This window comes from Catharus ustulatus, chromosome 25 (genome assembly GCF_009819885.2).
Source record: "Catharus ustulatus isolate bCatUst1 chromosome 25, bCatUst1.pri.v2, whole genome shotgun sequence".
Taxonomy (NCBI): Eukaryota; Metazoa; Chordata; class Aves; order Passeriformes; family Turdidae; genus Catharus; species Catharus ustulatus.
In genome coordinates this window covers 1,922,322-2,041,811 of record NC_046245.1, presented here as the reverse complement: position 1 = coordinate 2,041,811, position 119,490 = coordinate 1,922,322, and the positions used below count along the sequence as shown (strand labels likewise).

General features: G+C 49.4%; 5 protein-coding genes across 6 annotated transcripts in view; 1 reads left to right on the top strand and 4 right to left on the bottom strand.

Annotated features, from left to right (window-relative positions):
- The first annotated feature begins 6,203 nt into the window (after positions 1-6,203).
- MFSD4A (major facilitator superfamily domain containing 4A) lies at positions 6,204-31,167 on the top strand. The gene is made up of 10 exons (XM_033080374.1): positions 6,204-6,472; positions 13,672-13,870; positions 15,260-15,499; positions 20,773-20,941; positions 23,803-23,918; positions 25,527-25,700; positions 27,048-27,195; positions 27,703-27,773; positions 28,337-28,457; positions 30,477-31,167. Exons 1-10 carry the CDS (start codon positions 6,243-6,245, stop codon positions 30,539-30,541), a joined length of 1,533 nt encoding a protein of 510 aa, XP_032936265.1. The 5' UTR covers positions 6,204-6,242; the 3' UTR covers positions 30,542-31,167.
- A 9,524-nt stretch (positions 31,168-40,691) lies between these two features.
- ELK4 (ETS transcription factor ELK4) lies at positions 40,692-53,240 on the bottom strand. Its single transcript, XM_033080135.1, has 5 exons — positions 53,168-53,240; positions 45,775-45,990; positions 43,616-44,539; positions 42,407-42,523; positions 40,692-41,126 (listed from the first exon to the last, which is right to left on the bottom strand). The coding sequence occupies exons 2-5, from the start codon at positions 45,979-45,981 to the stop codon at positions 41,028-41,030; spliced, it is 1,347 nt and encodes a 448-aa protein (XP_032936026.1). The 5' UTR covers positions 45,982-45,990; positions 53,168-53,240; the 3' UTR covers positions 40,692-41,027.
- A 9,216-nt stretch (positions 53,241-62,456) lies between these two features.
- LOC117007301 (Krueppel-like factor 15) lies at positions 62,457-68,490 on the bottom strand. The gene is made up of 5 exons (XM_033080330.1): positions 68,441-68,490; positions 65,530-65,905; positions 65,488-65,494; positions 64,874-65,360; positions 62,457-62,825 (listed from the first exon to the last, which is right to left on the bottom strand). The coding sequence occupies exons 2-5, from the start codon at positions 65,854-65,856 to the stop codon at positions 62,648-62,650; spliced, it is 999 nt and encodes a 332-aa protein (XP_032936221.1). The 5' UTR covers positions 65,857-65,905; positions 68,441-68,490; the 3' UTR covers positions 62,457-62,647.
- Positions 68,491-72,861: 4,371 nt separating this feature from the next.
- On the bottom strand, positions 72,862-96,881 carry SLC45A3 (solute carrier family 45 member 3). Its single transcript, XM_033080257.1, has 7 exons — positions 96,817-96,881; positions 96,071-96,156; positions 83,005-83,244; positions 79,467-79,872; positions 78,460-79,296; positions 74,856-75,121; positions 72,862-73,642 (listed from the first exon to the last, which is right to left on the bottom strand). Exons 4-7 carry the CDS (start codon positions 79,612-79,614, stop codon positions 73,193-73,195), a joined length of 1,701 nt encoding a protein of 566 aa, XP_032936148.1. The 5' UTR covers positions 79,615-79,872; positions 83,005-83,244; positions 96,071-96,156; positions 96,817-96,881; the 3' UTR covers positions 72,862-73,192.
- Positions 96,882-113,013: 16,132 nt separating this feature from the next.
- NUCKS1 (nuclear casein kinase and cyclin dependent kinase substrate 1) overlaps positions 113,014-119,490 on the bottom strand; it is an 11,243-nt gene continuing 4,766 nt past the window's right edge. Inside the window, exons 2-8 of one of the 2 annotated variants that reach the window (XM_033080432.1) lie at positions 116,644-116,693; positions 115,610-115,715; positions 115,346-115,401; positions 114,925-115,077; positions 114,567-114,719; positions 114,222-114,371; positions 113,014-113,720 (exon numbers count right to left, since the gene is read on the bottom strand). In XM_033080432.1, the coding sequence (XP_032936323.1) occupies positions 113,521-113,720; positions 114,222-114,371; positions 114,567-114,719; positions 114,925-115,077; positions 115,346-115,401; positions 115,610-115,715; positions 116,644-116,693 (868 nt within the window). In that variant the 3' untranslated portion in view covers positions 113,014-113,520. The remainder of the gene's footprint in view (positions 113,721-114,221; positions 114,372-114,566; positions 114,720-114,924; positions 115,078-115,345; positions 115,402-115,609; positions 115,716-116,643; positions 116,694-119,490) is intronic. The other variant, XM_033080433.2, reaches the window with a different exon arrangement.

The window sequence follows — 119,490 nt, the reverse complement described above, 5'->3', positions numbered from 1 at the left end:
GCCAGGAGGAATCTGGAAAAGTCTGGAAGTTGTTTTGTCTTGCACGAGTTTTTCTTGGAATTATTTTCCTTTTTTTTATTTTTTTTTTCACCAGAATCGAGGATTTTTGGCAGCACCCTCAGGAAAAGCCGAATTCTTGGTATTCTTTTGTTGGGTATTTCTGGTTGGGTAAAGGAATAGAAATAAATCAATTTATTGCAGAGTGAGGGCAGGGTTGGGACAACAAAAACAATATTTGGAGGCAGAGCTGTTCCAGCCCATCCCTCTCCAGATCCTTGTGGAGAATTTAAACAACAAAATTGGATTTTGGACATCCAGGACAAAATAATTTTGCATTTTTTTCCTCTTTTTCCTTCCACACAAATTGAAAAAAATGGAATTAAAGGGCGTTTTTCCCAATTTTTGGGGTTTTTTTCCACCTGATCTCCAGCTGTGCTGCACATCTGGATGTTCAAACTGTATAAAATTGGATTTTGGAAGAATAAAAAATCCAAATTTCCTCGTTGCCTTCCTCCATCCAGCAGGAAAAATCCGTGGGAGTGGCCAGGACGGATCCCCAGAGTGGGAATGGCAGCAAACAGAAAATAAATGTATTTAACTAAGGGTGTACAAACAACAGATGTGTTTTAAAAGAAATGGTTTTAAAGATTTATTCCGGAAAAAGTGATGATTTTTTTTTATATATATGTATATACAGAGAGAGAAAGTTTTTCTGGAGTAAATGGAAAGGTACAAAAAATGAAAATAATAAAGGATTTTATCCATCTCTCAGTCTCTGGGTTGTATTTTATAAGAATATTTCAATTTTTCTGTTTCAGATGTGACCTGGATGATTTTGTGCTTCTTTTTTTCTCTCCTTACACACAAATTAAAAAGAAAAGGGAATTATAGAGCATTTCCCCAAAGTTTTTCAATTTTTTTGGGTGATTTTCCATCTGATCTGTTGGATCATGAATTCTCCAAAGACTGGGCAATAAAATTTCAGGAATATGGGATGGGTTTGTACAGCATATAATTTAGAATATAATAATAATATATATATGTGTGTATTTATATTTATATTTATATTTATATTTATATTTATATTTATATTTATATTTATATTTGTATTTGTATTTATATTTATATTTATATTTATATTTATATTTATATTTATATTTACATGTATATTTACATGTATATTTATATTGTTATCTATATTTATAATTGCATTATATATTTTATTTTTATTTCTATTTCTATTTCTATTTCTATTTTTATTTCTGGTTTTATTTTTATTTTTATTTTTATTTTTATTTTTATTTTTATTTTTATTTTTATTTTTTATTTCTATTTCTGTTTCTATTTCTATTTCTATTTTTATTTATTTCTATTTCTATTTCTATTTCTATTTCTATTTCTATTTTTATTTTTATTTTTATTTCTATTTTTATTTTTATTTTATAATTTATATATATAATTTTTCCTCTTTTTTTTTTATTTTGCTAGAAGGATGTGGGAGTTTTTTTGGAAGTGCAGGCTGAGCTCTCCCTCCTCTTTCCCTGCTGGAATTCTGAGCTTCCCCAGGAGCACAGCAGGAGATTTGCTCAGTGGGAAATGTCCCCACTGTCCCCTGCACGCTCCCAAGAAATAAAATCCCAATGAACAAATATTGGCACAGTGGGGCAAATAAAGGGCAAAGCTGCCAGGGCCAGCCCGGGCTGGCACCGGGACAGTGCAGGGACAGTGCGGGACATTGCAAGGGGACAATTCCTGTAAAGGGACAATTGCCTGTAAAGGGACAATTCCTGTAAAGGGACAATTCCCTATTAAGGGACAATTCCCTATAAGGAGACAATTCCCGATAAAGGGACAATTCCTATAAGGGGACAATTCCTATAAAGGGACAATTCCTGTGAAGGGACAATTCCTGTAAAGGGACAATTCCCTATAAGGGGACAATTCCTATAAAGGGGGCAATTCCTGTAAAGGGGACAATTCCCTCTAGAGGGGACAATTCCTGCAAAGGGAACAATTCCCTATAAAGGGACATTTCCCTGCAAAGGGGACAATTCCCTCTTAAGGGGACAATTCCCTGTTAAAGGACAATTCCCTCCAAGGGGACAATTCCCTGTTAAAGGACAATCCCCTCTAGAGGTGACAATTCCTTCTTAAGGGACAATTCCTGCAAAGGGAACAATTCCCTATAAGGGGACAATTCTCTATTAAGGGACAATTCCCTCCAAGGGGACAATTCTCTCTTAAGGGACAATTCTTCTACAGGGGACAATCCCCTCTAAAGGGGACAATTCCCTCTAAAGGGAACAATTCCCTATAAAGGGACAATTCCCCTCTAAAGGTGACAATCCCCTCCAAGGTGACAATCCCCTCTAAAGGTGCCAATCCCCTGTAAAGGTGACAGTCCCCTGCAAGGTGCCAATCCGCTCCGTGCCCTCCCACAGCCCTGCCCAGCCTGAGTCACGTCCCGAGGTTGCCCAGGGCAGCTCCCCGGGCCGGAGCCGTTCCCAAACCAGTTCCTGCTGTGCCACCCTCGTTCCTGCTGTGCCACCCTCGTTCCTGCTGTGCCACCCTCATTCCTGCACCTGGCACTGCCCGCAATGCTGTCCCCAAATGTCCCCAGATGTCCCCTCGGCTCCCACCTGGGGGTGGTCCGGGTGTCCCCTCATCCCCGGGGGGTTTTTGGGGGGCTCAGCCCGGCTCTTTGGGGTTTGGGGCAGGGAGGAGGGAGCGGCTGCAGCGCAGGGGGTGTGGGAGTTGTTCCAGGGCAGCGTTTCCTCCTGGCACGGGTGTGACACACCTGCACAACCGGGCCCGTGTCTGACCTGGCTTGTAAGGGCATAAAATATTGCTGGCTTTTTGTAAATATTAAAATTAATGCTGTATGTGTAATGTTAAAATAGCTTTTCCCTATAAATATATTTTTTTGCTTCTAATAACAAAATTAAACATAAATTTTTTTTAAAAATAGTATACTTAAACTACTCACTCAGTTATAATAACAGCCCATAAATGTGTAATAAAAACTCTACAGCTAACACAACAATTATCAACACTCACCAGCTACAAAAGGCCAGGACTACCATCCAAATTAAAAAGTAATAAAAGAAAAATTAAAACCACAAGCCAAAAAACATGCATGCTCTAAAAAAAAAAAAACCAAACAAAGAGTAGTCATGCTAAACAGTCCCAAAAAATATTTAACTATACATAAAAAAATATAAATATGCAGCAAGTTAATGTATTGTAAAGTGTATTTAAAGGAGCTGAAGGTGTTCTTAGCAGCTTGCAAAGCACTCACTGTTTTAACCCTTTATGCGTGTCTCCTATTGTGTTTTTATGAAATTTTTAAATTTTTTTCACACCTGGGGTGTGACCAAAGTTTGGGAACTGCTGACCCCAAACTGCAGCAGGAATTACCCAACCCCTCATGCAGAGTTTTCTCCGTGTTCTCAGGATTTTCTCAGCCAGGTTCAGTGCCTCAGAGTTATTTTCTTATCAGCTCAAGCTTTGGGTGGTGCTGGGATTTTTTGGCTGATCCCATCTCCAGATGCACACAGAGTTCCTGGAGCCATCACCTGTGGCTGCAGGAGGAACTTTTGGGGTTTTAGGGGTCTCTCAACCTCAATTTGTCCTAAAACTTCATCAATATCTGAGCTCCAAGTCCTTGGCCAAGCTGCCAACCCAAACATTGGGGAAAGCCTTGGAGGAGCTCCAGGAATTTGCTGTCCTGTGGGGCCTCAGGTGGTTCCACCCCAAGGAAACCCTTAGAAAATTTATTTTCAGAGCTGGATTTCCCCGCTCTGGTCTGAGAGGGGTGATTCCAACAGCACAGCAAATCGGGGTTGGAGCTCCACAGGCACTGCAGCACGATAAAAATTGCTTAAATGGTGGAAAAAATTAATTTATAGACATAAAAAATTCCCTTTCTGCTGCAGGAATGTGCCAGGGCATGGAAAAACTCAAGGGAGGTGTTTCCCAAAGGTCTCCTGGAGCCTCTGGAGCAGCCCTGGAGCTCTCCGGGGACACCGGGGCCGCAGCTCTGCCCTCCCTCCATTCATGGTTTCACTCTGCAGCAAGTGCAGAGCTGGGGGTGTTCTAATTCAGCGCAAGCACAACATTGATTCCAGTTTGGAAAACAGCCTGGAAGTGCCTCCTCGTGGAGCTAATTCGGGGCTCGCATCTCCTCGGAGCCCTGCGGCTCGCATTTTGATGAGCTCGCTCCGGGGAGAGGAGCTGCATTTCTGTGCAGGCAGGAGGGATCTGGGTGTTCTGGTGCTGACTAAACCCACCCACGCCTCGGGGCTTATTTGCAAGCAGATCCTGCATGGTTTGTGTCAGCCCCGATGGAAGGGCTGATACTGCTGGAGCTGTGCTGATGGTGACAGCATCCAGGTCACTGCTGTGGCGCTGGGGTCAGGGCTGGGTTCGGGTTTGTCACCTCTGGGTGCTGCACAGGAGCTGCAGGGGTGCTGAGCAGGGTGCTGAGCCATTTCTGGGTCGGGAATTCAAGGTGATGCCACCTGGAGAGGTTCAGGCCTCGCTGGAGCTCCTGTGTCTCCAGATAAAGATCAGGAATGTGGCCCAGGGAATGCTTTGTTTTATTTTTGGGGGCAGGGAGTGTGGGAGATGAGGATCAGCTCATCCATCAGCACAGGGAGATGGATGGGAAAAGGCAGCCGGGAAATCGCAGAATCATGGAATTATTTGGGCTGGAAAAACCACCCAGCCAGGCTCACCTGAGCAGGTGACACAGGGACATGGCCAGGGCGGTGCTGCACACTCCTGCCGGCCTTTCCCAGCAGTCTGGGATGGAAAAGCTTTGTTATCCCAGTCCTGTCTCCCTCAGGGCGAAGGGAAGCAGAGGCTGCAGCAGCGCGGCCTCAAATCGAGTTTTTGCCTGGCAGGGAGAGCCCCAGGCTGCGGCTCAGCGTCCCCATCGCCGCTTTGGGAGGTGTTTGTTCCCCTAATGACAAAACCCGATTTCCGCCCGTGCCTGACTCATTCCCTGTCCCCGAGCCTCATTCCTGCCTGGCCCTCGCTGTCCCCATCAGTCACGCAGGATGAGGACACAGCCCCGGGCGCTTCAGCTGCTCTGTCACAGCTCCAGGAACCGCAGGAACCCCGAATTTGGGGGATTTGGGGGGGTTGGGGTGTGATTGTCACCCTCCCCTCGCTGTCACAATCCCTGGTGGCAGGGCAGGATGGCATTGAGGAACAAAAGCTCGGGTGCAGTTTGGGCTTGGCTAAACATTAATCTGCGGCCAGGTGAGGAAGGAGCACCTGCGGCATTCCAGAGGTTCTGGTCACAGGATGGGCGAGTCCCGTGGCCAGCCGGGCACCTGCAGCCACAGCTCCGTCATGGCCCAGCTCCACCGGCGCTGCTCTGCCTGGAAAGAGTGTTCTAAAAATTGCCAGCCTTCCCCAGCTAAAGTAGGTGAAATATTTATAAACCCATCCTCTAGAGAAGACCGTTTTTGCGTAAGCATCAACCGCTCCGGCTTTAAAACCCGCGCCCTCCCCCCGCCCCGAGGCGGCTTGTGCTGCTGATCCAGGGAAGGGGCAACTTTAATTGCGTCTGTCTGGCACGGTGGCACCTTGGCACGGCCACGGGGGACCGCGGGGAGGGCTGGTAGAAGGGAAAAAAAAAAAAAAAAAAAAAGAAAAAAAAAAAAGGATTTCTGGATTTCGCTGTGCTGTTGCATCGGGTGTAGCCGCTGTGGTTTAATACTCGGGGTGTGCTTTAATGTTTTAATATTGGGGGTGCTTTAATGTTTTAATACTGGGGGTGTGCTTTAATACTGGGGGTGTGCGTTAATACCGGGGGGTGTGCTTTAATACCGGGGGGGCTCGCCCCACTTTTGGGAGGATGATGCGACCCCCGTGGGGGGGAGCTGGGAGGGAGGATGATGAGGATGATGATGAGGATGATGATGAGGATGATGAGGAGGGGATGGGGCACACACCAACACCCCAGGGACGCTCCGGGCTCCAGCGGGGCGGCTCCGGGGGCGGCGGGGATGGAGAGGGGGCCCCGCTCCGCCCGGCCCCGGAGGCGGAGCCAGAGCCCGGCGCGGCGGGACCGGAGCCACATCCCGCAAAGGAGGAGCGGGGCCGGGCACGGCAGCGGGGCCGGGCACGGCAGCGGGGCGGCGGCGGCGGGGCCGGAGCCGGGGCCGGAACCGGAGCCCAGAGCGGAGCTCCCGCAGCGGGGCCGCCCCGCGCCGCCGCCGCCGGGGCGCACCATGTGGTGGGACGAGCGGGTGTCGGCGCGGTTCCGGAGGAACCTGCAGCCCACCCTCACCTACTGGAGCGTCTTCTTCAGCTTCGGCCTCTGCATCGCCTTCCTGGGGCCCACGCTGCTGGACCTGCGCTGCCAGACCCAGAGCTCGCTCTCGCAGATCACCTGGGTGTTCTTCTCGCAGCAGTTCTGCCTCCTGCTCGGCAGCTGCCTCGGAGGGGTCTTCAAGAGGACGTAAGAGCCCGGAGAACTCAGCTGCTCCCTCGGGGGGTTCAGCTGCCTGCAGAGCCCCCTCCCTTCTCCCTTGCCAAAAAAAAAAAAAACCATTTTATTTTGGGGGGCGTCGCGGAGGGTCCGCAGCGCTGCCAGGGGAGGGGGTTCCGTCCCTCGGGCTCTGCTGCTCCGCTCCCGACTCGGTTCCATCCCCTTGGAGCGGAGCCGCCGCTCCCTGGAGCTGCCACAGCCCCAGCGTGAAGTTCCAGCCAGAACTTCCCGCGAGGGTTTTGGTTTTTTAATTTTTTTTTTTTTTTTTTTTTTTGTCGCCCTTAACCTCGGTTGTTTATCGCCAAAATAATATTTTTGGGAGTGTGTTTCAATAAGCTCGGCGTCGGAAATGGTGGCAGCTCGGCGTTTTTTTTTTGCAGGAGTTTTGGCGAACACGTGGAGGGATGCGAGTGGTCCTCGTGGTGTGGATGAGTGGGGGGGACACCGGGCCAGGGGGGTCAGCAGGGACCTGGAACCCCCCAAACAGGGATTGGCAGCGTGTCCGGGATGTGTGGCAAATAAATAACCCAGGGCTGGCTCAAGGCTGAAGATTGCCAGCGAGGCGTTTGATTTGGGGCTTGGTGGCAGCTCCGAGGATCAGCTGATTATTTACGTTGTCACCCATCCCCGGGCGGTGATGTAACTCGTGTGTGAGAGAGATCCACGCACCCCAGCGGGGCTGAGCCGGAGACGGGAGAATTCCCCACGAATCCTCAAAAAAAAACCTCCTTGGTGTTAAATATTTGCGGATTGAGGGTTGGTGGAGCACCTGTGAATCGCCACCGTGGGGACACGGAGCTGTCCTGGGGGCTGCGCCCGCGATTTGGGGACATTTGGGATTTGGGGACATTTGGGATTGGGGACATTTGGGATTGGGGACAGCACGTGGGGACCTCGCTGCGGCTCTGCCACCGCTCCGGCAGTGCTGGGTCAGCAGCAGAGCCTCTGCCAGCCCCCGGGGCTGCCTCGCATATGTTTGGAGGAGCAGGGAAGGGAAATGCAGAATTCCTGCTGCCAGCTCCTTCCCAAAGCTCTTGGGTATGAAAAACCCATCGGGGCTCTTGTGCTTGGAGAATCCCAAACTTTTTGCGATTTGTGGGGGGGAAGAGTGAGTTTGGTGCTGGTTGTGAAGCAGGATGTGTTTGGGATTTTGGAGGAAAAGGGATTTGTGAGCCCCACCGGGGGCTGACAGCCCTGCCAGGCAGGCAGGAGGGAATATTTGGGATATTTGGGTGTTGTGGGGGGGTTACTCAAAACCTGGCAGCCTCCAAAGTGCGGGAATCAGGATTGTTCAGGCTCCAGGCGCTCCGGTACAATCCCTCCTTCAGGGATGGATGCATTGAGCTGTCCTGCCAGGGCTTTATAAATCAAATTACGCCGCCCTCGGGGCCGCGGTGCCAGGCAGGGAGGAGCACTGGCCAGGTCATCTTTTCCAGTTAGGAGATGGAAAGCTGCTGGGGAGCATCCTGGAGCGTGGCTGCGAGCTGAGTGGGATTCCTGGTGCCTGAGGGACGCAGAGTTTGCTGCTTCCTTTGGGTTAAATCGCTCTGGGTGACTCTTGGGGGTGGTGGCACCTAAATCCCGGTTCTCCTGTCCCCAGAGAAGCTGCTGGGCGCTGCTCCCGGCTCCTGGAGCACTTGGAGCAGGGATTTCAGTGCTGCTCTGTCCCTTCAGCACGACCCAGCTCCAGAATTCCCTCTGGTGTGAAACACAAATTCTGTCAGAGCCTGGCACCCCAAGGGATGCAGGAACGGTGCTGCTGCTCTGTCCTGGACTCCTGGGATCGCTGCTGGACCCTGCCCTGAGATTTTGGGGGTGCAGAGCCAGGAGCAGCCCCCCAGGAAATGTGGGTTGAGCTGCCGGGTTCACGTCAGGCTGCTGCTCCCGCTGACACCGCCCTGGTTTTGCTGGGATGTGGGACGAGCTGTGCCCCAGGAAATTCAGCTTTTCCCAGGGGGATTCACCCCTGGGGTCGGGCCTTGAGCCCTCCTCAGTCCCTGGTGCTGCTGGGGCTCCTCTCGCCTGGAATCACCTGGAAAAGATTCCCTGAGCTCCCTGTGATGGGGTGGGAGAGCTGGGAGGACCAGCCTGGCTCAGACACGCCAGGGGAGGTGAAATTTTGGGGAAATTTTGGGGAAATTCCCACTCCTGGCACTGCCAGCTCCAGAGGGGAGCTCTGTGCTCCTGCATTTCACCTCCCTTTCCCATTTTGTTGCATTTTGGGCTGGAATTGTGAGGTTCAAGTCCTGCACACGCTGCTGGCAGAAACACCAGAGCGTCCCAGATTGGTGCTGGGATTTTTAAATTCAGAAATGGGATTTATGTGTCTTGTTTGCTCCCAGGGTTTGGGGCAGCCCTGGGCTGTTTCTAGAGGTGAGGAGGGCACTGGGGAAACTGGAGCTTGATCCACTCCATTCCTGCAGGGCTGGGAGCAGCTGGGACCTTTAATTCTCTTTTTACAGCACCTGTGAGTGTCACCAGCCCCCAGGGACAGCCCTGAACTGTCCCTGCCCCCACATCCCCATCCCCTGGAGGGTTCTGGAGCTCTCAGGACTCTTCATTTGTCACTGCCACCTCAGATAGCACCTCAAGATGAGTTTGGGGACACAAAACTCCTCGAGCCTGGCCCTGCTTCTGCAGGGAGCTGGATAATCCTTGGGATAATCCTTGGGATAATCCTCACCTCCTCTCCTCGTCCCCTCAGGCCTTTGGGTTGGTAATGATCAGTTTTGCAAGTCTGACTTGGCCTGATTATCATTTTTTTCTTCCTGATGTGAGGGATTTGGAAAACGCGCCCTGAGGTGGGGAAAAAAAAAATCAGTGCTGGGAGCTGAAGAGATCCACGGGAGCAGGGAGGTGGGGGTTCCCAAATCTGGGAATATCGAGGTGGGGGTTCCTAAATCTGGGAATATCGAGGTGGGGGTTCCTAAACCCAGGAGCAGGGAGGTGGGGGTTCCTAAATCTGGGAATATCGAGGTGGGGGATTCCTAAATCTGGGAATATCAGGGTGGGGGTTCCTAAATACAGGAGCAGGGAGGTGGGGGTTCCTAAATCTGGGAATAACGAGGTGGGGGTTCCTAAATCCGGGAGCAGGGAGGTGGGGGTTCCTAAATCCAGGAGCAGGGAGGTAGGGGTTCCTAAATCTGGGAATACTGAGGTGGGGATTCCTAAATCCAGGAACAGCAAGGTGGGAGTCCCTAAATGCAGGAATATCGAGGTGGGGGTTCCTAAATACGGGAATATCGAACTGGGGGTTCCTAAATCCGGGAACAGCAAGGTGGGGGATTCCTAAATCTGGACACCGAGGTGGGGGTTCCTAAATGCAGGAATATCGATGTGGGGGTCCCTAAATCCTGAAGTATTGAGGTGGAACTTCCTAAATCTGGGAACACCAAGGTGGGAGTCCCTAAATCCTGGAACACTGAGGTGGAGGTCCCTAAATCTGGGAATATCGAGGTGGAGGTTCCTAAATCCAGGAATATCGAGGTGGGGGTTCCTAAATCCAGGAATATCGAGGTGGGGGTTCCTAAATCCAGGAACACTGAGATGGGGGTCCCTAAATCTGGGAACACCAAGGTGGGGGTTCCTAAACCTCCCATGGGCAGCAGGGATGGGGCCAGGCCGTGCCCTGGGTGCTCCAGATGGAATTTGGGGCACTGCAGGACTCGTTTCACGCCCTGCTGGGGTGGAGCCTGCCCGGGCTGTGCCAGAGCTGTGCTGGGGACACTGAGAGCAGGCTGTGACATCGGGACTGCTCTTCCAGCCCTTGGGAGGGGTCTGGCATCATCAGGACACGCTGAATTCAGGGGGTGCCTCATTTTGGGAGCTTCCCAAGGGTTTGGAGTGCCAGGAAATCATTCAGGGCCTCTCTGGATGCTGAGCTGAGTGAGGGCTGGGTGCCACCCCGGGCTGGTGGCATCTCCAGGGGTACAAATGTGTTATTTTAACCAGAGTGACATTTTTCCTGCTCATTAATCAGGGTTTCACTCTGGGGCTGAGGCTGCTCCCCAGCCAGGCCGGGGGGTTCTGCGGGGGAGGTTCTGGGGATGCTCCAGGAGGTTCTGGGGATGCTCCAGGAGGTTTTGGGGATGCTCCAGGAGGTTCTGGGGATGCTCTGGGAGGTTCTGGGGATGCTCTGGGAGGTTCTGGGGATGCTCCAGGAGGTTTTAGGGATGCTCTGGGAGGTTCTGGGGATGCTCCAGGAGGTTCTGGGGATGCTCCAGGGGGTTCTGGGGATGCTCCAGGAGGTTTTGGGGATGCTCCAGGAGGTTTTAGGGATGCTCCAGGAGGTTCTGGGGATGCTCCAGGAGGTTTTGGGGATGCTCCAGGAGGTTCTGGGGATGCTCCAGGAGGTTTTCCCATCGCTCCCAGCCCCAGATTCAGCTGCTGCTGCTGCCTGAGCCTCTCTCCCCTGCTCTGTGCCCTGGAGGGAGCAGCCTCGGCTCTCCAGGCTCGGAGCTGCTCCTCTCTCATTTGCCAGGCGCTTCTCCTGCCGTGACTGTGCACATCTCGCCCGGCTCTCCCCCTCCCTCCTTCCCTCCCCCAGAAATCCCACGGCTCTGCTGTCACAGGAGCATCGGTGGCCACAGCTTTGCAAAATATTGTTCTGTTCTGTTCTGCCCTGGGCTGGGCTGGGCTGGGCACTGGGAGGTTCTGGAAGGGAGAAACGAGAGGTGTGGAGAGGTGCAGGGGTGCAGTGAGGTTCAGTGAGGTGCAGGAGATGTGCTGGGGTGCAGGAGATGTGCAGGGGTGCAGTGATGTGCAGAGCAGGTGCAGGAGAGATGCAGAGATGCAGTGAGGTGTAGTGAGGTGCAGGAGATGTGCAGGGGTGCAGGAGAGGTGCAGGAGAGGTGCAGTGAGGTGCAGAGATGCAGTGAGGTGCAGGGGAGGTGCAGGAGATATGCAGGGGTGCAGGAGAGGTGCAGAGATGCAGTGAAGTGCAGTGAGGGGCAGGAGAGGTGCAGGAGACATGCAGTGAAGTGCAGTGAAGTGCAGTGAGGTGCAGTGAGGTGCAGGAGATGTGCAGAGGTGCAGGAGAGGTGCAGGAGAGGTGCAGAGAGATGCAGAGGTGCAGAAGATGTGCAGAACAGGTGCAGGAGATGTGCAGATGTGCAGTGAAGTGCAGGGGAGGTGCAGAGGTGCAGGAGAGGTGCAGGGGTGCAGTGATGTGCAGTGAGGTGCAGGAGAGATGCACTGAGGTGCAGGAGAAGTGCAGGGGAGGTGCAGAGAGATGCAGAGGTGCAGAAGATGTGCAGAACAGGTGCAGGAGATGTGCAGATGTGCAGTGAAGTGCAGGAGAAGTGCAGGGGAGGTGCAGAGGTGCAGGAGAGGTGCAGGGGAGGTGCAGAGATGCACTGAGGTGCAGGAGATGTGCAGGAGATGTGCAGAGATGCAGTGAGGTGCAGGAGATGTGCAGTGAGGTGCAGAGATGCAGTGAGGTGCAGTGAAGTGCAGGAGAGGTGCAGTGAGGTGCAGTGAGGTGCAGTGAGGTGCAGTGAGGTGCAGGAAAGGTGCAGAGGTGCAGTGAGGTGCAGTGAGGTGCAGGAGATGTGCAGGGGTGCAGTGATGTGCAGTGAGGTGCAGGAGATGTGCAGGGGAGGTGCAGTGAGGTGCAGGGGAGATGCAGTGAGGTGCAGAGATGCAGTGAAGTGCAGGGGAGGTGCAGTGAGGTGCAGTGAGGTGCCCTTGGCCCGTTTGCTCCAGTGGGAGCAGTAAGCAGGACATGGAGGGCCAGGTCACTGTGGGGCTGCAGGTGGATGAGGGCAGGGACAGGATGGTGACAGGGCCAGGATGGTGACAGGCACAGAGCAGTGACAGGGACAGGATGGTGACAGGGCCAGGGGCTGTGCCATGGCCTGGGGGCAGTGACAGAACCAGTGACAGGGCCAGGACAGTGACCTGGCCAGAGCAGTGACAGGGCCAGGATGGTGACAGGGACAGGAGGGGACAAATCCCAGCCTTGGAAGGGACACACCCCTGCCCTAGGAGGGTTGGGGAGCAGGGATGGTGCTGCCACAACACGGTACAGAACACAGAGGGAGGTGCAGAGGCTTCCCTGGGAGCAGCTCAGCACCTCCAGGCAGCTCTGGGACTGCCACCAGCTCTGCTGGGAGCCAGCCCTGCAGGACAAACGCCAGGAGCAGCCTCACCTGCACAGCCCCACAGCATTTCTGTGCCCCCAGAGAAAGGACAGCTCGTTATTCCACTCAAATACAGGTTTGGAGGGAAGTTTGCTCCTCTCCTCAAGAGCTGGGTGGAAAATCTGTCTCTGGGGAGCATCACCCTGCAGGCAGGAGGTGGCAGCTCCTGGGCTGGCTGCAGGGGTGTTGGTGAGGAGCATCTCCCTCCTCTCAGCAGAAAAATGGGGCTGTGGAGCTGGAGCTGCAATTCCTGGGGACAGGAGGTGGGGGTGTGTCTTGGGTTACAACCTAATTCCCATGTATTTCTCTGAGAGCCCCTTGATTTCAGATTTATAGTAATAATCTATAATAATTTATAATAATCTACAATAATATATAATAATATAAAATAATTTATAATTTATAATATTTCATAATCTTTTATAATATTTTTGTAATATTTTATAATATTTTATAATACTTTATATTTTATAATAATTAATAATATTTTACAAACTATATTAATTTATAATAATTTATAATAATATATAATAATTTATAATAATTTATAATTTAGAATATTATAGAATAGTTTATAATAATTTATAATAATTTATAATAATATATAATAATTTATAATAATTTATAATAATTTATAATAATATATAATAATTTATAATAATTTATAATTTATAATATCATAGAATAGTTTATAATAATTCATAATAATTTATAATAATATATAATAATCTATAATAATTTACAATAATTTACAATAATTCATAATAATTTATAATTATTTATAATAATTTATAATATATAATAATTTATAATTATTTACAATAATTTACAATAATTTATAATATTATATAATAATTTATAATATTATATAATAAATTATGATACATTATAATAATTTATAATAATTTATAATAATTTCAAAGAGAGGCTCCTGCCTTTCTTAGCAGACACCCATCCTCCAAACCAGGGCAGCGTGAGGCTGCTGCTCTGGTGCTGGCACTGATCCTGTCCTAACTTTGCCCTCCCCAGGCTGTCCCAGTCGCTGCTGGCCCTGTTTGCCTCGTCCCTGGCCATCTCCCTGGTGTTTGCCATCATCCCTCTGTGCCACAACGTGGTGGTGCTGGCCGTGGTGATGGCCGTGGCCGGGCTGGCCATGGGCTGCATCGACACCATCTCCAACATGCAGCTGGTCAAGATCTACCAGAAGGACTCTGCCATCTTCCTGCAGGTGAGAGAGGGGCCCTCGCCCTCCCCAGGCAGCTTTGGGGTGGATTTTAGGAGGAGTTCCTTCCCAAAAAGGGTGGCTGGGTGCTGGGATGGTGACATCACCAGCCCTGGAGGTGTTTGGGGAAAGTGTGGCTGTGGCATTGTGGGGATTTCATCCATCCCAGGCAGGTTTAGGGCGGATTTTAGGAAGAATTCCTTCCCAGAAAAGGTGGTTGAACACTGGGAGGGTGGCATCACCATCCCTGGAGGTGTTTAGGATGCATTTTAGGAGGAATTCCTTCCCAAAAAGGGTGGCTGGGCACTGGAATGGTGAGATCACCACCCCTGGAAGTGTTTAGGGTGGATTTTAGGATGAATTCCTTCCCAGAAAAGGTGATTAAAGCAGTGTCAGGACACAGGTTGGACTCTACCTCAGAACTCTTTCCCAACCTGATTAATTCTGGAGCTCTGCCCTGCTCCTCCTCTGCCGTGCCACCCCTTTGTCCTGGGTTGGAGGGCAGGTCTGTGCTGAGAAAGGCAGCAGCTTCTCTTTGAAATGGAGAATGTAAACCCCCTCCCTCCACATTATTATCATTTTGAAATCAAGGGGCTCTCAGGCAAAGATATAGGAATTAGGAATAACAGTTCTGTACTAGGGAAATTAAAATAGAAATACAGCACTACAAAGAACAAACCCCAAACCCTGACACAGTCAGAGTACAGCCTGACACCCGTCAGGCAGGGTGTTGGCAGCAGTCCCATTCCATGGTGGCTGCATCCTCCTGCAGTGACAGATGTGGCTCAGCTGGAGCAGTGCTCCTGTACAAGGTGCAGTTTCCCTCTGGAGCTCCAGTGGGGATGTGGAGAAATCCGGTTTTCCTCTGGAGTCCAGGGAAAAAAAAGGGCAACTCTGTGTCTCAGAATTTCAGTTTTTATCTTGGTAGGAAATGTTGGGCTCTTCCCCCTGGCTGGAGCAACTCCCAATGGGATGCAGTAATTTTATCAGTGCCACAGTGGGACTCAATGGCCATGAGCAGAAAATGACTGGCTGGAGGAAGGATGGGTTGTGAAAAGATAAAGAACACTGCCCCAGCTGGTTTATAAACCATGGCCATGAACAGGAGATATCCCATGAGATAAAGAACACTGCCCCAGCTGGTTTATAAACCATGGCCATGAACAGGAGATATCCCATGGAGATAAAGAACACTGCCCCAGCTGGTTTATAAACCATGGCCATGAACAGGAGATATCCCATGAGATAAAGAACACTGCCCCAGCTGGTTTCAATGGATGCCCATTAGCAGAATATCTCCCACAGAGATCAGGATCACTGCCCCACCCTGAACAGATGCTGATAGAACAGACACCTTTATCACATCCTGCATTGTAACCCAAGACTCCCTTGCAGGCCCTGCACTTTTTTGTGGGTTTTGGGGCTCTGCTGAGCCCCCTGATCGCCGACCCCTTCCTGTCTGACACCAACTGCATCCTGGCCAACGGCACAGCCAACGCCTCCAGCAACCTCCCGCACATCCGCAAGTCCCTGGTGCCGCACCACCCCGGCAACCTGTCCCACTACGAGCTGCCCATCAAGGGCATGGTGGTGACACGCGTGTCCTACGCCTTCTGGATCATGGCCCTCATCAATGTGAGTGCTGGCAGCACCTCTGCCCCGTGGGGTTGGGGGTTTGGGGGGTTCTGGTGAAGGGAACGGCGCAGGGATGGTGGTGGTGGGATTCATTCGGGGGTTTTGGTAACTGCAGAACATTTCAGGCAGGAGCAAACTCTGCTCAGATCCAGAATTTCCTTCATGCTCAGCTGGGAGGAGCTGGGATGGCCTGAGGAGCGGATTTGTGGGGTTTGTGGGGTCTGTGGGGTCCTGGTAAAGGGAACAGCTCAGGGTACCTCCAGCACCTCCCAGGCAGCAGCAAACTCTGCTCATATCCAATTTTTCCTTCGTGTTTATCTGGGGAGGAGCTGGGATGGCCTGAGGAGCGGATTTGTGGGGTTTGTGGGGTTTGGGGGGTCTTGGTAAAGGGAACAGCTCAGGGTATCTCCAGCACCTCCCAGGCAGCAGCAAACTCTGCTCATATCCAGTTTTTCCTTCTTGTTTATCTGGGGAGGAGCTGGGATGGCCTGGCAGGAGGGGATTTGTGTGGTTTGAGGGGTTTGTGGGGTTCTGGTAAAGGGAAGAGCTCAGGGATGGTGGTGCTGGTGCACAAAGGTTTGTTTGTTGTCAAATCCCATTTCCATCAGGGCAATTCAGTGCTGGGATCCATTCTGGGATTTTGCTGGGATCCATTCAGGGATTTTGGTACCTGCAGAACCTCCCAGGCAGGAGCTGGAGCAGCAAACTCTGCTCAGATCCAGAATTTCCTTCATGCTCAGCTGGGGAGGAGCTGGGATGGCCTGAGGAGGGGATTTGGGGGGTTTGTGGGGTCCTGGTAAAGGGAACAGCGCAGGGATGGTGATGCTAGGATCCATTTGGGGGTTTTGGTACCTGCAGCACCTCCCAGGCAGGAGCTGGAGCAGCAAACTCTGCTCAGATCCAATTTTTCCTTTGTGCTCAGCTGGGAAGCACCTAGGATGGCTTGAGGAGGGGATTTGGGAGGTCCTGGTAAAGGGAACAGCTCATGGATGGTGCACAAAGGTTTGTTTGTTGTCAAATCCTGTTTGTATCAGGGCATTCAGTGCTGGGATTCATTCTGGGATTTTACTGGGATCCATTCTGGGATTTGTCTGAGCAGATAGAACCTGACCCATTCAGGGATTTTGGTACCTGCAGAACCTCCCAAGCAGGAGCTGGAGCAGCAAACTCTGCTCAGATCCAGAATTTCCTTCATGCTCAGCTGGGGAGGAGCTGGGATGGCCTGAGGAGGGGATTTGCAGGGATATTCCCAGGAAAATGCCACCAGTGGATGAAGGCACAGGAGTGATCAGGGCCTCTCTCTGTTTATTCTTTTCCCTGGAGCTCACAGCAGATGCAGAATCGCTCCTTTGAGGGGCAGGTGAGGGATTTGCTGTCCCTTTGCCCACCTGAGGGGCTCCTGCAGTGAAATGGGTGATGCTGCCTGGAATTCTGCACATTCCCTTCTCCTGCCCCACAGCCCCCCTTGCTCTGCCACCCCTCCACCAGCACCAGGCAAAGGGAGCTGCAGATCCTTCCCTTGGGCCCTCCCCATTTATTAAATCATTTAGATTATTAAATTAATAAAATTATAAAATTATAAAAGGGTTTTCAGGCCCTCCCAGCTCCCTGTGGGAGGAGCTCAGGCAGGTGCTGGGATGAGTTTCTGGGCAGAGTTACCCAAAAAAGGCCCAGCCTGGGAGGAGAGACAGCTTTAATTACCTCCAGCTCTGTCTGTGCCACAGGAAATGTGCTTTTAATCACTCCAGAGCCAGCAGATCCTGAGCAAACCCGTTTAGTGTGGAAGCAGAGTTTAACACCTGCTCTGAACCCGGTGATGTGTTGGATTTTGGGATTTTCCAAACCCCTCTGTGTCCCCAGCAGGGTCCTGTGGGTGTTTTGGGGGAGGATTTGGGGGAGGATGTAGATTTGTGCAGGGTGGGTGGGTGGAATCCAGAATTCCCAGGATTCCCACAGGCTGTGGAGGAGCAGCAGGAATGTGGAAGGGAGGCTGAGAAGTTTTGGGATAAGGGTTAAACAACAAACACAGAGCTGGATGTGCTCAGCTCCCAAGCCAAGCTGGGATTGCCTTGCCCAAATCCTCACAGAGGGAACTGATTTTATTTTTGTTTAAACCCTCTGGGAGCAGAGGATGATGATGGGAAGGGGTTTTCAAACCTCCAGGGACGTGGCTGGAAAGGGTTAACAACAGAAATGGAAACAAGCAGCAGCTTGGTTATGAAATGGCCAAATCCCACATTTCCAGCCCGGTTTTTGTGTGGATTCTGACAAGGCACGAGCTGAAATGATTCATTTCGAGCTCTTGCTTTTGTTTGGAGTGGAAATGTCTCAATCTGACTCTGGCACAGGGGCTCAGTGCAGAGCTGACAGCGGAGCTGTGCCGATGTTTTTGAAGCAAAATGGGTTTGCTTTGGGAAAATGAAGCAGCTCAGCATAATCAAAACAAAGCACTTGGATCCCTCCCAGCCAAAATCTTTCACTCCACGAGAAGAAATTTTCTGCCTTTTCATCCTGATTTTGGAATTCATCCCCACATTTTATAATTCAGTTCTGCCACAGAACGGAAATTTCATCTCCCAGCCTGTTGGAGGGGGCAGAAAGGAGGGAAGTGTTCCTTGGAGAGGGATGTGTTTGTCAGGAAGGTGCTTTCCCAGGGAAGTGTGGACTCTGCATTGTGCTCAGGCTGCTCTGGGGGACAATGGCAGGGAAAAAATACCAAATTCCTGCGGGGAAAGGACTGGGAGAGCAGCGGGAAGGAGCTGGAATATCCCCACCTGAGCAGAAAAAAAAAACTTTGTTGGGTTTTTGAGGGTGGGTAAAAGATGCCAGGGGATGGAGAGAGGGAGCAGCTCTGGGGATTTGGGGATTGGGGGATGATCCTTTCCCTTGGGAAAAGCAAATCTTCCAAAAAAAACTGTAAAACAACAACAACCAAAAAAATCCCAAAACAACAACAACAACAAAACAAATTTTAAAAACCCCAAACAAACAAACAAAAACCCCTCCCAAAAAGCAGCAAAAAAATATCCTGGGGAGGAATTCTTGGAGAAAATTGTTGTGGCACCAAAATCTGGCTGTCCAGGAGGGATGGGATGGGATGGGATGGGATGGGATGGGATGGGATGGGATGGGATGGGATGGGATGGGATGGGATGGGATGGGATGGGATGGGATGGGATGGGATGGGATGGGATGGGATGGGATGGGATGGGATGGGATGGGATGGGATGGGATGGGATGGGGGATCCAGTGTGATGCCCACAGCCACAGCTGGGACATCCTAAAAATGTTAAAGCAGAAAGGAGCTGCTGGATTTAAAGGTGGAGAGCAGGGATACACCCACACTGGGACTGGGAATTGGGGAATCCCAAACTGGGATCCAGAGATGCACCCACAGTGGGACTGGGAATGGGGGAATCCCAAACTGGGACCCAGGGATAAACCCACAGTGGGACTGGGAATTGGGGAATCCCAAACTGGGACCCAGGGATAAATCCATACTGGGACTGGGAATTGGGGAATCCCAAACTGGGACCTTGTCCTCGAGGCTGGGAGTGCCCAGGGCCGTTATCTGCACAGCCAGGCCCTCTGAGGGGGGAATTTTTTTGCTAAATCTGCAATTCAGAAGAATGAAATCTGGTCCTGACCTCCGGAAGGATCAGGACTATCAAGCAAATGCGTTTTTCTTCCATGGGACCGAACTGACTGTTCCTATTCCCATTGTTCCCAGAACAATGCCGACCTCATAAACCAATTCAGGCTCGAGGGGCGGGGTGTGAGCGAGGGGGGCAATTCTCCATACATTTAAATCATGCCACGAGCCAACAAAAGGCAGGAAATTCGGAGCTGGAGCTCACACTTGCTCCCAGCCATGCAGAAAACAAGGGAATGAGCTGTCACTTAGGATTTCCTGGCTTTCTCCCCCAGTTGGTTGCAGTGTAAACAGCGCTGGGTTGTGCTGGGAGGAGACGGGACGGATTCGTTTGCTTCCCTCTGTTTCCTCACCAGGGAAAAATTTTTTAAAAACTAAAATAAAAAAGAGATTCCCTGTGGAATTGGAGGCACCACGGAGTCGTGGGTGGGTGCTGGGACAGGGCTCATTCCATGGCATCACTGTGCCAGGGGGTCCTGCTGCTTGAGGTCCCTGTTCACATTATCAGGATGGCACACCCAGGAGTTTTGGGGTTTGTGGGGCTGGGGTGGCTTTGGGGGGTTTATCTCGGGGTTCCTGTTCCCATTTCCAGGCTGGGACAGTTGAAGTTTTGGGATTTGAAGGGCTGGGATGGCTTTGGGGTCCGTGTTCCCATTTCTAGGCTGGCACATCCAGAAGTTTTGGGGTTTGCAGGGCTGGGGTGATTCTGGGGTCTCTGTTCCCATTACCAGGCTGGGACAGTTGAAGTTTTGGGGTTTGTGGGGCTGGGGTGGCTTTGGGGTCCCTGTTCCCATTATCAGGCTGGGACATCTGAAGTTTTGGGATTTGAGGGGCTGGGTTGGCTTTGGGATCCCTGTGCCCATTACCAGCACACCCAGAAGTTTTGGGGTTTGCAGGACTGAGGTGGCTTTGGGGTCTCTGTGCCCATTTCCAGGCTGGCACACCCAGAAGTTCTGGGGTTTGTGGGGCTGGAATGGCTTTGGGGTTTCTGTGCCCATTACCAGGCTGGGACAGTTGAAATTTTGGGGTTTGTGGGGCTGGAATGGCTTTGGGGGTTTGTCTCAGGGTCCCTGTGCCCATTTCCAGGTGAGTGCCACCACAGGGACACCTGGGACACGAACGTGGCAAACTGGATGGCTCAGTGCCACCACCCAGGTCACAGCCCTTCCTCCAGCAAAGCTCAAGGCTTTTTTAAACCCTCCTTTTTTAAACCCTCCTTTTTAAACCCTCCTTTTTAAACCCTCCTTTTTTAAACCCTCCTGATCAACCCCAGAACTACCTGGTGTTGCTGTGGCTGAAAGGCAAAATCCAACCTCGTTCATCATTTTCTGTCACCTTTAGCAAAGCAGCAGCTCCAGCCCGAGCTGCTCCAGCTCCCTTCCCTCTCATCACATCTGGAAGGGACAGTGCTGGTGATTCCCAGTGCTGGGGATGTCCCAGAAGACTTTTCTCTCAGTTTTTTCCCTTTTTTCCCTTCTCCCAGCCTCTCCTTGTCCCATCCTCATCTCTCCCTACCCTTGGAATTCCCTTCAGAGCCTCCCAAAACTGGGGGAGCTGGGCTGTGTTTTTGGGGCTGTTTTTGGCATGTCCAGGTGCTCACCCAGCCCTCTGTGCCCTCCAGCTGCCCGTGCCCATCGCTGTGTTCTTCCTGCTCTACAAGGAGCGCATGGTGCCCTGCTTCAACGGCAGCAGCCACCCGCTGCTGTCAGCGGACGAGCTGGCCCTGGAGACACGGCCTGGGGACAAGGACGAGCTCTCCAGCGCTGCCCAGAGACCCCAGCAGGCTGCAGGTGAGCTGGAGCTGCCTCTCCTGGGGATTTTGGGGAGAAAAAGCCGTGTTTGAGCACGGCTGGGGGTAATGAGAGAGCCAGCGCTGCTGTCTGAGGAGGAGACGGGCACAGGGATTTAATACAGGGATCCACAAAGAATCCATTGGGTGGAATCTTGAACAGAGATTGGTGTCCCAATCCTAATGAGGTCTCCAGGCTGTGTATCTGCATCCCATGTTTAATCCAGAAATACCCAAAGAATCCATTTGGTGCCCTGCTGCCCCGAAATCAGATGGAGACTTGAACAGGGATTGGTATCCCAATCCTAATGACATCTCCAGGCTGTGTTTCTCATCCCATGTTTCACACAGGGATTTAATCCAGGGATCCCCAAAGAATCCATTTGGTGCCCAATTGTCCTAAAACCAGATGAAATCTTGAATAGAGATTGGTATCCCAGTCCTTATGAGGTCTCCAGGCTGTGATTCTCATCCCATGTTTAATCCAGGAATACCCAAAGAATCCATTGGGTGGCCAATTGCCCTAAAATCAGATGGAATCTTGAACAGAGATTGGTATCCCAGTCCTAATGAGGTCTCCAGGTTGTGTTTCTTATCCCATGTTTAATCCAGGGATCCCCAAAAATCAATTTGGTGCCTAGCTACCCTCAAACCAGATGGAATCTTGAACAGAGATTGGTATCCCAATCCTAATGAGGTCTCCAGTCTGTGTTTCTCATCCCATGTTTCACACAGGGATTCAATCCAGGGATCCCCAAAGATTCCATTTGGTGACCAATTGCCCTAAAATCAGATGGAATCCTGAATAGAGATTGGTATCCCAGCCCTAATGAGGTCTCCAGGCTGTGATTCTCATCCCATGTTTAATCCAGAAATACCCAAAGAATCAATTTGGTGCCCTGCTACCCTGAAACCAGATGGAATCTTGAATAGAGATTGGTGTCCCAATCCTAATGAGGTCTCCAGGCTGTGATTCTCATCCCATGTTTAATCCAGGGATACCCAAATAATCCATTGGGTGGCCAATTGAATTAAAATCAGATGGAATCTTCAACAGAGATTGGTGTCCCAGTCCTAATGAGGTCTCCAGGCTGTGTTCCTCATCCCATGTTTAATCCAGGAATACTCAAAGAATCCATTTGGTGCCAAATTGCCCTCAAACCAGATGGAACCTTGAACAGAGATTGGTATCCCAATCCTGATGAGGTCTCCAGTCTGTGTTTCTCATCCCATATTTCTCTGAGCCATCCTAAAGCCAACCTTATCCCCCCTGCCCCAAACCCTTCATCCCCTCCTGTTTTTGGGTCACATTTCTCACTGATTATTCAGTCTACAAGTGGTCACTGGACGCTGATTTTTCAAGGAAAAGAATGAGAAATAACGAATTTCCCCTCCCTTGTTTGAGGGGAAAAGTGAAATGCAGCAATAGTTTGCTCTTGAGCTCATGGCTGCAGCCTGGCTTGGGGACAATGGTGACATTGTTCTTTCCTGCCCAGGACAGACGTGTCAGAGTCAATCCTTTGGGTAAACAGTGAATCTCAGAAGTAAATATGGTCTGGGGACAATGGGGAGTGTTCTGTGTTATTCCTGGAAAGATTCCTGGCTGGTCATTCCTGCCTTTGCCCCTGGGCAATAAAGGGGAATTCCAGGGAATCCTTGAAGGTGAGGGGGGTTTGGGATGGGGTCAGGGGGTTTGGGATGAGCTCAGGGGGGTTTGGGATGGGGTCAGGGGGTTGGGGATGGGGTCAGGGGGATTGGGATGAGGTCAGGGGGTTTGGGATGGGGTCAGGGGGTTTGGGATGGGGTCAGGGGGGTTTGGGATGAGCTCAGGGGGTTTGGGATGAGGTGAGGGGGTTTGGGATGAGGTGAGGGGGAGTTGGGAAGTGTGGAGCCCCAAAATGGGAAGAAGAGCAAGAGCAGCTGCAGTGAGAGGAGTGTGGAGAGCCCAGGGTTTGGGGTGTGGAGAGCTGGGATTTTGAGATGTGGGCAGGAGGTATCCCAAAAACCTGGGATCCTAGGGTGTGGAAAGTCTAGGATTTTGGGGTGTGGAAATCCAGAATTTTGGGGTGTGGGCAGCAGGTATCCCAAAGAGCTGGGATCCCAGGATGTAGAGAGCCAGGATTTTGGAGTGTGGAGAGCTGAGATCTCAGGGTGTGGAGAGCACAGGATTTTGGGGTTTGGGCAGGAGGTATCCCAAAAACCTGGGATCCTAGGGTGTGGAAAGTCTAGGATTTTGGGGTGTGGAAAGCCAGGGTTTTGGGGTATGGGCAGCAGGTATCCCAAAGAGCTGGGATCCCAGGATGTAGAGAGCCTGGATTTTTGAGTGTGGAGAGCACAGGATTTTGGGGTGTGGAAAGCCAGGATTTTGGAGTGTGGAGAACCCAGGATTTTGGAGTGTGGAGAGCTGAGATCTCAGGGTGTGGAGAGCACAGGATTTTGAGGTGTGAGCAGGAGGTATCCCAAAGAGCTGGGATTGTGGGGTTTGGAGAGCCAGGATTTTGGGGTGTGGAGAACTCAGGATTTTGGAGTGTGGAGAGCCAGGATTTTGGGGTGTAGAGAACCCAGGATTTTGAAGTGTGGAGAGCCAGGATTTTGAAGTGTAGAGAACCCAGGATTTTGGGGTGTGGAGAGCCAGGATCCCTGGGGCTGTGGGCAGATCCCATTCCTGTTTGTGTTCCCATTCCCATTTCCTTCTGGAGGTTTACAGAAGGCTCAGCTGAGGACCAGCAGTGCCCCACATTTAGGATCCAGGCTGAGCCTGTCCTGCAGCTGTCCCACAAACCAAACCCCACTGAGGGCTGGCAGCCACCCAGCCCCGGGGGGACGTTCTGGTCAAGTTTGCTTTGCATTGTTCTCCACCAGGTCACCAGGATTTGTTCAGCTGCTGCCAAAGCAAGAATTTCCAAGGGGCTTCCTTCACCTATTTCGCCGTGCACATCACCGGGGCTCTGGTTCTCTTCATGACTGATGGCATCGTGGTGAGCTCACTCACCCAAATCTCTTTTTTTTTTTCCCTTCCAAACCCCTGTGACGCCCCCAGGGGTTAATGGTGAGAGGTATGGGAGTGTCCCAGGCTCTCCACACCCTAAAATCTCCAAGGATAACCAACCAGAGCTCGAAATGTGATGTTTGGAGAGTGAGGAGCTCCAGGAGGGCAGGGCAGTCCCTCGGGGAGAGAGGATCTCTGCAGGCTGGGGGTTTTCCCTGCAGCAGCTGTGGAGCTTTGCCCTTTTAGCACAGATTAAACCCCGTGTGCTGCTGGAGAGCTGGGATTTTGGGGTGTGTAAAGTCGGGATTTTGGGGTGTAGAGAGCTGGGATTTTAGGGTTGGAAAATCGGGATTTTGGGGTGTAGAGAGCTGGGATTTTAGGGTTGGAAAATCAGGATTTTGGGGTGTGGAGAGCTGGGATTTTGGGATGTGGAGAGCCAGAATTCTGGGGTGCAGAGAGCCAGGATTTTGGGATGTGGGGAGCCAGGATTTTGGAGGGTGGAGAGCCAGAATTTTGGGGTGCAGAGAGACAGGATTTTGAGGCGTAGAGAATCCAGGATTTTGGCGTGTGGAGAGCTGGGATTTTTGGGTGTGGAGAGCTGGGATTTTGGCGTGTGGGGAGCTGGGATTTTTGGGTGTGGAGAGCTGAAATTTTGGAGTGTGGAGAGCCAGGATTTTGAGGTGTGGAGAGCTGGGATTTTGGAGTGTGGAGAACCAGAATTTTGGGGTGCGGAGAGTCAGGATTTTGGGGCGTAGAGAATCCAGGATTTTGGCGTGTGGAGAGCTGAGATTTTGGAGTGTGGAGAGCCAGGATATTTGGGTGTGTAGAACCAGAATTTTGGGGTGTGGAGAGCCAGGATTTTGGGGTGTGGAGAGCTGAGATTTTGGGATGTGGAGAGCCAGGGTTTTGGGGTGCAGAGAGTCAGGATTTTGGGGTGCGGGGAGCCAGGATTTTTGGGTGTGTAGAACCAGAATTTTGGGGTGTGGAGAGCTGGGATTTTGGGGTGTGGAGAGCTGGGATTTTGGAGTGTGGAGAACCAGGATTTTGGGGTGTGGAGAACCAGAATTTTGGGGTGTGGAGAGAGACAGGATTTTGAGATGTAGAGAGCTGGGATCCCTGGGGGTGGAGAGCTGGGATTTTGGGGTGTAGAAAGTCGGGATTTTGGGGTGTAGAGAGCTGGGATTTTGGGGTGTGGAGAGCTGGGATTTTGGGGTGTAGAGAATCCAGGATTTTGGCGTGTGGAGAGCTGGGATTTTGGAGTGTGGAAGGCTGGGATCCCAGGGTGTGGAGAGCCAGGATTTTGGGGTGTGGAGAGCTGAGATTTTGGGGTGTGGAGAGCTGGGATTTTGGGGGGTTTAGAAAGCCAGAATTTTGGGGTGTAGAGAGCCAGGATTTTGGGGTGTAGAGAACCCGGGATTTTGGGGTGTGGAGATCCAGGATCCCAGGCTGTGAGCAGATCCCATTCCCATTTCCTTCTGGAAACTCAGGGCAAGGCTGGTGGCTCTGCAAACCCTTGGGAACGGGTTCCACCCCAAAAACCCGAGGCACAGAGGAGCTGAAGTGCCCGGGGGGTGTGACAGGGAGGTTTTTCCTGTAGGGAGAGTACTCTGGCTTCGTGTACAGCTACGCCGTGGAGGAGCCGCTGGCCGTGGTGCACAAGGTGGCCGGGTACCTGCCCAGCCTTTTCTGGGGCTTCATCACCCTGGGCAGGCTCATCTCCATCCCTGTGTCCTACAGGATGAAGCCAGCCACCATGGTCTTCATCAACGTGGTAAGGATGGGGTTAATTGCTTTAATTAATCCTTTTTCGTGGGTGGGGTTGGAGCTGCAGCTCCTCTGTTCACACCTGGTTGGCACAGGGAGGGTGGGCAAGGTGTGCTCCAGGTAGCCACGATTTCAAACTTGGTTGCCCAGTTTTTCTGAGCCTGTTCCTCCTCAGTGGATCTGATGTGAGAGTGGCACTAAAAAAGTGCCCATTTTATTTACATTATTGCCTCGGTGTCCCCTTCATCCCTGGGGAAATGAATTCCTGGGATTGCCATGGCAGAGGGAATCACGCTGGGAATTCTCTGCTTGGGCTGCAGCAGCTGGCAGAGGAGGCTGGAGTTAATAAACACCTCAGCAAAGGGGCTGGAATCCTTTGGGATGTGTCAGGGGGCAGGAATCCTTTGGGATGTGTCAGGAAGATCTGTAAGGAAATGGCAGAAACCAGTGAGAGGATGATTCCCAATCCCACTTCTTACAAAGAAAAAAAACACAAGCAGGCAGTTATTTTCTAATTTATTTGAGCCAGACGTGGTTTTGGTGGCTGTGTTTTGGTGATGTAACGCATTACACACATCTCACAGGGTGGGGAGGAGATTTTGGGGTGCTCTGAGTGAAAACCCACCTGGCTGACCCTGACTCTCAGCAGCTCCTGGAGTCATTGCAGCATCATCACAACAAATCCCAGCTCGAGTTTGGCCTCTTGAGGATCCAAATTTCTCCTGAGCACTGGCACAGGGCCTCAGTCAGGGCCTGACCAATTAAAACAAACCCAGCTGGAATATCAGAGCTCCCTCTGCTGCCTCTGCCCTGGATCGTTTGGGCATTTCCCTGAGTTTTTGGTTATTTCCTGTACAAGCCAGAGGTGAGGGAAAGTTGATTTAAAAGCAGTTTTAAATGGCTTTAATGCTGGGGCTGCTTTCTGAGCAGTCACTGAGAGTTAATTCTGTAATAATTGAGAGTGACTTCAGTCTTACTCAGCAAAATAAAGAACTATTAGTGCCTAAGACATGTAAACATTGTGGAAGGCACTATTGTATTTAAAAGTGTATTTTTCAGATGAAACCTTAAGTTTCTACCTAATGAAATTGAGACTCAAGTACCAAATTATATACTGAAAATTAGAAAATTCTTTAAAGCCAGATGGATTTTCTTAGGTCATTAAAGCCAGATGGATTTTCTTTGACCATCCATTTTCTCAAACACTGGTTATTTTTCCCCAGCATATTTTCTCTTCCAGACTATTTCCTATCAAAAATAAACATATTTTCTCTTCAGCACCATTTCAGATTAAAACCAACCTCTGTCACACTGAGCATTTTTCTGACTGATTTTTGTGGGGTGCTTCTCACAGGTCGGGGTCCTCATCACCTTCCTGCTGCTCCTGATTTTCTCCTCCAGCGTGGTTTTCCTGTTTGTGGGCACGGCGTCCCTGGGGCTGTTCCTCAGCAGCACCTTCCCCAGCATGCTGGCCTACACCGAGGACATCCTGCACTACAAAGGTCAGCTGCCATTTACCCTCGTGCTTTTTCCCCCTTTTTTCAGCTCCCTTAGGAGGTCTGGAAGTTCAGGTTTGCTTGTGAAGGTGGATTTATTGCAGGAAAGTGTCAAATTCTCTGTTTGGTTGATGGATTTTGAGGCCAGGCGGGGATCCATGGTTTGGGGAGCTCAGGGAGTGGCTGTTTTGGAGGGAGATGGTTCTGAAAACATCACCAGGTTAGCTGAGCTGGAAACCCCAGAGCCTGAGCTCCTCCAGGGAGCCTCTGAAAAACAAAAACCTTCCCACAAGAGGCCACATCAGCTCTGCCAGCACAGGCAGCTGACAGGAGATCGATTCTTTTAATTTTCACCTTTCTGCACCACTGCAGGTCTGCAGAGGCATTTTCAGCACTAAGTGGGAACATGCATTGAGTGTTTGTGATTTTTGTGTGGTGAGATCCACAGAAAAGCTTTAAAGGAGTGGCTGTGTCCCCTCTGCTGCCACCAGCCCTTGCCCTGTTTCCTTGCAGGCTGTGCCACGACCGTGCTGGTGACAGGAGCTGGCATTGGAGAGATGGTGCTGCAGCTGCTGGTGGGCTCGGTGAGTGGCCAGGAGGTGCCAAAACCTCTGGATGATTCAATTCCCCCAAAGCCATCTTCCCCTGGAACTTGCTATAATAGATAAGGTTTCCTAGATACCAAGGCTGAGCCAAATTCCTTAAGAATTTGGTCACTCTCTAACACCTTGGAAGATAATTGGTTAGAAATTAGTTTGTGTGATTGGTCAGTTCAACTTTAGAACTTCTCACTTAGATTGGATGCTGTTCTTTGTATAAACTTTTATTGGTTGTAGTTTGAATCCTCCCTGAACCTATAAATGTGAAATAAAGATTCTTGTGGAACACAGGCAAGGCTCTGCTCTTTCTCTGCTGGATGTGAGCTCCTGAGAGATGGCTGATCCACATCAGCACTCTCAGCTCCTGGTGAAACAACTCCCAGGGACCAAAAGAAAGCTTACAAAAACCCAAAACAAATTTGGAATTCACAACTCAAAAGCTCAGTTCTGCTCCTCATTGCTCAGCCTCATCAGCCAGCAAAGCCTGATGATCCACGAGGAGCGTGAGTGATGTCTGATCTCTGTTTTAATTTCCCATCCCACTGCAGATTATCCATGATCGAGGCAGCTACAGTTTCCTGGTGTGTGGGATGATTTTTGGGTGCCTGGCCTTTACCTTCTATGCCCTGCTGGTGCTTTTCCACAGGATGTACCCCGAGCCCTCCCCAGGTAAGAGAGCCCCAGCCTGGAGCCCTGCTTTGGGACGGGACTGAGAGCAGCACAAGCCTCCCTGCACAGCATTCCAGCAAAATGCAAGGAAATGTTTATTTTACTGCTGCTTCCTCTCTCCTTTTCCTGCTTTGTCTTGCCCACAAAGCCTTGGCAGCCACAGCTCAGGGGTTGCTTTCTTTTCTGCTGGAGAAAAAAAAAAGCAGGAATCACACACAGCACCAGCTTCCCTGGGCTGTTCCCTGGCTGAAATCCAGGGAATAAATGGGGCTGGCAGCCAAGGGCAGCTGTCAGGCTCTTGGAAAAAACCTCACTGATAAAGGAGTTCTGAGTTATCACCTCAGCCTGGAGCTGCTGCTTGTTTTTATACAAAAGGAGCAGAGTGGTACAAAATAACACATCCAGGTGTGGCTTGGGCTGTGCTGGGGTCACAGCTCGAGGGCTGGGTCCAGTTCTGGGCTCCCAGTTTGGGGAGGGAATGGAACTGGGGAAGGGTCTGGGAAAGGAATGGAGCTGGGGAAGGGTTTGGAGAATTATTGAGGGAGATGGGGAAGGGTTTGGGGAATCCTGAGAGAAATGGGGAAGGGTTTGGAGAATTATTGAGGGAAATGGGGAAGGGTTTGGGGAGGGAATGGAGCTGGGAAAGGATCTGGGGAGGGAATGGAACTGGGAAAGGGTTTGGGGAGGGAATGGAACTGGGAAAGGGTTTCGAGAGTCCTGAAGGAAATGGGGAAGAGTTTGGAGAATTCCTGAGGGAAATGGGGAAGGGTTTGGGAAGGGAATGGAGCTGGGAAAGGGTCTGGGTAATCCTGAGGGAAATGGGGAAGGGTTTGGAGAATTATTGAGGGAGACGGGGAAGGGTTTGGGGAAGGGAATGGAGCTGAGGAAAGGTTTGGAGAATTCCTGAGGCACCTGGAAGAGTTTGGAGAATCTTGAGGGGAAGGGTTTGGAGAATTCCTAAGGGGAAGGGGAAGGGTTTGGGGAAGGGAATGGAGCTGGGAAAGGGTTTGGGAAATCCTGAGGGCAAGGAGAAGTGTTCTGAAAATCCTGAGGGAAATGGGAAAGGGTTTGGAGAATTATTGAGGGAAACGGGGAAGGGTTTGGAGAATTATTGAGGGAAATGGGGAAGGGTTTGGGAAGGGAATGGAGCTGGGAAAGGGTCTGGGGAATCCTGAGGGAAATGGGGAAGGGTTTGGAGAATTATTGAGGGAAATGGGGAAGGGTTTGGGGAACAGAATGGAGCTGGGGAAGGGTTTGGAGAATTCCTGAGGGACCTGGAAGGGTTTGGAGAATTCCTAAGGGGAAGGGTTTGGGGAAGGGAATGGAGCTGGGAAAGGGTTTGGGAAATCCTGAGGGCAAGGGGAAGTGTTCTGAAAATCCTGAGGGAAATGGGAAAGGGTTTGGAGAATTATTGAGGGAAATGGGGAAGGGTTTGGGAAGGGAATGGAGCTGGGAAAGGGTCTGGGGAATCCTGAGGGAAATGGAGAAGGGTTTGGAGAATTATTGAGGGAGATGGGGAAGGGTTTGGGGAAGGGAATGGAGCTGAGGAAAGGTTTGGAGAATTCCTGAGGCACCTGGAAGAGTTTGGAGAATCTTGAGGGGAAGGGTTTGGAGAATTCCTGAGGAAAATGGGGAAGGGTTTGGAGAGTCCTGAGGGACTCAGGCTGCAGCAAAGGAGGCTCAGGGGGAATTTGTGGCTCTGCACAACTCCCTGACAGGAGGGGGCAGCCGGGGGGGATTTGGGATCTCATCCCAGGGAACAGGGACAGGAGGAGAGGGAACGGCCTCAGGCTGGGCCAGGGGAGCTCAGGGTGGGATTTTAGCAGGAATTTCCTCGTTGTTAAACACTGCAGGAGGAGCTCCATCCCTGCAGGTGCCCGGGGAAGGCCCGGACGCGGCCTGGAGCTGTGGGTGTGTGTGGGGATGAAATAAAAGCATTCCTGAAGGGGGAAAATCCTCCCTCCATCCCTTTAAACCTCAATTAAAGCCAATTTAATGCAATATTGACGGATTTTACAGAGCTGGACGAGGCCTCCCCCGGCAGAGCAGCAGAGCCCGAGGACACGGGGCAGTACCAGCGCTGAGCCCAGCTAAACCCGGCCTAACTAAACCGCACTCCCGAGGCTGAGCTCACTTCTCACCCACTGACCCGACAGCACAGCAGGTGGGGGAAGGCAGAACGGAGCAAACCCAGCCCAAAATGTCCAGCTGAGCACGGGCTTGTGCCAAAAATGAAAAGGCTGGGAGTGCCAGGCTGAGCCTGGGACAGAACGCAGGGATTTGCACAGCGATTCCTCCTGGAAATGAAGAATTTTTATTTTTTACCTGCTCAGGACAGAGGGTGGGAAGGAAAAGCTGCTCTCTGCTCCTCACCCAAGACTGAATGTCTCCTTGGTCACTGCATTGAATCATTTTATTTTTTGCCTGTGGTGCACAGGATTCCCCCCTGGAATTTACAGCACAATCCTGGGTTTTAAATTCATTTTTTGTGACTCGAGTCAGCGCCACCTCCCTGGGGGAAAGTTCCAGAGTCCCTCCAGGTGCACACAGGTAGCAGGGCCTGTCTCTATTTGCACACTTAATTCCTGTATATTCCACACTCTGAACAGTGTCTTACTCAGCATGCTCAGGCCTCTGAAATAATTTTAAATGATCATTTGCTTTTTCTTTTTTTTTGTGTGTGTGTGGTTTATTTTTTTTTGTTTTGTTGTTGTTGGGAGGGGTTTCTCTTTTTTTTTAAGTTAAGAATGAGCTACGCTGGTTTGTTTTGCTTTAAATCACTCCTTAAGCTGCTCCAGCTTTTTTATTTTTTTTTAATAAGGTTGATTTTAATTCCAGCTTCCAAGGAAGCTCTAAGAGAGAAGGGATTTTTTTTTTTTTTTTTTTTTTTTTTTTGGGAGCCAGGCTCCAGCTGCTTCACCTGTGCAATGTCCTCATCCAGGTGCCTTTGTAAGGTACTCCCTGTCCAGGACAGGACTGGATTGGTGAGGGATGGCAGAAATGCAGAAATTCCTCCTGCCAGGAGTGGCTGTGGATGAAACTCCTCGCTTGAACTGCTGTATGTGATGTACATATGGAGGTGTGTATATAGAGCAGTGTTTAATTAAAGGTGATTGATTGCTAATTGCTCCCTGCCTGGACCATTTGTTTTTAAACTCAAGCTGGATCTAACGGATTTTTTTTTAATTTAAACTGGTTTGGGCATTTAAAGAATGAAGAATGGGTTGGGTTGTGCCCATCCCATGTCCCAGGTTTCTCCAGCCTGGCCTTGGACACTCCCAGGGCTGGGGGAGCCAAAGATTCTTTGGGAAATTCCCATTTTTCCAAGCAGCAGCAGCTCTTCCCTGCCATAAAATATCTCCCCAAACTGCTGGAGTTGTTGAATTGAGTTGTTGAATTGAGTTGTTGAATTGAGTTGTTGAATTGAGGAGTTGCTGAATTGCCATTTTCCTCCCTCAGGGTGAATTTGGGCTGGGTCAATGCAGCTGAATTCTGGGTTTAGCTCATCCTGGATTTCAGGAACCCCCTCCTGCCTCAAATCCCACTGGGATCCGTTCTGTGATCCTCTAACAAAACCCATCCAAGGTTGGATTTTTTTTTTTTGAGGTTTTTGCCATCCCAAACCCTTCTAGGATTTGATTCCAGCCCCAGGCTGTAATTCTCCTGCAGCTCCACAGGATGCCACTGTTCTTCCCCTGGACCTGCCCACAATCAATCACCCACTTTTGCTTTTTAATTCATTTTTCTGACTGGCTAAAGCAAAGAAAAACTCTATTTTTCCCCCTTAAAACCTGCTCTAAACTAAAACCCAAAAAAAGCACCAAAACCTCACACCTATAACCCACCAAGCCTGGCCTGGGCTGTGACATTTCCCAGCACCAAAAAAACTAAAACCAGATTAAGTAAGCCAGGCTCCAACCCACAAAAAAAAAAAAAAAACCTCTTCTAAATTTGTCATCTCTTCAAAACAACAATAAGTTTTACTGTTTAATATTGTTCATTTCTGTGCTAAAAAATATTTTAGCTGTTAAATAAACAGGGGTTTTTTCCCACTTCTTTCTAAAAAAATATTTTTCCCCAAACCAGTTTAAAAAACAAACTTCTTAAATCTGTTTGGCTACTTAGAGGGAAAAAAATCCTATTTTAAGGGAATTTTCACCAGAATAGCACCTGATTTAGAAAAAAAAAAAATTTAAATACAATTTCCCTCAAGGTCTGATGAACTCCCTCCTCATCACATCCCCTGCAGCTGTAACTTTCTATTTTCTCTACTGAAAGAAACAAAAAAAAAAAAACAGTCAAATGAGCAGAAACTTTGTTAAAAATATTTATTTAAAAAAATACAATTGTTTTGCATGTCTGGTTGCACATAACTATTAACATATGATTGACTTGAATAATTTGCTACAATGCTTTTTTGAAAGCCAGCTTGCATTATACAAAGCAAAAATCCCTCTGTCAGTTCTTACATAAAATAGTTTTCTTTAACTATTCCCACCCCATTTTTTTTTTAAAAAAAAAAGATTGCAATACATTGATATTTTTTTTTTCTTTTTTTGCACAAAAAATCGAAGCAATAGAAAAAAGTCACCTGATTTCTCAGGAAAGACCTTCATGATGTTTGAAGAACAATTCCCATTTGTCACTTTGAAGTGTCAGGACAGTGCAAAGGAAGTTTTGCATCTTAAAAAACTTTTGCCTTCCCAATTGTACTCAAAGCTGAAATGTGCTCAAACAACTCCATCCCTGCCCTCATCCAGTTGCTCAGACTTTGAATTTTCAGGATGATTTACACACTGAAGGTCTTCCTAAATGTTATCTTGGAAGGTTAAATAAAGCAAAATTTAGTAACACTGAACAATTACTGAAAACTTTGGCTATTTATGTACTTGCATTACATACCAGCATATTTTTATTTTTTAAACACAATGGCATTAAGATACTCTAATAAGGTATTTAAAAATAAAAAATAAAAAGTTAGACTGAGAAGCAATTCTGTCCCAGGGTGACTTTTACAGTTGTCCAGAAAAGTCTCCAGTGTAGGAAGTTTCAGACACTCACTACAACATAACTTTGCCTCTTGAATTTGTACTATATATATATATATATTTATAGAGAAAAGAAAAATGCAACTCTGTTTTGGAAAGAAAATATTTCCCCTTCCTGCTGCTGCTTTCAGGGGAGTTTTTCTGAAAAATCCCAGCCAGGTAAAACTGGGAAGGGAAAACTCCAGGCCAGAGTTCTAGCTCCCAAAAAAAAACTGCCAAGAACTCAGCTCAGCCTGAAAAGCCACCCCAAAATCACCTTCCCAAAACAGATGTGCACCCCAGGAACCAACAGGACAACACTGGCACACAGCTGGAGTGGATAAAAAGGGATAAAAAGGGATTTTAAATGGATTTAAATGGATTTCAATCCCTCCAAACTCAGCCCAGCCCAGGGAAGCTGCATGTGCTGTGACCTCCCAAAATTCCTGCAGCTGAAGGATTCACCCCTAGATTCATTCCAGCTGTGTTTCCCTATTTTTTTTTTTATTCCAAATAATCAACTTCTCAGCTCTAAAATGCAGAGGGGAAGAAGCATTAAATGTGCTACTGTACCCATCACAAAGCACTGTGACGTACATAAGGCCATCTGGTAACACTGCAACAGGCTACAAAACAAGTTGGAAAAGGGAATTTTAGGATCTTTTCTCAAAGCTACAAAGAATAAATCTCAACCCTGTTCACAGAGAATGAAATTTTTTTCAAAAGTATGTTTTGTATAAGGAAAAAAAAAACTCTGTGCAACTGAACAACAGCAGAACAACAATAACAACCAAAAAAAAAAAAAGTCAACACAGTTCTAGGAAGCAGTTTCAAAGCTTGGAGGGGTTTGGACATGCTAGGGAAAAAATAAAAAAAAAATCAAAATAAAAACCCAAACCACATCCCAAGGAGCTCAGAGCAGGGATTGGAATACAACAACCATGCACAGAACCTTCCTGTGCTGCAAAAAACACAGCAAAACAAGCCTGGAGGGAAGGAAAAAAATCAAAATAAACAACAACAGCTTCCAGTTATGGGTACAGCAGTGCTGCAAGGGCTCTGCAATCAACTCCAGCTCCTCTCACATCCCTGCTCCAAGGCTCAAATTCTCTGTTCCACCCCTGCTTTGAGATGAAAACTCCTGCAGCACAACCTCAGCAGAGAAATCTTGTAAATCCAGCCCAAATTTCTGTTCCACGCACACAAAATCACACTTAAGACACTTTTCTCTTTGTTTCAGGTGATGTAACAACAAAAAAAAAAAAATCAAAAAATCACCTTTGGCAAGTCATGAGTTCACACTGGGGAAGGATTGAATTGAGTGATAAAAGAGGAGAAAAAGCTCCCAAAAAACCTCCCAAAGGAGGGTAAAATATTTCAAAGTGGCAACAATCTGGGGGCAGGATGGGGATAATAATATGGATTTTTTGGGGGGAGGATGGGGATATTTATATGGATTTTTTGGAGGCAGGATGGGGATATTTATATAAATTTTTTGGGGGGAGGATGAGGGTATTTATTTGGATTTTTGGGGCAGGATGAGGATGTTTATATGGAGTTTTTGGGGCAGAATGGGGATGTTTATATTGATTTTTTGGAGCAGGATGAAGGTATTTATATGGATTTTTTGGGGCAGAATGGGGATATTTATGTGGAGTTTTTGGGGCAGAATGGGGATGTTTATATGGATTTTTTGGGGCAGGATGAAGGTCTTTATATGGATTTTTGGGGCAGAATGGGAATATTTATATGGATTTTTTGGGAACAAATCCTGCCAGGCACGACCCACGTGTGCTGCAGGCAGAGCTCTCCCAGCCACGCTTCAACACTGAGAAATCTAAAAAAAAATCCAAATTCTCAGCTCTGAGTGTGCTTCTCATCAAGGCCTGGAAGAGCTCCACAAGCCAAACCTGCTGCTTTCTTTGGGAAGGGCAAAGAAAATTCAATTCTTGCCAGTTTTAGGGTGGGTTTGTTCCAAAATAATTTATAGGAAGAAGAGATTTTGCTGTTCCAACAGGGAAATATTGGGGAAACATTTGTCCACCTGTGGTCAGACACAAAAACAAATCTGCAGGGAACAAATTCTCCTGATTCCTGCTTGTTCCTGGCAGGAATAAAATCCCTCAGGGCAGGATTGGCTGCTAAAAAAAAAAATCAAAATTTCACCCCAGTCAGCTCCCAGTGGAATTCCATGCCCAAAAATGCCTCAGGAATAATCCCAGCAAGGAATCCACCCCAAAATCACCTTCCCAAAACAGATGTGCACCCCAGGAATGAATAGAACCACACTGGCACCACAGCTGGAGAGGCTAAAAATAGATTTAAATTGATTTAAATCCCTCCAAGACACAAAAACCTGCCCAGCCTACAGAATTTGGAGCCCCCAGATTCCAGCTGTGTTTCCTTACAATTTTCTCCCCTTTTTTTTTTTTCCCTCCCAGATTTATAATTCCAAATCAACTTCCCAGCTCTAAATCCAGAGGGGGAATTAAACATCCCCCAAGGCAAAGGGACACCCTGCACAAAACTGTCCCTGCATTTTATCCCAAAATTTTCCTCTTCCAGCTCAGATTCCAGCCTGTCCCACTGCCCTGGATCTGCTCACACTCAACCACTGCTAATTGCTGATTAATTAACTCCAAACCAAGCCATGAACAGGCAGCAGAGCCTCACAAAAAATCCTGGGGAGCTCCTGAGTGAATCCTCATGGATTTTGGGCCCCTTGGGACACCCTGAAAAGTTTCTTTTTTTTTTTATCATTTCTGCTCTTCCAGATGCAGATTCTACACCTCACACAGAGATGAGGAAGGAAACAGAAAAAACTGTCACCCAAAACTTAAAAAACGTTTTTAAACACCTGTGGATTTTAACATTTCCTGCCCCAGTGCTGAGGTTGATTTCCAAGAGAGCCTCTGGCTAAAACACAGAGATGGACTGGAAAGAAATCTGCCCTAAAAGTGGGAGAGGTTGAACTGCAGAGCACAGCAAAAACTGCCAGAAATCAGGAGCAAAAAAAGGGAAATGAATAAAGCATGGGATACACGAGAGGGGCAGAGCTGCAGGGTCTGATCTCAGCTCCAGGAGGGGAGCAGGGCCCAGCCCAGCTGGAATCCCCAGGGAATCCCACAAAGAATACCACAGGGAATCTCACAGGGAATCCCACAGGGAATCCCACAAAGAATACCACAGGGAATCCTACAGGGAATCCCCCCCAGAGAATCCCACAAGGAATCTCCAAGGAATCCCACAGGGAATCTCCCAGAGAATCCCACAGGGAATCCCACAAGGAATCCCAGAGGGAATCCCACAGGGAATCCCCTAGAGAATCCCACAGGGAATCTCCAGGGTATCCTCCAAGGAATCCCAAAAGGAATCCCACAGAGAATCCCACAGGGAAGCCCCAAGGAATCCCACAGAGAATCTCCAGGGAATCCCACAGAGAATCCCCCAGGGAATCCTCCAAGGAATCCCAAAAGGAATCCCACAGAGAATCCCACAGAGAATCCCACAGGGAACCCTCAAGGAATCCCACAGAGAATCTCCAGGGATTCCCACAAGGAATCCCAAAAGAAATCTCCAGGGAATCCCACAGAGAATCCCCCAGGGAATCCCCCAGGGAATCCCCACAAGGAATCCCACAAGGAATCTCCAGAGAACCCCCCAGAGAATCCCAACAAGGAATCCCCCAGAGAATCCCCCAAGGAATACCACAGGGAATCTCCAGAGAATCCCACAGGGAATCCCTGAGAATCCCACAAGGAATCCCCACAAGGAATCCCCACAAGGAATCCCCACAAGGAATCCCCACAAGGAATCCCTGTGCTGGGGGAGCTGCAGGAGGGAGTTCTGCACCTCAGCAGCTTCACTGCCCTCAAAGGAACATCAAAAACCCCAAATGATTGATTGGTGAGACACTGAGGTGTGAAATCGCCTCAGGGGGAGGAATCACCCCAAAGATTGCACGGACACCAAAGCCTCCAAAGGAAAACAAGGAATTGTCCAACTCCAGGGATCCCATCCCTTCCTGACCTATTGCAAACCAGAGCCTGGATGTGCCAAAATCCCAGAACTGCATCCCCTGCTCTGAAACAAAGCTCTGAACCTAAAGCTGCTGCTGGAAAACCCCAAATTCCTCATCACCCTCCAGGACAGACACAACACCGAGTTCCATGAGCATGGGGAGTTTTTCTCTGCTTCCCTGGGCTGCTCCTGAAAATCCAGGATCCCAAACAGAGCCAGGCAGCAGCAGCAGCTCCCCATGGAAAAAAAAAAAAAATCCAAAATAAATTCCCAAAGCAAGACACAAGCTCAGCTTCCCTGCTCCCTAAATCCTCCCAGATCTGGGTTCCACGGAAATTGGGAATTCCAGATCCTGGGTTCTTGTTTGTGTTTTACCAAACTTTTCTGTTCCACACCAAAAGCTTTTCCATGGAACCCCAAAATCACCAAAGCATTCCACACAACCAAGGCTACTCCAGCAACAGCAACCTAAGGAAAAAAAAAAAAAGTTTCTGCAATGCTGCATTATTTTTAATTTTTTAAACCACAGAACTAAAAGAGAATCTACTTTACCTCCACCTGCCCTATGCTAAATTCCAAATAAATGGTGAGGAGCTGCCCAGAGCAGCCCCTGCAGTGACCTAAAGGAGCAGCAGAGCCCAGGGAGGCTCCGGCAGGAATGTGATCCCAGAAAAGCTGGCACAAGGAAAAATTCCCTCAAGTGACCTGAAAATTGCAGTGGAGAAAAGGCAGCAAAAGTTGCTCCTCTCTCCCAGCTCCTCTCCCTTTTCCAAGAGTTTTCCCTCCTGAGTTTATCATCCTATGTGATTTTTTTTTTTTTTTATTTTTTTTGCCAGGCTGCATTTCCAACTCCAAAAAAACTCCCCAAACCTGGATCTCTGTGGCACAGCAATCTTGGGAAGCTCCTTGGAGAGGAGTAGGAGCTCAGAAATTGCATTTTTTTTTGGGCCTGACCCTCTGCCCAAAGCCATAAAAGCTCACAAAGAATTAAGTGCACAAATTTTCAACAGCTAAACTTGGCTTTTTCTCCACAGGGGAACAAGGGGGGAAGGGAAAGCAATTAAATTGCAAGGTTTTTTTTAGTGCTCATTCATGAATTTTCAGCCTGCAAATGGTGCCCTCTCCAAAGTCCACGTATTTGGTGGGCATAAAATCATAAAATTGGCCAACCTGAACCAACCAAAGTGCTGCTATTCACACATAGCCATAGAAATTTCCCAGAGCAGGCTCCAAACATGAAAAAAAAAATAAAAAACAAAAACAAAAATTTCCAGATGCCTGCTCTTCACGATCACCTGCAGCTTTGCTTCTGCATTTCAAAAAAATAAAATTAAACTTAAGAGAAAGAACAATAAAAAGGTCAATATTGCACATTTTTAAGAGCTGCTGGTGCAGGAATTTCCTCCTGCATCTGCTGATGTCTAAATGTGAAGCATTTTGCGCCTCTGACAGGAGCCAACAGGAAGACAGGTCACTCCATGAGCTCACTCCCTGCTTCTCCACCTGAAAAAGGAATTTTTTTTTTTTTTCTCCTGGGCAGGTGAACAATGCCCCCAAAAAATCAACTCTGTCCCAGGTCAGGAACACACCAAAGTGGTTTGTTTTTTTTTTTCTCTCAGGATATAGAAAAGGGAACATCACTGCAGGAAAAAGAAAAGTCTTGGGTGTTGTAGCTTTAAAGGGAATTAAATCCAAGCCTGCAAAAGTGGCAAAAGGGGAAAAAAAAAAATCTGGAAAAGCTCAAGTTCACCACTTATCCATGGAATAGGTGCAGTATTTACAGCAAACTGTCAGCTCCTCGTGCTGCACAGGCAGGAATCTTCCTCAGCTCTGAGGATGCTGAAGCAAAGAGATGTCTCCATCTGTTTTTTGGGAATATTTCATGGGGAAGATGCTGTGACACCCCCAGCTCAAACCCACCAGTTGCTGCCTGCCATGAGATTGGAAGGACACAGAGCCACAGCCACACTGAGGGGCTGAAACAGGAAAAAAATTCCATTTTTTTTTCCATCCCTCAGTTTTCTTAAAAGGCCTCCTGAGGTGGTAAAAATCCACCCACAAATTCCATCTGATCTCTGGAAAATAATCCTGAATTATTAACCCAAGCAGATTTACACCTCAGCCTGGTTTGGGGGTCAGTGCTCCCTTCCAAAAAATTAAAAAAATAAAAGCAGCAGCTCCACTGCAGAATTTGGGGTGAGAGTTGGCAGAAAAAGGAGCTGGGGAAAAGCAGGAAGCTTTTCCAGAACTGTGGGGGAAGAGGAGCAACATTCAGGATGGGATTCTCACCCTGCTGGGGTCTGCAATTCCAGGTCAGGCAGCAACCTCCCCCCAAAACCAGGGAAAATCCCAAAAAACAGGGGGAATCCCTCCAAAACCCAAGGAAAATCCCAAAAATCAGGGAAAATCCTTCCAAAACCAGGGAAAATCCCCCTAAAACCCAAGGAAAATCCCTCCAAACCAAGGGAAAATCCCAAAAAGCAGGGAAAATTCCTCCAAAACCCAAGGAAAATCCCAAAAAACAGGGAAAATCCCTCCAAACCAAGGGAAAATTCCTTCAAACCCAGGGAAAATCCCTCCAAAACCCAAGGAAAATCCTAAAAACCAGGGAAAATTCTCCCCAAACCCAAGGAAAATCCCAAAAACCAGGGAAAATCCTTCCAAAATCCAAGGAAAATTCAAAAAACCAGGGAAAATTCCCCCCAAACCCAAGGAAAATCCCAAAAAAAACAGAGAAAATTCCTCCAAAACCAGGGGAAAATCCCTCCAAAACCCAAGGAAAATCCCAAAACCCAGGGGAATTCTGCCCATCCTGCTCATCCAGCAGATTCCAGGCTCTGGAGCAGGTCTCTGGCACAAGAAATGTTTGGACTCCAGCATTGAAACTCGGTGAGAAGTGAAAGGAGCTCATCCCAAAATCCATGGGGAGGGAAGGATCCAAAATCCAGCCCCCACCTCTTCTCCCAGGGGGGCTCCACAGAATTGTCCTGGACAACAAACTTGGAATAAATCCTTGAAAAATAAAATTTTCTCCCTGCAAAATAAAAAAAAAAAAATTGAGAAGAGCAGCAGAGAAAGGTCTGGCTGCTTTTGGTGCCCCCATTATTCCCAAGAATTTCCTGGAATTCCAGCTTCCAGCAGGATTCTCCTTGCTGAGCACAGAGGGGTTTGTGTTTTTTTTTTTTTCCCAAGAGTCATAAAGAAATCCTCCTCTGGTGCTGTTTGCTGCTGCAACACCACCCAAAATTCTTTCTGGAAAAATCTCCCAAAGTGAGGAGGAGAAGAGACTGGAGCTGCAGCTCCTGTTAAGGCGTTTGCATATACATTCCCAACCTGGGTTCTTCCAAAAAAAAAGGGGAATTTTTGCAAAAAAAAGGCAATTTTTTCTTTTTTTTTTTTCACTCAGGGAATGGCAACAACGACGACTGTTGAGGATCTCAGTGGAATTAGAAACTTTTTTTTAAAAAAAAGAGAAGTGAAGTCCTGGGTTTGCCTTGCTTGTCCTTGTGCAGAATTCCATGTGCTATGTCTTCTGCAGGTCTGGGGAGAAGGGGCCGGGGGTGGAGGGTCCATCCAGTCCAGACAAGGTGAATGGGCCGTGGCTGTTCAGCACTGAGGGAAACTGAGACAAAACAACAAAATCATCAAAAACCTCTGGTCTGGGGTGACAATCCAGGGTGTGATCAAAGGTATCTGTTCTATCAGCATCTGCTGAGGGTGGGGCGGTGATCCTGATCTCTGTGGGAGATATTCTGCTAACGGGCATCCATTGAAACCAGGCAGGGCAGTGTTCTTTATCTCATGGGATATCTCCTGTTCATGGCCATGGTTTATAAACCAGCTGGGGCAGTGTTCTTTATCTCATGGGATATCTCCTGTTCATGGCCATGGTTTATAAACCAGCTGGGGCAGTGTTCTTTATCTCATGGGATATCTCCTGTTCATGGCCATGGTTTATAAACCAGCTGGGGCAGTGTTCTTTATCTTTTCACAGCCCATCCTTCCTCCAGCCAGTCATTTTCTGCTCATGGCCATTGAGTCCCACTGTGGGACTGATAAAATTACTGCATCCCATTGGGAGTTGCTCCAGCCAGGGGAAATAGCCCAACATTTCTTACCAAGATAAAAACAGAAATTCTGAGACACTGAGTTGCCCTTTTTTTCCCTGGACTCCAGAGGGAAACTGCACCTTGTACAGGAGCACTGCTCCAGCTGAGCCACATCTGTCACTGCAGGAGGATGCAGCCACCATGGGATGGGACTGCTGCCAACACCCTGCCTGACGGGTGTCAGGCTGTACTCTGACTGTGTCAGGGTTTGGGGTTTGTTTCTTTGTAGTGCTGTATTTCTATTTTAATTTCCCTAGTAAAGAACTGTTATTCCTATTCCCATATCTTTGCCTGAGAGCCCCTTGATTTCAAAATTATAATAATTTGGAGGGAGGGGGTTTACATTCTCCATTTCAAAGAGAAGTTCCTGCCTTTCTCAGCACACACCTGCCCTCCAAACTAAGACACCTCTTTAATTCACTGCTCCTCCCATATCTGTGTATAAAAAGGGAAAAAAAATCCTCACAGAGATCAAACACACACTCTTCCTCCTCATTAGTTGTGAGATTAATTAACATTTTTCAGCAGGAACTATTGGAACAATCAACAGAGTGGAAAATTTCAGAATTCAGGAAAATCCCAACCAAAAAAAAAAAAAATTACAGGGAGGAAATTTTTACAGGAAGAACAGACCTAAAAAAGAAAAATCATTTCTGTGAAGCAGTTAATTTGAAACATTCCATTGAATGAATGAATGAATCCTGAAATTTGGGGTAAAAATGAAAAAAGCTACCACAGGGTGTGGGGAAGAACAATTGTGTTTTGTTTTATTTTATTCCCTGCAGGAACTCACCTGGAACAGGGTGTTGGCTCCTTGCAGCCTGGCAGGGCTCAGAGGAGCCACAGGGCTCAGGGTGCTCCAGAAGTGGATGCTGGAGAGCAGAGGGCTGGGGGTCAGCAGGATGGGAGTCTGCAAATAAAAAATAAACAGCAAAAAAAAAATCCTCTGAGAGCCTGTGGGATTCTGTGAATAAAAACCCCAGGGGCATTCTCCTAAATTACAAAAGGTTTAATAAAATATAATTAGAGATAAATGACATTGATTGAATAACTCAAAACTTCTTTAACCTGTTGAATATTCACAGACCCTCATGCATTATTCAAAATCTCCCCAACCCTTAAATCAACATGATTTAGTCCCTGATAACAGAAAGAAGGAACCAGGAAGGGAATTTGAAGGAGTTTGATCACCTGAGAGAAAAGTGCTGGAGTAAGAAAAAAAAAAAAAAGAATAAATAAATAAATAAATAAATAAATGGAATCAGGAAGAGAATTGGAAGGAGTTGGATCACCTGAGAGGAAAGTGCTGGGGCCAGAGAAGCAGTGGCATTGTTATTAAAAAAAAAAAAATAAGATAATAAATACATTTATAAAAATAAATAAATAAATAAAGTAATAAACAAAGGAATTGGAGGGAGTTTGATCACCTGAGAGAATAAATAAATAAATAAAAACTTAGATAAATAAATAAGGGAATTGGAGGGAGTTGGATCACCTGAGAGAAAAGTGCTGGGGTCAGAGAAGCAGTGGTATTGTTATTTTAAAAAGAAAATAAATAAATAAATAAAAATAAAATAAATTTAAATAAATAAATAAGCGAATAAATAAATAAATAAGAAAAATAAAATAAAATAAATAAATAAATAAAGGGATTGGAGGGAGTTTGATCACCTGAGAGAAAAGTGCAGGGGTCAGAGAAGCCGTGGTATTGTTATTTTAAAAAGAAAAACGAATAAACAAACAAACAAACAAATAAATAAATAAGGGAATTGGAGGGAATTTGATCACAATTGGAGGGAGTTGGATCACCTGAGAGAAAAGTGCTGGGGTCAGAGAGGCAGTGGTATTGTTATTTTATAAATGAAATAAAATAAAATAAATAAATAAATAAAGGAGTTGGAGGGTGTTCGACCACCTGAGAGAACAAATAAATAAATAGATAAATAAATAAATTTAAGATAAATAAATAAATAAATAAAGGGATTGGAGGGAGTTTGATCACCTGAGAGAAAAGTGCAGGGGTCAGGGAGGCAGTGGGCAGGGAAGGGCTCAGGATGCCCAGCGGACTGGGGTCACTGCCCGTGATCACCAGCGTGGGAGCCAGCTCCAGCCCTTTGGGTTTCTTGGCTCGGGACAGGTGATTGGCAAACTCCTTCTCCAGCACAGCTGGGTCCTGCTGCTCCTTGGGCTCGGGGGAAGGCGGCTGCTGCAGGCCCTGGGGCTGCTCCAGCTGCTGGGAGCCCACGGGCTCCACCTCTGTGTCCATGTCCAGCTCGGGGTTGGAGCTCAGCGGCGGCGAGGGCGGCGTGGGGGGCACCGGCAGCCCGGGGGACACCGAGCCCAGGGGAGGGCTGGGGGTGAAGCTGCTGCTGCTCAGGTTTGCCAAAGGTGCTGGAGGAGCTTCAGGGACGCTGAGCTTGGGCAGCACCAGCGTCTCCAGGCTCTGCAGGGTCTCCTCAGAGCCCAGGGACAGCGAGGAGGACACGCTGGGGGTGACAGAAACCGCGGACGTGACGCTGGTGGAGACCAGCGGGGCGCTGGGAGGTTTCTTGGAGGGCATGGTGACAAATTTGATGACAGAGGGGGTGGCATCCTGAGGTTTCTTCTCTGCCAGCTTCTCAGCCGGGTTCTCAATCTTGATGGACCTGAAGAGCTTCACGCTGGAGGAGTTGAGGGAGTTGAGGGTGAAGGAGGAGTACAGGCCTGAGTGGATGTAGTCGTTGCGGCTGGAGGATTTTGCACAGGACTGGGATTTCTCTTTGCCACAGTTTTCCACGTCCTTGGGAGCGCTGGGGACGTCCCCAAAGCCTGGCACCTCGGGGTCCCCCTCGATCCTGCCCACCACCAGGGGATCCATGTTCAGGATCTCGGGGTACGACACGAATTTGTACACAAACTTCTTCCCGTTCACCTTCTTGATGATGTTCTGGAAGGGGGGAAGAAGACAAAGTATATTTAGACCTTTCTTCAGTTTAATTTTCTTCCTACAAACACTGCCTAAAATAGGCAGAGGAATTAAAGTCTGTAATCTTTCAGTCACAAAAAAAAAAAAAAAAAAGAGAATGTTTCTTTTTTTCCTGTTTTAAAAACACCCTGCGTGTTCCAGCTGTGCTCCTGGAGCTGGCAGACAAAACACTGCAACAGGTGAGCTTAACCTGACATTAAACATACTAAAACCAGCCAAGAAATCCTGTTTAACATCTCCAATTAAATAAAAATGTCCATTACCCCCAGCAAGGATCACTGTGGGTAATTTAACAGCACAACTCGCTAAAGGTTTTCTCCAGGACTGCAGAACTGAGAGCTTGTACTTCAAATCAAACCACCTTTATTTTTAATAAGATGATAATAAAGGAAAAGAAGCAGCTGAACTCGTCAGCAGAATGCAGGCTAATCAGTTATTTCAATACCACACAACAGCATCTGTCAAACCCGTTCTGCTCCTCAGTAAAATGCCACACACACTTTGGATTTGGGATTATCCTTATTTATCATCCTGTGATTGCTGCTGAGAGCTCTCAGAAGCGAGGCAGATTTGTGCCACCCAGTCATGCACACCAGGAACCTCCCACCTGCTCCTCAGGAACTGGGGGTTATTTTTATCTGCTCCACTCACACAGCAGCAGCCGTGGGATAAAGGGAAACAAAGGTGAGACTCCAAGATGTTGGATAAACAAAAGGTTCTTACTCTGCTGGGCTGAAAACTGTGGTCAAACTGAAGGTGAAATGCTGAATACATGGAGAAAATAAAAATAGTTTGGGGTGAAAAATGTTTGTTTTGAAAGAAATAAAGAGAAAGCTGAAAAAATGGTGCAATAGTCAGGCTCTCCATCATCATCCTCTCCTGGTGTAAATGAGGATTTTAACCCTTTTTCTAAAGGGGATTAGGACCCAAAGGCAGATCTGTATCAACAAAACCCCCCAAGCCAACACTGCACAAACCCACCAGAACCTCCCAAAACAAACCAGCGAGGAGCAAACAACAAAAAAAAAAAAAAACCAAATTAAAAACCAAACCAACACCTTTAACCAAAGCAGCCCAACTCCCTCAGAGCTGGCAGAGACACAGCAGTGCCACCCCTGCCCTGGAGGAGGGGAGGCAGCAGCAAACAAAGCTCCTTAGCTCAGAGGGATGAGCTTGGAGCAGGATTTCCTCCTTACCTTCACGTAGTAGTAGCGCAGCGCCCGGCTGAGTTTATCATAGTTCATGCTGGGCTTGTTCTTGCGGATCCCCCAGAGCCTGGCCACCTCCTCTGCCTGCAGCAGCTTGAATTCCCCGTCGTTGGAGGTCCAGCAGATGATGTTCTTGTTCTGGGGCTCTTGCAGCAACTGGAGGAGGAACTGCCACAGGGTGATGGCACTGTCCATAGCAGAGAGCTGCAAGGCACAAAGGCAGGTTAAACCCCCAGCATCTCCCTACAAGGTGAGAGGGGATTAAAAAAAATAATAAAATAAAATGGAGCAGGGATTGTTATTTCCAAAGCCAGCAAGAGTAAAAAATTATTAGTCACCAGTCGTGAAAGATGTTCCCTGCAGGACTGAGGGGCTGAGTGCCAGCTCTGGCGTCTCCTCCCACATGTCAGTACTTTTCACATGGGTTATATTTAGCCTCATTTAACTAAATCAGGTCACTTTGGGTAAGTTACAGTGAGTCACTACCCCCAAAAAAAAAAGAAAAAAAAAGTTTCCAAGTTGTTCCATGTTCCCCCAGTGCAGTTTGTGCTGCTGGGTGAGGGAGAGCTCAGGTAGAGGCAGGTAGGGATGGAGCCACCCCCTCACCTCCTCCTCTCCCTGCTCAGCACAACCAGGAACTGCCAAGCTCCAGCAAGATGCCACAGCAAAAACAATTCCAGTCTCCCTCAGTTTCCATTCCTGCCCTCTCAATCACCCCAATCTTTCTTTTCCAGGTATCACCTCTGGTTTGTTTTTTTATTTTTTTAATGAGAGTAAACACAAAACTAAAAATTAAAATTCAAGCACTGCTTTTGCTTTTATTAAACTCCTGCCATGTCTTACCCATGTCAGTGATTTAGGCTGGGACTTTCTAGGACTGGTATCTGCCACTTGATTGCTGCTCTCAAGTTGTTGATGCATAAATTCATCAAGGACACACCAGGCACAGAGATAAAGTTTTACCTTGACCATATCTGACTGCACCAAGCAGTATTGCCATGAATATTTCTAAGCAGAACACTCATAATTCTGGATCAAATACAGTGTGATTTAAACCAGATAAAATATTAATTCACCATCTCCTACAGATTCTCTTAGTCCAGAAGTGTTTAATTAATGCAGCTGAAATAAAAACAGAGGAAAAATGCTCTGGGATGGTGATTAACACTAAAAACATCTGCACATACATAACCATTTTATTTTTGCCTCTAACTAAAGGGGGTCCAGGGGTTCCAAATGGGTGAATTTGATATTCAAACACAATTCCCAAGCTGCAAAGCAAAGGCACAAAGCCCAGGCTGAGGGAGCAGCAGCCAGGCTGGTGCTGGGTGAAGTCCCTGGGCTCACTTTGAGATCCAGCCAGCTCATCTTTGCTCCCAAAGCCTTTTATTCCAATCTCATTAGTGCCCAGCACTTATCCAGCCCTATATAAGGAAGGGAAGCGTGGCCAGGGGAGAGGCTGAGCACTCAGGGACAGGATTAGAGCTGACAGCTCACACGGGGCTCTGGGGGTGCCCTGAGGCTGGCACCTTTTTGGGCATTGCAGAATCCCTGCCTCATGGCAGCCAGGCTGATGTGCCATTGATCCAGGCAGGTAAATTGCTGCAATTACATGGAACAATGTCAAAGAGCAGGACACCCACACCCCCTCGCCAGGCTGGCCCCAGGTGCTTTCCCTGGTAATTACTGCACGCTCTACAACTCCCTGCTTGCCCAAATTAATTGCACAGCACTCGAAGAAACTGGAGGCTGTGCTTGCAGACTCTTCCCACACTGCTCTGAGCTCTGCCAGCTGCTCCACACAGGATTTAGGGACCAGGCAAACACCTCCAAACCCTTCCAGGACCTCCTGGTGCTGCCATTTACCCCCAAAAAATTCCAGATTTGGGAGGTTAGGGCTGAACCTCGTTACCCAGGGGGGTGATGCAGCCACACGTGGTGGAGTGGAGAACACGAGGACTGGGTTGTGGCAGGCAGCAGAGCTGTCAGGAGCACTGGGATGTGCTGGGGAGGGCAGGCAAATGGAGCTGAGTGATTATTCCCACGCTGTGTTCATCTCCAGCACTCTGGGAGCACTGCACCAAACGGAGCTGACTGATGCAACGTGGAAATCACATTAGCAACAGCATTTCACTGTGGAAAAGGATTTTTTTTTTTGATTTTTTTTGTCTCTTCCCCATCTTTCCTGCTAAAAATCCACACAGGTTTCATCCCAGAATTGAACTGGTGTTATTGGGTGAGGGTGCTTCCCTTTAGGAAGTCCCACCTTGCTGGTGTGGAATCCAGCTGGAGATGCAGAAAATTCTGTGAAACAGCACACACAGAGTGGCCAAAATGATGGGAAATACTAGATACAGAAAAAACCACCTTCTAAGTCATTCTGAGAAGAACTGACCCAAGTTAAGAGTTCATGCAGCTCAAGTGCTGCAGATTTCCAGCTGGAAGGATCCTCAGCCAGGGGCAGAGTTACAGACTGCTCTGAGTGGGATTCTGAGCAAGTTCCTCCTGATGTTTCTGGCATTTGCAGCTCCAGGCGTGTCACAATTCTGTCCATCACTCAGAGGACACACTGCACATCCCCAGCTTGGAAAAGTCTTGTCTAAGAAACATCCAAATGATGAGATTTCAAAAGATCCAAAGGGAGGGATCACTGATTCCCTGCCTGTCACAGAACAGGAGCAGACAGAACTCTGGAATTGCTCATGGATGGGTTTTACTGTGTCAAACAATTAATATTCCTCTCAAATATTCACTTAAATATTCTTAAATTCACTTAAAAATTCACTTAAAAATTCACTTAAAAATTCACTTAAAAATTCACTGCCTTCATCTCCTGGGAATGACGGAGATCCTGCAGTGCAGCCTCAAGGAAACCTCAAAAAATGGGGAATGTGGAATTTTTTTCAGGAGATTCTATCCAAAGGGAAGGCCAGAAAACACCTTTGGTCAAAGCAATGGGATCACAGGTGGGTTTTGCCCCTTCAGAGTGCAGGAGTGAGTTGTTACCTGGGAAATGACAATGCTGTGTCTCATTTAACTCTCACCTCATTTAACTTCACTACCAAAGCTGCTCAGCAGAAGAAGACATAAAAAAACCTCTTGTTTCTCCAGGAAAAAAGCAGAATATTAAAAAACCCGTCACACAAGATGGAAAATGAAAAGCAGCACAGGTGAGCTGAGCACTTCTCTTTGTCTCAGCACCACCAAATGTGGGGAAAAGATTTTTTCCTTCTCCAGCACTCAGGGCAGGAGGGAGCTGCTGCCTTTCCTGAGCTTTTTCCTTGGCACCAACAGGGATGAGAACCCCCTGTCCCACTCCTACCCTACATGAAATGTTTATAAATAGCATTTCAGCTTTTTTAATTTCCTCAAAATGCCCCTCTCTCCTCCTCTCCACCAGCACAAAAACCCTCCTAAAGCCCACGTGCTTTTCCTCCAGGATGAACACAGCAATAATTACAAACACACCGCTGCAAAACATCCTTTGGGGAAGGTTCTTGGGAAAGAGGCACAGAGGGAAGAGTGAGCACCATGTGAGCAGGAGGAAAAAATAGTTGCTAGAGAGGCAGAGGGCAGCTCTGCTTTGTGAGGAGGGAGCTAAAATAGAGCACTGTTATTGTCTTGAGATCTTCCCCAACGCCCACGGGTGACCCTGCCTGGGCTGCACCAAACCTGAGCCTGCTCCTGCTCTGCAAAAAGAAAAGCCAGGATTTGGGATCTGTCTCTTCTCCAGGGATCTCTTCTTGCTGGGATTACAGGGCCTGGAGGTTTGGCTTTTCCCAGCACAGAGGGTGAGGTCAGGGCTGGCACACGGGAGTTTGGGAAGTGGCACAATCACCCCCGTGGGCAGCAGTTATCAAATCAATCAATAAATCCAAATATTCACCCCCTGTGCTCCAAAAGGATCCCTCTGCACAGCCTGGGAAGGGACTAAAGGCAGGATTAGGGGTTTAGGCCTGTCCTAACCCCCTCCTTCGAGGTCTCCTGGCAGATTTCCTGTGCTTTGACTCAACACCAAATAATCTCCAATAATCTTTCACCTCCATTTGTTGCAGCAGCCTCTGGTAAAGCATCTGCAGCCTGATGACTTGTGCAGATGGGCTGAATAAAAAAACCTTGTCAGGCCCCCACACAGGAACAAAGGCCCAGAGGAAAGGAAGGATGTCACAGCCACACAGCAGAGCCATCCCCAGCTGAGCTGGCACGGTGACAGCTGTGCCACCCAGGGGACAGCCCCAAAAAGTGCCTTGGGAAGCAGAGGAAACTCAGGGAGGCACACACAGACAGCTCCTGGGCCCAAAAATAAAATTAAAAATAAAATTAAAAATAAAATTAAAAATAAAATTAAAAATAAAATTAAAAATAAAATTAAAAATAAAATTAAAAATAAAATTAAAAATAAAATTAAAAATAAAATTAAAATTAAAAATAAAGGCAGCAACAGGTCTGGCAAAGCTCGTGGTGCAGGTGAGCAAATCAAGGCTTCAATTCCAGGAAATTCCAGGAGAGCAGAGCTGGCTGTGATTGCAGCTCTGCCTCCTCTTCCCAAAGCCATTCCCAGGGATTTTTGGCACTTTGGGAAGGTCATGGAGCGTGAGCAGGAGGAATTCTGCAGCCAGCACCTCCTGCTCTTGTGCAATGCTGCTGGGGACACCAGGCCTTGGTGGCTGTTCCAGGAAAACACATTTGGGTGAAGGAGACTTTTGGAGGTCACAGGCCCAAGTCCACGTTGGAAAGCTCAAAATTTGAGCAGCATTTCCCCCCTCTTGATCCAATTAAATAAATGAATGGAAGTCCCATCCGTTTTATTGTAGTGGCAGGTGATGAAGTGTCCAATTAAGTGGTTATCAAAATAAAACCAAGCAACATTTCACCGTTTTCCCCATTCCTAATAAACCTTTCCTAAAAGTTTTTCCAGCTCCTGAGGCTGGGACTCACCTGAACTGGTACTTTTAGGATTTTATCAATTTTAATTAATTTTAGAAAGGAAAAAAACCGAAACAAAACAAATCCACAAATCTGCTGTCCAAAACTCCATTCCCTGTGGTGGGAAGCACAGCAGGGAATTGAATCCTTTTCCAGAGCACACACAGGTGCAATGCCAAGAGGTAAAAGCCTCTTACATGTGTAAAATAAAAGAATTAAACAAGGAATTCTGACTAGAAATGCACAATTCCACACCTCCCTTAAAAAAATCCCAACCCCTGGCAGCTTTCCAAGGGTTGATCAAATAATTCCATCTCTAATAACTAACAAAAATAAGGGGAAAATAAGGAAAAAGCCCCCCAAACTGCAATAAATTCTTGTTTTCCCCTTGGCTCTGGCATTCCCTGCATGGTTGTTCCCAATCCAGGCAGGAAAATCAGTTTTTTGTGAAGGAGAAGCCGTGGTTATCGAGGCAGGAAGTTCCTTGGAAGGAAATGCTGAAGGATGTCCTCATGATAAGAGCTGCTCCAGACTTTTCATTGCCTAATCCCACTCCAAACCTCTCTCTCTTTTTTTTTTTTAAACTCAAAACAAATGTTGCAATAAATTCTGTCTCCCTGGCTCAAAAATTAAACTGCATGAGACGAAATTAAGGTGTTTGAAATATTTTTTGGGGGGGTTAGGAACAAACTGTTTCAGCTTTTCAGTCCTGAGAAAGAAGCATTCCTTTTTCTTGGTATTTCCCAGTTTTTCCTCAGTGTTTTCTGGCCTTTCTGGATTAGCCAAGATCAGGAACAAACCATGAAGGACAACAATGACATCAGGATTTCCATGGGGCTCAGCCTCAGGTTGGCAGCAGATGAGCCAAGCAGCTTTTTGGGGATATTGTAATCCTGACACAGAGAAAAAAGGGGCTCCCTTTTTGTTATCAAATAGGATTTTGATTACCACACCTGACTTTTAATGTTTAACCTGATGGAAAAAATAGGATTTTAAAGCCCACTCTGTGTAATTCCTGCAGCTGCTCCTGGGGACCACTCACACCCCAACACTGATTATGGACAGACCTAATTTTCCTGATTTTCCACATTTGGATAAGCATCATCCCTTTCCTAACCCTCTTTTATTTTTTTAGGATTTATTTTTTAGGATCTGAGAGCCCAAGGAAGGTTTAGGACACACAGAAAGGATGGGAAACTTCAAAACCAAAAGGTCTTTGATGGGTTTGTGCCCCTGCTGGGATTGTTCTTGAGCAAAGCCATAAAAACTCTGATTTCCTGGAAGCTCCTAAGGAGATTACACTCGCTTCCTCCTCATCTGGGCTGAGGGCAGTGTTTACCAACAGCAGATTAAATTGGCTTTAAGGGAAGGAAAAGCATCCCCAGCTGAGAGCAGGGATAACCCCAAAGCACAGGTTAAAAATTCCTGAATTCCTTCTGCGGACTGGCGAAAAGGAAATGTGATTTCAGCTGGAAAAGCTCCCCTCCAACAATGTTTATGGTACACTCAGCCCCGTTGCCATGGCGATGGAACAACTATTCCCTGCAAACAGGAGAGGAGACCCTAAAAATAAACAGCCCGAGCGAAATCACGCACACACCGCCGTGTCAGGCACCGCGGATGGCAGCAGGGAAATGTTAAAAAAAATGTTCATAAAGCCTGCAGAGCAAATCCCTGCCTTCCTCAGCAGCTGCTCCTGGAAAATCCGGGTGTTGTCCAGCCCTGATGGGGATTTTTGGGGATGGAGGTGGCACGCAGGTATGGGATGTGTGTGAGCGAACAGCAAATAAAAAGCAGGATTTGCAGGATTTGCATACTTTCCCCTATTGATGTGGGCAGGAATCCACCCAGTTCAGACACGGGAGTGCGGGAGGATGAAAAAAAGAATAAAATAATAGTGGTGGAGTGAAGAATTAAAATTAAAAAAAAAAAAACAGCAGCCATTGGTTCCAACATATATTACAGTTCCAACCAGCCCTTGGAGCCAAATAACCAAAGCCTGGATCCAAACAACTGCTGGGCTCAACCAACAAAGCCTGGATCCAAAAATCCGCACCTCACCAGCAATTCCTGGATCCAAGGATTCCCTGCATCCCACCGAGAGGATCCAAACACCCAATTCCTGCACCCACAAATTCCCTGGATCCCACCAAGCAAAGCGCTGGCTCCCAACAATCCTCGGACCCAAACAACCAAGCCTTGAACCCAAAGAACTCCAGGCGGATCCAAACAACTCCTAAACCCAACCGAGCCATTCCTGCACCCACCAATTTCCCGGCTCCCAACCAACCAACCTCTGGATCCACACAAGCCAAAAATCCCCAGGATCACACCCGAACATTCAACCCTGGATCCAACGCCAGCCCCGAGGGGCGGCCGGGGCAGCGCCGGCGGCACCGCCCGCACCTCGCACCCCGGCCCGGCGCTTCCCCCGCACCCCTCCGCCCCCGCTCACCGAGGAGGAGCCCCGCCGGTGCCCGGGTGCCGTCGGGTGCCGGTGCTGGGCGCGGCCCCCCCGCCGTCCCTCATGCCCGGCCCGGCCGCCGGGGCCGCATCCCGGGGCGGCCGCGTTCGACACGGCCGGGGGCGCGCGCGCGCGGGGGTCCCTCGGCGGCCACCGTAGCGCCGCTTCCGCCCACGGGCCCGCGGAGCTCGCGGGGAGCGGCCAATCAGAGCGCGGCAGCGCGAGGGAGCTGACCAATGGGAGAGCGCGGTGAGTGTGAGGGGCGGGGCTGGGGGCGGGGCTTGAGGCGCGGGCGGGACGCGCGGTCCCGGTGCCCGGGCCGGGCCATGTGCGCGGGCCCGGACCCGAACCGAGCCCGAATGGACCCGAACCGAGCCCGAACCGAGCCCGAATGGACCCGAACCGAGCCGAACCGAGCCCGAACCGAGCCCGAACCGAGCCCGAACCGAGCCCGAACCGAGCCCGAACCGAGCCGAGCCCCTCAGGGGGCTCCGGGCAGAGCAGGGAATTGGTTCTTGTCACCCCCGGGTGGTGAGGGAGGACGTGTCAGAACGGTTCAAAGTGTTAAACCCCGCTTTATTTTACAAATAAATACGTGGATAAAGGATTTGGTGGCACAGAGGTTGGAGAAACACGAAGAGCTTTTCTCACTCTGGAATTGGGACTCCCAGTTTTTCCCAGTTCTGAGAAAATTTGACAAAAATTTTAAAATTTGGGTTTCCCCCAAATCACGTTGTCACAGGGAGAGGGGAAGTTTTCAGCCAGCCTCACCATTATTTATTTATTCACTGACAGAAGTTCATTTTATTTAAAATGCAGCAGTTAAGAGAAATTTTTATGTTTTTCCCAGCTCCACTTTCAAATTAAAAAAAAATAAATAATAAAAATCAAACACCAAAAAAGAAAAAAAAAGTGAAAGGAACCACGCAGGGAGGAAAAGGAAAGGAGGAAAAGAAACAAATAAACTCCTCCAGAATCCGTTTCCTCAGCTTTCCAAATAATGAAACCCTTGTGAAGTGAAAGCTTTGGTATTTTCCCTTTCCTTTTTGCAGCATTTCCACATTATCAGAGCTGCAAAAAAACCCCCCCAGGCTTTTCCCACCCCTCTTTTCTTTAACCTCGAGTCCCTTTTTCCCAAAAAAACCCCAAAAATAAAGGTGGGAGCTTTGCCAGCAGCTCCAGCCCAGCTCAATCCCAGTTTTTGGGGCAGCTCCAGCACCTGGCTGTGCACAGCTCCCAAATCCTGCTGGGTCCTCCAGGAGCTCCTGTGGGATGGAAAAAAAATCTCATTTGGGGTGGAAAAATCTCCTTTGGGGTGGAAAAATCTCTTTCAGGATGGAGAAAATCTCATTTCGGATGGAAAAAATCTCATTTGAGGTGGGAAAAAAAATCATTTTTGGGGTGGGAAAATCTCATTTGGGGTGGAAAAAAAATCATTTTTGGGGTGGGAAAATCTCATTTGGGGTGGAAAAAAAAATCACTTTTGGGGTGGGAAAAAAGTCTCATTTGGGATGGAAAAAATCTCATTTGGGGTCAGGGAAAAATCTCCTTTGGGAACGGGGAAAAATCTCCATTGGGGTGGAAAAAAATCTCTTGTGGGGATGGGAAAAAATCCTCCTTTGGGGTGGAAAAAAATCCTCCTTTGGGGATGGGGAAAATCTCCTTTGGACATGGGGAAAAATCTCCTATGGGAATGGGAAAAAATTTCCTTTGGGGATGGAAAAAAATCTCTGTGGGGATGGGAAAAAATGTCTGTGCGGATGGGAAAAAATGTCTGTGGGGATTGGGGAAAATTGATGGGAAAAAAATCTCCTTTGGGGTGGAAAAAAATCTTTTTTGGGGATGGGAAAAAAATCTCCTGCGGGGATGGGGAAAATCCTCCTTTGGGGATGGGAAAAAATCTCTGTGAGGATGGGAAAAAAATTTCATTTGGGATGGAAAAATCTCCTTTAGGGGTGCAAAGGGCACAGCTCCACCACCCCACATCCTCCCCTGCCTTTGTCTCCCCACCCCCAAAATTTTTTTCAGGGAAAATTTTTTCAGGGAAAAAAAAATCTGGGAGCTGAACCCCCCCCAAAAAAAGCAGCATCAAAAAATCAACCCCAAGCTCCTAAAGCTGCACCACGGGGGTGGCTCCAGTGCCAATCAAGCTTTTTTTTATTTTAGGGGGAGAAGAAATTTCCTTCTTGGTGCAACTCCCGTTTTGTTCTGCTCCCACTGCCGGGTGTTTGCAATTCAACGTGGGCTTGTTCCTATCTTAGACACCATCAGCCAGGGGAAAAAATATAGGACAGACAAAGGGATGGAATAAAAATCAAGCAGGGAATGAGGAGGGGAAAAAAGGGAAAAAATTTAAAAGCTCATGTGGAAAGAGCTCCAGCAAAAAAAGGAAAATAAATGGATTTAATTGGGGATTTCTGGTGAATGTTAATCAGGTGGCAGCACTTGGGAAATGGATTTTTGTGGGAAAAGCACAGAGAATTCCAGAATTTCTCCAAACCTTCCTGGCCTGGCTGGAGAGGTGGCAGGAGGGAAGGGAAAATCCAGGATGTTGTGAGCTGATTTTTGAATCCAGCCCCAAAATTCCAGCTCTGGGATGAAGGGAGCAGCTCCAGGAGGGATTTGTGCCTTTGGGTCAGGGAAGGGTTTGGGGTTGGCTTTGGGAATTTCAGGAGGAAAAGCATCTCTCAGGAAGTTTAAAATTCAAAATTTAATATCCAAAGTTTAATATTCAAAGTTTAAAATTCAAAGTTTAATATACAAATTTTAATATTCAAAGTTTAATATTCAAAATTTAATATTCAAAGTTTAATATTCAAAGTTTAATATTCAAAGTTTAATATTCAAAGTTTAATATTCAAGGTTTAATATTCAAGGTTTAATATTCAAAGTTTAATACTCAAAGCTTTGTTGGATCTCAGAGTTCCAGCCTGGTTTGGGGAATTAAAGCAAGGAAATAAATTTTTAAAATTCATCTCATTCCCACCCCTGAAGGGCAGGGGCAGCTTCACCAGGCCAGGGCCTCCCTGAGGCTTCAATTCCCAGTTTTGGGATCCTCATGGGGGAAATCATCACTTCTCCAAGACCCCAAAAACTTCCCATGGAATTTTCCACAACACTGAGGGAAGGTGAAGGAGAAATAACTCAATTTCCATCCCTGCATTCCCTCCATGCCCAAAATCTTTTATTTTCCAGGCCAAATAAAACCTTTTTTGCACAGTTTTGGTTTTTTGGGGGGATTTTTTGTTCGTTTTTTTAAAGTTCTGTTTTCCTGCTCTGGTGTTTGTGATGCTCTCAAGAAGCCACAGATCTCTGAAATTATTTCTGAATATTTTTCTACAGGAAAAAAAATCTCCCAGCTGGTGTGATTGTATTTTCAGGGCAGATAAGAGGCAGAGAGGAAATTCAGCATCCCCAGCAGGCACAGGGGGATTATTCCAACCCAAAAACCTCCATCCCCACTCAATTCCAACAGGCAGAGATGGAATAAAAACTCCAAAATTAAATATTTCACCAACCAGCACCTGGTGATGCCCAGATCATCCAAAATTTCATTTCAATTTAACACCCAAAATTTCATTTCCATTTAACACCCAAAATTTCATTTCAATTTAACACCCAAAATTTCATTTCAATTTAACACCCAGAATTTCATTTCAGGAAAAGCTGGGAGCACCCAGTGAGGAGGAGAAATGCTGGAATTTCTCTCTGAATTTCCAGATTTGTTTTGAGGCTCAGCCCCACAGCTCAGAGAAATTTCCCTGCTTCTCCTCACCTGACCCAGCTGGAAAACACAGGGAAAAAAAATAAAATTAAATTTATAAAAAAAAAAAATCTAATTTCAGAGCCTGTTGTTTGTGCAAACAACTCCAAACTTGAAATAGCAGAGGTGTGAAACTGTGCTTGGGTGGAATTGGGGGAGAGTCACAGAGAGAAAAAAGGGACAAAAACAGAATTTTTTGGGGGATGTGGAATTACAGCTCTGATTCCCCCTCCTGCTTCCCACCACGAGAGGATTTACCCCAGGGGGTTTGCTGGGGAAAGCAGGGCAATAAATATAATTAAATAAAATAAAACAAATAAATCAATAAAATAAATCAAATAAATCAATCAATCAATAAAATAAACAAAATTAAATAGACCAAATAAATAAATAAATAAATAAATAAACCAAATAAATGAATAAATAAATAAAATAAACCAAATAAAATAAACCAAAAAAATAAAGAAATAAATAAAATAAACCAAATAAATAAATAAATAAATAAATAAAACCAAATGAATAAATAAATTAATTAAATAAACCAAATAAATGAAATAAACCAAATAAATAAAAGAAACCAAATAAATAAATAAAATAAATAAAATAAACCAAATAAATAAATAAATAAAATAAACCAAATTTGTGCAGGGAAGGAGAAACCTTTTCTGTGGTGCTGCCTGGGTCAAACAGCACAAAGAACATCAGGGCTGAGCAGCCCAGCCAGATGTTTAATTAACTCATTAATTCATTATTTTGTGCCCTGAACCCCCCCAGCCCAGCCAGATGTTTAATTAATTTATTAATTCATTATTTTGTGCCCTGAGCCCTCCCAGCCCCAGGCAGAGGCTCAGGTGGGAGCTCCTGCAGCTCCAGGCAGGATAAATTCATTTTTGGAGTTATTTGGAGCTCAGTGGTGGCTCCAGGAGAGCTTGGACCCTCTCCTGGGGGATGTGTGACCCTAAAGGGCTCCTGTCCCTTTTCCTCCCCATTCCAGAGGGCACCTGAGGCTCCTCCAAGGGCTGCAAATTTCTCCAGATGTTTCCCACCACATTCTGTCACAGGGCCCTGCTGGTGCAGCTCTCAGTTGTCCCTCTCTGATTTTCAGATCCCCACAAAACCCTTCCCTGCTCCTCCAGGAAAACTCAAGTTTTGATTTTCTCTTCTCCTCGAGCCAAATTCTGCTGCTGAGCCACTGTGAGCAGCAGAAACTCCTCCAAGAACTGCATTTCCCCCCAGTAAAACTGAAACCTGGAAGGGAGAATCATCAATAAAAATCCAATTCTGACTTTAATAGGGAGGAAAAAAAGAAAAAAAAGAAAAAAAATCAACCCCCTAATGGCTGATCCAGCTCAGGCTGTGATTCCAAAGGGGTTTGAGGCAGGATTTGCAGTGGCCTTTGGTTCATCCTGCAGGATGAGCAGCCAGCACGAGCTGCACGTGGGCAGCCCGGGGATGTCACTGCTGTCACTCGTGCTGGGGAGGGCTCTGCTGCTCCTGCTTTCCCCACAGCCCCAGCTGCAAATTTAGCAACAGCTCCCGAGCTTCTCTTTGTGCTCTCCCACGTCCTGCCCTGCTCCAGCTCCCCTGCCTGCCAGGAATCTGCACAAGCTCTGCTTAGCAACCTGCCAGCCTGGGGCTGCAGCTCTGGGGCTGCCTCCTGCTGGGCCTGGTCCTGGTCCTGCTGGTCCTGGTCCTGCTGGTCCTGGTCCTGGTCCTGGCATTCCTGGTCCTGCTGGTCCTGGTCCTGGTCCTGGCATTCCTGGTCCTGCTGTTCCTGGTCCTGCTGGTCCTGGTGCTGGTCCTGCTGGTCCTGCCGTTCCTGGTCCTGGTCCTGCTGGTCCTGGTCCTGCTGTTCCTGGTCCTGACATTCCTGGTCCTGGTCCTGCTGTTCCTGGTCCTGACATTCCTGGTCCTGGTCCTGCTGGTCCTGGTCTTGCCATTCCAGTCCCACTCCTGCCATTCCCACTTCTGCCATTCCATTCCCACTCTTCTCATTCACCTCCTGCCATTCCCATTCTTCCCATTCCCACTCCTTCCTATTCCCATTCCTCATTCCCACTCTTTCTATTCCCCCTCCTGCCATTCTCATTCTTCCCATTCCCACTCCCACTCTTCCCACTCCCATTCCTGTCATTCAATTCCCAATTCTTTAATTCCCCTCCTGCCATTCCATTCCCACTCCTCATTCCCACTTCTGCCATTCCATTCTCAATCTTCTCATTCACCTCCTGCCATTCCCACTTTTCCCATTCCCCCTCCTGCCATTCCCATTCTTCCCATTCCCACTCCCACTCTTCCCACTCCGACTCCTGTCATTCCATTCCCAATCCTTTAATTCCCCTCCTGCCATTCCATTCTCACTCCTCATTCCCACCCCTTCCCATTCCCACTCCTCTCATTCCCACTTCTGCCATTCCATTCTCACTCTTCTCATTCATTTCCTGCCATTCCCACTCCTCATTCCCACTCTTCCCATTCCCATTTTTGCCATTCCCACTCTTCCCACTCCCACTCCTCTCATTCCCACTCCTTCCCACTCCCACTTCTGCCATTTCATTCCATTCCAAATCCTCTCATTCCCCTCCTGCCATTCCCATTCTTCCCATTCCCACTCCTGCTCTTCTCTCTACTTCCCACTCCCACTCCTGTCACTACATTCCCAATCCTTTAATTCCCCTCCTGCCATTCCATTCCCACTCCTCATTCCCACTCTTCCCACTCCCCTCCAGCCATTCCCCTCCCCAGCACAGGCCCTGCTCCCTCTCAGCACCCCAAGGCCAGCTGCTCCCCTGGTGACACTTGTGTCACCTCCTGGCACCCCGGGGCTGTGGGAGCCTCATCCCTGCTGCTGCCACAGGTCTCAGCTTCCCCCAGGAACATTTCTGTGGAGCAGAGCAGAGGTAATTACAGAGCCCTCAGCAAACCTTTGAAACCCCAGAGGGGAGCAGGTGAGACTCCAACAGGCATTGCACAAGAGATACGGATCTAGGGTGGTTTATTTTATAAAAATATCTCCTCTCCCTTTGTGGATGGCAAAACAAACCAGGGCAGCTCCCAGTCCCTGCTGCCAGCACTCCCAGCCCTGTCCCACCCAGCAGAGCCACCCCAGGAGCAGCCTGGACCCTCTGGAGCACAGAGAGAGGTTGAGGTTTCACCCTTGGATTGAGGACAAAACCCAAATCTTCTCTCTCCAGAATTTGGAAAGTCTGCCATCTCCCCATTGCCAGGAGGGAGGCAGGATGGGGCAGGCCCAGGAGGAGCAGGGCGTGCTCTGAGAGCGTCTGGAGCGAGGGAGAAGAGCAAAGGGGGACAGACAAAGGCACGAGACGGGCGTGAGTCAGGCTGGCACGTGGGCACAGCAAAGAGGGCACGGAGAGAGCCCTGAGCCAGGCTAAAAACCACTGCAACAAAGGGCAGCCCAAAATGGGCTTTGGGGAGACCTGGCTGCTCACAGCTGGACATATCTGGTCACACCTGGTCATAGCTGGTCACACCTAGTCATATCTGCTCACACCTGGTCACATCTGTTCATACCTGGCCACACCTGGTCATATCTGGTCACATCTGGTCACACCTGGTCACACCTGGTCATATCTGCTCACACCTGGACACATCTGACCACAGCTGGTCATATCTGGTCACATCTGGTCACATCTGGCCACACCTGGTCACATCTGGTCATACCTGGCCACACCTGGTCATATCTGCTCACACCTGCTCACACCTGGCCAGGCCAGGGCAGCACTGGAGCACCCACAGCACACAGGGAGAGCTCCCAGGGCAGCTCAGCTCTCCAGGAAATCCTTGGGAAATCCTTGGGAATTCCAGCTGCCCTCCCCAGCAGCTGTCCCAGCCCTGCAGGGCTCTCACAGCTCCACCTGCACAAAGCCCCAGCCCAGGAGCTCAGGATGGAGCAGCTCAGGCCAGGATCCAGCACCCAGCCCTGCCAGACCTCAGGGGGAGCCTGGAGCTGAAGGAGAGCTGTGAAACTGCAGCTGTTCCTGTCCCAAACCCTGCTGGGGATGCAGGTGGTTTTTGGGAATCACACTGAGGGCTCTCCAGGGCCAGGAGCCATCCTTCAGCTGCTCTTCCCACAAGGCAGGATCCAAACCCCAAACCAGCTTTAAATAAATACATTTCTCCTCAGTGTTTGTGCACTGACAGTTTGGACTTTTAGAGGAATTTTTGTAAGGGGGAAAAAATTCCTCTAAATTCTCTTCAGTGCTTGTCCAGCAGCAGGTGCCAGGCTGGGCTGTGGCCCCTGGAGTGACAAACTGCAGGAGAAACCAGGACATGGTGGGGTGATGAACCCTCAGTGCTGGGAATGCCCTGCCCTGTCCATCTCAGCTCCTTCAGAGCCAGCCTGAGCATCCCTAAATAATCCAGAACAAAATAAATGAAGGGTTTTCAGCTGCCTTGCTGCTCTTTCCCTGAAGCTGGGACACCAACACCTCCAGCCCCACGACACCATCACCAGAGCATTCCCCACCAGGAGTTTGGTGTCTCACCCACCTCCATCCTCACCCCTCAGCTTTTCCCATCCTCAAACCCATCTGCAGAGAGCAGGGAACCACCTGTGCTGCCCAAACCTGTTCTGGGCACAACTCAAGCCCAGCTCAGCACGCTCAAGGGCAGCACGTGGAGCTGTGCCCTGCCAGGGCATCGGGGCATCAATCCCAGGGCACGGGCACAGCCCAGCCCAGACCCTGCAGGCACCAAAATCCAGCCTGGCACAGCCACGTGGAAGGGACAGCCGGTCCTGCTGCAGCTCCTGACGCTGCTGCTGTGTTTGTGCTTCCCTCCCAGATGTTTGCAGAGCTCGGGGAGTTGGCGCTGCAGAGAGGAGCTGGCCTTTAATTAACCAGAAGGCAAACAGGAGGAGCACGTCAGCAGCCTGGAGCTGCTCTGCTGCCCGGGCACGAGCTCTCAGCTGCTCCAGGGCTCTCACAGAAATGTCCTTCTGGGCTGGGAAGGGCTGTGCTGGTGCTGATTCCTGCTCTCCTGCTCTCCAAAATCCTGTCCCTCTCACTGTAGAGCACGCAGAGGACACCGCGGTGTCCAGGGCCAGCACAAAAAAAAATAAAAAAATAAAAAAAAGCAGATTTAGGGACAAAACCAACAAAAAAAAAATTAAAAAGCAGATTTAGGGACAAAACCAACAACAACAACAACAACAACAACAACAACAAAAAAGCAGATTTAGGGACAGAACCAACACATCAGCCACACTGGAAGGTGGCAATGTCTGCTTCAGGCCCCACAGCTGCACAGCACAGATCCCCATCCATCCCCATTCCAGCAGGGACGCACACAGGGAATGGTTCCCAGTGCCAGAGGGCACGGAGGGATGGGATTTTGGGAAGGAATTCCTGGCTGGGAGGGCGGGGAGAGGCTGGGATGGAATTCCCAGAGCAGCTGTGGCTGCCCCTGGATCCCTGGAAGTGTCCAAGGTTGAGGTTGGAGCAGCCTGGGATGGTGGGAGGTGTCCCTGCCCATGGGATGAGCTTTGAGCTCCCTCCCAACCCAAACCATTCTGGGATTCTAAAACTCCTGATCCCTGTTTGACAGCTCTCCACACACCCCAAATCCAGGCTGATTTCCACCACGTGTATTTCAGAGAGGAACAGCAGGGCCAGAAACAACCTGGAAAAATGGGACAACAAATCCTCCCGTCCTCGCTCAGGAGATTCCCCCTCCTCGGGGATGAATCAACTCCTGCTGCCCCCTGGGAGTGTCCGTGGGCTGCAGGGCTGGCCCCGGTGGATCTTCAGGTGCTTGGCCAAGTGGTCACTGCGGGCAAAGCTCTTCTGACAGGCTGGGCACTGGTAGGGCTTGAGCCCGGAGTGGGAGCGCTTGTGGCGGGACAGCTCGTCCGAGCGGGAGAACCTGCGGGAGAGAGGGGATTGGGGACACAGCCCTGCTGCCAGGCTGGCCAGGGGACACAGGGACCTGGCACGGGGCAGGGTGATATCTGTGCATGCCACAGGCTGGCATCTGTCCCTGCCACAGCCTCCTGGGTCACCCCACAGCCTCACATCTGTCCCTGTGCCATGGCCTCAGCTCTGTCCCTGTGCCATGGCCTTCTGGGTCACCCCACAACCTCCTGGGTCACCCCACAGCCTCACATCTGTCCCTGCTACTGCCTCACATCTGTCCCTGTGCCATGGCCTCACATCCATGCCTGCCACAGCCTCCTGGGTCACTCCACACCTTCCTGGGTCACCCCACAGCCTCACATCTGTCCCTGCCATGGTCTCACATCTGTCCCTGTGCCATGGTCTCACTTCTGTCCCTGCATGGCCTCACATCTGTCCCTGCCACAGCCTCCTGGGTCACTCCACACCTTCCTGGGTCACCCCTCAGCCTCCTGGATCAACCCTACATCTCATCATCATCCCACACTCTCCTGGGTCACCCCACAGCCTCACATCTGTCCCTGCTACTGCCTCACTTCTGTCCCTGCCACAGGCTCCTGGGTCACTCCACACCTTCCTGGGTCACCCCATAGGCTCACATCTGTCCCTGCCATGGCCTCATTTCTGTGCCTGCCATGGCCTCTTGGATCACCCTACAGCTTCTTGGTTCACCCCACACCCTTCTGGATCACTTCACAGCCTGACATCTGTCCCTGCCACAGCCTCACATCTGTTCCTGTGCCATGGCCTCACTTCTGTCCCTGCCACAGCCTCACATCTGTGCCTACTACAGGCTCACATCAGTCCCTGCCACAGCCTCCTGGGTCACCCCACAGTCTCCTCGATCAACCCTACACCCCAAGGTCACCCCACAGGCTCCTGGGTCACTCCACACCTTCCTGGGTCACCCCACACCCTCCTGGATCAACCCTACACCTCATGATCACCCCACACCCTCCTGGGTCACCCCACAGTCTCCTGGATCAACCCCACAGCCTCCAGAGGAGGCACCCCCAGCTCCTGAGATCATCCCCTGCAAGGATTTGGAAATGGGAAAGAATTCACCCCCTGAGGTCTGGATTTCTTTCCCTCACTCTCAAAGGATCTGTCCACCTGCTTCCTCCATTGGTTCTCCCTTGCTGGAACCTTCTGGCAGGGAGAGGCCCAGACAGAAAAAATTGGATTTTTGGGGAAAGAGCTCAGGCTGGCAGTGGACAAAAGCCACAAGCCAGCTCTGCTGGAACTCCAAATCCAGCCTGGAGCAGTGTGGCTGGGGAGGGAAGGTTTGGTTTGAGTTCCCTGGGGAGGGAAGGTTTGATTTCCTTGAGGAGGGAAGGTTTGGTTTGATTTCCTGGGGAGGGAAGGTTTGATTTCCTTGAGGAGGGAAGGTTTGGTGTGATTTCCTGGGGAGGGAAGGTTTGGTTTGATTTCCCTGGGGAAGGTTTGGTTTGATTTCCTTGAGGAGGGAAGGTTTGGTGTGATTTCCTGGGGAGGGAAGGTTTGGTTTGATTTCCCTGGGGAAGGTTTGGTGTGATTTCCTTGAGGAGGGAAGGTTTGGTTTGATTTCCCTGGGGAAGGTTTGGTTTGATTTCCCTGGGGAGGGAAGGTTTGGTTTGATTTCCTTGAGGAGGGAAGGTTTGGTTTGATTCCCTTGGGAGGGAAGGTTTGATGTCCCTGGGGAGGGAAGGTTTGGTTTGATTTCCCTTGGGAAGGAAGGTTTGGTTTGGTTTGGTTTGGTTTGGTTTGGTTTCCCTGGGAAGGGAAGGTTTGATGTCCATGGGGAAGGAAGGTTTGTTTTTCCTGGGGAGGGAAGGTTTGGTTTGGTTTCCTTGAGGAGGGAAAGTTTGATTTCCTGGGGAGGGAAGGTTTGATTTGGTTTGGTTTGATTTCCCTGGGAAGGGAAGGTTTGATTTGGTTTGGTTTGGTTTGATTTCCCTGGGGAGGGAAGTTTGTTTTGTTTTGTTTTCCCTGTGGATCCTCCCTGGAAATGCAGATCCCCCCCCGGGATCCCCCACTCACCTCCAGCCGCAGTCGGGCCAGGCACAGCTGTACGGTTTCTCCCCCGTGTGCCGGCGGAAATGAGCCTTGAGGTGAGAACTCTTGGAATAAACCTTGCCACAGCCCGGGTGGGAGCAGCGGTGGCTGCGGGGCAGGGCAGGGGGTCCCTGCTGGTCCCTGGGGGCTGCCCCAGCCCCCCGAGCATCCCCTGACCCCCCAGCCCCCGGCACAGGGGCGATCCGCACGAATTTCTGCTCCGGGATGGTGCCAGGGGGCTGCAGCTGGGGGAGCTTTGGGCTCTGCAGGCTGATGAGCAGCTGGGCCACCCTGAGACCCCCGGGCTGGGCTGGGGGGGTGATGCTGTCCATCGGGAGGGGCTGGAGCTGCAGCAGCACGGGGATGCTGCCAGCAGCCACTGCAGCTGTCCCCAAAGCGTTGGGGACGTGTCCTCCTCCTCCTTGGGGCTCGGTGGGGATCCCAGAGCCCAGCTCAGCTTTGCTCTGAGGATCTGCTCCATCCCTGGGGAGTTCTGCTCCATCCCTGGGGAGTTCTCCATCCCTGGGGAGTTCTGCTCCATCCCTGGGCAGCTCTGCTCCATCCCTGGGGAATTCTGCTCCATCCCTGGGCAGCTCTGCTCCATCCCTGGGCAGCTCTGCTCCATCCCTGGGGAGTTCTGCTCCATCCCTGGGCAGCTCTGCTCCATCCCTGCACAGCTCTGCCTTCTCCCTGAGGAACTCCTCGATCTCCTCCAGCGTGGGGATGAAGTCCTGCGAGAGGCAGAAGTCGGGCAGCCTGAGCTGAGCCTCGATAAGCTGGGCTTTGGGAGGCTCCAGCTTGGCACTGGGCAGCAGGACAGGCTCAGCAGGGTCAGTGCTGCCCGCCAGGACACGGCCAGAGCCCTGGGGGTGGCCACATGTCCTGTCAGCCGCGTGTCCTGGCAGGAGGGACGGTGGCATCCTGCACTGCAGGGAGGGCAGCAGGTCCTGGCAGCTCACAGAGACCATTTGGTGCCTCTTGGCTCGGGAGAGCTCAGCTGGGGAAGTCTCCGTTCATCTGCAAGGGAACAGCACCGAGGTTATTTCCAAACCTCAACCTTTTCACAAAGCCGGGCTGTGCACCCGAGAGAAAACAGCAGAACCTGGCAGCAGCCTTTGTTTTTAAAGAGTCTGCTGCTGAAAAAACATGGGCTGACCATTTTCCTCTGCTGGCTGCCAGCAGAGAGGCAGATTCCCCCCAGAAGCAAAAACATCAATCAACAATCAGAACAGGGCAAAGCTTAACATGAAAAGCTAAAACTTATGAACTTGTTCATAGCATTGATGGAGGTAAAATCACACAAAGAAACCCTTCTGTGAATTCTGTGAATTCTGTGAATTCATCCCTCCCTGTGCCACCCACGCTGGAGGGCAGCTCTGGCTGGAGCAGGGGATGAGTCCTGATTAGCCAGGAGTTAATTGAGATCCAGCAGAGGCTGCTGTGGCTTCTGAAAGTGCAGATGAGGGCAGGGCCAGGCCCTGACAGACACAGGGCTGGGTTAAAGCCTCACCTGGCCAGGTGAGACCCAGACAGCTCCGAGTGCTGCTGCTGGGGACACTGGGGCTGTCACAGACCCTGCTGGGGTCACTGGGGCTGTCACAGACCCTGCTGGGGCTCAGGGGTCACTGGGGACTGTCACAGACCCTGCTGGGGTCACTGGGGACTGTCACAGACCCTGCTGAGGCTCAGGGGTCACTGGGGACTGTCAGACCCTGCTGGGGTCACTGGGGGCTGTCACAGACCCTGCTGGGGTCACTGGGGGCTGTCACAGACCCTGCTGGGGTCACTGGGGGCTGTCACAGACCCTGCTGGGGTCACTGGGGACTGTCACAGACCCTGCTGGGGTCACTGGGGACTGTCAGACCCTGCTGGGGCTCAGGGGTCACTGGGGGCTGTCACAGACCCTGCTGGGGCTCAGGGGTCACTGGGGACTGTCACAGACCCTGCTGGGGCTCAGGGGTCACTGGGGGCTGTCACAGACCCTGCTGGGGTCACTGGGGACTGTCACAGACCCTGCTGGGGCTCAGGGGTCACTGGGGACTGTCACAGGCTCAGGGGGGTCATTGGGGGCTGTCACAGACCCTGCTGGGCTCAGGGGCTGGCAGGGAGGAGCCCAAGGACCCCCAGAGCAGCCCCACACTGTCCCTGTCCCTGTCCCCATCCTGTCTGGATCACCAAACCACCCCAGGCACCGGGATCTGTTTGGATTTAATGCAGAAATTGTTTCCAGGGGAAAGGAAACCTTTGTCCAAGTCCCTTGAGAACCTTTTCCATGAGATTTCTGTGGAGCTGCAAACCAGTCCAGCCAGTCCTTGTTATCAGAGCTCCTCAGGGTCCCGAGAGGGAATTTCTGAGCACCCTGGATGCCATATAAATGCCCTTCTCCCTGGAAAATAACCCCCACGTTGTTCCAAACCTGCCTTGGCACTCCCAGTGTGTCCAGCACAGCTCTGCACCAAGTCACAGCGAGCAGGGACTGTCACTGTCACTGCTCACACCAGAGGTGAGCAGCTTCAGGCCAGTCTCAGCCTCCAGGCTTCCAATTTTCATCACAGCCCAAATCTGTGCTCTGAACAAACTCTTCCAGGCAGTTCCACTCCATCCTCCACTCCAGTTTTAGGATCTTCTGCCTTTTCTTCTCCATCTCCTCTTTCTGCAGGGAAAGCCTCCCCCCTCTGGCTACCAAAGGCTCCTGTTTACCTCTCCCAGTGTCCTAAAATCTGATTTTCCAGAGCAGCTTGGGGATCTCCATCCCTCCAGCATCCCCAGGAGAGCTGAACTAAACCCTAAACCCCAAACCCCTCATGGAGCACAACCCTGCTGAGCTGACAGCAGCAATAAAAGCCCAGCCCGGGGACAGGAGGGTGCAGAGGTTGAGCTGCTGGCTCAGGACTCAGAGATCTGAGCAGGGCAGCCTCGGGGAGCTCTTGGAGTGCTCTGCTCCTCCCTTCCCATCCCATTTGAGGCAGTGGTGATGTCCCAGCGCTGTGGGACACGGTGTCACCTGGTGGCACATTGCATGGCACCTGCCACACGTGTGTCCCTGCCCTGGCAATCCAAGGCGTTTTTGCAAAGTGCCACCAGCGCTGTCACCCCAAAGGCACCTGGCTCTGTCCCTCCCTGCACGGACAGCGTCCTTCCCCAGCCTCCCTTTGCGTTTCTGTGGCTGCACTTCTGCCCAGCCCGGGACATGTGCAGCCCCAGCACGGGAGAGCGAGCCCGGCCCAAGGTCAGCCAAGAGAGCGCGGCTGGGATCGCAGCCGAGGGTCAGGGCTCCGGCTGTCACCCAGCAATGCCCACGAGCACCTGGAACAGCCTCGGGGGCCGGGCACAGCCGGGGCTGGCCGAGATTTGGGGGACAAATCACACAGCCCCAGGCAGCGTGGCCGATCCTGGATCCCAAAGCGATGCCCGAGGACGAGCGAGGCTCCGGCTCCAGCGCACCCCCAGCCCGGCAGGAGCCGGGGCGAGCTCCGGGGACACCGAGCCCGGTGCTGCGAACCCCCCTGAGCCCGGTGCCAGCGGGACCCCCCCTCCCCCCTCGCCCCTTACCCCGCTCCGCTGCCCGCGGCTCCCGCGGCTCCACCGGGGGCGGCTCCGGGCGCGCCCCGCCCCGGGCTCGGTCCGGGCTGCAGATCCCATTGGCACGGGTGTACCGAGCCGGGAGGGGCTCCGGGTTTGTCCCGGGATTGTCCCGGCTGCAGATCCCATTGGCACGGCAGTACCGAGCCGGGAGGGGCTCCGGGATTGTCCCGGCTCGGTCCGGGCTGCAGATCCCATTGGCACGGGAATACCGAGCCGGGAGGGGCTAGGAGATTGTCCCGGGATTGTCCCGGCTCGGTCCGCGCTGCAGATCCCATTGGCATGGCAGTACTGATCCAGGAGGGGCTCCGGGATTGTCCCGGGATTGTCCCAGCTCGGTCCCGGGCTGCAGATCCCATTGGCACGGGTGTACCGAGCCGGGAGGGGCTCCGGGAGTGTCCCGGGATTGTCCCGGTTCAGTCCCGGCTGCAGATCCCATTGGCACGGGAGTACCGAGCCGGGAGGGGCTAGGAGATTGTCCCGGCTCAGTCCCGGCTCGGTCCGGGCTGCAGATCCCATTGGCACGGGTGTACCGAGCCGGGAAGGGCTCCGGGATTGTCCCGGCTCGGTCCCGGCCGCCGATCCCATTGGCACGGGTGTACCGAGCCGGGAGGGGCTCCGGGAGTGTCCCGGGATTGTCCCGGCTCGATCCCATTGGCACGGCAGCACCGAGCCAGGAGGGGCTCCGGGATTGTCTCGGCATTGTCCCGGCTCAGTCCTGGCTGCAGATCCCATTGGCACGGCTGCACCGAGCCGGGATTGTCCCGGCTCCATCCTAGCCGCAGATTCCACTGGCACGGGAGTACCGAGCCGGGAGGGGCTCCGGGATTGTCCCGGGATTATCCTGGGTCGGTCCCAGCCGCCGATCCCATTGGCACGGCTGCACAGAGCCGGGATTGTCCCGGTTCGATCCCATTGGCACGGCAGCACCGAGCCGGGACAATCCCGGAGCCCCTCCCGGCTCGGTCCCGGAGCAGCTCCCGGAGGAGACCCCTCGACCCCGCCGCTGTTTCCTCTCGCTGCTCTTTTACCCTGGAACAGCTCCAGGTCTTCTCCAGCGTTCCAGGAAAAGGAGGCGAGTCCCGGCAGGTGGCGGGGGCCGCTGGAACCCAGGTGGATCCAGGTGGATCCAGGTGTGCGGAGGGTTGGGGGCAGAGCCGGAGCGCTCGGATGCTGCAGGTGGGACAAGGGTGACGTCTGTCCTTGTCCTTTGGGGTCCCCGAGGGTGGTTTTGGGGTCCCCGAGGGTGGCTTTGGGCAGAGCCCCACCAAACCTCACCAAGCTCCTCTGCTCGGGGAGAAAACGTGAGATTTTGGGACTGAACAAAACACCTGGGCTAGGGGAAGGTTTCCAATATATAAAAATCGAAACAAAATGAACAATAAATAAACCCCAACACTGAAAGTGCACAAAAACCCGGCTGTTCCCCGAGTGCTGCTGTGTCACTGACCCCGTGTCACAATGCTTAACGTTACTGCTGATAACAACATCAGAGAAGTATTGATAATAATTAATAATACTTATTTATGGCCGTGCAGGGGGTGGGAAGGTCTCAGCTCCTCAGAATCCTCAGGTTCGATCACAGGGCCACAAAATTCCTGGGGATAACAGCCGGGAGTGGCTCCTGCTCGGGGGGCAGAGGGATTGGAGCTTTTGGGGGGGAAAAAAGGGCTTTTTGGGTAAAAATGAGCTCGGAGCTTTTGGGGGGAAAAAGGAGCGTCTGTGCGGCTCCACGGGCCCGTCCCTGTCCTGGGGACACCGGTGGCACTCGGACCGGGGACATTGCAACCTGCGGCCCTCCTGGCCACGCCCACGCTGCCGATTTCCCCGCCCATGTCCCCACCCATAAAGCACTGACCCCGCCCATGTCCCCACCCTGTCCTTTACCCCACCCTTTGTCCCTGGCCACGCCCCAATCCCCGCCCCATTGACTCCTCCCCATTTAAAGCCCCGCCCCTCACCCTGCTCCCGCCTGTCCCCCTCCCAAAAGCGACACCCAGGCCACGCCCCTCGGCCACGCCCACGCTCTCAACCCCACCCCTCATTCATTGACCACGCCCCACCCACGTCCGTCATTCCCTGACCACGCCCCCGAACCATACATCTAATTTTTCCATGTCCTATGTCAATCATTCCTTGGCCACGCCCCCAAACCACACCTCTCATTATTGGCCATGCACCCCATCAATCATTCCTTGGCCACGCCCCCGAAGCATACATTCCATTATTGGCCGTGCCTGTCAATCATTCCTTGGCCACGCCCCTGAAGCACACCTCTCATTGTCCATACCGCACGTCAATCATTGATTGGCCACGCCCCTGAAGCATAACTCTCATTGGCCATTTCACCTGTCAATCATTCATTGGCCGCGCCCACCAGTCTTTGGCCACGCCCCCTCCCCGCGCGGCGCTGGCGCCCCCTCGTGGCCACCTCAGGCATTTTTCCCTTTTTCCACATTTTTAATCTTTTTATTTCCCCCCCTCCTTTTTTTTTTTCCCCCTCCATAAAAATTTATAATAAAAGCCTTCCTCTCGCGCTGTATACAAAATATTCACTCTACCGAATAAATAAAACACAGGGCAGGATGTGACCTCGAAAAGGAAAACCAGCATCCATCCATCCATCCATCCCCCCCAGTCCTTCCCTATCCCAGGGATTCACAACAATTACACCACAGCTCTCCCTCCTGCACATTCCCAGCTCCACAGAGGAAAGGATCCACCTGTGAGGAAGGGATTCACCTCACACCTGCAAGAGAAAAGCTCCTGCTCGCCAGCTCTGAGGAGCTCATACCCAAACCTGTGGCCAGACAGGACCCAATCCTGGAGGAATTCTGTGCTCACACGGGGAATATCAGTAACAGCAGCTAAGGGATGCTCTAACCCGGACTAGAACATCCATTGTTGGTCTTTCACGTGATCCTGACACAGAAATTTTCTTAGAAGAAGCAAAAAAAATGCAATTTTTTAAAGATTTCCTCATCCTCCTGCTCCCTCACCCTGATCTCTCATTACAAACCCCAGCTCTGTGCCCCTCTGCTTTAGCATCTGGAGGTTTAAAATGAAGAATTCAAGGCCTTTCCCACCAAACCCCTTCACCTGAAGCTCAGCATGGAATCACTTGAGGCACTTCAATTATCAAAATCATTTGAGCATCAGAGCAGCTCTGTGCAGGGCAAGCTCCTCACATTTACATAAGAAATATTAAAAATAAAGGGCTTTTTACTCTTGGGTCAGGGGAGAATTGATTCCAGCCCATTTCTGGCAGTAGGATTTTGTCTCAAATCCTTCCTGCTGCAGTGGACAGAGCCCAGGGTAGGAGGTCCAAGCCCAGAACCGTTTCTGGAAGTGGTTTAGGCACTGCCAAATCCGTCCCCAGAACAGCTGCGAGTCAGCACGCAGCCCTTGCTGTGGGAAAGGGAGGCTGGCAGGGCTATAATTTGAGAAGAACTAAAACAAAAACAGTGACCCCTGACGGGAAAGGGACGATTCCAAACCTTTGAGGGCCCGGCTCAGACAGCAGGGGAGTCACCCAGCCTCCCTGCCAAGGAACAGGCTGACAAAACTCTGCCAAAATAGCAACGTTTCACCCTCTAGCCCGACCTCACAAGTGCCTCTGGCTGCCCACACACCTCCACAAAATAAAAAAAAAATAAAATCAGTCACAAACAGCTGGTTTAGGCCAGGCAGAGTCGAGGAGTGCTGGGGTTTGTGCTCTCAGCTCCAGCTCAGCCTTTTTTCCTCGCTTTTTGCATCATCCCTGAGCTGGACCAACTCCTCATCTCCTCTTGGAGGGGCAGGAACCTGTCCCAGCTTTGGGGACAGGGAATGGCACTGGCCAGGCTCTGTGCCAGGGAGCCAAAACAACCTGGACACACTGAGAGGTGCTTTGGCTCGCCCTGACAGGGGTTTGCTCTGCCCCAGCGAGAACAGGCACTGCTGACTGTATAAATAAAATAAAACCCGTTTTAAGAAAGCCCAAACAGCCCCAGGCAGTGTCTAAGCGCAGGTCTGAGTTGAGCTCAGCTCCTGGAAACCCTCTGGGCACAGATTTGAACAGGCACAAAGGATCCACGAGGGAGAGAGCAAATGCAGGCACTGAGGTGAGGAGTGAGAGGTCAGAGTGACTGAGAACTGTGTGAAGAAAGGTAAAAACAATCATTAAAAAAAAATAAAAGCTCAGAAGTTCTCCCTATCTGATGCAAGCTGGTACATAGGTAAAGGTTAAGTCACCTTTTGGAACTGGTCCTGATGGGATGGTCCTTGTTTTTCCCAAAACAAGGCACAGTAACTTTTCTCCTGGTTTTGGAGCGAGGTGGGGAAGGACACGAGGGCAGAAACGTGGGTGCACCCCTCTGCCAAATTTCAACCACCCCACTTTTTTTTTTTTATAGTTTTCCCTAGGAAATCTCCTCCCATGCCCCAATTTGCTGAAATATTGCTCAAGAAACTCCAACAAGCAGGGGGAGAGGACGGAGAACAGAAGCAGTGATTGATCCCTGCTCCAGCTCAGGAACACAACCCCGAGCAGAGGGACACCCCAAATCCCTTCTCCCCTCTGCAGGAGCCCTTTGGTGCTGCTGTGCCCTGCTCCCCTCTGCCCAAGGCACCTTTGGAAAGCCCTTCAGGCCCTGAGGAGGCCGCAAAGCCTCTCAATTTACACCTGAGATTAACCCTGTGCTGTCCCCACCTTGGGGACGGCCACCAGACACCCCTGTGGTGTCACACAGAATACTTGGCCATGTCCCCCTTGTCAAACACAACTTTGGTGGCGAAGTAGATGGCGACCAGGCCGAGCGCGGCGGCGGAGGCCATGTAGGCCGTGACGGACTGGGTGAGCTGCACGATGGAGCCCATGAGCAGCGAGGGCACCACCTGGGACAGCAGGAACGCGCTGTCCAGCACGGCCAGGTCCAGGCAGATCCCTCGGCCGGGAGCGCCCGGCTCGGGCTCGCCCACCATGATGCGCAGGGAGACGTCGCAGGAGGAGCTGACGCACAGAGCGGAGCTGGACACGGCCTGAGGGGATGAGGAGGAGGAGGAGGAGGAAGAGAAGAGGGTCCCAGTGTGGCCATTGTGATAAGGCAGCTTCTGGCTGGAGAGCAGCCCCTTGGAGAAGGCGGGTTTCTTGTCGCCTTCCTCCTCTTTCCTCTTGTACCTGTGCAGAAATACCTGTGGGAGGGAGGGAGGAGGGTGAGGAAGGAGCTGGCTGCTTGTTTTTGTGCAGGAGAGCAAAACCAGAGCTTTGTGTGTGTTCTGGGGAGTGCCAGGTTCCCAAAGAACCCTGACTCACTTGGGGAGCCCGGCCAAGCCCAGCCTAGGCTGTGCTCAACAGCCCAAAGCCAGCCTGGGGACATTTTGTGCTTTTGTCACCTCCTCACTGGGTGCCAAAGGAAGCTGGAGAGGCAGGGGCTGCTGTGGGGTGCCAGCCAGCCAGGGCAGGGCAGGGAATGTTTGGGGTTTGTGGGGTGGGGGACTGGGAACCCAAACCCAGAGCCTGGCACCAGCAGCCATTCCTCATCTGGGATGTTTGGAAGTGCCACCAGCTGGGACACAGCAGTGCTGGGAACTCGGGGAAGGGCTCTTTTCTCAGCTCTGCAGCAAACCTCAACCAAAAAGGGGACGGGGGAACCAAAATCTTTCCCCTCTCACCCTTTTCTGCCTCGCTCTGCTCGAGCTGTGAGGTCTCTGGAGCATTCCCACAGAACATTTGTTCGCACCATGGGCAGCTGTGCCCTCCCTCACTGCACTCCCAGCCTTTGGCAAACCTTGGGAATGTGGAGTTTGGGTTTCATCCCATTGATAAAACATCCATGGGAGAGCCCAGCCAAGCTGCAGCTCCTGCCAAGCCGAGCATTCCCTCAGCCCCTGCTCTGACAGGACTCCTGGTGCCAATTGGGATGGGTTGTTCCGAAGGGTTTGTTCAATGGGAACATCTGGATGCCTGTGGTGACAACTCCTACTTATTCCACGGCACAGCCAACCACTGCCCTTGGGATGAAAGAGCTTCTCACAAACCACAAATTAATTCTGCATTTGCAGCACAGGAGAAACTCCCATTAATCCAGTGTGCAACTCAGGAACCTCCTAGGACTTCTCCACAAGGATAACATCTGTGGGACAGGGTTACAAGCTTTTGTGCTGGTGTCACAAGTTTCACAAGGTTCATTTTTCTTGGAGCTAAGGGAACAGGAAGAGCTTTGGGTTTTCATTCTACTGATCGTGGTGCTGTGGATGAAAATTGGAAAGCAGGAGGGGTGGAAATCCTTGAGTTTTGTAGCACTTCAGGCTGGCAGAGCTGCAGAATTCATAGACCAGTATCACTAAAATATGGGAAAAATATAAAAAATACACAGGGCCAAGCTGCCCTGGAGCAGAGCCCCACCTGTTTGTCGTGGTGGTAGAGGGATGCCAGCGTGTAGGGCAGGATCTGGAGGGCAGAGAAGGTGAATCCAGTCAGGGCAGCGGAGATGGTGACCACGGTGACACTGTGGGACAGGCACATGACAAAGGCTGCCCCAGGGAAGAACACCACGCTGGCCAGGTACACTGCCCGTGTCCCAAAGTGCTTCACCAGGCGGTCCATGATTGTCGAGAAGAAGATGGAGGTGATGCACTGCAGGAACAGCCCCAGGCTGCCCATCCGGACACCTGCAGGGGGAGAGGGCTGATGGGCACTGCCCTGCCTGCCCCCGAACCTTCCCCTGCTCCCCAATGCCAGAAACATCCTTCTCTTGGGCCCAAACCCCAAACATATCCTTACCTTGGGCCCAAACCCCAAACACATCCTTCCCTCTCTGTCAGTCCCTAACCCCAAAACATCCTTCTCTTGGGCCCAAACTCCAAAAGAGCCTTCTCTTGGGGCCAAACCTCAAAAACATCCTTCTCTTGGGCCCAAACTCCAAAAGATCCTTCTCTTGGGGCCAAACCTCAAAAACATCCTTCTCTTGGGCCCAAAGCCCAAAATATCCTTCCCTCTCTGTCAGTCCCAAACTCCAAAAACATCCTTCTCTCAGTTCCAAACCCCAAAACATCCTTTCCTCTCCATCAGTCTCAAACTCCAAAAAATATCCTTCCCCCTCCTTCAGTCCTTAACCCCAAAACAGCCACGAGAGATGGGACCCAAACACCATCCCTGCCTTTGGAATCACTGATTGCTCCAGTCCAGCCATGGCAGATGGGACCCAAACACCACCCCTGCCTCTGGAATCACAGATTGCTCCTTCCAGCCATGAGAGATGGGATCCAAACACCATCCCTGCCTTTGGAATCACTGACTGCCCTTTCCTTCCACAGAGATGGGACCCAAACACCATCCTGGCCTTTGGAATCATAGATTGCTCCTTCCAGACACAGGACATAGGACCCAAACACCAGCCCTGCCTCTGGAATCACTGATTGCTCCAGTCCAGCCACAAGAGATTGGACCCAAACATCATCCCTGCCTTTGGAATCACAGATTGCCCTTTCCAACCATGGGAGATGAGACCCAAACACCATCCCTGTCTCTGGAATCACAGATTGACATTTCCAGACACAAGAAATGGGACCCAAACACCACCCCTGTCTCTGGAATCACTGATTGTCATTTCCAACCATGGCAGATGGGACTCAAACACCATCCCTGTCTCTGGAATCACAGATTGCCATTTCCAGACACAGAGATGGGACCCAAACACCATCCTGGCCTTTGGAATCATAGATTGCTCCTTCCAGACACAAGAAATGGGACCCAAACACCATCCCTGCCTTTGGAATCACTGCTTGCTCCAGTCCAGCCATGGCAGATGGGACTCAAACACCATCCCTGTCTTTAGATGTCATTTTTGCCCTTTCCAGCCACAGAGATAGGATTCAAACACCATCCCTGCCTCTGGAATCACTGCTTGCCCCAATCCAGCCATGGCAGATGGGACCCAAACACAATCCCTGTCTCTGGAATCACTGATTGCCCTTTCCAGACACAGAGATGGGACCCAAACATCATCCCTGCCTTTGGAATCACTGATTGATCCTTCCAGCCTCGAGAGATTGGACCCAAACACCATCCCTGTCTCTGGAATCACTGCTTGCCCCTTGGTGCCACAAGAGATGGGATCCAAACACCAGCCCTGCCTTTGGAATCACTGATTGCCATTTCTAATCATGGGAGATTGGACCCAAACACCATCCCTGCCTCTGGAATCACTGACTGCCCCTCGCTGCTCTCGCCCCAGCTCCTGTCACCTGCCGCTGAACCAGGATCCGCTGTTATCTGATGCCAGAGGCAGCAGCAGAACAAAGGCAGGAGGAATTGTGCCGGAGCCAAGGTAAAGCACAGAACAGGCTCTAAGCTGCGGTATCCGGTGGCAATCCGGACCTTACCCTTTCGCAAAGATCGCTCAGATTTCAGGGAATTCAAACCATTAACTCTTTGGAGCGGGGATCATTACTCAACACGTGTTTCTATGACAGCCAGCACAATGGAGGGCTGACCTGCCGGGAGCTCAACAGTGCAAGTGTTAAATAATAATTAAGCTGCCTCGAAGTTAAACAGACACCCAGCACAAAGGGGCAGTGTGCTGCAGTGGAAAACAGGAGGAGAGCCAGGAAGGTGCCTCCAGAATAAAGGATTGGGATTAGGGAGAGGAAAAGAGTGGTTAGGCAGGGAGGCAAGGCTCTGGCACAAAATGGGACAGCAGGTAACCCTGACACGGAAATTGTCTTAGAAGAAGCCAAAAAAAGGCAATTTTGTAAAGATTTCCTCGCCCTGATCTCTCATTATAAATCCCAGCTCTGCACCCCTCTGCTTTAGCACCTGGGGGTTTGAAATGAAGAATTTAAGGCCTTTCCCACCAAACCCCTTCACCTGAAGCTCAGCGTGGAATCACTTGAGGCACTTCAATTATCAAAATCATTTGAGCATCAGAGCAGCTCTGTGCAGGGCAAGCTCCTCACATTTACATAAGAAATATTAAAAATAAAGGGTTTTTCACTCTTGGGTGAGGGGAGTGAGCAGGTGGAGAATGTCCTGGGTGGGGATGTGGCAGCTCCAGGTTTGTGAGCAGCTCTAAAGCACTGCAGAGGGGGCTGAGAGCTGGGAAAGCTCCCAGAACAGCTGGGAATCTCAGTGCTGTGGAGCACACCCCGCTCCCCAAGGATGGGAGAAGGAGGGGAGCAGCAGCCAGAGCCAGCTCCATCCTGCTCCCTGTGCCAGCTGCCAGCCCACTGTGCCACCCAGAGCCCAGCCCCAGGCCAGGGCTGCCCTGCCAGATCTGTGCTGGGAACAAGCAGGAGGAATTTCCCAACCTGGTGCCCTGTGCCACGCTCTGGCAGCCATGGGAAAATGTTCTTTGCTATCTGCAGAAAGCCAAGATTGCTGTAAGTTTGTTTTTTGGACACTAGCAACACTGCTGCAAGGGACTGTCCCCATCCCAATGGGTTAAAGGGTGAAAGCTCCAGGTTTTGTCTCCAAGGGTTAAAGGGTGAAAGCTCCAGCCCTGCCAGGTTTGGTCTCTAAGGGTTAAAGGGTGAAAGCTCCAGCCCTGCCAGGTTTGGTCTCCAAGGGTTAAAGGGTGAAAGCTCCAGGTTTTGTCTCCAAGGGTTAAAGGGTGAAAGCTCCAGCCCTGCCAGGTTTGGTCTCCAAGGGTTGAAGGGTGAAAGCTCCAGCCCTGCCAGGTTTGGTCTCCAAGGGTTGAAGGGTGAAAGCTCCAGCCCTGCCAGGTTTTGTCTCCAAGAGTTAAAGGGTGAAAGCTCCAGCCCTGCCAGGTTTGGTCTCTAAAAGTTAAAGGGTGAAAGCTCCAGCCCTGCCAGGTTTTGTCTCCAAGACTTTGGGACAGGTGAGAGAGGGTTAGGAGAAAATCCTGCCCTCAGGGATTGGTGACTGCTGTGTCCTGTCCAGCAGAGAAAAGGATTTGGGGGCTCCTCTCACAGGGAAATCACTCCAGATCCCCCTCCATGATCATCCCAATAAAAGTTTCTCCCCAGGGAACACCCAGCCCACTCCTCACCCTCATCGTAGTGCCGCCTGGCCTCCGTGCCCGGCTTGGCCCTGGGCACGCCGTGGTACAGCCCTTCCCCAACAAAATCCGTGTAGAAGAGCATGAAGGTCATGAGAGCCATCCAGCTGCAGAGCTCGGCCACGAAGAGGCGCCGGATGACCCTGGGGATGCGGCAGTAGAGGCCGTGCAGGCGCGGCAGCAGCGAGCACAGGCTCCTGGCAGCCTGCAGCACCTGCCTGCCCTGCAGCACGCAGGACCCCCGTGCCAGCTGCCAGCAGGACAGGGATGGCTTTGGGCAGGACAGGGATGGCTTTGGGGACGCGTCCTTGAGCGCTGGTCCATCCAGGATATCCCCTTGGGCGGCTTCTTCGGTGACAAACAGCGTGGCCAGCACACAGCCGAGGAAGATGAGGGCCAGCAGGGTGAAGAGGCAGCTCTCCTGCCCTCCCAGGTAGGGGGCCAGGAATGCCCAGTCGATGGCTGGCAGCAGGTAACCGATGCAGCCCCCCAGGCTGATCATGAAGGCGTACATGGAGAAAGCCTGGCGGCAATTATCCGGCTCTTGGAACAAATCGGAGAGCAGAGCCTCGAGCGGGGTGAAGCACACCTGGCCACAGAAATCCAGCAGCCCGATGCCCAGGATGAGGAAGGCGATCTCCAGAGGCCGGGGGTTCAGGGCACACAGGCTGGCCAGGCTGCTGGCGTGGGGGATGACAAAAAGGCTGAGCAGCACCCCCAGGCACAGCACCCAGATGAAAGGTCTCCTCCTGCCGTAGCTGCTGTGCCAGTGGTCGCTGGCTGAGCCGATGAGAGGCACAAAAACCAGCCCAAGGACAGGGCCTATCCCTGGGGGAGAGACAGGGGGGTGTTACAGGGATGTGTGCACCCCAGAAAGGGATGCTTTGCAAATTTGGGAGGTTCCAGTGGGTCACAAGCAGGGATAACTCACCCCCACCCTCCAAACAGCAAGGTTTAAATAAAAAAAACACCTCAGAGAGGAGACAAAAGCTGCCTACCCAAAACCATGGTCATGAACTTCTCCTCCACGCCCACCTCCAGCAGCAGGGGTGGCACGTAGGTGATGCCAGCGGCCAGGCACACCTCCAGCCCGAAGGTCAGCGAGTTGACCAGCAGCAGCTGGGTCCGGCGGCTCTGCAAGGACATGCTGGCCCCAGCCCCCCCAGCCACGCTGTCCCCAGCCCTCAGTGGCACAGGGCTGTGTCCTGCCAGCTGCAGAGCTGCCAGGGATGCCCCCCAGGCGAGGACTGGAGCTTCCCTTCCCCGGCTGCTGGGGAGATGCTGCTTCCCATTTCATCAACGGCGAAGGAACCGCGGTGTTTTCCTGTTCCTGTTGGTGTGAGGTGTGGGGAGTCCAGGCAGGGATCCCAGGGCAGGCTCCCCCTCCTGCTCACAGCCTGTGGTCTGTGGGGAGAGAGCGTTAAACACACTGTGGTCAAAGCAGGGGCCTCGGGGATGTGGCACTGCTGCAAGGGACTGTCCCATCCCAACGGGTTAAAGGGTGAAAGCTCCAGCCCTGCCAGGTTTGGTCTCTAAGGGTTAAAGGGTGAAAGCTCCAGCCCTGCCAGGTTTGGTCTCTAAGGGTTAAAGGGTGAAAGCTCCAGCCCTGCCAGGTTTGGTCTCTAAGAGTTAAAGGGTGAAAGCTCCAGCCCTGCCAGGTTTTGTCTCCAAGGGTTTTGGACAGGTGAGACAGGATTAGGAAAAAATCCTGCCCTCAGGGATTGGTGACTTCTGTGTCTTGTCCAGCAGACACAAAAGATTTGGGGGCTCCTCTCACAGGGAAATCACTCCAGAGCCCCCTCCCCAATCAGGGTCACCTCCACATCCTTTCCCAGTGACCAGGACACTCCTCAGGCTCCAGGGGATGCAATCCCACCCAAATCCCACCCCCAGCACCCAGGATGGGGCACAGAGAACAGATGGTGCCTCCGTGGAGTTTCACAAACAAACCTGACCCACTTTAGCCTCATCTAACAGCGAATGGCAATTACCTTACTCATTAGCCTGAGTCATTTATTTGCCCTGTAACTGCTCCCTTCTCTCCAGAGGGAGAGGCCTCGGGATCAGGACAGGGGCTGAGCAGCCAGGGCAGGAGGAGCAGACGACTCCAAGCACCCAGCACCAGCAAAATTTGTTAAAAACACCTTGGGGGGGTGAAATCAGTGTCCCACAGGTGTGCACAGGCAGGAGTTTTGTCACTTTTGTCTCTGTCCCCGTGTCACCATCAGCTGATAACCCACGAGGGGTGGCTGTGGGGATGAGGCTCAGCCACTCCTGAGCTCAGAGCTGCCATCAATAAACACCATTATTGCCCTTTTGGGGCCCTTCAGCTCCCCTCAGCTGCCACTGAAGATCTCTCCTTTCAGGAGGGGAGGGGGCAGCGCCCACCCTGCTCGGATGTGGCTCAGGGACAGCGTGGGCCAGCCTGGCTCGGGCAGGAGGGTGCCCAGGATCCCACCCTGGGATGGGCAATTTCAGCTCCAGGATGGGCAAATTCAGCTCCAGCCCCAGGATGGGGAATTTCAGCTCCAGTCCTGCCATGGGGAATTTCAGCTCCAGCCCCAGGATGCAGAATTTCAGCTCCAGCCCTACCATGGGGAATTTCAGCTCCAGCCCCAGGATGGGGAATTTCAGCTCCAGGATGGGCAATTTCAGCTCCAATCCTGCCATGAGGAATTTCAGCTCCAGCCCCAGGATGGAGAATTTCAGCTCCAGCCCTGCCATGGGGAATCTCAGCTCCAGGATGGGGAATTTCAGCTCCAGCCCCAGGATGAGGAATCTCAGCCCCAGGATGGAGAATTTCAGCTCCAGCCCCAGGATGGGGAATCTCAGCTCCAAGATGGGCAATTTCAGCTCCAGGATGGGGAATCTCAGCCCCAGCCCCAGGATGGGGAATTTCAGCTCCAGCAGCACAACCCATTCCCACAATCACCAGGCAAAATGAACCAAGCCAGCATCACTAAATCCCAAAAGGGGATGTAATATCCACTGCCTGCTGGAGTCTGGAGAACTCAGACTGGGGGAGTTACCCCAAAACAAACCCCAAACATCAAGTAGGAGCTGCCTCACACACATTAAAAATTGTTTTCTTCCCTTTCACTGCTGTGACAGAGCACAGGGGAGGCAGCAGGGACCTGTCCACCTGCCTGACAATCCCAGTTTGGATTTCTTATCTGCAGGTGGGAGCAGCCCTGGCCTCCCCCTCCACACCCTGCCAGGGCTTTAACGAGAAAAAAACCCCTGCAGCAATAATCACCAACAGCCACAGATGAGAAGCCTCAGGGCAATAAAGCTGTAGATAAAACTGCAGCAGATGATGAAGAACTTTCCTGCTTGAGCTGAACTTTATCCCAATACCCATTAATTACACTTTTAATTTTTTTCCACAGAAAAGAGACAGGGAAAAGACACAGCAGTGCTGAGCAGGAAAATCACCCGAACTGAGGGGCTGGAAAAGGGAGATTTGGGAGGCTCAGGGAGCCAGGACTCAGCCCAGCCCTGGCAGCAGAAGCTGCTGCAGCGTTTGCAGGGCAGCAGAGGTGGAACCAGCCCAGGTTTGGTGGCAGGGCCCTCCCTTTGTGCTGATAGCAGTGGTGTTGTTAACCCCACAGCACCCTGTGCCCCAGCAAACCCTCACAGGCAACCCCAGCTCTTTGCACTCAAAAATTTTGCATTTTTGCCCCAAAAATTTTGCTCAAAAACCCCGTGATATTCACATTTATCCCCCTCCCTCGCTGGCTCCAGCAGAGATTCAGGATGTGGGGTTGATATTTGCTTTTTAAAGATGTGGATTTGCAGGTGACAGGTTGGCCCTGACCAAACCCCCTCCCCTCAAACCCCTCACCAACCTTTCCCAGGGGGATTTATGCCCTGCACTGGCTGCTCTGACAGCATTTCACTCCCCCAGGGGAGCACCCTGCCCATCCCAGGGGGATTTTGGAGACTCCCCACAGCCCCTGCTCCAGGTGACACTGGCACCTCTCCCCCTCCAGCCTCAGCTTCCCCAAATTCCCAACCAGGAGCAGGGTTTGTCCTTTCCTCCTCAAGGAGCACCTGGACACGGGTAACAGCAGTGCCCAAAAGGGAATTTTGGAGCTTTCCTGCCCTGGGGAGGAGCAGGAGGGAGCCACATGTGGGGTTTTCCACAGCTGGAGCTGCCTTGGGACATCAGCTGCTGCTCTTCCTTCTCCCTCCCCAGGGAACACCAAACCACCTCCAAACCTTTTTTATTTTTGCTTTTAAAGCTTGCAAAGCCAAGTTTTCCTCCCCTTTCCCTGCAGATCAGCTCCCAGAGGCTGCCTCACCTGGCAGCCAGGTAGGAGGGGGGTGCAGGGCAGCACAGAGGATGGAGCCAGGGAAGATTTTAGGAAAAACCAACCCAGAACACCTGGAAAAAGTGAATGGGATGGACACACACAAATCTCTGCTCCTCCCCATCTCCTAAATCCTCCCAACACAGGGGCTTAGAGGAAATCACATCCCAGCAGTGAAGAGTGAGGGCTGGTTATTTTAAAAATAAAATGTGGGTGCACTTACATGGCAGAGCAAAACTGATTTATTCCTGGGAGAATCCAAGTCCTGCTGCTGGTGCAGAGGGAGCCAGAGGTGATGCTGAAGGAGGCTGCAGGCTCTGGTTCCCAGTGGTTCCTCCTCCACAGCTCCACAAACAGCAGAGAATTCAGGGTGAGGATGTTGAGGTTTCCCAGTGGATCCGTGGCTGTCCCATCCCTGGGAGTGTCCAAGGCCAGGCTGGAGCAGGGAGAGTGGAAATTGTCCCTGCATGGGGCAAGGGAGAGCAACAAAATGAGATTTAAGGTCCCTTCCAACCCAAACCACTTGATGATTTTATTATTAATTATTTGTTGCTAATTCGCTTATTAAAATTGTAATTAAAATTTTTAAAAAAATTAAATTAAAATTTTTAAATTTAAAAATTAATTATAAAATTAATTTTGTTATTAGTTCCCAGATTCCCTCAGGAATTCCCTCTTAGGAAAGGCAATCCCTTGGCTCAGCTGGGGCTGCCCCAGGTGTTTCAGGCTCTCTCCTTCCCTGCCCAAGCCAGGTTTGGCACCCAGAGAGAGGGCAAGGCATTCACAACACGACATTTCCAACCCTCCAAGGGGCTCTTTATGAATTCCCTGGAAGCCCTTTGGAAGAAAGGGTGGGAGAGAGCTCAAGGGGAGAGAGCTGGGGAGCAGCCAGGGCCTTTCACAGCTATCAGTGTCCATTCAGCAGCACTGAATGGGAAATGCACCATGGAGAATAGCTCTGGCAGGCTCCTCAGATGGAATGGAAAACTCACCTGACCTCTCCTGACCCCCTCCCCAGCCCTCCTCCCCTCCCAAATCCCCCTGACCCCATTCACAGAGCAGGGAGAGCCATTTGGGCTCTCCCAATTAACTCCACTTTTCCTTCTCAGGGCAGAGCAGCAGGGCTGGAAATCCTCTCTGGGTTTGGGATTCCCTCCCTGCTGCCCAGGGCAGAATCCACAGGCAGGATCTGTAAATCCACAGCACCCAGAGCCCCAGAAGGGCTGAGGGCACCTTCCAGCACACAGGATCTGTAAATCCACAGCACCCAGAGCCACAGGAGGGCTGAGGGCACCTTCCAGCACACAGGATCTGTAAATCCACAGCACCCAGAGCCTCAGAAAGGGCTGAGGGCAGAATCCACAGGCAGGATCTGTAAATCCACAGCACCCAGAGCCCCAGAAGGGCTGAGGGCAGAATCCACAGGCAGGATCTGTAAATCCACAGCACCCAGAGCCTCAGAAAGGGCTGAGGGCACCTTCCAGCACACAGGATCTGTAAATCCACAGCAAATGGGAGATGCTGCAGCACCCAGAGCCACAGGAGGGCTGAGGGCACCTTCCAGCAGGCAGGATCTGTAAATCCACAGCAAATGGGGGATGCTGCAGCACTCAGAGCCTCAGGAGGGGTGAGGACACCTTCCAGCACACAGGATCTGTAAATCCATGGTAAATGGGAGATGCTGTAGCACCCAGAGCCACAGAAGGGATGCTGGCAGCTCCAAACTCCACACAGGGAGTGAGGTTTGGATTTGTCAGCACTGGGGGATGGCTCCTCTGCACTGCAGCACCCACAGGGGGACCCTGCTGCCAAAATCCTGAGCTGTGCAGGCCCTTCTGTGCTCCAGGGACAGAGGGGTCCCTGGCACAGCCACACCTCCATGTGGGAATGGGCAGGCAGAGGGAATTGTGCCAGGGTGCAGAAATCCCCATCCCCATCCTGCCTGCCCTTCACACTCCTCCCAGCAGCTGTGCCAGGGGTGTTCAACCTCACCCAGAGCAAAAAATCATCCAGAGCTGAGCCCAGGCTCCTGTCCCACAGCCTGCAGCCTCCTCCTCCTGCCAGGAGCCTTCCAACCCACACAGAGCAGCAGTTCCACCTCCTCCTCCTCCTCCTGCTGCCAGGAGCCTTCCTCCCTGCACAGAGCAGCAATTCCACCTCCTCCTCCTCCTGCCAGGAGCCTTCCTCCCAGCACAGAGCAGCAATTCCACCTCCTCCTCCTCCTCCTCCTGCCAGGAGCCTTCCTCCCAGCACAGAGCAGCAGTTCAGCCTCCTCCTCCTCTTACCAGGAGCCTTCCTCCCAGCACAGAGCAGCAATTCCACCTCCTCCTCCTCCTGCCTGTGTGACTAACGGGGTCACTGACTCAGCACAGGCCACGCTGACACTTGTGGGGCTCTCTGAGGGACAGAAATGAGCTCAGGGCCACGGCAGAGGCAGCAGCTCCCTGCTCTGGGCTGGGCTTTACCCTGGGCACAGCTGGGCTGGGCACAGCTGGGCTGGGCACAGCTGGAACCGGGCACAGCTGGAACCGGGCACAGCTGGAACCGGGCACAGCTGCTGGGGTGACCCCACCTCACCAGGGCCACCCCAAAGATGAGCTCAGACCAGTGGGGATGGGCTGGAAAAACCCCAATAAAGCCGAGCTCAGCTGCACAGGGATCACCCTGGGATCTGAGCTGGTCTGGCAGAGTTTTAGCTGCTCAGGGTTGGCATCTCCTCATGGAGCAAAACCTCCCAAACTGCTCAGCCCAACCATCAAACCAACACCCCTAAACCAGGAGCATTTCATCCTCAGAGCTCAGCCCAACCATCAAACCAACACCCCTAAAGCAGCAGAATTTCAGCCCCAGAGCTCAGCCCAACCAAACCAACACCCCCAAACCAGCAGAATTTCAGCCCCAGAGCTCAGCCCAACCAACCAAACCCACACCCCCCAAAATCATCATTTCAGCCCCAGAGCTCAGCCCAAAAACCAAACCAACACCCCCCAAACCAGCAGAATTTGAACCCCAGAGCTCAGCCCAATCATCAAACCAACACCCCCAAACCAGCAGAATTTCAGCCCCAGAGCTCAGCCCAAAAACCAAACCAACACCCCCCAAATCATCATTTCAGCCCCAGAGCTCAGCCCAACCATCAAACCAACACCCCCAAACCAGCAGAATTTCAACCCCAGAGCTCAGCCCCGCTGGTCACGCTCCCCTGAGCAGCACCAGGGCAGCCCCAGAGCTCCAGACAAGCTTGGCTGGCTCCACAGCAGAGCCCCAGCTTTGTTTTGCTGCTGCTCGACCCAAGCTCTCGCTTTTATTCATGAGAGGAGCCCCCGTTCCGGAGCGGGAGGGGAAATGAGATGATCTGCTTCTGCTTTTCTCTCATTTCTGCTTTTAAAGGCTGTGCCCATCACCCCTGGCACTTGATCCAAATCAACCTCTCCCCCAGCCTTTCTTCTCTGCTTATTTTTTTTTTTTAAACAGAAGAAGAATCAAAATGTAAATTGAACTGGAAAGGGGGAAAGCTGAGCCCCCTCCAGGTGCCCCCTTCTCCTCGGCGTGGGGACGGGCACAGATTATATCCAGCACCACATGACCAGGGCCTGTATTTATGTGTCAGAGTGTAAAACCCACCCTGCTGAGCTGCCTTTTCTCTGCCTGGGGCTGGGGGCTTCTGCTCCAGCGTCTCCTCAAACAGCCCCACAAAGGGGATTAAGGAGAGCCCCTCAGCCCCGCAGAGTAATCCATCAAATTATCCCTTGTTGGCGTTGCTGTCCTCTTCAGGGGGAGAAAAAAAAAAAAAAAAAGCCCTCCAAAAGCTTTTAAAGGCACTGAAATTACACTTGAGCCTGAAACACTCCACCCAGCTGCTGGAGCACACAGCACAATGGGCTGGTTGTGAAGGGAATCCCGGGAAGTGAGGAGGGGAAAAGGAGACGGACACTTAAAAAGGGCAGCGGGGTCCCAGGGCTGGAACCCCAACAGGGAACACTGGAACCCCAACAGGGAACATTGGAACCCCAACAGGGAACACTGAAACCCCAACAGGGAACCTGGAACCCCAACAGGGAGCACTGGAACCCCAAAAGGGAACACTGGAACCCCAACAGGGAATGCTGGAACCCCAACAGGGAACCCTGGAACCCCAACAGGGAATGCTGGAACCCCAACAGGGAACCCTGGAACCCCAACAGGGAACATTGGAACCACAACAGGGAATGCTGGAACCCCAACAGGGAATGCTGGAACCCCAACAGGGAACGCTGGAACCCCAACAGGGAATGCTGGAACCCCAACAGGGAACCCTGGAACCCCAACAGGGAATGCTGGAACCCCAACAGGGAGCACTGGAACCCCAACAGGGAACGCTGGAACCCCAACAGGGAACGCTGGAACCCAACAGGGAACGCTGGAACCCAACAGGGAACACTGGAACCCCAACAGGGAACGCTGGAACCCCAACAGGGAATGCTGGAACCCCAACAGGGAACGCTGGAACCCCAACAGGCAGCTCAGAGCCCCCATTCCCCACAGATCCAGCCCAGTAAGGCTGCCTGGACACCCCAGTTCCCCACTGGGAGGGAGTTTGGGGCTCTGGGATGGGTTTGCTGTGCCCTGAAATCGGTTTGCTGTGCTCTGGGATGGGTTTGCTGGGCTCTGGGATGGGTTTGAAGGGCCCTGGGATGGGTTTGCTGCACTCCGGGATGGGTTTGGGTTTGCTGCACCCTGGGATGGGTTTTCCATGCCCTGGGATGGGTTTGCTCTGCCCTGGGATGGGTTTTCCATGCCCTGGGATGGGTTTGCTGCGCCCTGGGATGGGTTTGGGTTTGCTCTGCCCTGGGATGGGTTTGCTGCGCCCTGGGATGGGTTTTCCATGCCCTGGGATGGGTTTGCTCTGCCCTGGGATGGGTTTTCCATGCCCTGGGATGGGTTTGCTCTGCCCTGGGATGGGTTTTCCATGCCCTGGGATGTGTCCTCAGCAGAGCTGAGGTTTGCACTCAGGGCAGCACCCAAACAGCTCCTGCAGGGCATGCAGCTCTGTCACCCCCTGTCCTCACTGTCCCCAGGGCCTGGACAGTCCAACACCCCCAGCAGGGCTCAGGGATCTCCAGCAGTGACCCCACAGACAAAGCAAAGCCAACCCACACTCACCAAAACCCCAGAACGCTCAGAATCTGCTTCTCCTCCCCCTTCCTTTCCTCCTGAAGTGCTCAGGATCTCCTGTGCTGCTCCTCACTGCCCTGCCAGGAGGGAGGGATGCTCCCTCTCCCCTCGGGACACCCAGAGCTTGCACTGCTGAAATCTTTTGGGGAAAATCTCCCAGCCAAGCAGGGATCACAAAGTGCTTACCCCAACAAACTGCAGCTGGCAAGGAGAAGAGCAAACTGCTGCTGGTGGCACTCAGAGCACTGAACACAAAACCTCTGAGCTATAACCAGGAAAAGAGAATCATCTCCCCACGTGTGAGAAGGGGAGCCAGGAGCCCTCAGTGCTCTGCTCACAGGGCTGGGAAAAGGGGAAGTGAAAATGGAACAGAAATGCTGAGTGAGGGGACAGCTGAGCCCAGCCCTGGGGTTTCTGCTCTGCCCCATCATTTGTGGCTTTATCTGACAGCTCACAGAGCTTTGGGGTGGAAGGGACAGTTCTGGTGTCTGAGCAAAAACCAGGGGAGGACACGAGGCTGCAAATCCAAACCCTGGGGCTTGCAGCAGTGCAGGAACAAATCCTGGAGTTTTAGGAGGGGTGAGGGGTGTCCCTGACCCCAAACTGCCCACACACAAATTGCACCCAACACTGAACTCAACCATCTCTGCTTTTGCCACGAGCCTGTTCCTTGGGGAAAAAAAAACAACAAAACAACCCAAACTCCACACAGAACAAGCACACACTTCAGAGCCCCTATGGCTGCAGATTTTGGGATCCTGACCCAGTGCTCATCCTCAGAGGAGACACCTGGAGCCCTGGGCACCCACAGGAGGGTTCTGGTGTAACCAAACAGTCCTTGGGGTGTCTCAGGGTGATTCTCTGCTCTGCCATCCCGGTTATTTGTGTCCCTCCCTGGCAGCTCGGGGGTTTCTCCCCCTCTGTTTTGTGTCTGTAAAACGAGGTCACGGCTCTGAGGAGACAAAAGAGCCTTTGCAGGGTGAGGAGCAGCCCTGGGACAGCTGGGAGAGCTGAGCCCCATCAGCCCCAGAGCTCAGAGCACCCCTGGGTGTGCCTGCCCAGGGAATGGGCACTGGGAACCTGCAAAAAAATAATGAGGGAATGAACAAAACTCTCTGAAATGTTTTAAACTGGGAGCTGCTCTGAGATCTCCTCGTCCTCACATCCCTTTTCACCCTCCCAGCCAGGGAAGGGATTTTATCCAACACCCCAAGGGATTTTATCCAACACCCCAAGGGATTTTATCCACCATCCCAAAGGATTTTATCCACCATCCCAAGGGATTTTATCCACCATCCCAAGGGAGTTTTATCCACCATCCCAAGGGATTTTATCCACCATCCCAAGGGATTTTATCCACCATCCCAAGGGATTTTATCCACCATCCTAAGGGACTTTATCCACCATCCCAAAGGATTTTATTCAACATCCCAAGGGATTTTATCCAACACCCCAAGGGATTTTATCCAGCATCCCAAGGGAGTTTATCCACCATCCCAAGGGATTTTATCCAACATCCCAAGGGAGTTTATCCACCATCCCAAAGGATTTTATCCACCATCCCAAGGGATTTTCTGCCCCACCAGCACCCTCTGCCAGAGGGGAAGGTGTCCAGGAAATAATGGGAATTTCCTGGGGTGTTTTAGGGGCAAAATCCACAGCTCAGAGCTGTAAAAAAAAAAAAAGAAAAAAACCAGTTTCACATGCCTGGGGTAGCAAAATGTGGCCAGGCTCTGCCTCCTGCCTGCAGCAATCAGCCCCTGGGGTTAATGAGGGCCCTCAGATCACTGCTGGAGCACAGGGAACTTTTCCTTATCGTGACAGAGCAGCCACCAGCCTGGGTCTGAAAACGGGAGATTCCACCATTTAATTCCTGCCTGATAATTGCAAAGATAAGGAGCAATCAGATTTTTATTTTCTGAGGCAGATAAGTTTTCACTGGAAGGTCCTGATGGAGAAACTTAAGAAGATTTTTCCTTTTTCCCCTTCTCACAATCAGTTTAATGTGCAGGGGTTTAACACTCACCACAAAAATAAAGCTGTGAGGAATATCTGGAAGGGAAAATTTCCACTTTAAAAAAAAATTTAAAATAACAAACAAACAAAAAAAAACCCAACAAGGCTCAAAGCTGCCATTTCTCCAGGAGTGAATGGAGTGAGGCATTTTTACCACTGCTCATCCAAACAGGAACCTGATCCCTGGAAAGAAATCAACCCTAAATTATTAGTTTTTTATTAATTAGGCATGGGGTTCAAGTTCAAAGCTGCCTGGATTTTGCAGAGCTGAGATGCTGAGGGGGTTTAGTGACACAGGGCACAAAAGGGACAGGCAGGAAAGAGCTCTGAGAGCTGAAAATTCTCAATTTTTGCTGTTAAAAATGGCAGTTTGTGCCCTGAGGACTGAGCAGGGGCAGGTTTTCTCCCCACACCAGGCTCCCTCTGGCTCTTGTTTGCTGGGGTAAAGTTCAGAGAGGCACAAAGGGAGCAGGGAGAGCTCAGATGTGCTCTGGGCACACGGCCAGGGCACCTGGGGCAAGCTGAGCCCAGCAGAGCTGCCAAGGGCTGGAGCCCAGCACCCCTGGGTGCCCCAGCCATGCACAGGGACAGCCCAGAATCCCCAAAATTCCCAAAATTCCCATCCTGAGCCACCAGAGCTGGCCAAGGGCTGGAGCCCAGAACCCCTGGGTGCCCCAGCCATGCACAGGGACAGCTCAGAATTCCCAAAATTCCCAAATTAACCATCCTGAGCCACCAGAGCTGCCCAAGGGCTGGAGCCCAGCACCCCTGGGTGACACCAGACATGCACAGGGACAGCTCAGAATTCCCAAATTTCCCAAAAATTCCCAAAATTCCCATCCTGAGCCACCAGAGCTGGCCAGGACAAGAATGAATGGGAGGATCTGGGGAGAAATCCCAGATGGAAAAGTGTTAGGGAAGATGAATCAGGAAAACTTTATACATGTGATTGTTTAGAAAAGGATTTTTAGGATATGGAAATCATAAGCAAGACAGAGCCCCTGTGGAATCCCCTTCCCCTGCTCCCAGCTCATCCTCCAGCCCCTGAAAACCCTCCCAGTGCCTGAAAACCTTTCCAGTCCCTTCATGGCTCACTCGGCCCTGGCTGGGCACAGCAGCCTTTTGTTCCAGCTCCAGCTGCTCCCCACGGCCCTGCTCGGGAATTGTTTGTCACCAACATTCCCAAATCCACTGAATTGTCACCAACATTCCCAAATCCTGTCACCAGCATTCCCAAATCCACTGAATTGTCACCAACATTCCCAAATCCACTGGAATTGTCACAACTTTCCCCAATGCACTAGAATTGTTTGTCACAACATTCCCAAATCCTTGTCACCAGCATTCCCCAAATGCACTGGAATTGTTTGTCACCAACGTCCCCAAATGCTCAGGAATTGTTTGTTACAAATCCCAAATGCACTGGAATTGTCACCAACATCCCCAAATCCTTGTCACCAACACTCCTAAATGCTCAGGAATTGTTTGTGACATTCCCAAATGCTCAGGAATTGTTTGTGACATTCCCAAATGTTCAGGAATTGTGTGTGACATTTCCAAATGTTCAGGAATTCTTTGTGACATTCCCAAATGCACTGGAATTGTCACCAACATTCCCAAATCCTTGTCACCAACACTCCCAAACGCTCAGGAATTGTTTGTGACATTCCCAAATGACCTGGAATTGTTTGTGACATTCCCAAACGCTCAGGAATTGTTTGTGACATTCCCCAAATGACCTGGAATTGTTTGTGACATTCCCAAATGCTCAGGAATTGTTTGTGACATTCCCCAAATGACCTGGAATTGTTTGTGACATTCCCAAACGCTCAGGAATTGTCTGTGACATTCCCCAAATGACCTGGAATTGTTTGTGACATTCCCAAATGCTCAGAATTGTCTGTGACATTCCCAAACGCTCAGGAATTGTCTGTGACATTCCCAAATGCTCAGAATTGTCTGTGACATTCCCAAACGCACCTCTGGAGCCGGGCACACAAAGCCCTCCCCTGTCACCCCCTCCCCTCCCCTGTCACCCCCCCCCGCTGCCACTGTCACCTCCTTGTCCCTTTGTGCTCTCTGCCTCTCTCAGCCCCTGGTGACCTCCAGGAAGCGCTGGCCCCGTGACCACAACAATCCTTTATTCTCCTCGCTCAGCTCCAAAGGGAGAATTTGGAAACTCTGCCAGAATCTGGGGAGAGGTGACCACGGGGAGAGGGCTCAGGGGACACCCTGTGCCAGCTCAGCTCCTGGAGGGGACCAAAATCCACTTGGGGATCTCCTTCCCCAGGCTGGAGCGACCCCAGGAGAGGGGAAAAACAGCCTGGAGCTGCCCAACATTCCCAAAATCTCCATCAGGGATAAAACCACTCCCAAAACCCAGGTAAAATTTGGTCACACCCACTCCAATCCCACCCAAGAGCAGTTCTGCTCATCAATCCCAAATTCAGAGCAGGGAATTGGGGCCCAAAGCAGCCCCAGAGCTGAGATCTGACCCTGCAGCTTCAAATCAGATCCCAGCAGGACCCAGTGCTGATGTTTGGGAAGGAAAGTGTGATCCAGGGATTTCCCTGCACGCCCCATTTCACCCAAAGCCTGGAGCCATAAATCCAAAGCAGGATTTTGGTGCCCACAGCTCTGGGAGAACATTAATGATTTCTGAGTGCTGACAGGCTGCACGGATTTGAGTCACTGCACTCATTTATTTCTGCTTTTCCTGCAGTCCCAGCTCCTGCAGACAAATCACAGAGAACTTCAGCTCCCCACAAAACAAAAGTGGGGGGAAAAAAAACCCCAAAACAGCTCCCTTGATTGAAGGGAAAAAACTTTCACACCTCACAAACCAAGCCCAAGTTGCTATTTTCAAATAAACCTCATTACTTTGCCAGAGGCCATCCTCAAACCTCACGAGTGCTCCAGGAGAATTCACCTGCAAGTCACCAAAAGCTGCTCTGAAATCTCTGAAATCCCCAGATCAACAACAACCCCGATGAAGGACAGGGCCAGTCCTTGGGATGTGCAACAAGAGAACTTTCAGCAGAGGAGGAAGAACTGCTCAGAGCTGGGAATGAGGCACCTGCTCCTTGCTGTGTGTGTTCCAGCCCCGGGACAAAGGAGCCTTTGGGACCACATTCCTCCTTATTTTGCCAGACAATATTCACGGGGGTCTGTTCCTCCTCTTCTGCAGGCTGGCAAAATGTTAAGCAAATATTTGGGAAGGGCGAGAGGAGCTGACATTTTAGGGAATGAAAACAAGGAGGGAGGGCACGAACGAGGGGAGCAGGAACGGAGTGGTGGCCTCAGAGCCCCGCTCAGCTTTGTTTTCTGAACAAGCAACCCCACAGCTTGGCTTGGGCACATCAGCAGCTTGTGCAGCTCCAGGACACGGGATCAGCTCCTTCCAGCAGAGAGGAGCAGCAGCACAAGGGACAGGAGAGGTTTCACATCCTCAGTGAGATACCCAAGCACAGAACTTAAATAATCCTGATTTTTCTGCTTTCCTGTTCTTTTCTTTATGGTGAGTGCAGGATTGTGCAGATCCACGCTTGTCAACAGTTTTAAAACTTCCCTCTGCTCCCCAAAAGCCAGGATTCCTCCCTGGGGTCTCCATCCCCTTGCCCAGCTCTCCCAGGGGAAGTTTGGGTGTCTGATGTTGGGCAATCAGAACCAAGGGACAGCACTGAGAGGAGCTGACAGCTGCTCACGAGCCTCTCATGACTCCCTTGCTCCAACTCAGCTTTGATCACGGGCTGGACACGGCTCAGGGGTCACAAGACTTGCCAGGGTGCTTGTTTGGGCTGGGGTTTAGCTGTTTGGGCTGGGGTTTAGCTCTTTGGGCTCAGGTTTAGCTGTTTGGGCTGGAGTTTAAGTGTTTGGGCTGGGGTTTAGCTGCCTGGGCTCAGGTTTAGCTGCCCTGGGCTCGGGTTTAGCTGCCCTGGGCTCAGGTTTAGCTCTTTGGGCTCGGGTTTAGCTGCTCTGGGCTCAGGTTTAGCTGCCCTGGGCTCGGGTTTAGCTCTTTGGGCTCGGGTTTAGCTGCCCTGGGCTCGGGTTTAGCTGCCCTGGGCTCGGGTTTAGCTGCCCTGGGCTCGGGTTTAGCTGCCCTGGGCTCGGGTTTAGCTGCCCTGGGCTCGGGTTTGGCTGCCCTGGGCTCGGGTTTGGCTGCCCTGGGCTCGGGTTTACCTGCCCTGGGCTCGGGTTTAGCTGCCCTGGGCTCGGGTTTACCTGCCCTGGAGCTGTCCTAGACTGGTTCCTCACAGGGCACCATCCCCTGATGGAATTATTTCCAAACAGAGGAAATCCAGCTCGTTTTGGGTTCCTGTGTCTCCCTCTGCTCTCCCTGCTCCTAACCAGGCTTCACCTCCCACCCCTCTGCTCCTTCCCCTCCTGGCTCCCTCAGAGCCTCAAATCCATCAAAAATCTCCCCAAATTTCAGCCAAGCTTTGCTCTGGTGCTGCCTCAGCCAAGAAGAGGAGACAGCAACACATCAGAGAGCACCTGAAGCACGGGATGAACACAAACCCAGAGCTCCTGTGACAAAAACACTGCAAACCTCTGAGGGGAGCAAATCAGAGCAGGAAAACACACCCTGACGTGATTTTTTTATTTTTTATGTGCTCCCAAGCAGGCAGGAGGGCTCAGCCATCACCCTGAGCTCCGTGCTGAATCTTTGGTTGAAAAGAGAGGAAACTCAGGGAGAAAAAACCCACAGCACCCCTCCTCCCCTCCCCAGCGCTGCCACTTGAGTGCTCCAGCGAAATAAACAGTTTGGGGAAAAGGTTACCAAGAGTTTATGCTAAACATCATTTCCTAGGGACTCTGGCAAAGATAAAGCAGAGGCAGGGCTGTGTTTTTTAACTCAGGGATCAGGGCAGTGGTTCCAGCCTCTCCCACCGTGGATCCAGCACGGGCCTGGACAAAAATCTGCTGAGAAAAATTGATTTTTGCTCCTTCAAAACGACGCTGCTGGTGGAGTTTGGAGCACTCTGAGGCATCTCCAACTGCTTTACTCCAGGCAGTGCTGCTGCCTCCAGGCTGGTTCTGCTCATTCCAGCAGTTCCAGATGTTGGGAACACCTGGATGCTTTCATTGGGACCCCCTGAAGAGGACACAGCACCCACAGAAGAATTTGGGGAATATACCCCAAGCAGCCACAGCAAGGAGAATTTCCTCCCTAAATCCCAGGTTTACACCCTGAAATGCAGGGATTTATATCCCCTGTAAAGCTCTCATTTAATTTGCAGTTAATTCTGGAGATTCTTATTATCTATATCAGATTTCTAATCCTTTTTCCCCCCCCCAAATCCCATAAGCCAAACGCTCTTATGGCCAAAAAAAAAAAAAAAAATCCAGTTTTAGGCACAGAACCCAGGGCTGCCAATCTGGCTCCAGTGCCACTCCCCACGAGGAGAAGCAGCTCTGGGTGATGCCAGAAAGTTCAGGTAGCATCACATATTTGAAAGGAGAGAGAAAAAAAAAAAAAGAAAGAAAGAAAATTGCAGGTGGGGCGAATAATAGAAAAGGTTTCAAGGCTGGTACACGTTTTTCAGGAGTGTCTGCATGACTTCAGTGCCCAGGTCATTTGGGTACTTTTGAAGTTCTTACTCATGTTCTATTTCTATAAATTCGGAGATATTCTCATGTTACACACATCAAGGCTGCTCTCCTGAATCACGTCTAGAACCAGAGCAGGACAAAAATGGGATTTTGAGCCTGGCCACTTTGAGCTGCTCCTGAGTCCAACAGGTCCAGGTGAGCAGCAGGAAAGCTGCTCCCGAGTTTTGTTTGTTTGTTTGAAACACAAAAATGGAACTCGAGCATCTTGCCAGGTCTGGCCATCACCAGCATAAAATTAATAATTTTCTTTTAGTGCTTCTCCCTTCCCTAAAGCTGTCACCCGTGGGAAGACAAACAAGTTTATGTTTATCATAAACAACGACAGCGCTTTACCACCAAAACCTCCAGCCCTGCCAAAGCCAGGAATCCCTGGAATGGGAATTATGGATGGATGGAATGATCCCATCCCGGTGTTTGGAGGCAGCAGATCCCACCGAGCTGAGGGGAGGCACCGAGCCCAAGCAGAGCCCAAAGCTCCCCTGGTTCGGCTCTCAGCACTCACTGACCTGGCCCTGCAGCTCCTCACGATTCCTGCGGCTCCATCCCGCTCCCAAACTCTGCCCGTCCACAAATGGTGAAACCAGCGCGGTCCCTGCGAGGGGGAGAAGTTTGGGAAGAACCCGGAGCGCTGCCGGGGAGGAGAGGACACCCCCCACACCCACCTGCGGCCACGCGGGGATTTTTATTTCATTTTTTCTGTTTCCCCGCAGCAGGAGCATCAAACCCCGAGCGCCTCCTCCAGCTCCGGAGTGCGGAGCGAGCTCCAGAACCCCCGGGGGAGGCAGAGGAGCCGCATCCCGGATCTGCCGCATCCCGGGGCTGCCACATCCCCCGGTCCGGTCCGGTACCCGGTGCGGTGCTCAGCCCGAGCCCAGCCCATGCCCAGTGCCGTGCCCTGTGCCCAGTTTAGTGCCCAGTTTGGTCCCCAGTTCTGTGCCCAGCCCAAGCCCGGTGCGGCGCCGGGTACCCGGTGCGGTGCCCCAGTTTGGTGCCCGGTCCGAGCCCGGTCCGAGCCCAGCCCAAGCCCAGTTTGGTGCCCAGCCCGTGCCCAGCCCGTGCCCAGTCCGAGCCCAGTTTGGTGCCCAGCCCGTGCCCAGTCCGAGCCCAGTTTGGTGCCCAGCCCGTGCCCAGTTTGGAGCCCAGTTTGGTACCCAGCCCGTGCCCAGTTTGGTACCCAGCCCGTGCCCAGTCCGAGCCCAGTTTGGTGCCCAGTTTGGTGCCCAGCCCGTGCCCAGCCCGGTCCCGACCGTACCTCCGCCGCCGCCGCCGGGGCTGAGCGCGGTGCCGGCGCCTCCGCCGCGTTTAAAGCGCAGGTTGGGCCGGGCAGGGAGCATGCGCTGCCGCGGGCGGAGCCCCCCCGGGCCGCCCCCGCCCCGCGGAGCTCCGAGAGCCGAGCATCCCCGGATACCGATCCCTGCATCCCCGGGTACCGATCCCTGCGGTACCGATCCCTGCATCCCCGGGTACCGATCCCCGGGTACCTATCCCTGCGGTACCGATCCCTGCATCCCCGGGGTACCGATCCCCGGGTACCGATCCCTGCGGTACCGATCCCTGCGGTACCGATCCCTGCGGTACCGATCCCTGCATCCCCGGGGTACCGATCCCTGCGGTGCCGATCCCCGCAGTTCCAATCCCGCGGTCCCGATTCCTGCATCCCCGGTGCCGCCGGACCGACCCCTGCATCCCCGATCCCGCTCTCCTCGCTGGGAGAACATCCCCGACCCCGCAATCCCGACCCCGGAATCTCCATCCCGCACCCTTCGCTGGGAGAACAGCCCCAATCCCGCAGCCCCGGTCCCGCAATCCTCGCAGGGATTACAGCCCCATCCCCGCAGTCCCGATCCCGCAATCCTCGCAGGGAGAACATCCCCGACCCCGCAGTCCCAACCCCTCATCCCTGAGGCCGAACCCCTCCGGTACAGCAGTTCCTCTCTTTTGGGAGCACAGCCCCGTTCCCCGCATCCTCAGCCCCACAGATCCGTTCCTGTAGACCCAATTCCCGCAGATCCCACAGGGAGAACAGCCTCTTTCCCTCATCCCCATTTCCTCATCCCTGTTCCCTCATCCCCATTTTCTCATCCCCATTTCCTCACCCCTATTTCCTCACCCCATTTTCTCATCCCCATTTCCTATCCCCCATTTCCTCACCCCCATTTCCTATCCCAATTTCCTCTCCCCTATTTTCTCATCCCCATTTCCTCATCCCTGTTCTCTCATCCCCATTTCCTATCCCCCTTTTCTCATCTCTTTCCTCACCCCCATTCCCTCACCCCCATTCCCTCACCCCCATTTCCTCAGCCCCATTCCCAATCCCCATTTCCTCACCCCATTTCCTCATCTGTTCCCTCATCCCCATTCCCTGATCCCGATTCCCAATCCCCCACCACCCAGCCCATCCTGCAGCACCACCCACCCCAAATTCCCAGCCTTTCTTTTCCCTTTCCCCTTCTCTCCCCTCCCTTTCTCTCCCCGTTCCCTCCGGAGCGTTTCCCGCAGCAGGAGCAGTTTCTGGGTTTGTTTGGGTTTTCTGAGCCGGTGGCTCCCTGTAATGGCCTGGATTGGATGCAAATCGGGCCCCTGCTCTGGGAAGTTTGTGACCTGGCCCTGGACATTATTCATGGTGGATGAGTGCTTAAACCCACATGGCGTGCGAGGGAGAGCGACACAAAATATATACAATTACCAGAGAGAGAGATCTGGCCACTGTGTCAGCACCCAACCCCAAATCAGCAGCTCCACCGAGCCCTGAACTGAGGAAAAATCAACGTTCTATTCATCCACACAGCTCCCCTAAACATCTGCAGCAACAAGTATCTCGTTTTGTGTGTGTGTGAGCAAAACGAGGGGGGAAATGAGGCAAGAATGCAGTGGAGAAAAGCAGCTGTTCCTAAATGAATGTTTGTGAATGCTCTTCAGCTGGAGACTTCAAAAAGTCATCAAAAGCCTTGTGCTGCTCCGTGCTATTTAAAGCTTTGGCCCTTTATTTTGTGATGAATTCGCTCGGCTCTGTGAGCTGCAGGAGCATCACAAAGATCAGTTATTTTTAATCTTCGCAGGGTCCCTCCTTTGGAGCGAGTTTGTAACTCTCAAGGTCAAAAAAAAAAAAAAATCGCATTTCCACGTCCCATTTGAGCTCCAGTCAGCAGGATGGTGATTTTTTCACTGGGAGCAGCTGCTCCCTCCCAAAGTTTGCTGCAAGGACAGAAAAAAGCAGAGGAGCACCTGCATTTGTTGTCACTCCAGCTCGCTGGGATGAGGAGAAATGACACTGCTGTTTCCTGGGGGGGGGGGAAAAAAAAAAAAAAGAATTTTTGGCAGTCCAGATGCAGATAGGAACTCGGTAATAAAAATCCCCAAACCCAACAAAAAATTAAAAAAAAAGTTTGGAGAGCTGGGCTATGACTTCAGCTGGGAAAGGGCCAGAATCCAAATTTGGGTGGGGAGAGCTGCCCCTGTTTTTCAGTCAGGGAAGTTCACCAGCAATTAAATCGCTATTAGTACTGGTTTATTCCATTTTTTTTTCTATTTTCCTCCCTCTTTAGCACTGGAGCAAATGAGTGTGCCAAGGTGGATCCCCACACGGGCACTGCAGGGCTCAGTGGTCAGAGCAGAGCATGAATTTCAATTTCCACTCTTCTATTCCGGGCTCTGAGTCACTGGGTGATGTTGGTTGAGACATTTGGAAGCAGAAATTACAGCCTGTGGTGGGGCTGGATGGCCCTGGCAGGGTGGCACAGCCAGGGAGGAGGTGACAGCTCTGGAGGGAGGGCACAGAAAACCTCATTGCTGTCAAAAGTCACGAAATAAATGAATATTTAATAGTTTGTACCAGTGCAGAAGGGTGAAGTCTCTTACAGAGGGGTTGCTGTGGATCACAGAATTATTTAGGTGGGGAAATCCCACCCAAGCTGTGCCCAATCCCCAGCCCAGGAACCCCAAATCTCCCTGGGCACTCCCAAGGCCTGAGCCCCTTTCCAGGAGGAAATTCCTGCTCTGAGGCTCCTTCCCTCTCTCCTGTCCCTTTTTCCTGGGAGCAGAGCCCTTCCCAGCCCTGATTGCATTTCCCTGTGATGCAGCAGTGACAGCACTGGGGGCAGCTTGGTCATAAAGGAATCTTTATGGCAAAAAAAAAAAATCTTCATGGCAAAATATTAAAATCTTTATGGCACAAAAATGAATCTTTATGGAAAAAAAATGAATCTTTATGGCAAAAATCCCTTGGAATTCCAGCCAGGCACCCCATCCCTCATGGGAAGCATCCTGGGCTGGAGCTGCAGCTCTGTTCTCCCTCTCTAGAGAGGAATTTTCACTCTCAGACCTTTATTTCCTCTACTTCTCCTGGCTCCATGAGCAGCTCTGAGTGCAGGGAGCCCAAACCTGGGCACCCAAACAAGACCTGGCCTAACTTACACTGATTGTTTCACTAAATCCAGTCCTGGGCTTAAGAATGGATCATTTCTCTGAAGCAGGGCTGGAATATCTCAGGGTTGAGCTATCATGGGAATCTGCAAAATAAAATTATTCATCAAGCAGAGGAAATGCAGAGCAACGGCTGCCCCAGCTGCTCGTGCCTGATTAGACCCACAGAGATCAGCCCTGCTCTTATCTACATCTGATGGATCCAGCCCAGCATCACAAGTGGCAAAAAATTTAAAAAAAGAGATCCAGGGAGCAGGAGGAGCCTGGGGCTGGGCAGGGATGAGCTGGGAGAGCTCAGCTGCTGCTGCTGGGGACAGTCCCCTCCACACCGAGATTTTCTGGGGGTTCTGCTTTGCTCTGCAAGCCCCAGCTCGGCTCCAGGGGTCTGTAAATCCATTTTGTGCCTCCTTGCAGGAAATGCAAGCCCTGAGCTTGGCTGCTGCCCCACAGCTCAAACCTTCCTGGGGGCAGAGAGCACAAACCGAGCTCTGCACCCACCCAGGGAGGAAACTTCCACATCCCAAGGTGGAAAAGTCATAAAGAAACACAAAATAAAACAAATTTTGGGGGTTCCAGTGCTGCTGCCTCGGGTACAGAGGTGAGAATTCACACTGGGGTTTTAGAAAGATGGTTAAAAAAACCCACAAAATAAAACAAATTTTGGGGGTTCCAGTGCTGCTGCCTCGGGTACAGAGGTGGGAATTCCCACTGGGCCTTTCAGGATGGTTAAAAAAACCTCTGTGCCAGTCAGGGGTGATGCTGGGCTTGGTTTAATTGTGTCCAAATCACCTTGAAAAAGGGGGAGAAGCAACTGAAGGATCCCAAGGTGGAAAAGTCATAAAGAATCACAAAACAAAACAAATTTTGGGGATTCCAGTGCTGCTGCCTCGGGTACAGAGGTGAGAATTCACACTGGGGTTTTAGAAAGATGGTTAAAAAAATCCACAAAATAAAACAAATTTTGGGGGTGCCCAGTGCTGCTGCCTCAAGTACAGAGGTGAGAATTCACACTGGGGCTTGCAGAAGGATGGTTAAAATAAAACACAAAATAAAACAATTTTTTGGGGTGTCCAGTGCTGATACCTCGGGTACAGAGGTGGGAAATCACACTGGGGCTTTCAGAATGGTTAAAAACCTCTGTGCCAGTCAGGGGTGATGCTGAGCTTGGTTTAATTGTCTAAAGCACCTTGAAAAAGGGGGAGAAGCCACTGAAGGATCCCAAGGTGGAAAAGTCATAAAGAAACACCAAACAAAACAAATTTTGGGGGTTGCAATGCTGCTGCCTCGGGTACAAAGGTGGGAATTCTCACTGGGGCTTGCAGAAGGATAGTTAAAATAAAACACAAAATAAAACAAATTTTTGGGGGTTCCAGTGCTGCTGCTTCAGGTACAGAGGTGGGAATTCCCACTGGGGCTTTCAGGATGCTTAAAAAACCTCTGTGCCAGTCAGGGGTGATGCTGGGCTTGGTTAATTGTGTCCAAATCACCTTTAAAAAGGGGAGAAGCCACTGAAGGAGCTCCAGCAGCGCTGGCTGTTTGAAGCCTGAGCTCTCTCTCTCTCTCTAAACAGGAAATGTATTTTTGTCTCAGCACTGCAGGAGAAGCCACCAGGCTCCACATTTCAGAGCTTGGGGTGCCAAAAATCGAGCAGCTGAGAGCTGGGGGTGCCCAGAGCAGCAGGGGATCCATGGAAGGTCCTGGCAGGGGATCCAGGGAGGGATCCAGGGAAGGTCCTGGCAGGGACAGCCCAGCACAGCTCAGGGATGGGGAGGGAGCAGGAAAAGCTGCAGAGGGGCAGGGGAGCTGCAGGAGCTGCATTTCCCACCCAGCCCAGGCTGGATTCCCCATCCCTCAAACACCCAGGCTGGTTTTGCTGCCTCTCCAAGAGCAAAGCAAAGCTGCAGTGATTCCTTCCTCATCCTCACCCCCAGCTCAGGAATTGGATTTCCCTGGCTGAGGCTGGGTCAGCACCCTGCTCATCCTGCCTTGCACAATTTTTAACTGCCCCAGTTTTTTGCCTGAAGTTTCACAATATTTGAGTTCCAAGCGTTTGGCTTCAACGAGGGTTTTCCTCCTTTTTTTTTTTTAATAATTATTTTTATTTTTAAAAATATCAATGTTTTGGCTGTGGAGGAAAGCTCTGGAACCACGACTGGCCAGAAACTGCCAAACCCAGGCAGCAATTTATTCATTTATTTATTTATTACCAGCTGAGAGCCTCAGGACTTCAACAGCCTCGGGATTCTGAGATTTTGTGAGGCTGCTCTGCAGCAGGGTCAGCTGCTGAGAGGTTTTCTCGTTTGGTGGGGTCACCCACTGGACTCTTTGCAGCCAAGTAAACAAAGCAAAAATCCTCATTGATCCTGGCCTGGCTCCTGTTTGCTGCAGAGAGGAAACTCCAGGTGCTGAAATCAGGCTCAGACCTGGGCAGTTCTGCTGTTTACAGAGAGCAGCACAAACATTTCCATGTCCCCCTGTTCCCTGGGCTGTGTTCTGAACTTCTGCCTGTCCCTGTCACCCTGTGTCCCTGCACAGCCCCTCTGCCTGTCCCTGTCCCTCTGCCTGTCCCTGTCACCATGCTGTGCCTACACATCCCCTCTGCCTGTCCCTGTCCCTCTCCTCTCCCCATTTTCCATTCCATTTTCCTTTCCCTTTTCCTCTCCTTTCCTTTTCTCCATTTTTCCATTCCATTTTCCTTTCCTTTCCCCATTTTCCATTCTCCTTTCCATTTTCCCTTCCCTTTCCATTTTCCATTCCCTTTCCCCATTTTCCATTCCATTTTCCTTTTCCTTTCCATTCCCTTTTCGTTTTCCTTTCCCTCTCCTTTCCCCATTTTCCATTCTCCTTTCCATTTTTTCCCTTCCCTTTTCCTTTCCCCATTTTCCATTCCATTTTCCATTCTCCTTTCAATTTTCCTTTTCCTTTCCATTCCCTTTTCATCTTCCTTTTCCTTTCCCTTTCCATTTTCCTTTCCCCATTTTCCTTTCCCTTTTCCTCTCCTTTCTCCATTTTCCATTCCATTTTCCATCCCTTTCCCCATTTTCCACTCAATGTTCCATTCTCCCTTCCCTTTTCCTTTCCATTTTCCATTCCCTTTTCCTTTCCCCATTTTCCATTCCATTTTCCTTTCCATTTTCCATTCTCCTTTCAATTTTCCTTTTCCCTTCCATTCCCTTTTCATCTTCCTTTTCCTTTCCCTTTCCATTTTCCTTTCCCCATTTTCCTTTCCCTTTTCCTCTCCTTTCCCCATTTTCCATTCCATTTTCCATCCCTTTTCCCATTTTCCACTCAATGTTCCATTCTCCCTTCCCTTTTCCTTTCCATTTTCCATTCCCTTTCCTTTCCCCATTTTCCATTCCATTTTCCATTCTCCTTTCCCCATTTTCCATTCCATTTTCCATCCCTTTTCCCATTTTCCATTCAATTTTCCATTCTCCCTTCCCTTTTCCTTTCCCCATTTTCCATTCCCTTTTCCTCTCCTTTCCCCATTTTCTATTCCGTTTTCCATTCTCTTTTCCTTTCCATTTTCCATTCCCTTTTTCTTTCCCCATTTTCCATTCCATTTTCCATTCTCTTTTCCTTTCCATTTTCATTTCCCTCTCCTTTCCCCATTTTCCTTTCCCTTATCCTTTCCCCATTTTCCTTTCCATTCTCCATCCCTTTCCCATTTTTCATTCAATTTTCCATTGCCTTTCCTTTCCTCTCCTTTCCCCATTTTCCATTCTGTTTTCCATTCTCTTTTCCTTTCCATTTTCCATTCCCTTTTTCTTTCCCCATTTTCCATTCCATTTTCCATTCTCCTTTCCATTCTCCCTTCCCTTTTTCTTTCCCCATTTCCCTTTCCATTTACCATTTCCCTTTCCATTTTCCATTTTCCCCTTTCCCTCCCCACCCCTCCAATCACCACCCCGACCCTCCCACCCTTCCCCACCTTCCCAACCAGCTCTGTGCAGAAATTTGGGGCAGAATTTTTCTGAGCAAACATCCCCAGCAGTGGGTGCAGCAGGAAACCCAACAATAAAACATTTACAGAACCAGCCCAGTCCCATTTCTGGTCAAACCAGTCGATCAGGAACAATTCCCTGGGATTCAATTGGTGCCTTTTGGTGGCTCTTTTATTCTGGGGGTAAACAGCACAGCCCTGCTTGTGGGACACAGAGCAAATATTCAAATATTCAAATATTCCCCAGGCTGTTTGTTCTGCTGCCTTGGGGAAAAAAATCTCTTTTTTTAATTTTTTTATTTTTTATTTTTTTATTTTGAGGATGAATCCTGAGGTGCTGGTGGAAGATGAGGCCATCCATCTGTCTGCACTGAGAGGGATTCCTTAATTTTATTTCATTAAATAAATTAAAATTTAAATAAATAAATATTTTATAAATTTCATTCATGAAGCAGCTTTGGGGAAAAATCCTTATTTTATTATTTTATTTTTGTTTTTGAGGAGGATGAGGCCATCCACCTGTCTGCACTGAGAGAGATTCCTTAATTTTATATCATTAAATAAATTAAAATTTTTAAAAAATATATTTCATAAATTTCATGTATTTCATAAAATAAAGGAATAATAAGAGTCTCCCATGAATTCTCACAGTGACAGAACAGGGCAGAAATGATTTAAGATTTTATCTCATTTTCTCATCACCACCTCAGGTTTCTGTGCCTTCCCTTCTCTCCCTAAAAGAGATTTTCCTTCCTGTCACAATCCTTTGATGCCCAGGAGATGCCCTGGAACCTGGTCCTGTGCTCCTGCCATTCCCAAAATCAAAATATCCAAAATATTCAAAATATCCCAGCAGGGACTCACTGGTGACTTTGTGATTAATTTGATTAATTTGATTTATTCTCCTCATCAGCCTGATCTCAAAAACCTGAAATTGAGAGCAGGCAGAGGAGAAAAAATATAAATATAAATATAAATATAAATATAAATATAAATATAAATATAAATATAAATATAAATATAAATATAAATATAAATATAAATATAAATCCCCTATTTTCTCTTGTATATAATATATAATAAATGTATTACAATACAATTATCTATAATACAATATTATATATTATATATAATATACAGATACATTTTATGTATGTATACATATATATACATACATATATTATTAATATAATGCAATATAATATAATGTTTCTGTAAATAAACAAATTTGCAGCTCCCTGAGATGTGAGCCAAGATAAAACTTTTAATAATCTGTTTTTTCCAGGCTGATCCAGCCCCATTAAAAACATTTCTGTTTGCATTTAACTCATTTAGGAAAATGCAATTTAAGGGTAAAAAGTTGTTAAAAATCCCCAATTTTTTATTTTTTATTTTTTTAACCTTGTGGGAAAAAGGAGATTCAAGGTGAGAACAAGAACTTGCACCTAAAATTTCCTTTTTCCTTCTGGCTGTCCCAAAGAAGGAAATGGGGAAAATGTTCCAAGGTGACTTCAGTGGTTTTATTGAAAGGTGAAAAACCAGTTTAATAAAAGGAGTTTAATGGGAATGAAAGAAATGAGTCACTTCCAAAGGGGGGAGCTGCAGAAATGTGTTAATAATTAATTTGAATTTGATGGGCTAAGCTGTGCCTGGGAACAGGAGCTGCTGAAGTGAAATTCAAATAAATAAATAAATGAATTTTCCCAGTTTAGCTCTGTGTGGTAAATTGGATTATTGACAAATTATTTCTTCATTCATTTCTCAGGAAGTGAAGAAGAAACATCACAATAATATCACCTTCATAAAACACTGAAAAAATTCATTTAGGTTAAAAAAATCCTGATCCAAGCAGAGTTTAAAAAGAAATAAAATTCAGTTGCGGCTCGGTCTCATGAGAGGAGGGAAAGAGAAATTCTCAGGGTTAAACCACAGCAATTAATCAGAAATAATCTGAAATAATCTGAAATAAAGTCCTGACAGAGCTGGGGGTCAGGGCAGGAACTGCTGAGAATGATAAAGATAAGAGAAAATTCATATGAACACTGGGGAAAATTCACATAAAGAGAAAATTCACATAAAGACCAGAGAAAATTGAAATAAAGGCAAGAAAAAATTCACATAAAGACAGGAGAAAATTGAAATAAAGGCAAGAGAAAATTCAAATAAAAACAAGACAAAATTCAAATAAAGACAAGAAAAAAATTCAAATAGACAAGAGAAAATTCACATAAAACCAGGAGGAAATTCAAATAAAGACAAGAAAAAATTCAAATAAAGACAAGAAAAAATTCAGATAAAGACAAGAGAAAATTCCCATAAACACCAGGGAAACTTCACATAAAGAGAAAATTCAGATAAAGACAAGAGAAAACTGAAATAAAGGCAAGAAAAAATTCACATAAAGACAAGGAAAAAAAAATCACATAAAGAGCAGAGGAAATTCAAATAAAGACAAGAGAAAATTCACATAAAGACAAGAAATAATTCAGATAAAGACAAGAGAAAAAATTCACATAAAGACCAGAGGAAAAAGTCACATAAAACAATACAAAATTCAAATAAAAACAAGACAAAATCCGAATAAAGACAAGAAAAAATTCACATAATGAGCAGAGAAAATTGAAATAAAAACCAGAAAAACTTCACATAAAGACAAGACAAAATTCACATCATAAAGACAAAATTCACATCATAAAGACCAGAGGTTCGGGATGTTCCCAGCGCTGTTTTTGGGGAATTTTTGGGATTTTCATCCCAAAGGTTCGGGATGTTCCCAGCGCTGTTTTTGGGGAATTTTTGGGATTTTCATCCCAGAGGTTCGGGATGTTCCCAGAGCTGTTTTTCGGGAATTTTTGGGATTTTCAGCCCAAAGGGAAGCGGGGTCAGAGCGCCCCCGCAGCGCCCCCTGCGGGCAGAGAGAGGGCACGGCAGGGAAATGGGAAATGGGGAAATTGGGGGAAAATCGGGAAAAAAATCGGGAAAAGAAATGGGGGAAAAAAGAAGAAATGGGGGAAAATAAAGAAGAAATGGGGGGAAAAAAGCCAGGAAAAAAAAATGCGGGAAAAAAATAGCAGGGAAAAAACTGTAGGGGAAAAAAAAAAAAAAAAAAGGAAAAAAAAAAATCAAGAAAAAAAAATAGGAAAAAACTCCAGTGGGACCAGGCTGGGATCTGCTTTGATAAAAGCAGAAATTTCCTGTGTGAGCTCCAGAGCACCCAGCTCCATCCCTGCCATGGCCAGGACACCCTGGGAGCTTTTCTTTATCCAAATTCCCCAGAATTTCCTCGGAATCCACGGGACCTTTATCCCAAATTCCCCAGGAATTTTCCATGGAACACCCCAGGACCTTTTTATCCCAAATTCCCCAGAATTTCCATGGAATCCCTGGGACCTTTTCTTTACCTCAAATTTCCATGGAATCCACAGGACCTTTTCTTTATCCCAAATTCCCCAGGAATTTTCCATGGAACACCCCAGGACCTTTATCCCAAATTCCGCAGGAATTTTCCATGGAAACCCCAGGACCTTTATCCCAAATTCCCCAGGAATTTTCCCTGGGACACCCCAGGACCTTTTCTTTATCCCAAATTCCCCAGGAATTTTCCATGGGACACCTCAGGACCTTTATCCCAAATTCCCCAGGAATTTTCCCTGGGACCTTTTCCTTTATCCCAAATTCCCCAGGAATTTTCCCTGGGACCTTTTCTCTATCCCAAATTCCCCAGGAATTTTCCCTGGGACACCCAGAGCAGCTCCTGCAGGCCAAGCTGACATTCCCAGTTTTGTTCCTCCTCTCATCTCTCCCTCCAATTATTTTTGCAGCTTCAAATCTCATTTTACAACTCCAGGAAAGCACAATTTTCTAAATTATTTCATTTAGAAACGATGAGAAAAATCTCACCTGGCTCCAACCTGGCTTTCCCTGCTCAGAGAATTCCCCCCAAAATTCCCCAGTTTTACCTCAGCCAGGATGAGAAGAACGACACAAATCCTGTTCATGGGTTATAAAAGCCCTTTTATAAAGCCATTTTTAAACAAAACCAAAAAGTTTACAAAAGAAAATAAAAGATACAGAAGAAATGAGTTGCTTAATATATTCCAAAAAGGAGAAAAAAAAAAAAAATAAAAGAGGGGACACAATTCCAACATGCTGAACAATAAAGGGTTGGGTTTTTTTCCTCGTGGTTCTTTTTTTTTAATACAAAATACAAGCGAAGGATACACATAAAACAGGAGCAGGTATGCAGTCCCAGGAACCCTTTTTCAATCAAAGCAAAGCAGGTTTTTTTTGTTATTTTTTTTTGTTTTTTCTTTCTTTGCAGGTACATACAGAGACTGGGAATATGTCAAATTAATTAGCACAAAAGACCATCACACAATTCTAGCAATGAATGTTTAAGTCACGAACATGGGCGACACTCATGTTCACTTCAACCCCTTAAAAAAAAAATAATAATAATAAAAGGTGTTTTGTTTTGTTTTTAATTTTAAATAAAGCATTAATGTTACATTCAGACTGAACTCCTAGTACCATGCTAGATCTCATTGTTGTCCAGAGTTCCCAACCCCACAGTGGTGACTGTTTGCAGCTGTCCCCTTTTTTAATTCTGCTTTTGAAATTAAAAAATAAAAATTAAAAAAAAAAAAATTAAAAAGGACAAGGAGGGGAACTGCAAAGAGCCTGATTTTTAAAATTTATTTATTTTTTTTTGTCCAAAAGCTCACCAGGGGATTGCAGATACTCAAGACAAAATATTCATTGCATACCAGAAAATGCTGCCAGTCTCCTCCTCCCCTCTTGCTGCTCACTCAGGGTTTGCTGTGACACGATGGCGAACAACAACAACAAAAAAAATTACGTAGCTCTTATTTACAATTAATTTTTTTTTTTTTCTGTAACAATTGCTTCTGCAGGAAAGGGTAAAGGGGGGAAAAAAATTAAAAAAAAAAAAAAAAGAAAAAAGAAAGTAAAACCTCACAACACAAAGGGGAGGGGATGTCAGACACTCCCACACTCACACACCGAGGATCTCGGGGGCTTTTACACACATTTAAGTCTGGCTTAAGCTGATTTTAGGATCTCCACCCACCCTCCTCCCACCCCCCCCTCCCAAAATATATATATAAAAAACCCTGGCCCCACTGTACAGAGCGTTTGCACACTTTGCTTTGCAGTCACACCGAGCATGCTGGGGCTGGCAGTGGGGACACCCCACAAACATCCACGGCCGCGTCAGGAAATTCCATCGAACATTCACAACTCAATGGGAAGGCTGGGGTTGGATGTAGAGCTGGGCTGGGCTTGGGGAGGGCTCTGAAGGGCACTGTCAGCTCTCCCTGCTCTGATGGGCTCAAAAAAATAAAAATAAAAATAAAAAAACCCCAAAAATCCTCCTGGACAGAACAAAGGGTTAGTGTCGCTTCATTCCATCAGCATTTGGGATTTAAAAATCCTCCTAAAATTCAGATGCTCACAGAATTTATCATTTCCAGCTACAGAAGTGAAACAACCTCCCCACCAAACTCCCACATCCTAAATTCCACCAGCAATTCCCTGACAGAATCCCTCAAAGCTGCTCCACGTCCTCCCCCCTCCAACACATGAGGGAATTCTGGAAACTCCTGGATGGGTTTGTGGCTTTGGGGAACCGTGTTCAATGTTAGGATCTGTTAGAAAAATAAACACTGGACATAAAAAAAGGACAAAAAAAAAAGCAAAGCACCAAGTTTTCTACAGCTCCAGAAGCTTCCAGCATGGTTCAGATTCCTTCCCTCCCTCCCTCACCTGGTTCTGGGACCTTTGTGACCATCAGAGGAGGGAATATTAAAAAAAAATAAAAATAAAGCAAAAAAAAATAAAAATAAAGCAAAAAAAAAAAAGAGGGAAAAAAAAAGGAAAAAGGACACCCCAGGAATTCCAGATTTGTGGTGCTGCTTCTCTCCCCTCACTCTGAAGAAATGAATAAAATGAATAAAATAAAATGAATAAAATGGATTCAAAGCTCCTCAGCTGCCCCTCCTGACCCCCCTAACTCGAATCATTCCCCTGCTGCCCCCTGGAACTGAACCCAAGCACCCTCAGCACCAAATCCCAGCTGGGATTGCAGAGTTTGGAGGGATTTTGCAAAATTCAGGGCAGGATTTTGGCCCAAAAGCAGAGCTGGATGTGGGGCTGTGCATTCATTTTAAAAGCAAGACCAGGGCAGGGCTGAGTGAATTTTGGAATAAATCCATTTTACCTCTCTGCAAAGCTCCAGAATTACAGTTGTGGGACAGAGAAAATTTTTCAAAGCCTCCTCCTCCTGTGGATGAAATTTTCTGCTTCACCAAAAATCTCTTCATGCTCCTAAAGAAAGGTATTTCCTTCCAGAAAGTTTAACACTAATTAATTCCAGTGGGTATTTAAAAAAGGTGAAGTCTGCTGCTGTTGAAAAATGATGTTAAAATAAAAATAATCAAAGTAATAAAATATTCACTGGGATGTGATGATTTTCTGTCTGTAAAAAATGGGGAATTGGGGTATTGCTGACAGAGATTTTAGGGTTTAGTGTTTGCACCAATCAAAATAGGTTTAGAAAAAAGTTACAAAATCCTCCAAATGTGATTTTCAGTGTTTGGGTTGTGAGGAATCAGGAATGGAGGGGGGAGAAAGCAGAACAGCTTTGGGAAAGCCAGGGCCAAACTGCCAGGATAAAACAATTCAAAAAGCATCTGAAACAACAGAAAAATGATGTTTACAGCCTGAACTTCCCTTAACCATGATTAAAAAAAAGATGTATTTTAGGTGAGAGCCACCAAATACATTTCAGAAAATATCCAAGAACCAAACACCAAAAAAAAACCCCAAAAACCTAAAAACCCCAATGGAGTTTGAACCAGTCTGGGCTGCAGGGAACAGCTCTGGGAATCAGATTTGCACCCCCCCAAAATATCTGATTTTTAAAATGTGTTTTCCCAGAATTACCCAACAAGTTGAGGGAATTTCTGCTCTCCCAGAAATCCAGGTGGGAGGAGGTGTGGGAGAGAGGGGATTGTGTTTTCATTTTCAAGATTGGGATTTCCCTGCAGCCTGAAGCTGTTCTGAAAAAAAACAATAATAAAAAAAAATCAAACCAGTTAAAAAAATAAAATTTAAAAAATTAGATTTACAATGAAACAACATCATTTTTATTGTAACTGCAACAGTAGTTCCATGAGAGTCAAGAATGTTAGAAAACCTGAATTTTTCTAAGGGAAAGGAATTGACCAGCCTCAATAAAATCCTAGGGAATGACACAGGACAGGAATATTCCATTCCCCACCTGATCCTATTTAGTGTGTCACATCTAAGAACTTTCCAAAATCCCAAGCAGGACTCAGAAATCCCAACTCAATAATTAGCTGCCTTATGTTACCTTCCAGAGGCTGGTTACAAAATGGGGGCTTCTGTGACAAAAAAAAATAAAAAGCAGAAAAAGAAGAAAGATGCAAAGTTTGTCAGCTGGAGGAGAATGTGAGCAACACACACAAGCACAGAGGGTTTGAGGAAAAAATAAAAATAAAAATGGCAGGTCCAGTTTTCAATGTTTCCACCAACAAATGTGGCAGAAAACTCTGAGGGGGTGAAAAGGTTTGGGGAGTTTAGTGAAGTTTGGAAAATTAAAAATAAAGGAAGAAAGGATCTGGCAGCTTGGATAAAACCACATTAAAATGCTGTGCCAGGGACAGCCTGAGCTCCCAGCTGCAGGGCCCCACACTGACCCACAGGGCACCTGCAGGGGGGGATGATCCTACAGATCCCATAGACAGGGGGGGCTGATCCTACAGATCCCATAGACAGAGATGGGAGTTGATCCTACAGATCCCATAGAGAGAGATGGAACTGATCCTACAGATCCCACAGAAAGGGGGGGATTGAAAAAATCCCACAGGCAGGGTGGGAGCTGATCCTACACATCCCATAGCCAGGAGGGGATTGAGAAAATCCCACAGGCAGAGGGAAGCTGATCCCACAGATCCCACAGTAGGGGGGGAGCTGATTCTACAGATCCCATAGCCATGAGGGGATTGAGAAAATCCCACAGCCAGAGGTGGGAGCTGATCCCACAGATCTCACACACAAGAGGGGATTGAGTAAATCCCACAGGCAGGAGAGGAGCTGATCCCACAGGATGGGAGAGGAGCTGATCCTACAAATCCCATAGGAAGGGTGAGGAGCTGATCCTACAGGCAGGAGGGGAACTGAGTAAATCCCACAGGAAGGGTGAGCTGACCCCACAGACCCCACACACAGAAGGGGAGCTGATCCTACAGACCTCACAGGAAAGGTGAGGAGCTGACCCCAGACCCAGGAGGGGAGCTGATCCTACACCAGGAGAGGAGTTGATCCTACAAATCCCACAGGAAAGGTGAGGATCTAACCCCACAGACCCCACACCCAGGTGAGGAGCTGACCCCACAGACCCCACACCCAGGTGAGGAGCTGATCCTACAGACCCCATAGGAAAGGTGAGGATCTAACCCCACAGACCCCACACCCAGGTGAGGAGCTGACCCCACAGACCCCACACCCAGGTGAGGATCTAACCCCACAGACCCCACACCCAGGTGAGGAGCTGATCCTACAGATCCCACAGGGAGCAGGGGGGGCACAGGAAGTGCAGGGAGGGAACAGAAACACTCAGGGCTGACTCATGGGATCTCCAGAGCACGACAGGAACCCTCTGTGACACCCACAAAAGGACACCCCCCACCCCAAAATTTCATTTTCATTTTACATTATCCATTAATTTGTTTCCTCCTTGGAAAAATGAATAACCACATTTTCCATGATAGCCAATGGAAAGCAGTTTTCCAAGTGATTCTGCAATTTCACTTCCCTGTTTTGTCCCTCTACAGAAGGAATAAAATAAGGGATGGATGGGGAAGGATGTGGGATGAGTATCTGAATTTTGGCTGCAATTTGCCTACAGCAGAAGAGTTTTCTATCCAGCACAGACAAAATCTCCCATCCTGACTGGAGGCTCTTGGAACCAAAGCCACTGGAGCATCTCTGAGTTTCCTGATTGCTTTCCATGAATCCAAGGAACACAGGATTCCTCCACTGCAACTACAATTCTGCTGAGACTGAACTCATCTCAAAGTCTGTCAAAACATTATTTTTTTTTTCCCCATATATTCCAAATAATAGTTTTAAACAGCTCTTACCAGCACTGGGAAAAAATCTATTCTACTTAAGGATTTGTAAATATGGTTTCCACTGATCAGTCTCAAACCTTATTGCTTCACAACTGCAGTATCCCTTGAAAAATAAAATAAAATATTGAATGGTCTGGTCATTTTTGTCTCAAATGGCTTTTCAGATTTGGCAGGGGAGGGAGAACGGAATGGCCAACAGAGAACATCAAAATCTGACTGTAGAAGGGTTTCCTCTCATTAAAAAAGAATACACTGTATTAAACAGCTGAAAGTAAAGACAGCATTCAAAGCCCATGAGTCAAGCCACAGCCAAAACCGTGTTCTACCCCTAAGTATTGTTTTCTTTTCCTTTTTCTTTTTTTTTTTTCCTCTTTTTTTTTTTTTAAAACAAAGATTTTTTTCCTCAACTGCCATTTTAATCTTCACCAGAGGGTGCTTCATCTTCAGACCCCTCATCCCCTGATTTTTCTGGTGGAGGGCTGGCTGATTTTTTCTTTTCTGGGGGACTTTCAGGCTCTTCATCCTCTTCTTTGGGGGATGGGGTCTTTTCTTTTGTTGCCTTGGAAGCTGTGGGGCGACCTGCCTTCCCTTTGCCTTTCACTGGGCTGGGGGTCACTGCAAAAAGAAAAACCTTGTAAAACTCAGCAGCACAACTCACAGAAAATGGGATTTCCAAGTCATTCAGCAGCAGTCTGATCACACCCACAGTGGTTTCAGCACTCCCAATTAGCAAAGAACAATCTCACAAGGTTTCAAAGTTTAATTGCAAGTGCTGGATTTGACAGCAGCAATGGCCACAGCTCTTGTGCTGTTATCATTTCAGATTTCCTTCAGGTTCACATTTCCCCCACCCTGACAGCATCACCAAGTCCCAAACAAAGCCACAAATTGGTGAGATTGGGCTGTGAGACACAAAGTCAGGATGCAGCACCTCAGCAGGGAAGGTTTTCCACACTCTGAGTTTTTACTCAACCCTTAAGGAAGAATTAAACCAGCTCATTATTCCACATTGTTGCTTTAAATTATTTTGGCCCTTCAATATTTTTGTGACCCCAAGACTTCCACCAACCCTGCTGGGTTTAATTAAACTGAGAAACTTTCACTGCACAAACTCACCTGTAGCCTTTAGCCTGGGCTTGGGCATTTTCTTTTCTTTCCTCTCTGGCTTGGATTTCTTGGAGACCTTCTTATTTTTCTTTTTTGAACTGCCATAGTCACTGTCATCATCATCTTCCATGAGGAAGTCTTCATCACTTCCTGAATCTGCTGGAAGCACAAGGAAATTTCAGTTTTTTGGGGGGAAAAAAAGAGAAAAGATCCAGCTGAGATCTGCCAGTAAATCATGGACACAGACTGAGACCTTGTGAGCTTCCATTTATCCAAAATCTGACTGGGATTTCACAGCAGCAAGGCCACAGGGACAGCACAATTTTTGTCCTCAGTGTCCCTTTTTGTACTCACTCTCCTGGAACTGTGCCTCATCATCCTCCTGCTCCTCCTCCTCACTGCCCACATCATCCATGAGCATCTCCCTCTGTTTGGAGGCTGCTTTGGACGCTGCCTGCCGCTGCTGACGAACGTTTTTGTGATCTTCCTTCTCATCCTCGCTGTCCTCTGCAGCAAAAAGCCCCAAAACTGGGATGAGTTCAGGGCACAGAGCTCCTGCCTCGAGCAGCAAAGCAGGGGCAGGGTCCATGAAGGGGCTCAAACACTCAAACACTGAGTTACTGTGAGAACAACTCAACATCTTCCTCACTCAAATATTTTAAACTGTAAAATAACCACTGCTTGTTGGGGTTTTTTTAATTTTTTTTTTTACCTGCAGGCCTTTTCCTGGATTTGGAGGCTGCTCTCTTGTTCTTGTCTGGTTTAGCTTTCTTTCCTTTTTTGCTTTTTTGAGAGCTCTCGTAGTCGCTGTCGGCTTTGCCGTCGTCAGCTCCTACGTCGTCGTCTTCACTGCCAAAATCTTCATCTGCAAGGGAAAAAAACCAAGGTGAAGTTTTTGTATCACTCTGGATAAAAGCTGCAAGCAAGGGATCAACAGACCTATCCACTTATGAAGATAAATTGTATAGGACCATGATGTTACACACAAAAAAACATTATCCCAATGCATCAGAGGCAGTATCGGACTTAAAATAAATCAGAATTATTTCTTTTTTTGTCTCAAATCCTCCTCCTGCAACTCTCACAGGTGTGAAGAGAATTTAAAGAATTTAAACCACAATGCAATCAGTTACCTGCTGAGTGTGAATCATCCTTCTTGGGCTTCACATCTTTGTCTTCTGAATCCTCACTGCAAATGAGAGAAAGGGAAAGTCTGAGTGCTCGTCTCAACTTTGATTTCAGTCACTCTTGGGTGGAAAATCCACACAAACCTGCTCAGTGTCAGCCCTGGATCCCAATCTCTCTGCAATCCCACCTCCAATCTCCTGGAGGATGCTGCTCCCCACACTCACTCTGAGGAATGATCCCTGGTTTTTTTGTTTTGTTTTTTTTTTTACCTGTCCTCCTGAGAGTTCTTGCCAGATCTCCTCTTGTTTTTGGCCTCTCGGGGAGACGAGCGGATTTTCTTGGATGGGGGCCCTGAATCTCTTCCATAATCATCATCTGGGCAGGACAACAAGGGATCAAACTCACTCCTCAAACTGATCATTGCATGCACATCAAAACCAAAAACATCACAAAGCTTCAAAGAAATAAAAAAAATCTCAGGTTTAAAGCACAGATTTTATCTTTTCTGTGTCAAATCTCACCCAGGAAACACAGCCAGCCTCACAAGGATCTCATTTTTCATTTTGTTATTATATAAATCTATGAAAAATTCACATCCAGGTGTAGCTGGACATGATTCTAACAGCACACAGTTTTTACTGTGCTGTCATTAAATAGGAGTTTACAGCAGAAATCCTCTCAGTTCTTACACAACACCTTATTTTGAGAATAAAAGCTTTATAATTAAGAATTATGCATATTTGTCTCATTTTAATTATCAGTGCAGCTTCAGCACTGAGTTTATTTTCCAAGAACTCAAAACATATTCCAGAAATCTTCTGTTAATTCTCACAAGTTTTATTTTTTTTTTTAGAAATGGGATCACAGAGATTACATTTTTTTTCAAAATGTGATCCAGTAATAAATATTTTGTTAATTCACACAGATTCCATTTTTTAGCTGCAATCCCCCCTAAAATGCCTGATTATTTGGGCTCAACTAGAGCCCTGAAATAAATAGAAAACAGTTTTTTTTTTTCTGTGGTGGCATCTCCAGAACATAACATAGAGCAAGGAGGGAATTGCTGCCAAGAGCCTGAGGCACTGCAACAATCCCAGCACTAAACAGGAACATTTCCATTGTTTGTTTAACACAAAACAGATGAGAACCATTATATTTTCAAATATTTATTAACAGTTCAGGCTGTGAAGAACAGAAACTCTTTGGGAGCAGAGTTTGAGGATGGGATTAGAAGCAGAATAATGAATGTGGATGGTAATAATGAGGAAATTAAGAAAAAAAAAATTAAAAAAAAATCATTTACCAGCATCATCTGATTCCTGAAACTGGGAGTAATCCACCACCTTCCTGTTCCTGTTCAAGAAAAGGAGAAAAAAATTAGGAATTCATCATTTCAGAGCTTGAAGGAACAAAAGTGCCACATCCTTCCTTCCAGTGCTGCATTTGTACCCAAAAACAAGAAAAGTTTGGTCATTCAGCCACCTCCAGCTCTGTTAGAAGTGAACACAAAGTATAGGAAATATATTTAAATATATTAAGTATATTAAAGTATAAGAAATATATTTAAATATATTAAGTGTATTAAAGCATAGGAAATATATTTAAATATATTAAGTGTATTAAAGCATAAATAGCATTTTCCTGAGGAGGTTTTATAACAATCTGGATTGCACACTCAGAATCTGGATTTTTTTTTGATAAATAAAGATTATGGATCAGACATCTCTGAGCTGCTCCTTTTGGAATTTCTGTTTCTCACCTGTTCCTCCAGTTTTTATTTTGATGATCTCTGGTTTTTAAAGTATTTTAAGTTTTCACTGGGGTTTCCAGGAGTTTTCTGAACAAAATCAAATCCAGATTCCCAAATGGAATTGTTGGTCAATCAAATCCCAACTTTTATTGACAAGATAACTGCTCTAGAAAACAGAGGCCAGAGGGAATCACCACAGCCATTAATTAATAAACTCAATTAAATTTCAGCTGATAAAGCCTCAAACACCTCACCAAGGAGTGCCAGAAATGAGAGATTCTCACACTGGAATTTTTTCAGTCCTGCTGGCCCAAAGCCAAGGAGAAATCTGATTTTGCAGCAATCACCACGTGAGTTCTACAGCTGCAAAACTGCATCCAAAAATCCTTTCTGCTCCCACTGAGCAGGAACTGCCAGCTCATTAATTATCATATCATTAATTCATTAATAAATCTGGTCAGCTCAAAGCCAGCACTGCTGACCCAGCTGAAATCAACTTTCTCTCCTGTACAAATATCTTAATTCATGGCTTTCAGAATTCCTTCAGAATGAATTTTTGGAGGAACAAAATTGTTTTATTTCAACCCAAACCTCTTCAAAAAACACCCTAAAAATACCAAAAAGGCCAAAGAAAGGAGATGATTTGGACAGGTTGAACCCAGCCAAGCTCTGGAGTGTGAGTGGAACAAAATCCAGCAGTGCCCAGCACTCAGGGTCACCCCCTCCCAGTCTGGGGGTGCTCAAATTCCAGTTTGGGGACACAATTATTGGCAATTTTTGATTGACATTGCTGTTCCAATTCCTCAAAGTTGCCTCCTGACCCATCTCATTGAACTTATAATTAGATTATTAAATAAGAAGTCTGATTTTATGTATCAAGCATTGGTTTTTTTCCCTGTGAAAGCTGAAAAGGGGTGAAAAAAGCACAATTCCCACATATATAAATATTAATAAATATATATAAATATAAACATTCTTAGGCATCACTGAGCTCCCAAATGGAAATGGCCATTTTCCCACCTTGCTTCCTTCAGAAATTAAATCAGGTACTGGGAATGGGACAGTGGCAGCTACAGCATCAACAAAAACTGTCCCTATAGGGAACATCCTTTAACAAAATCACGGTCCCTATAGGAAACAAAACACTGTCCCTATGGAAAACATCCTTAAATAAAACCATTGACCCTATAGGAAACATCCTTAAACTAAACTAGTGTCCTCATGGAAAATATCCTTAAACAAAATCACTGTTCCTATAGAAAACATTCTTAAATAAAACCATTGACCCTATAGAAAACAAAACCACTGCCCCTATAGAAAATATCCTTTAATAAAACCACTGCCCCTACAGAAAATTAAACCACTGTCCCTATAGAAAACAACACCACTGCCCCTATAGAAAATATCCTTTAACAAAACCACTGCCCCTATGGAAAACAAAATCATTGTCCCTATAGAAAACATCCTTAAACAAAACCACTGTCCTTATAGAAAAACAGAACTACTGTCCCTATAGAAAATATCCTTAAACAAAAACAATGCCCCTATAGAAAATATCCTTTAACAACACCACTGCCCCTACAGAAAACATTCTTAAATAAAACCACTGTCCCTATAGAAAATATCCTTTAACAAAACCACTGCCCCTATGGAAAATATCCTTAAATAAAACCATTGACCTTATAGAAAAAAAACCCACTGCCCCTATAGAAAATATCCTTAAACAAAACCACTGCCCCTATAGAAAACAACACCACTGCCCCTACAGAAAATCCTTCCCCAAGCAGCACCCCTGGGTTTTCAGGCAGGGACTAAACCCTGCTCAGTTTTCTCCACATGTTGAGCACAAAGTGATATTTGTATTAAAAATAAATCAATTTAAAATCAGTGTTTCCAAACCATTTTTGAATCATTTCGAAGTGAAGCTGCTCCCTGGCACTATCTTATCTTGCAGGGTGGGGTGAAGAAGGAATCTCTGCACTGAGATCACAGAAAAGAAAAAGCTGGGAATGCTCAGGGACAGAAAGAACCGAGCTGCTCCTCACTCCAGACTCATCACTCACCTCTTTTAGCCCTGGCAGGTTTTATTTAGAACTCTGGGCAGTAACAACTCAGTGTTTACTACACCGAGGTGATAAAAACATTGTGGAGGATCACTGAGTGCAAAGGGAGCTGCTGGGGGCACTCAAGAGCCAATTTTTATTTGGGAAAAATAAATTCTCTGTTAAATCCACTCAGGCTGAGCATAAAAAGACAGCTGGGATGGGCATGGCTGGGTCTGGTTTAAAATTTAAACTGGGATTGGAGGGAACTCCCTTGTTAATTCAGATTAACATGAAGTGTGCAGGTAAAAAGTTCAGAGAGAGGTTGAACAGCACATTATTTTAAAAATATTATTAA

Coding starts and splice junctions, on each gene's coding strand:
- LOC117007301 (XM_033080330.1), bottom strand. CDS start 65,856: ATGGTCTCTGTGAGCTGCCAGGACCTGCTGCCCTCCCTGCAGTGCAGG. Junction 62,826..64,873: donor TGGCCCGACTGCGGCTGGAG/GTGAGTGGGGGA, acceptor TCTCTCCCGCAG/GTTCTCCCGCTCGGACGAGC.
- ELK4 (XM_033080135.1), bottom strand. CDS start 45,981: ATGGACAGTGCCATCACCCTGTGGCAGTTCCTCCTCCAGTTGCTGCAA. Junction 42,524..43,615: donor CCCCTGCACTTTTCTCTCAG/GTGATCAAACTC, acceptor TTTTATTTGCAG/ACTCCCATCCTGCTGACCCC. Junction 41,127..42,406: donor GAGCCAACACCCTGTTCCAG/GTGAGTTCCTGC, acceptor GTTTTGTCTCAG/TTTCCCTCAGTGCTGAACAG.
- MFSD4A (XM_033080374.1), top strand. CDS start 6,243: ATGTGGTGGGACGAGCGGGTGTCGGCGCGGTTCCGGAGGAACCTGCAG. Junction 15,500..20,772: donor GGATCATGGCCCTCATCAAT/GTGAGTGCTGGC, acceptor TGTGCCCTCCAG/CTGCCCGTGCCCATCGCTGT. Junction 27,196..27,702: donor GGACATCCTGCACTACAAAG/GTCAGCTGCCAT, acceptor GTTTCCTTGCAG/GCTGTGCCACGACCGTGCTG.
- SLC45A3 (XM_033080257.1), bottom strand. CDS start 79,614: ATGTCCTTGCAGAGCCGCCGGACCCAGCTGCTGCTGGTCAACTCGCTG. Junction 79,297..79,466: donor GTTCATGACCATGGTTTTGG/GTAGGCAGCTTT, acceptor TCTCTCCCCCAG/GGATAGGCCCTGTCCTTGGG. Junction 73,643..74,855: donor TCTACCACCACGACAAACAG/GTGGGGCTCTGC, acceptor TCCCTCCCACAG/GTATTTCTGCACAGGTACAA.